The sequence below is a fragment of the Tasmannia lanceolata genome, unplaced genomic scaffold (assembly GCF_043159265.1).
Source record: "Tasmannia lanceolata isolate RefF3 unplaced genomic scaffold, GAP_Taslan_0.1 ptg000006l, whole genome shotgun sequence".
Taxonomy (NCBI): Eukaryota; Viridiplantae; Streptophyta; class Magnoliopsida; order Canellales; family Winteraceae; genus Tasmannia; species Tasmannia lanceolata.
The window spans coordinates 3,394,083-3,535,206 of record NW_027518683.1 but is presented as its reverse complement, the minus strand read 5'-3'; the positions used below and the strand labels follow the sequence as shown (position 1 = coordinate 3,535,206).

Genomic DNA, 141,124 nt, shown 5'->3' with positions numbered 1-141,124 from the left:
CTATTACCCCGTCCTTATTCCAAAAATGCCCTTCCTTTTTCACAAAAAGAAAAAGAAACTATGGGTACCTTTGTATTTGAAGGGACCAACATGGGGGTGCGCCTTTGCGGAGAGCAACTACGACTACGAGTACTCGAGCCAGTGATATGATACCTCTCACTAGCAAGCCTATGATCATGGATCTCATCATCCACTCGATCAAAGCTTGGAAATATCAAAAGTAATAGGAAAAATAAATCCCATGGTGATCAAGGGGCTAGAGTCGTTCTATCTGAAGTCTGGAGAATCAATAGGACAATAGGGTTCGATGGTGTGGCCCACACAATTACATTGTTGCACGTATGAGGCAAAATAAGTTTCATTCTCACAAGTGGGCTTAGCATTCCTAGTATCTTCCTAATCCTACCTAATTTTATTTAAAGAAAGAAGCTATATTGTAAGGGATTTGCTATAGGGACCATCACATAAGGCATTTTTTCGAGTTGCATGTGAGAGCTGCCACCTCAAATGAATTAAATGAATAAGTCAAAATCTGACCCTGTGTGGCTGCTCTCACATGCAACAACCCAACCGCTTAATGGCTCCTGTCATGGTCCCCAGCAAATCCCATATTATAATAATGCAAAAATTTTGGCAGCCGTTGAGGTTATTTAAAATATTGATATTAAATATCATACACATCTAAAGTTCTCTATAACTAAAAATACCTTAAATGTGTAATTTTTTATTGCTTTTAGATAGGGCTGCAACTCGGGTAGGGCGGGTCGGGTCTTGAAGAACCCAACCCTACCCGAGAAATATCTCGGGTCGGGTTTTTTTTACGTTGACGCAATTTTTAAGGAAAACTCTTGTTTGGCAGGCAACTCAACTCATAAAAGTAGAAAAACTCAAACATGGCAAACTCTTACAAAATGAAAATGATTATACTCATATGAGATAAACAACAAACTATTTAGTGCATAAACTATTTAGTTGAAGCTTGAAACCCTAGAGTACGAACAGAAGATGGATAGAGTCCCTGTGATTGCATGCGTGCATGAGTTTTACTTTTAAGTTTTCACTTTTAAAGTAACGAAGTTTTAGAAGAAAAAAACACATACTATAACATAAGTAACTCGGGTCGGGTCGGGCCCCTTCAAACCCGGCTCGACCCGAGATTCATGAGGGCTTTTGGATCGTTGACCTGGATCGACCCGAAACCCGAGAAACATGAACCCAACCCAAGCTATTTTCGGGTCATGTCGATGCAGGTCGGGTAAAACCCGACCCAAGTTGCAGCCCTACTTTAGATACCCTATAGTTCATTGCTCTGGCTCTATTTTTTCCTTGTATATAAATTAAGTCATAAAAGCATGTATTTTTTGAATGATTAGTGACCACGCATAGCACGTGCCATTTTCTTGTTTTATGTAACTAAGGTTATTTTTGGGCGATGATAACCCCCAACCCCAGCATTACGCATGCGCTCCCCTTATAAGGTGATTTGATGTGAACAGTGTGCAACTTTAACTCTTTTTGACCGTCCATCTGATAGGGACCCATGTTAGATCTCCAATAGCCCAAAAATCATGTTAATTGCGCATTCAAATGGCGAACTGTGCACAAATCGCTTTTAGGATTAATGAAGGGCAGGGATAAATTCCCCCCCTAGGAAAAATTCCCTCCCACCCCCGCTTTTCTACCGGTTGGAATTTGATGTAACAAGATGAAATCGATTTAACATGGGGAACCGCTTCGAACAATAGATCATTTAATTTTGTAATCAGTTGTCTAATGGATGAGACATTCACACCCGGAGAAACCATGGCATGCGGCCCCTACTACATCAAGACACGAGGTGTAAAACGGTGGGCCCCACCCTATGATGGGCTTCGATGGAGATTGTGGGACCCACCCTATAACATGGGGAATTGATATATTCCCCCCCCTTTTCTTCACAGGGCCACCCCCTTTAGTGTAAAAAGAGTAGTCATAAACATGGTTTTAAATTTCAGTTTCGGTGCCCATTTCGGTCGCTGCCGAAATCCAAAATCCGAAATTTTGGGTCGAAATCCGGTGAACATGAAAAAATATTATTTAATTACGTACCTAATTTCAGCAGAAATTATCAAGATTTCGGCTGAAATTTTGGTAATTTCGGGAAAATAATATTTAATTCATAAAGGCAAGATTTTTGGGTGAAATTTCCTTCATTTTCTAGCGAAATTTCGGCCTAAAAAATACCATTTCGGGTATATACGATTTCGCGGGGGGTTAGTGAAGAGGCCAAAGATATCACTGACTTGCGCTATCAGAACATGGTGTAAAATGATGTCATTTCTCTTTTCCCAAAGACATTTGGTGGTCATGCACTGTTCTTAAGTTCTTTTGAGATTTTATACGCTGCATGTGAAGAGATTTTAAACGTTTTGTGCGTCTGAAGTCTAGTCTCAACTCAACTCAACTCAACAAAGCCTTTGTCCCAAACTAGCTGGGTCGGCTAAATGAATCCTTTCGAAAAAATTTATGAAGAAGTTGAAAGGAATCTACCCGGTTCCAAAGTCATGTTCTCTATTATGTTCCTAGCTATCAAGCCTTTTCTCATTGTTTCTACCTAAGTTGTTCATCTGAAGTCTAGTATTTTTCAAAAGGTATAGTGGGGCCCACTTTATAGGATGATCCAAGCTGTTCATTTTTTGGGCGCAACATAAATAGGTTGTACGCCATAAATCATCTCTATAGGATGATCCTAATCCTCTGATCTATAGAGCTTTCTAGAGATGATCTACAGGTAAGGTTTTAAATTTCGGTTTCGATACTCATTTCGGACCCCACTAAAATCCGAAATTTGGTATTTCGAATTGAAATTTCGGACCGAAATTCCATCTCAAAATTTTGTAACGATTTTTTGTATTTTCTCGAAAAAGAATACATTTTCTCGAAATTTTGTATTTCGCGAAATCCGAAATTTCAGCAAATTTCGGTTTCGGTCTCCACTGAAATCTGAAACTTCGGATTTCGGTCAAAATTTAAAACCATGTCTACAGGGTATAGCCAATTTATGTTGTGACCCAACAAAATAACGGTTTGGATCATCCTATAAAGTGGGCCTCATTGTACTTTTTAAAAAATATTGGACTTCATGCGGGCACACAACGTATAAAATCTGAAATGAATAGTGCATGACCACCAAATGTCCAGGATACAACAACTCCGCCGTCTCCGCGCTAGGGTTTGTGCACTCACGCTACCCGGATGCCTAGCGAACATGCTTATGTAGCCTTTGATCAGAGATGGAAAAAAAAAACAGATAGAAAACTCTTCAAACAGAAAAAACCAGTAGGTAGAAGAAGATGAAGAAAACCAGAGAGAACTTTTGTTCTTCGTGCTATCCTTCAACCTAAAACGACGTCTTAAATAGACTTCCAAAAGTCGCGTCCATAATCCCCATAATCAAGGGATACAATTATGCAACGTTTAGAACGTTTCCCAACGAGAAGAAAGGAAAAGCCGCACTTATTGGGTGGTTACAGAACCAAACTGTCAAAACATCGCACAGATTACCTTCGAAGTTCTTAGAAACGACGAAGGTAATTACGAGAACGGTGAAGTTATTCGCCAAATACCATCTAAGTTATTGTAAAAAACGGCGAAGGGATTTTCCAAGAACGCCGAGCTGGGTGGCGCACGTGTGTAGTATAGCTAAAAGCCCATCAAGTCCAGTCCACTCATGCGCGTAGGTCTACCTTTTCTTCTTCTCATTCACATACCGAGGGAAATGAAAACCAATATAAACCCATGAGCCTTTTCTCCACTTTTCAATACGGGACTAAAAGAACTCACAAAGGACAAAGGGAAAGAATGGAAACTCAAGTTTGCTTTCAAAAGTCCACAAAAGCTTAAAGTGGAAAAGCTTAAAGACAAAAAACAACTGGGTAAATAATACTTTCTCCTTTCCACACAAAGGAAAAGTCTAACACCTGCCACCTCAAGGTTGAGACTTGAGATAGAAAGGCTCGACCATTGAGTTACAGGCCCAACCCGTATAAGTTTAGTGATGATGTGAGTGTCTCATCCCTTTGCGAATCAGATGATTCTAAAATGGTCTACCTTCGAAGCTTCATGTTTAAATAGATTTCATGTTACGTCAGTTCCAACTAAGAAGACAAATAAGACAAGTTGAGAGAGTGAGGGTAATCACCGATGGATGCCTGGTATTACGTAGTGCGCCCCATTTTAAACTAAATCAACTCCCTCCATTCAATATGCCATACTTGGACTCTATACTTGAAATCTGAGAATCCTAATGAAGTAGTATTGATATTTGGTCCTTGGATGTGGACTATAACCATAGAGGTCGTTTTGGACCGCCCACACTCAATGACTGAAAATATATCTTGTTAGAAGAGAGGGTTGCCCTATTCGCAAGATTATTAGGACATTGCAAATCCAACATCAGATTGATCAGATGGACAGACCTGATCAATCAAAGGCCTCATTGTACAAAAATGAAGTCATACCCCGTTGAAGTGTTCCTCCCTTAGATATCCAGCCAATATGTCACAATATATATAAGGAAAATAATTGTGAGCTTGAAGCTCATATAACTTATATGAGCTTGAGGGCCCAAACACATGGGTCCCACATTTTTTGTGGTGATCCAAACCATTCATTTGCAAGGCCCCATCATAGATATGGTGTGTATAAAAAATCAACTCTATTGGATCATCCTAACCCCTCCAAAAGTGGAGGGCAAAAATGGGCAGATTTGTGGCAAACAGTGTCTGTCCATTTTGCCCTCTACTTTTGGGCATAGGGTTGGTAGTTGAATTACAGTTTCCCTTTTATGTGTAACTATGAGGGAAGTTGACTTGATTAATATTGTTTTAAGGCCTGTTTGTTTTGGGCTATGAGAACTAATTGTGAGTCCATACAAATGACCCCCTTACAAATTGTTCTTCGGCTGGTCCAATAGTAGATTTTGAATGCCTGCCGTTATTAAGAAGCAAATACCTTTGAGTTACCAATCCATGGAGTATTTGTGTTGTGATCGGTTTATGGTTAGATCATGCCTTTGGACGGAGTTCAAAGATCATGATTTGGTCAGCTTGTAGCCTTTATGAAATGGGAAGAATGAGATGAGGGAAGGGTTATAATTAATGCATCAATTCCAATTTGCAGCCTCTGATTTTATAAAATGGTCAGATGAATGAAAATACGAAGGAATGCGTTTAATACGTTTAAAATTTTGTCGTTTACAAAATATGGGAGGGATAAAATTGGGAAGTCGGCCACAAAAATGGATTTAATATGTCTAAAACGTGTTCTAAAAAGTTTTAAACGAAGGCCATGTTAGGCAACCAAGGAAATTTTTTTTCATGACAAATTAGTGTCCCCGAGTGGTGGGGCGTGGTTATGGGGGTGTGAGAAGGGGAGACTTGAGAGGGCACCAATGAGCTAAGGGTGAGAAGTGGCTAAAACAGGAGAAAGTCCCTCGCAACTATCCCTCTTCCACCGTCCCTCACCATTGGGTAAGCTCATATCCCAGGAAAAAAAATCATGGTAGCCATGGCCGAAATATTAAACGATGAACCTACAAAACATGTTTTAAAAACAAAGTTTTGCTAACTATGGTTGGTACTTGGTAGTCGATAGACTCGATACCAGTGCAACAAGTGAAAATTTACGTATTTCTTATAAAATATTAACCTTCCAACTCGTACTAATCCACATAGTGTAAAAGGAATAGCAGCTATTAGGCATGTTCCTATACTACAATCTCTAGGGCCCGCTTGTGCTGATTCAATGTGATCAACTATGTTGGTCCATAGTCCATACCACTAGCCCAGCCAAATGCTGTTAATTAAGAACACCGTGATCAGATCATCCTTAGGTCCTTGATCCATTCCATCAATGAAAACTAAACATTTGATTTATGTAGTTCTTTATCTGATGCACGGGGTGTTCCTTTGGCCTTAGATCAGGACCACGCGAGTGGGTCGCCTACGAGATCGACGGTCTTGATTACACTAAAATGCCCTTGTGTGGGACCCTAGAATTGATATCATCCTTGATACGGACAATTCTGTCTACTTCGATCCTGTTCGTTTGGGATTTTGAGAACCGATTTTACATCATAATAAATTTTGAAGTTTAAATCATGCCAAACCCACCTTAAGTCAACCACAAATATTTTATAGCAAATTTCTTCCTATAGTTGGACAATCTAAGCATAATTTCCTCATCTCTCTCAAAAATCAAGGGGAAATTGTCTTCCTTTTTTTTTTCCTTCTTCTGTGGGGCTCCTTGGCAGCCTCTCATTCTCCTCTCCCTCTATAAATTAGTCAAAAAGGCTCTTCTCCCATGGCTCTCTTTCACACTTTGCTAGAGGAGAGATCTTTTCTCTTCTCTTCCACACTTCATCTCATACAAGGGGGCACATAGACACAACGACCGTTTGCATCCATCTCGATCTTCATATAAGGATTGGGAAGATCTAACTCTATCTTTTATTTTATTGTTTCATAGTTTATTTATTTATTCATTGATCAAGGGATCCACTTGCATGCACTTCTGTTTCCCCATATTTTTTGGGTTTTCCATGAAAAACATGTGCTTACATCATATAACAACTATCATTTAAAAGCCCGCAGCCTTAGATCTTGGATTTCTTCATCTTTAGGTATACATGGCTCTTGACATATTATTAAAGAGGAAGTCTAAACTGAAGGTAGCCCTTCAAAAAAAAGGTGAAAGGGCTGCCCCATTGGCTGTACATCACCATCATGTTCGACTTTTCAGCAGTTATTAATGTGTGAGGGTGATGTGAAGCCAGTAAGAGAGCCCTTTCACCTCTTTTTTGCAAGGGCTCCCTTCAGTCTAAAATTCCAAACAAAAAATTAATCTCTAAACGGTGGTCAGTGTGCTTACATGCTTGACTTTAAGATTGAAGACTTAGATAGCTAAAAATATTATATTATAAGATGTGAACCAAATGTCAACAATGAAATGACCATTTCAGTTGATCAATCATATAACAACTATCTTTTAAAAGCCCCACCCTTACATATCGGATTTCTTCATCTTTACCAATAGCTAGACGACTCTTGACATATTATTAGAATGTTAAAAGCTTACCTGGATGCCCCAAAATCCCTAAATCCTGATTTTTGGTCTCCAAACAGGGCCTAAGGGTAGGGTGCATTTGGATTGCCGTAATCAGGCATTGGAATCGGAATCCTATTCTGATCTCAATTGATTTGGGTGTTGGGTTACAAAAACAAACGGAGTCGAGGGCAAAAATGACAAGCAAAGTTGAAGGACGAAAATGTCAGAATATGTTTCCTGCCCCAAGAGGTGGTAATATGATTATACTGAGCACTCAAAATAAATTTTTAACTAAAATTTTCAATTGAATTGTTTATTTTGATTTTTTTTTTCATTCTGTTTATAAGGGAATTGGAATAAGAATAAAATATTGAGGTTGATTCCAAATTTCCATTTCCCAATTAATGTGATAAAAGTCCTTTTGAATAGAAGTGTAACATCTCTTTCAGTTAAAATGTGACACTCTATCAATGGTTTTGGACGAGGCGTTCTTTTAATAATATATAAAGACCTAGGGGGCCTAGTAAATATTTATAAGATATAATCAAATAAGAATTTATAGAGATTATTAGCTTAGGCTCAAGTCCGGATCAATGATTTTCGTTTATTGTGACATATTGACTGCATGTCTAAGGCCCTGTTCGTTTGAGATTGTAACAACAGATGGTGAGGGCCCGAACCGATTATTGGCCCAAAAGCAAGGGCCAATAATCTATTGGAGCCCTCACCATTGGTTGTCACAACCAAGGTTTTAAATTTCGACCGAAATCCGAAATTTCGGATTTCGGTGGAGACTGACACCGAAGCCACACAAAACCGAAATAGTCATTTATTTCGGCCGAAATTTTGGAATTTCGGTAGAAATTTCGGTTTTTCCGAAATTTGACACAAAATATCAGTTTTTTTAAATATTAATTTAATATTTCACCGAAATTTCGACCGAAATTTAATAATGAATAAAATATTGTTTTTTTTTTTTTGTATCAGATTTTGACCGAAATTTCAAAATTTCAAGGTCCGAAACGGGTACCGAAACCAAAATTTTAAACCTTGGTCACAACCTGAGAGGAAAAGGGCGTAAAAGAGGAACGCTTCAATAAGGTTTGACCTCATTTTTGGACAATAGGGCGTAAAAGAGGAACGCTTCAATAAGGTTTGACCTCATTTTTGGACAATATTTTGGACCTCTGATGACGTAAAAATAAGGTATGACCACATTGGTTCAAACAAGATGTATTTTCGGTCATTAAATGTGGGAGGTCCAAAACTATATCTATCGTCCTATTCCTCATCGACTTATTTGTCGCGTCAAGAGAGTAGTCCTAATCCCCAAATAAATGAGTGGACCGGGGAAGAAAAGGGGGGTTAATATGATTTTTTACTTCTACTTTAGTTTTACTTGAAAAAAAGAGTCATTTTACTTTTCTTTCTTTTTTGAGGAAATCCAATATTCTAAAATATGCGTATCCAAACGGCCTCGTAAAGTTAGGAGATTTGATGGGACCATCACAGAAGGAACAATTAGTGCTCTTTTTTGAGATGAACCAATGTGGGCAACCTTGTAGGATTTTTTTTTTTTGAAGGGCTCCCTTCATTTTATCATTCCTTAGAAAACAATTGCCCACTCTTGGCATGGATCTCACAATTGCCCTTAATTAGAGGGAATGCATTGAAACAGTGATAGGTTTGTCTTCGCAGTGATCATTGAATTGGTTGGAGGGATTTTGACAGAACTTCATGGTTAGAACTGACTGTATCCATAAGACTAAAGAGGAGGAAGAAAAGAAGAAAAAGAACTAGAAGGAAGTGTTACGAGAAGATTGGTGTCTCAACAATGGCTGTGAATTTGCTAGTTGGAAACATGGCAGAGGGCACTGTCTACTTCTTGCTCGGTAAAATGTATACCATCATAGAGCAAGAAGCAACGCTGCTAAGAGGAGTTTGCAAGGAAATAGAAGATATCAAAAGCGAGCTAGAGAGCATGAGATCCTTCTTAAGAGATGTAGACTCCATGAAAGTGATCAATGAAGGAGTAAGAACTTGGACAGTTCAAGTACGCGACGTGGCATACGAAGTAGAAGATATCATCGACGAGTTCTTGTATCGAATGAACATTCAACGCAGAAATGGATTCATGGGCTTTTTCCAAAACACTCTTCGTCTCCCCAAAAGTTTTCTTCTTAGGCATCGAATTGCCACCCAGTTGAAAGAAATCAAAGCTAAGGTTCACACCATTTCGGAGAGAAGAAATCGATATCGTTTTGATAGAGTTGAAGAAGGAACAAGTTCGAATGGTTCTGGTGAGAGATGGAGTCATTTTGTTGGCGAAGATGATATCGTGGGGATTGAAGAGAATAGAGATTTGTTGATTGGATGGCTGACGACTGAGGAACCGCGGCGAATTGTGCTATCAGTGGTGGGAATGGGAGGTTTGGGTAAGACTACTCTTGTTTATAAAGCTTACAATAACCAAATTGTAAAGGGGCATTTTGATTGCTATGCTTGGATTTCTGTTTCACAATCTTACAGGATTGAAGAGCTACTGAGAAACTTGATAAGGGAATTTTTCAAGGGGAAGAATGACTTTGTTCTAATTGATCCAAGCCAAATGAATTATGAAGAACTTGTGGAAACGCTCAGAAATTATTTGCAATCAAAGAAGTATGTTGTTGTCTTAGACGATGTTTGGTGCACAAATGTATGGAGTAGTATAAAAATTGCATTGCCAGATAACCAATGTGGAAGCAGAGTAATTCTCACTGCTCGAAAAGAGGATGTAGCTTCTTCTTTAGGTGATGGAAGCCATGTTTACTACCTTGAACCTCTAGGCCAGATTGATGCTTGGTCTTTGTTCTGTAGGAAGGCATTTTGGATTGACCCGGACAGAAAATGCCCACAAGAATTAGAGCCATTGGCTCGAATCATAGTCGAAAAGTGCGAAGGATTGCCGCTTGCAATTGTAGCGATTGGAGGGCTCATGTCATCAAAAGAACGATCGGCTTTGGAATGGAAGAAAGTTTATGATAGCATAAGTTGGGAATTGAATAACAACCCAATACTTGAAAGGGTGAAGAGCATTTTGTTACTTAGCTTCAATGACTTACCATACTACCTTAAACATTGTTTCTTATACTGTAGTGTCTTCCCAGAGGACTACTTGATTAAGCGAAAGCGGCTAATTAGGCTATGGGTGGCAGAAGGGTTTGTAGAAGAAAGGAGAGGGGTGACAATGGAGGAGGTGGCAGATGTCTACCTTAAGGAACTGATTTGTAGAAGCATGATTCAAGTTGTGAAGGTGAACTATTTTGGAAGGGTAAAAGCGTGTAGGGTGCACGATCTTATCCGCGATTTAGCTCTATCCACATGTGAGATGGAGAATTTCTGCACTGTTTATGATGGGCAAGAAGCAAAGATAGATGGGAAAGCTCGCCGGTATTCAATCTATAAAAGCTTTGCAAATATCCAATTGAACTCCGGTATGTCTCAACTTCGATCTTTCTTAGTGTTTGTGACAGATATGTTCCCACCATCTTCTCTTCGTGCAATGCTGTCTAGCTTTAGATTATTGAGGGTTTTAGATCTAGACGGAGTTCCAATCGAAACTGTACCCGAAGAATTGTTTGATTTATTCAATCTAAGATATCTGAGCTTAAAGGGGACTAAGGTAAGAGAAGTCCCAAATTCATTAGGAAGGCTTCATAACCTTCAAACTTTGGATATCAGAGATACCAATGTGGAGAAGCTACCAATTGGGATTGAAAAGCTACATAAATTGCGCCATTTGTTTATGTTTCGTTACATTCCTGACGAAATTTGTTGGCCATTTAGTTTCAATTATGTTAGTGGTGTGCAGACTCCTAATGGGATATGTAATTTAAGAAGCTTACAGACTCTAAGTTGCATAGAAGCTAATGGGAAGATGATTCGAAAATTCGAGTACTTGACCCAACTCAGAAGGTTTTCGATTATAAAGGTAAGAGCGATCGATGGAGTGGGATTATCCGCCGCGATCGGAAAGATGAAGCACCTTCTCTACTTGTTTGTAATGGCAACTGATGAGGATGAACCATTAAAGTTGGAAGCTCTGTCTCCCCCTCCCTTTCTTCAAAAGCTCATATTGCTTGGGTATATGGAGAAGTCGCCTCGCTGGTTTAGCTCTTTGGGGAATCTCACATTTTTGTACTTGGGTTGGTCTGGATTGAGAGAAGGTCTGCTCTCCTCGGTGGCGGCGTTGCCTAATTTGCTGAGGCTTTTGCTTCACAGGGCGTTTGATGGGGAGAAATTGTGCTTCAATGCAGGGTGGTTTGGGAGGCTTAAAACACTGAGCTTATGGGAAATGAGAGAATTGAATTGGATAGAGATAGAGAAGGGAGCTTTGCCTTGCATCCAACAGTTGTGGATGGGTTATTGTGGGAACTTGAAGAGGGTGCCTCAAGGGATTGAACATTTGAATTCATTGAAACAGCTGTACTTTGAGGAGATGCCAGAGGAACTGGTAGCAAGTCTAAGAGGGCAAGAAAGCAAGGATCGTCACAAGGTTCAACACATTCCAAGCATCAGGTATGGTGAACAGCAATTTGATTAGCCATTTTTTTTTTGGTCGGATCGAACCTGTGACCTCAAGGTTGAGAAACAAAGCCTCAACCATTGAGCTACAGGCCCAACCCCAACTCTGATTTAGCTTTTATTTTTAACAAACACCAATAAAAGCACTGGCTCTTTTTGTATGAAACTTTATTACTTTCTATGTTTTACAACCACCTATAGAAGTCTCTCTCTCTCTCTCTCTCTCTCTCTCTCTCTCTCACACACACACACACACACACACACAAGGGGTGCAAGTTTGGCCCAGTCAGCCCTTACCCGCCCTGAGCCCGAACAGGGTATGGGCTGGATTTTCCAACACTGAGGGTGGGTCAGGGTTCATTTTTTCGGCCCTGACTCAGGGTCGGGTTTAGGGTAAATACCTCGGATCAGCCCGACCCGGCCTGACCCTAAGCTTTCCATTATAGAATTGAACCATCTGTGCATGTTTAATGTTTTCTATTATCTTGGATTGATGTTTCTTTAGATTATTATTATTAATTGTCTTTGCTACCCGTCATGTTGTTGAAATCATATTGTCTTATTTTGTTCCCTTTCTCTGTTTATTGATCATTTTGTTCTATATGATACGTGGTTGCTTTATTTTTTGCACTCTTAACAGGTATTTGCACTAGGGTCAATCAGGGCCAGCCCGGCCCGGCCAAATCAGAGCCAAACAGGATAGGCCAGGGCCGTGCTGAGCCTTGTAGGGCGGGCAATGGGTTGAGGTTTTTCGGCCTTCACTCAAGGTCAGAGCAGGTCAGGGCTGAGATAATGGGATCCAGGGTTGGGTTTTGAAAAACCCGACCCAACCCGAGCCTGTTGCAGCCCTAACACACACTAGGAAACGGAGATCTTTTCACCATTTTTCTTCTCTATCAATCTTTGAGATCTTTTACTTGGGAAATGTGGGTATGGTCGTAGAACTATTAAAACTATGATTAATGAATATATTTGAGTTAAGAAAATGTTACAAAGACAGGTGGATGATAGAAACTTTTGTAAGGGAAGTTATATATTCGCCCCATCTTCTTCCCTAGGCCACCCCCATCTTGTGTACTTAACTATTTATGAGTCACATTAGAAGGGGTGGCATGCGGACGAAAAAGGGTGCAAATGTATAGCGGTTTCCCTTTTCTAATAGTTGTTTCTTGGGCCATACGTGCAGTTCAGACGTGATCGGATCGATTGGTCTGACATGGGGAACAAGTCCGGCTCATTGTTGTTGACCCCACTTGATCGGATGATTCTAGCCTTTTGATCCATCAAGACTCTTTTTGTGTTCCAATAAATGCTAAACCCTTGATTTTTTTTCAAGGTCTTAAAGGTTCCTCCAAGAACTGCTTAACCAATTATTTTGTAGGCATTAATCTCATGGATGGGCAATGGGTCACCCATGATCTACAACATAAGCCGTAACGTTAGGCGGGGAGGAGACATCATTCCCCACCAATAAAATCTTATATGTGGAAGATGGCTAGCGTCACTTGTTTATTTTCAATTTTGTAAGCACGTGTGAAATAATATATCAGAAAAGTGATTGTGGAGGATCGAGCAGTAGGGGTGCAACTCGGGTCGGGTTGAGGCCAACCCAACCCAACCCAACCTGAGGAGCTCAACCTCCAACCCTAACCCAACCCAACCTGACTTTCAACCCGGGATGGCTAATCCAAACCAACCCAAATTGGTTTTTCCCTAACTCAAACCCAACCCGAATTCCTAAGTTGGGTCGGGTTTAGACATTTCAGATGAGATATTTAGTAAGGGAAATGGCACCCAAGTTCAAAACCAAAGGAAAAAAAACAGTAAAACACTACTAGAACACATGCACATATTAAATAACTGCATATGATGCGAGGAAAACATGACAATCACAAGGATGTGCGGGTGTTTAGTCCAGAAAAAAGAAGGTTGAGATCATCCAATCAATCGATTTTTGCATGCTTCAATCTTGCGGTTGAGATCGCTTCTAGGTTAGGGTTTTTACTTTAGTGACTTTAGCCCTTTACTTTTTGTTTTTGATCAGTATCTATTATTATATTTGCAAAGGATAGAAAGAAACAACAAAACGTCAGAAGCTACAAAGTACAAAAAGTAAGAACGTGTATTTCTCTTTGTCGGGTTACGGGTTGGGTCGGGTTGCCCGATACCCAACCCAACCCAACCCAACCCGAATTTTGGTCGGGTTGCCAAATACTAGCCCGAACCCGAACCCAACCCTAATTTGGTCAACCCAACCTGCCCAAAAATCGGGATCAACCCGACCCAAGTTGCACCCCTATCGAGCAGTTAACTTATTTGCTCGGTCAGCCCAAGAACAATGGGGGCCCACATTGTTTGGGTGATGCAAACCATTCATTTGATGGGCCTGGCATAAATAGGGTGTGCCCCAAAAACCAGCTCAATAGGATCATCCGATTCATCCCAGCCCTTTGATTTGGGATGGTTAAAATGGACGGGTATAAACCTCCATGAATCTGTCCATTTTTAACCTCCACAAATAGAAGGATTAGGATGATTCTATGGAGTGTTTTTTGGGCACACCCTCTCTATGTCAAGGCCTATCAAATGAATGCTTTGGATCATCCCAAAATGTGGGTCCACTATGTTTTTGGCCGACTGATAAGGTTATCTGCTCAACCCTCGGCAATCAGTTTTCCGATGATATATTCATCACGTTTTCTTCCCCGGGCCACCCTTGTAGTTAGGGCTGCAACTCGGGTCGGGCGGGTCGGGTTTTGGAGAACCCAACCCTACTCGAGAAATATCTCGGGTCGGGTCGGGTTGGGTTTTTTTTCGGAAAACCCACGATTCCCAAACCCGGCCCTACCCATGATAAATCTCGGGTCGGGTCGGGTTTTTTCACGTTGACGCAATTTTTTAAGGAAAATTCTTGTTTGGCAAGGGAACTCAACTCATAGAAGTAGAAATTACGCTCACATTACACTTGAATCAAACAATGATGTAATTACACTTGAATCAAACAATGTTGTAATTACAATCAAACAATGCTGAATCAAACGCTTGAATCAACTCAACTCATAGAAGCAGAAATTACACTCACATACAATAACAGTTGGTGCGTGGGTTTTCACTTTTAACTTGTAACTAACAATAGAAAAAAATGTACATACTATAACTTATGTAACTCGGGTCGGGTCGGGCCCCTTCAAACCCGGCTCGACCCGAGATTCATGCGGGCTTTTGAATGCTCAACCCGGCTCGACCCAAAACCCATGAAACCTGAACCCGACCCAGGTTATTTTCGGGTCGGGTCGATGCGGGTCGGGTAAAACCCGGCTCGAGTTGCAGCCCTACTTGTAGTGTAAAAAGAGCAGTCATAAATATACAAGAGGGGGTGGCCCTAGGAAGAAAAGGGGGCAAATATATCACTCCCCAATTGCTTTTATTCACTTGCGAGAGTCACGCTTGCATCCATCATATAACAAAAGAAGGCAAGTAAAAGGTTCAAGACAGGGTTGAGCCTCACTGCTTAAGGCTTTGTTCTTCAACTGGTCTGATTGCCTGGTGTCTCATGTAAAGAAAAAGGGACGAATTTATCATTTCCAAAGGGAAACAAGAAAAGAAAATTGCCATATCATTTCCAAAGCGAATTTATCAGATGATCTGAACTTTGATTGGATGATCATAGGCAAAGAAAATCTAAACTGTTGATTCTTGTAGTCCCTTATCTCACGCCTGATACGATTGTTTAGCATCGAACCAAGATCACGTGGGTCCCCTCGTGATTTCTAAAAGATCAACGGTCTCGATTGCACATACATATCCTAGTGTATGGAGACTAAAATTGATGGTTAGCATTAAAGAAGAGACTGAAAGTATTTCTACTAGTTCTGGTGTGAAGATGGCCCCCACAGAGGATGTGGTGGTGGCCCAGGCTTTATGTGAAAGCCCCAAAACGCATTTCTTAATTTTAAGCCGCTGTGGAGCATAATTTCTCAAACATCTTCCCAAGCGAAAGCGAGACCCTAAACCCGTTACTCTCTCTCTCTCTCTCTCTCTCTCACACACACACACACACACACACATTTCAGCCTTTTCCTTACGCTATTATCGTTAGGCTTTCGAGTGTTTTCATTGTATCTTCGTTTTGAGTATTATAGAACAAGAGGTTGGGCTACTGTCATTTTTTAGGGTCTATCATCACTCATATCGGTTGCCTAGATATTTGAAGTTGTAAAGAGAAAGCGAATGAGAAAACTTGTATGTTATTGTTCCATGAGGTAGTTAGATGTTCAGATGATAGGGTTTCTTTGGTGAACTTTTTTCTTCTTCTTACTTCTCTTTTGTCTTTTATTGTTTATGTTGATTTAATGGGAGTTCTTGTGTTTCTTTTTTCTTTTTTCGGCAAACAGATGCACTTGCTTTGTGGTTTTCTTTATCTTATTATATATTTCCCTATTTTCTGTTCATGTTGTAATTAAAGCTATTTTTATTAAATGGCTTAAGTCTCACTGAATGATTCAAGCTTGTACCCCAAGCAGTTATTGCAGACTTGAAAAACTTTGATCCGTTTAAGTTTAAGCCCAAACTGAAGTGACAGTTAATAATGAGTTGGGTTCTGCCCTTTCTTTGTGCAAGTATGACATTAGCAAAAGTTAACACTGCCCAGTAATTCCTGTCTTGAAATATGCTGTAAATTATCAGCAGTTGGGTTTTGGATGTATTATAAATCTGTTGAAACTATTGGTGGCTGAATTTACTATGATGCCCAGTAATTACTATTGGTCTTGGTTTACAAATACTATCATTGATTTGCCATTGTGAGGAAAGCTTATGATGCATTGAGAACAACGGTTGGAACTCATTGCTTTCCAGAATTTTCTTATGTATTGCGTGATAGACACATTTTAATGTCGTAGGTGTAGGACTAGGAAGGGAAATTAAAGAAAGAGGAGAAAAGAGAAGAAGAGAGAAGAGAAGGAGACGAATAGAAGAAGAATAGGGGAATAAGAGAATAGAGATGGAGGAGATTAAGAACCAACAATTTGACACGTGGAGAAATATATTTATTGGTATAAGTCTGACATTGTATTGCATCTAACCTATTACACCGCAAATGTTTCATAATGCAATAACTTGGCAAAAGTAACTGTTCAAGATATGCTTGATTAGACTTGTTACACAAGAACATGCCTTTCTTTGTTTAGTTGGATTCACTTAGCATTCCGTGTTTGTTTGTTGCAACTTTTATCAACTGACTCAATGTGATATGATCCGTCAAAGGCATACATCGTGCATTTATATGTTGTTGTGATACGTGACCACGTATGTATCGAAATCTCATGTATATACGTACTTGGGGGGTACTACTTTCTCTTTTGAAATTCATGATTTCTCTATGATTCTGTTTAAAGAATATTTTATTGTTATACAAACAACTATTATTGTATGCACTTAATTTTGCATGAATTTTCAATGTCTCGATTTATAGTTAGAACTTATGAAATACATAGATGTATTTTCTTGGTATCTATATATGTACATATTTATGCTTATGGCTCCGGTTAGAATTTTTTGTAGGAAGGAAATGCTTAATGACTCTGTTTTTTCCAGGTTTTCGAACCTTTTTTTTTTAATCTCTTGCAGATATGCTGGTTCACCAAACTGCTCTGATGGCCTCTTTCAAGGGAAAGAGGCTGGGCCTCGCGGTCAACAAGCTATTCCGGGGGTTTAATGAGGCCGTCACCAGCGTAAGTCCTAGTTCAACTTGAGACCTTGCTTCCTTTTTTGAAATTCATACTAATACCGAGCCGTTATTGAGCCGTTGTCACCATTGCAAGTACTAGTTCGAGTCGACCTTGCTTGCTTTTTTATGAGTTTCATATTAATACCGAGCCGGGTAGATCCTTTCACCTTCTTCATGAAAATTTTCTAAAGGATTCATTAGCCGACCCCAAGTAGTTTGAGACAAAGGCAGAGTTTCATATTAATACCGAGCCGTTCTCACCTTTCAGGCTTCAAACCGCACCCCGAGCCTAGTACGATGGAGATCTGATCTCGTTCGTCTTCTCGTACATCATGTTGACCAAGCCAAGTTGTTCAGGGACAACATGAGGCGGAGCAGGGAAGCCAAATTGGAGGACTATGAGACTTTGCAAATAGACCTTGACCATGCGAAGGAGGTCGTGCGGGCCCAGGAGGAAAAAATAAAGTGGTTAGAGGCAGCACTGGCAGTTAGGGAGGAGGAGCTGAAGAAGGTACAGGAGGCTGCTACCAAGGCCGTAGAGCAGTATAAACTATAAAGTCTCTGCCTGAGTATAAGGGCCATCGATACATCTTATCTATTCCTATGTTAGTTAGTTATTCTATTTTCTTTCCTAGCTTAGCTTATCATTAACTTATTAGTTGTTTTCTTTTCGTTCTTTGATGGTTGTTATTTAATAATGGACATGGCTGTAAAGAGGGAAATGAGTTGAATGAAAGATTGAAACAAGGAGACCCTAGCTCCTCTATTCGTCTATCTTCTCATCTTTTTCTTTTTTTCAATTTTTTCTTCTTTAGGTCTTTTGGTTGGTTTTGGGTTTTGCTTTCGTTGGCCTTTTTCTTTTTGTAGTCTGGCCTTGAAGCTTTCCAATGTACTCTTTTCCCTCATAAATGAAATGCATCTTTCTCAAGTGGTAGACTGGAGGGCATCCTTGCAAAAACCCACACAGCAAGAGCTCCTCATCGAATCCACATCACCATAGTGCATTAATTACTTCTTTGACTTGGTTTGGTTTAAAAATTCACATTTTGAAGGAAAATGTTGGGGTTTTCTTACAATGGTGTGGTAAATGTTAGGATTTGTCTGTTTTTTTTTTTAATGTTTGTTGACCTGTACCAGCTTTGCTTTGTAGATCTTTCCGTGGTTGGTGTTCATCTCTCTTGCGACCAAAGTGCCTCCCAGCCTTTTCACATTTGAGCAATGATAAATTCACACCCCTGTAGGATAAGTCTCACCTCTTTAACGTGAATTGACGCTAAAAAGTGTTAAAAGTCTGCTACATACCCTCCTTTAAAGGGCTGTGAATTATCCTACAGGGTGTTTGAATTTATCGTTGCCCTTCATATTTATCCTGTAGAGTTGAAATTAATCTCTGTTAGGTTGCCACATGCCTGGCATCCTCAAGGATTTCCTAAGCAAAAAAAAATGTACTTGGGGTAAATTAATAGTCTTTGGTTGCCAATTTAGCATTGAAATCCCTTGAGACTAACTGACAAGTTTAGGAGGTAATAATTGAATGTATGTGACTTCAATGTCTCCTTATACTTCCCAAGCCAAATTTCTCGAAAAATGGAAGAATTTGGCTTGAGAAATTTTACTTCTCTCTCTCTCTTCATTTTCTCTCATCTCTTTCTATATTGGTAGCGACCCTCCTCCCTCCACGAGGTTGGCAACCAAACATTACTATCACTATTCTACAAGGTAAATTTTAGGTAAATCAAATGTTTGTTTCCTCCCTATTGACTACTTATACCACTAATCTACAAGGTAACTGCATGCATCTAAAGATAGCCAATGCACATGGTTTTTAATTGCAACCTTTCACCAAATAATTGTAAGGCTGATTTTTCTGCAATTCACTTAGTGGTAAAAGAGGTGAAGAAATCTCCATGTAACTACTTATTTTGGCACGGATGCAAAACCCTAACACCAGAACTTAGCTTGAATGCAAGAGGAGGGATTGGATTCTATTGTGATTGTTCCCATCCGTTCGAATCAGTTAGATTGGACGATCAGAGGCAAGGAAAATCTAAACCACTGATTCTTGTCGTCCTTTATCTTATGCCTGAAATGTTTTGTTTACAATGGAACCAAAATCTTATGGGTCCCTTTTTTATTCAAAATCGAACCCTTTTTTATTCTCTAGAAATTCAACGGTTCGATTGCACATATACCAAAGTGTGAGATTAAAAATTAATAATTAGCATTAGAGAGGACAGCGAAAGTGTCTCTTAGGGCTGCAACAAGGTCGGGTTTTTCAAAACCCTAGCCCAACCCTGGATCCCATTATCTCGGCCCTGACCCTGAGTCAGGGCCGAAAAACCTCAACCCATGGCCCGCCCTACAGGGCTCAGTCCTGGCCCTGACCCGCCCTGATTGGCCCTGATTGAGCAAAGCCATGCCGGCCCGGCCCTAATTGACCCTAGTGCAAATACCTGTTAAGAGTGTCAAAAATAAAGCAACCACTCATCATATAGAACAAAATGATCAATAAACAGAGAAAGGGAACAAAATAAGACAATATGAATTCAACAACATGAACGGCAACAGAGATAATTATTAATAATAATCTAAAGAAACACCAATCCAAGATAATAGAAAACATTAGCAAAAGAAACATGCATAGATGGTTCAATTCTATAATAGAAAACTTAGGGTCAGGCCGGGTCACGATACCCGGGGCATTAACCCAGAACCCGATCCGACCTGAGTCAGGGTCTAAAAAAATGAACCCTGACCCTGTTCGGGGTCAGGGCGGGTTAGGGTCAGGGCGGGTTAGGGCTGACAGGGCCAAACTTGCACCCTTACTGTCTCTAGTAGTCTAGTTGGTTCTCATAAAAAAATCTATTGGTCTGGAGATGGGGCCACATAAGATGTAGGGGTGGCCCACGGGCTTAGTGTAAAGAATCTGAAAGCCCCAAAATCCACACAAACGCATAGCATTCGTTTATCAATCTTCTTCCCAACCCAAAGCGAGCCCCTAAACCCGTAAGAGTCTCTCTCTCTCTCTCTCTCTCTCTCTCTCTCTCTCTCTTTTCAGCCTTTTCCTTACGCTATTATCACTAGGGTTGCAGGTGTTTTTTATTATATGTCTTGGGTTTATGGTATTTTAGTGAAATCGGATGGGTTACTCTCATTTTCTAGGTTTTTTTTTTGGGTTAGGCTGTTCCTAGGGTTTATGATTACTCATATATTTTGCATAGATATTTGGATGTTCAGATGTTAGGGTTTCTTTGCTGAACTTTGTCTTTTGTTCCTCCATTTTGTTGTTTGCGTACTAGATGTCATTTATTCTTTATTTAGTGTTTGTTTAATGTTAGTTCTTGTGTTTATTTTCTTTTTTTTGGCTAACAGATGCACCCGCTTTGTGGTTTTCTTTATTTTATTATATTCCTCTATTTTTTATTTTTTTTGTGTGTTGTAATTAATGATATCTTTTATTTTATTTTTTTGTTTTTTAATTTGTGGGTTACTTTTAGAATTCATTAACTCTCTGTGAGTTCCCATTTGGATCTAATTAGATTTAAGTTTTGAGGGGAACCTTATCAGCCCCATCTCCTGAAATGATTTATAATTTATCCACCTTCATTGATTGTCAGCTTAATTCCCTTTTGGTTTGGTCATTTGGGTTTTCATTCTCATTATTTCAGCCTTTGTGATCTTGTTTCAATAAAATAAGCTGATTATTGAAAATTTATGAACTACCCTCACAAGTTAAATGGCTTAAAGGCATACTGAATGAGTCGCACTTGTACCCCAAACAAGCAGTTATTGGCAGACCGGAAAAACTTTGACCCGATTAAGTTTAAGCCCCCCCAAACTGAAGTGACTCTTGAACAAGTTAATAATTCCTTGGAGTCGGCTCTCCCTATGGGACCACAAGAAAGCTCACTTTAAAGTTCCCCTTTCATCCTTGATATCTTGAAGGATTGCCCTGAGGTCTATCGACCCCGTTTTAGCAAGCTCAATTTACTATTACTCCTGTCAATATCATTGTTTCGCCATTGTGAGGAAAGCTTATGATGCATTGAGAAGAATGGTTGACACTCATTGCTTTCAAGAATCTTCCTATGTATCGTGTGATAGATACATTATAATGTCTTACAATTTGACACATGGCGAAACATAGTTATTGATATAAGTCTGACATTTTATTGCATCCACCTATTACACCACAAATGTTTGATGAGGCAATTACTTGGCAAAAGTATCTGTTCAAGATATGCTTGATAGACTTGTTACAGAAGAACATGAATTTCTTTATTTAGTTGGATTAACTTAGCATTCAGTGTTTGCTTGTTTCAAGTTTCATCAGCTGACTTTTGTGCAGCTTAAGGTGATATCATCTGTCGAAAGCATACATGATGCATTTCTATGCTATTGTTATGCGTGACCACACAATCTTGCGTATATACACATTCGTGTCAAAATTCTCATGTATATTTACTTTTTTTTTTTTTTTTTTTTGCATGTACTTGGGGGGTACTACTTTCTCTTTGGAAATGCATGATTCCTCGATGATTTTGTTTATAGAATATTTGCTTGTTATACACATACTATTGGATGCATTTACAATATCTTGATTTATGGTTAAGACTTAAGAAATACCTAAATGCATATTCTCTGTATCCATATACATACATATTAACACAAATGAATATGTTTTTATTTAAAATGGACAAATGAATATGTTCCCATATGCTAATTGACACTTGTGGCACCAGTTAGAGCTTTTTATAGGAAGGAAATGCTTAATGAATGGACATCAAATGAATTGTTTGCCCATTGCTTAAATCACTAAAAGAAAGTTGAGTACTCTTTGATTTGAGAGGGAAAGAAATGATTTTTTGTTTTTGAACTTATTCTACTAACTATTTAGTATTTACTATTCGAGTGAAGATCATTACATATTCTGAAAAACCTATCTATTGCGGTTCCAAGAGATGTATTTTGTACAGTTATGAATTTTCTCTGCTTTGTTGAACTTTTCCAAACACACACGCGCTCGCTTACCACACACACACACACACACACACACACAAAAGAGAAGAAAACCACGTATCTGTATTTGCCATGCTATTAGGTGCTTATGTGGAATATTTATATGCTTGCCACTCTACCTTCTTTTTTTTAGCAACGGAAGATTTTGAAATATGTTAGGGAGTTAGTGGGCATTTCTGTTATTAATTGTGCAACGAAAAAAAATGAAATTTTGGTAATCTTTACCCTTCCTGATATTTTGGAGCTATTGGGCATTGGTGTTTGTACATATGCAATGAAAAACTTACAAAATTTTGGATATTTTTCACTCTTCATGAAAACATGGCTTGCATAGTTCAGTTTTCTTTGCTATATGTTGAAATAACCCAAATAAGTTACGCAAAAGAAAGGAGTGGACACCTCATTGCCTATACAATATCAAACATGCATCTCATTGCAAGGCCACTGATGTTATAGAAAAGTAAATAATCATAACCAATATTGACTGTTTTTCTCACCGCTCTTTTACTGTAGGGCTGTACGTCAAGGTGACTGGAATATGGTCTTTGGGGAAATGATTTTTCCCATTGTAGGAAAACTATTTCTTCTCGGCGTTCTTGCTGTTTGATTCAAATCCCAAATTTGATCTCACAGGGCTCTGCTCTTGGTTAACATGTTATGAACTTGAGAGCTCTTACAAGATTGTTAAGGGTATTTTGGAATCTCCAAAAATATTTCAATTTTAAATCAATAGTCAATAGACTGGAGAGCGAAGATGTTTCCTTGCTTTTAGTGTACAACCTTAAAAAATTCCTCCAAAAGAGTATCTACATGCGTACTTGATGTCATTTCTACTAGGCAGTCTATCTTAGTGTTGAGCTGTAGCAATCATTGTTGATCAATTTCTTCTAGTTTGAGGCACTCTTTCAAAACTCCCCACTTCAAACATCAACTCCTTCGAGTCAATTATCTTTTATCTTGACTGAGTTCCTGTCTGAATCTGCATTTTGCCCTACTAAGTCAATCTAAACTCCTTTGACTCGTTAAATTATGAATTTAATGTCAGGCTGGGTTCCATGTATGTCTTGTCTTCCAAAACGTGAAAGCTTTTTTTTTTTTTGGGGGTACGTAAGGTAAAGCTAATGCCCTGATTCTGTTGTTTCCATTTTTTTGGTAGTAGCAGGTTGTAATTTCTCATTTGACATGGGAAGCAAAGGTCGTATGCTGCCTCCCCATCTTAGGCGGCCACTTCCTGGTCCTGGGATGATGCACCCTGATCCATTTGGTCCTGGCATCCGTCCTCCACCAGGTGCCTATCCTTTTGATATGCTGCCCCCTCCTGAACTCATGGAACAGAAACTTGCAGCTCAACATGCGGAAATGCAAAGACTTGCAACAGAGAATCAAAGGCTTGCAGGTACTCATGCCGCTCTGAGGCAAGAGCTAGCTGCAACCCAACAAGAGTTGCAGAGATTGCAAGCCCACATGGGTGCCATGAAAAATGAGAGAGAACAAGTGATGAGAGGTCTCCTGGATAAAATATCAAAGATGGATGCTGATCTACAATCCGCCGAGCCCATTAAAATAGAGTTGCATCAGGCCCGAACTGATGCCCAAAGCTTGATTACAGCAAGGCAGGAACTCATTTCTAAAGTGCAACAACTAACTCAGGACCTTCAGAGGAGTCGTGCTGATTCCCAGCAAATCCCTACATTGATGTCTGAACTTGAGGGTCTCAGACAGGAATATCAACATTGCAGGTCACAGATTTTTCTTCAATTATATGTTTCCACTTACCAGATCTGTTGTGGTGTTAGAGTTGCACATATTTCATGTTGTTTTTTTTTACCTTACAGGGCTACATATGATCATGAAAAGAAACTATACAACGACTACATTGAATCGCTTCAGGTGATGGAGAAGAACTATGTTTCTATGGCGAGGGAGGTTGAAAAGCTTCGGGCAGAGTTGGTTAATACTGAGAGAAATGGTATGCACTTCTAAATGGCGTAACTTTTCTTGTTAAATTTTCTTTATCCTTTTTCATTTTTGGATTGTAAAGATGGTTCATGCATGGCAAATATAATGCAGGTGGGTCTTATGGTGGTGCTACTCCGTACAAGGAGAGTGATACTCCTGGGCATCATTCTGTAGGACAAACTGCTTATGAAGATGGCTACGGAGTTCCCCAGGTATGGGCCGTTACCTAATTCATTTCCTTTGCCCTTCTAATCTGCATCTTAGTTTGCTTCCCATGAATGAGAAATTTTCTCTACTTCAACCTCAGGGGACCAAACTTCTTGTTAGAAATATATGACCAAAGATGCCTTGATAATCTGTAGAACTCCGGGCTGGATCAGTGACTAGAATTTTGGAAAAATAATATGTAATTGTTAACATCGGCTGGACGCTATAATTGTTGATTAGAGTAGGCATTCTGAATGTTACATATCTTCATCCCATTTGGATTGTGGACCTCTGAAACCTAAGCACATATATAGATGACCTGTATATGTGACATTGTTAATATGCACTTGCCGTCAGTGTAAGTATGCAGATCCTAAATTCCTTAGAACTAGCCCTTTGATTATGACACACCTGAAATTCTAGATGAATGTTTAACTCATGATGGCCTACCCAAATCAGTTAAAACCCCAAAAATTGCAATTAGATTCCGGCCAACTTGGGAGTTGGGCCATCCACTTAGTTGACTCGTTGGGTGGGCCAAATCACACTCAACTTGGGGGTTTTGGGGTGGTTTGGTTTTTTCTCTTTTGGTGTGGAGCACCCAAGTAGTTGAGCCCCAGCTTCATCTCTTTAAAAGCTTAGGCCATCTTTTCTGCGTTATTAGGCGCAGACTTAAGGAACTTACCTGATATGTGTTTGTTGGTCTTAACATAGGGTCGTGGGCCCACTCAAGGCAGTGCTGCTTCTTATGGTGGGGTTCCTCCTGGAGCAGCTGCTGCCCGAGCTGGATACAATGCACCTACCAGAGGAGGGGCTGGGTACGAAGCACCGGCCAGAGGAGGAGGGGTTGTGTATGATGCGCAAGCCGCAAGAGGAGGGGTTGGGTATGATGCACAGGGCGCAAGAGGAGGGGCTGGGTATGATGCACAGGCTGCAAGAGGAGGGGCTGGGTATGATGCACAGGCCAGAGGAGGGGCTGGATATGATGCAGTCCCCAGAGGAGGGCCTGGATATGATGCAGCTAGAGGTGCTGGATATGATGCTCCAGTTAGAGGGGCTGGAGGACCTCCTCAAGCCGCGGTAGCACCAGGAAATGCTGGCCCCTATGGATCATCTGTGACGCCGACTCGTGCTGGAGGACAAGGAGGAGGATATGAGGCAAAATCCAGAGGTGGAAACACTGTTCGTAGATGAGCTCGTGCTGCGTGTAAATGATACCCATTTCAACATTTCCACAGGCTCTGGGAGAATGTCTAACTGGTACACCATCGTTTTCTTCTCGGCCAAAATGGGCTTGCACCATCTCTGTTTGGGAAGGTAATTTTTAAAAAATATTCAGCATAATCCGAGGGACTTTGTTAACAGAGTTGGAATCGGGAGTGGAAGCTCTTTGCGGAGACCATACTACACTGCTCTCCACTTTCTTTAAGTATTTGCTTTGTTTTGTTCTATTACCTGCCTTTTGCATTGATTTGGATGTGGGTTTCATTGTTGGGTAAATGCATTAAGAAAGGCTATTTGGTAATCTAGAATTTTCAATTCTGTCAAATCCAGGATTTTACAATCCTCGATTATAAAATCCTTGTAATCAAGCCATTCAATTAACAAAAAAAAATCCCTTGTAAACTGCCAATTTAAATTTAAATCTCTACTATTAAACTCGTAGATCTTTAATACTACCACAAATGTAAATCTCTCTCTATTAAACTCCTTGCTAGGTATTTAAAACAACACATGTAAATATCTCCTGTAGGCTATTTGAAACTCGATAGAAGTAAATCTCGGGCTATTTGAAATCCTATAAGGGCCTGTTTGGATACCTGATATTTTGTATTTGGATTTGGAATTGAGTTTAGAACACAAAATGAATAGATCTGGCAGCTCATGTTGAGGGAGAGAGAGGGGGGGAGGGGTACTTCCTAGTGGTGGGCAGAGGTTGAGGAGCAAAGAGGGTGAAGGAAACTGCCAGATCTGTGGATTTCCAATTTCTTATCTGCACAGCATATTTGAAAATCTGATTTTTTTCACTGTCAGTTGCTGAATTGGAAATCCAAGAAGAAGAATTTGATGTGGATCCAAATAACAGTGCAAAAAGGGCTGCAAATGTGAGAAATCCAGATCAAAATCTTCTCGGCATCCAAACGGGCCCTAAGTGCATAAATATGTATTAGCTATATAAGGAGGTTATTTAAATTTATACATAAAATAACAAAAAAATTATATTAAGGAAATCTATATGCTATTCTAATGAGGAGATTTGCTAGCGACCAGAAGGCATTTCGTGGGTGGCCATTGCATGTGAGAGCAGCTACAGCAGATGAATGAAGACAGAATCTGCTGAAAAATGAGCCTGTGTGGATGCTGTCACATGCAACAGCACATCCGCGAAATGCCTTCTGCGATGGTCGCTAGCATATCCCTCTATAAAGGTGTTATATAAAATGGGACTGATATCTACACGACCATGTTTTGATAATGGGATGTCACCTTGTTTTATATTTCTAAAATTAGTTGCAGAGAGGTTTTGCACAGAGGAGCTTTGTGAAGAGGCTCTCGAAGCCATGGAGTTACCATTAGACAGTTGAATTTTGCACTCCTCAATCCTGCTAGGCCATCGCTTTCCATCCAGTTCGGGCAATTCCACCCTATTTTGTCAAGTCAACTCAACAAAGCCTCTATCCCAAACTAGTTGAGGTCCGCTAAATGAATTCTTTAGGAAAATTTAATGAAAAAGGTGAAAGGAATCTACTCGGCTCAAATTGACTTAAGTCATTCTCATCCTTTTGTTTTTCTTGCAAACAGTCATTTCCATGATAAAAAAACAAACAAACAAAAAGGGGTGGAAATATCATTCTCATCTACAAATAGCAACAAAACCACGTCAATCATCCAACAGTAATATCTCATAGGGAAGTGATATATACACTGCTTTTCCTTCCTTGGGCCATCCCTCTGGGGTATTGTTTGGTTGTTTGCTGGAGTAATTTCCTGGTGCGGAATGCCATTGCCAAAATAAGGGGAAATAAGAGTGTCATTACCAACATAGAGAGAGAGAAGAGTGCTAAATCCCAAAGCTATTAGCAAAAAGCCACCTTTTTTGAAGTAGTTTGGTAGGAGAAAAAAAATCAAAACATACAAACAAACACAACTAGTAAAACACGTCAAAACGCCTAGTAAGCCTACAAAATTGTGCAACCAATGAAACCACTAGTGTATCTATTACTACTCTTTTTACACCGAAAGGGTGTGGGCTGGGGAAGCAAAGGGGGCATAAATATATCATTTCACTATCCAATAATATGTACTTTTTGCGCTGACAAAAAGCATGACTAGGATTAGATGATTGGCATGATTTTTGTGCTATAGGACATCTAAATAAAGGACTATCCCACTATGCTGTAGTGGGGCGCCTGCTGAGGCATTCCTCTAGTGTGATATTATAATGAGTTTAGCTCGCCTTGTTGCCTCCCGGAAAACTGTTGCAGGTTCTCATCTCTGATTTAAGGCCTTTGGGTCTCCATGTAACCAACTATGCCGAAAGGAGATCTGGTACTGGGTTGGAAGAAGGAAATGTACCATATTGGCAAGCTCACATGGGTTCATGATTTACTAATTTAGAAATGAGAGAAAGCTGATGAGCTTGCAGCAGCATCTCTGCATTGCCATGGTGCCTACTTTTAGTGAGATTGTTGGGAGTTGTAGGGTTGCAATCAAAGATGAAGCTCTGGGGAAGAGTTAATTCAAGATGTAGGAGAGTTTGAAGCCAGTCTCTGTATTTTTTAAAGCATCTACTGGCAGTGGCGGAGCCAGGATTTATGCGTTTGAGGGGCAAGCTTATACATGCTTATACATAAGGGGGGCAGGCCTTCAAATTTTAAAGGAGGCTGGACCCACTTGAGTTGGGCTTATTAAGGATTTGGCCCAACTCAACAGGGGCAACTGCCCCCCTTATGCTACATGTAGCTCCGCCCCTGTCTACTGGTGTATTTTTCACCCTGAGGTCGAGTGTTCGATCCCAGCTTACCTATCAAAAAAAATTCTACTGATGCATACTGCCTGGTGAAAATGAGTACTGTTCTAGAAGATTGAACATTCAAATTGCACACTCAGACTAGAAAAAATGCGTAGTTCAATTGAGAACAAAAGTTTTGATGCTACAAATTAGTGCTATTGCGCAGATTGTCCTGACAAACAATATGTCACTAATGACATTATTCTAGCATATTTAAGGCTGACAACCAAAAGCAATTTAACTTAACAAACTACCAAATACTGTGGAAGTGATAACTACTAAAATGACTTTGAATTGCATACCATACAAGCAGATGCCAGCCTCCACTCTATTGCTTTTAGCAGTCTTATTGCAATTCAAATCTCCGTGAGACTTGACTTTAGAATAAAACTTGAGGGATATTAGCCAATGATGCTTGGATCTTCTCATCAGAGTATGACAAATCAACCATATTTCCCTGCAAGTATTTCTCATAAGCGGGCAGGTCAAAATGGCCATGCCCACACATAGCCATGAGAATAACTTTTGGTTCCCCACTTTCTCTACAGTGAAGTGCTTCCCTGATCGTTGCAGCTATGGCATGGGTTGGCTCTGGTGCAGGAATCAGACCCTCAGTTCGGGCAAATTGTATGGCGGCTGCAATAAAATCAAGTAAAAATTACAATGTAACAATGAAACGATTTTTAAATGTACAATTCAAAACCATATGTGAATGCACACTAGTTGAAGCAGTTGTGTCATACCTAGCAATAATAACTGTGCATATTGAATATGGACTACCATTCATGAGTTAATAGCGGCTGTCAAATATAGAACTCAGAGCACTAATTTCGTATTGAGATTTAAGAAAAATGACTGAAATGCCTAGATTTCAAAAAAGCATTTAGCAGTTGCGCATTAATATTTGCGATAATACCAGTGTTTCAGTAATGGTTAAATAAAAACTATAGTTATGAATGCCCTCTCTGATTTCCCTCCTTTTGGTTGATTGATAGTGGCTAAGAATTCTACTTCTTGCACAAGATCATTAGACATGATAATGGTACAGGTCAATTTTTACTCTCCATATTCACATTTTGATGATTATAACATCCAGAACACCCAATAATATAATAATATAAGAATATAATAGGAAAATGTGGGTTAATCTTCGTGGGGCTTGCAGTAAAAGTGTTACACTGTTGGGACGCCTTGTCCCCCTCATTGTAATAAGTATACAGTCATTAGTGAAATTGTTACCTTTCAAAAAATAAAAATAGCACCCAATACGATTCTAGCATAAACATAACTAATTCAGAAAAGTGATTCAGCATCAACTTCAAATCTAGACATGTTTTGTAAATTCCCAAGTATACTCTGTATATTCACTTGAAACATCTAGGTCGTTTTGATGCCACAGAAAGATTGAACCAAGCAGTCATACAAGAGGGTAACAAGATATATCAGTATCAGGAAACAAACACAATTGGTTACCTTGAAAGCATTCTGTCTGAGCTATTGCAACTGCTTCCATGAAACCCAATTCATAGACATGTGAAATCAGTGGTGCCATACCATGATAGCGCAGACCTCCTGCAAAATGAATTGGTCGTTCATTGATTTGAAAACACAAAAACAAAAACAAGCAGAGTAGGAGTAAAATTTATGCTCCAGAAAGGTTACCTGCATGAATGGGGTCTGGAATGAAGTCATGTCCAAGTGTATGCATTTTCATCAATGGTGTCAACCCTGCCGTGTCACCATAGTCATATGCATAGATGCCTTTGGTGAGAGAAGGACATGCTGCGGGCTCCACCGCTCTTATGACTGGGTTGATTTTTCCACGGAGCTTCTCACGAATGAATGGAAATGTAAGCCCCGCAAAATTGGACCCCCCACCGGTACAACCAATGATCACATCAGGGGTCTCACCGACCTCTTCCATCTGTTTTATACACTCCTCACCAATAATCGTCTGGTGCAGCAGTACATGATTCAGAACACTTCCCAGACAGTACTTGGTATCGGCATGTGTAGCCGCAATCTCTACAGCCTCTGAAATTGCTATACCTAAACTACCAGGGGTTGATGGATCCATCTCAAGGATCTTTCGACCAGCCTCGGTTAAGTTAGAGGGGGATGGGTGCACTTTGGCACCCCAAGTTTGCATCATCAATTTCCGATATGGTTTTTGATCATACGAAGCGCGAACTTGCCACACCTACATATAAAATCTAGCTCAGCATTAACCAAGGTTTTAAATGTCGTTTCAAAGGAAATTTCGGCCGAAATCATGTAAATTTTTTACAATTTTTTTGGTTTTTTTTTTAAAAATTTCCACTAAAATGTATTAGTGGAAATCTTTAAAATTTCGGCAGAAATTTTGTAAATAAGGGTGAAAAAAAGGTTTTTTTTTTTAAATGGAAAACAAATACACTACAAACTAAATTTCAGGGAATTTCAGATTTCGGTGAAATTTCGGGGAAATCATGTAACATTTCGATTCAATGTACTTTCGGAGTCGACCCCGTCTGAAAATCCGTCCAAAATTTAAAACCATGGCATTAACTTATCAGTTCCGAAATTTAAAACACGGCATTAACACAACAGGAGAGAGAATGACCTAGCAAAATTTCATAACCACAACTTATCAGTTCTTACTTCGCAATTGAGACCAAATAAGCTGGAAGCAAAGGCTAGTGCACTCCCCCATTGGCCAGCGCCAGTTTCTGTGACTAGATTCCTTATTCCTTGCTGTGCATTATACCAGGCTTGTGGGACTGCAGTGTTGGGTTTGTGTGATCCGGCAGGGCTGTTTCCTTCATATTTGTAGTAGATCCTGGCAGGGGTATCAAGAAGTTTCTCCAGTCTTTTAGCTCTGTTTTCCATTGGCAAATGAGTTCCTTGTTTCCGTGATTATGGATAATTAACTTCCCTGACAGCACACATCATGACAAAAACATGACGATGCCTTGCAAAACAAACCTGATGAGTGGTGTTGGGCGCCAAAGCTTGTAAATGTCAATAACTTCATCTGGGATATCGGTGAATTTATCACCGCTCACCTCTTGCTTGATCAACTCATCAGGAAAAAGGGGAGATAAATCTTCAGGTTTGAGCGGCTTAAGAGACTTTGGATGCAAAGCTGGGGGAGGTTTCACTGGAAGATCCGCGACAATATTATACCATTGTCGAGGAATTTCCTCTGCTTTAAGACCGGGGATGGAACTTGCTCTTGCTCGTATACTACATCCAGAGGAATTCTTCTGATGCATGAGCATCAGCTTCATCTTCGGTGCAAAACTGTAGAACCATTGATCATTGCCTGAAGGAACAAACAGCATACAATATCTAAGGTTGAGTTTTGTTTAATCAAGTGAAGCATGTAGCAGTGGTCTTGCTTGCACACTAGAAAAGTGAACACGAGAAATTGAAAAAGAAAAGATTTCCTGATTTTGGCATTGTATATCGCTCAATTTCGCAAAGGAAAAAATGAAAAACTAGCAAAATCTTGCAAGCATTCAATCCAGCAATGAATTGCAACTCAGCATTAGGCAATGTTTATAAACTTAGGAAACCGATTCATATGAAGAGATTTTTTGAGTTTTGGAATAGTTTTTGGCAAAATTTGCTCACAATTTCATGGTCTTGCTTTTGCACTAGAAAAGTGAACTCAATACATTGGAAAAAAAAGATTTCCTGATTTTGGTACGTGTATCACTCAAATTTGCAATAGAAAAAATAAAAACTAGCAAAATCTTGCAAGCATTCAATCCGCTAATGAATTGCAATCTCAGCATCAGCCAATGCTTAGAAACTTCAGACTCAAATTGGTATTCAACCGATTCATACGACGAACTTTAAAATCCTAAATTAAAAACTCCCAACTTTTAATAAAATACCCTCACTTAAAGCTCCCTACAAAACCTTGTGAATAGTGACGTGAATAGTCTGATGAATAGTGACATGAATAATGTCGTAAATTCTAACATGAATTGTGTTATGGGAGTGCAGTGAGTCATTTTTCATTATAATTCACTTATGTGACTTGAATGAAATATATAAAAAACCTACTATACCCCCATGGCTTAAAAATTATAAATATAGAGGAATGATAGACTGAAGGGTGCCCTTGCAAAAAAACAGTTACAAAAGTGCTCCTATTGGTCCTTGTCCACAAAGTGCATTTATTGCAGCTTTAATTTAACAGATGTCAACGCCATTCCTGTTTTTCCGTGTGCACTTTCTCGAGATGGACCAATGGGGGTGCCCTTTAACTGGTTTTTGTAAGGGCGCCCTTCAATCTATCATTCCTCCATTTAAAATCCTATAACAATAATAAAAAGTTATTTTGCTACTAAAGATGAACCCCATCTGCATCAAAACTTGTCTCACAAACGGCCCCAATTCATCTCTTCTTTCGCTCATGGATTTGATATGGATCATAAACAACAAGCATGTGAGATTCCTTACTCTTTTTTCCAATAAACTTCGTCACTGCTGGTCATTCAGGAACAGCAGGATGTTGCAATGCATCAGATGCCCTCTCTTTCACAGTCTTGGTCTTACCAAATCATAAACCAATTCCTAGTCAAACAAGGAAACTATAAACGAGCTTCCCAGCAGAGTTAGGTAACAACCTATCCCCCAGAAACAAGACATAGGCCAACACTAAAACAATCACCACATCAATCATTGACTCCCTTGAGTTTGCTTGGTTTTTATGTTCGGTGAATTCTTGTTCCTGTACAAGTTTTTGAATATGGTTTGGATGCAGGAAAAAAAATTCTTGGAAAATGAGTTGTGCCACTTGGTGATCACTTTATCCATGGAAATATTTTGTAACTAAGGGTATTTTCGGATGTATGGATTCTATGTTTTCGGAAAAACCTTCCCTCGAAAATGAATTTTTCACTGTTGGGTTTACTCATTACGGAGAATTTTTTTTTCTTGGGTTAAATTTTTTTCCTTTTCTTTGTGTTTTCTTCAATATATTAATATTTCAAAAAAAAAAAAATTATACGAAAAATAGGGAAAACAAAAAACCTTGGAGATTTTTGGCGTTATTTGATGAAATTGAGAATTTTGTTGCAGGTTCGGCTATTGTCTTTAATCACGTTTGGAGGTCGGCAAACGAAAAGGCGGATGGGTTAGCCAAACAGGGAGTTGGGAGGGAGAGTATTCTCTGGTTCGATCATCTTCCCCCGTAATCTTGTTATTTTTATTGTATCTTTTCTTCTTCTTCTCTGTTTCTTCTTTCTTGTTTTTGTTCTCTGGGTTGCCCCTTCTCGGGTGCTCCCTTGTAACTTTTTCTTATTAATGCAAATCGCTATTTCAAAAAAAAAAAAAAAAACCTACTCATACCTGTTATTTTCTTTTCTAAGAAAATGAAATAGCCATATCTCGTAGAACACCCCTATTTGTATATCCCCAGCATGGTCGAGAAAAATAGAAAAAGAGAAAAAATGGAAAATGCTAGAAAAGAGAAAAAAATCCTAGAACGCCCCCATTTCATAATTAAATGACCAAAATACCCCTACCTCATGGAAAATGACCATAACACCCCTATTTCATATAAATTAAAAAAATACCCCTATCCGAAATAACCCTATATCATAGAAAATGACCAAAGAACCCTTATCTAGTAGAAAATTAACCAAATTACCCATACATCATGGAAAATGAGCAAAACACCATTGCACAAAGCTTGAGTATCCTTGGTAAGTTTGTCTATCCACGGTAATTAAAAAAAAGGGGGAATATAGAAAAAATATAAGAAAATTTTAAATGCCATTTTCCACGAGGAGGGCATATTTTGGTTATTTTTATGTGATGAGTTTTTGTAATTTTCTATCTGGTAAGGATATTTGGATCATTTTCGATAAAATATGGGTGTTTTGGTCATTTCCTATGAGATAGTGGTACTTTAGTCATTTTCTATGAGATAGGGGATTTTTGTTATTTTTGATAAGATAGTGGTACACTGCTGGTGGGTGTCCCAAGTAATAAAAGGGGCGGATATATCTCTTCCCAAAAAAGAAAACATAAAAAAAAAAAATTGTAGAAATTAAAAATTCCAGAAAATTGAAGGATATGAACCAAAAAGTAGGAAAAAAATTCAGAGAAAATATATGTTCCAAGAAAAAACTCTCCGCACATCTAACAAACTTGTCCTAAAAAATTATTCCACGTAATATTAATGAAACCCTGGAATAGATATCGAGAATTAGAAAAATCATGAAATCAATACAAGAAATAAAATCAATAATAGGTGCTCTGAAAAGGAAAATTGAATAAATCTCCGCAGATAAAAAAAAAATTGAAGAAGAAGAAGAAGAAGAAAACGTACAGTCTCTTTTGTCCATCCTCTTCCAACAAATTTGAGAAGAAACTGAGGCCATAAGCAATCTCTCCATTGAAATCTCTCTCACTTCGATTTAGGGTTTCTGAGATTTATTTTTGCAGTCAACTTGTGAGATTTGATTTGGATATGTATTGTATTGAGTTGAAAAAGAAACAATAGCCTACAGACAGTTGCGAAGTAGTAAATTCAATGTCCTAACACGCAGACACGTGCCAGTTTCGGGATATGTACTTTTGTGTTTAAACCTTAAGTTCGCATACCTAACCCAAAAAGAGAAAGTATCTTATTTCTCTTGTTTTATTGCTTTTTGGTTGATATGCCAAAATAGTAAGGGTTGCTTTTAGGTTTCTTAGAAAACCTAAGTATAAATGTGAAGACTCTCTTAGGTGGCTAGAGAAAAGATAGTGAAAAAGAGAGGAGAGGGAAAAAGAAAAAGAGAAAGTGGGCTTTTCTTCTTCGGTTTTCTTCTTTGGTTTTTCTCTTGGGCTCTGTTCACTTGCCTTCTTGGGAAAGAAAAGGAGAAGAAAGTAAGCCCAAATTTCTCGTGATTGGATATGATTTGACATTTTCCGCCGTTCACTCGTTTTCTCGGGAAAGCAGAATTACACAGGTGGAAAATATAAATAATGACGTGGAAAACCAACTTTCTTGCACTTTCCCTCTAAATTTTCTCACCAAAAGGATGAGAAAATCACTTTCCTGAGAAAACCACTTTGCCTGCATACTTTCTTTTCCTTTCTCGGCCAAGTGAATAACAGAATTTTCTCACAGTTTCTTTTCCTTTCTTTTCCAGTTTTCCACGTCAGATTCTTTTCCTTTATTTTACTGCAGCTAGAAAACAAGTAAACAGAGCTGGGTTTTCTCCTGTACGGTCATGGTTTGGGAGCAAGAAAAGGGTTGCAGGTTTTGGGTTTTGGATTAAATCTATTGTAATCCTTGTATATCGTTTTCTCATAGTGGAAGATCGTGTTTCTCGCTCGTGGAGTAGGCTTAGCCAACACGTAAAATCTCGGTGTTCACCTTGTGGCTTGCTTGGTTTATTTTACTTTTCCGTCGGTCGGATTGATTTGCCCAGCGGATTTTCTAAATAAAAATAGATATAAAAAAATAAAATTAGTACAACAAATAATATAAAAATGTATCATAATTTATTCTGACTATATGCACAATAATTACACACATTGCGTCATTTTCTATGGCCCCACAAATTAGTCATGTGGTTTACTATCCATTCATCAATCGCCAAATTTTAATCGCTTTTTATAGACTTTGAGTGGTTGGTTTGATTTTGTTAATGTTAACTTCTTAAGGGTAAGGGTATCCAATATCAATTCACTAAATAATATTTACAGGTGGTATAAATAAGCTTTGTCGTTCCTAATTTTTAAAATAGTATCCAACTAGTCATTATGAATCATGCATGTTTTTTAAAAGTTAGGTTTTCAAAAACTAATAATTTTCAAAGCATCACTAATGCTAACTTTATTAATTACCATTTTTAAATTTTATTAAAAGACATGTTTAGTACTAACTTAAAATAAACAAAGTAATAACTCAGACATGTTTTCGCAATATTATTTTGTACACAAGTGAAAAAATGTCATGCTCTAACACTAAGAGAGAGAGGGAGAGATGATTTTATGAGGGCACGGAAGGCCCGTGAAAATTAGGAAAAAATGTACATAATTTGAAGTACCGAATTTTTTTTGCTGCATTTTAGGAAATTTCCCATGCTATTCCAGTTGTGGTCTCTTATGGCCATGTTTGGCCACCATGAAAAAATATATTCCATGGAATATTTGTGGGGCCAGCTGTGAGGACAGGGTGGGAGACCGAGTTTTGAGGGTGGAGTGAGGACTAAGGAGAGCATGAAAAATCCCAAAAATCCCAAAAACCAGGAAAACAAAAAACTAATTTTAGATTGTAAGTTTCTTTCCACTGGTTTAGGGGTTTTTATGCCCTCCTCTGACCCCGCAATGGCGGGAGCCACGTGCACTGGGCCGCCCTAGTTTAGGGATTTTTTATGCCCCACCCACCCATCCACACACACAATTGGGCACACGAATATTCCATGAAATGACTTTCCATAGTTACCAAACATTGGCCTAAGTCGCACCCCCTCCCTCAGCTCCTCTTTTACAATTGGGCACACAAATATTCTATGGAACAGGAGTTTCATGGTTGCCAATCATGCCCTAAACATCAGCTCTTCCGTTTTTTATTTATTTAGGGTCATGAAAACAAGACTTCTCTGCTGAAAAAAGATGGATAGTAGACCTATAAATACAACCTGATCCCTTCGGTCACGAAAACAAGACCTTTGCTTTACAACTCTTAGACTTTAAAACCCATTCGGCAAAAATAAAGGTATACTTTGTAGTATGGCGTTCATCCCAATCAGTACGAAGAACACTTGCCCCCGTCTTACCGCGGCTGCTGGCACGGAGTTAGCCGTAGCTATTAGGCATCCATCAAGGCAACGACAACTGGATCAAAGCGATCATCGGTGCTTCCTGTATCGATTCTTTTGCCCCGCACTTGTCTTCCTTATCATTTGTCTCGGAACTTACCCAATTGAATGGAAGAGATTTCATCTTCTGGAATGACAACTGAATCAAAGCGATCATTGGTGCTCCCTGTATCGATTATTTTGCCCCGCGCCCGGTTGAATAAAAAGGGTTTGGTTCAAGTTCCACTCGTCTTCCTTATCATTTGTCTAGGAATCAATGGAAGAGATTTCATCTTCTGGAAGAGGACTTCCTAGAATTGCGGAGTAAGTATCAGTGTAGTAACAATACAATAAAAATAGGTAACCAGAAGGATAGAATATAGAGTTGTGTTAACTAGTAATGCATACCTAGCGAAGAAGATCAAACTCTGGTCTGTTTCCACTAGAGAAAATTGTCAAGAAATCTGAAACAATCTAACAGAGTCATCAAAGTAGCTAATTTTATTATATAAAGCAAACCTCATTAATGAGATCACTTCATTTTAGTAAGTATCTCCATAATTGTCATCTTTGCTCTCTAAGTTACAATACCACCTGCTAGGTATATTTACACTAATTTTCCAGTTTTCCATATTTCAATTATAAAAATCCATAGCAGGTAGCTATAGGCTTTATGGATCCACTTGCCTTGAACCCTATAGCATAAATTCCTATCTTTCTGTAAATAGTATTCCGTTCCCTATCCTTATCCCACCACTCTCTCTCTGGTCCCCCTTAGACAAAAGAGATAGATGTGATAGATGTGAGAGCATAGTACTCCGACGGTGTTGGACAAACGGAGGAAACTAAAATTATCTTTTTTGTTACAATTATAGTATTGTCCAAATCAAGGCGGTCGCTATAGGATTCGGAAGTAATCCCTTGAGGACTCAAATCATGCAGTAAACACCCATATTTCTGGCAATATTAATAAAATTTTCATTTTATTCTTTTAAATTCAAAATAGGGTTAAGTTTAATTGTAATAAAGGCCAAGAAGTTAAGATTTTGCTAAAGTTTTTTAAAACTGCCAAGTCAAGTCAAGAGACTGGGTTTACTCGGACATGAGGGGTGCTTAACACCTTCCTCGAATGTAACCATATCCCCTACTCAGATCTTTATCAAAGACCATGCTTAAAAAACAGAGTAAATTGCAGGTTCTAGGGCCTAACCTAGATGACAACTCTAAGATTCTCTCTTCAGTGAAATTCAGACCCCGATCTCAAGTTCACAGAAGACGGAGACACACGAACGAACACTCCCCCACAACACCACAGGTGCACGGCAGCCCATGAGACGTGTAGGCCGAGAACGAGCTCCATAGTGTGCCCCTTGCAACCTTTAAAGATACCAGGATAGGGATGGAACCAGAAAAAAGATCGGCGTGCAACCCTGGTCTGGTTGAGTCCAACCCTAGCTAGCATTCCCTCGACCCCAACCGGATCCAGTGGGAACTTCAGGTCGAGGAGGGTCAACTCTAATCCAGCCCCCTTATGAATTGCTAAACCCTAATCCGACCCATCTAACCACTCTTTTTCAAATTAGGTCGGGTTGTATTCGGATTAGTCTAAGGCAAAAATAGAATGAGTTCAGAAAAAGTATAACTATGATTTTGAAAATCACAATTAAATGAGGTTGGTTTTTAGCATCTTTAACCCAGCCCAGCCTGAGCCAAAATCGAGTTCAACCCGTAGGTTCGGGCTGGCTTTTTACATCCTTAACCCAATCCAATGTGCATTTGGTTATCTTTGCGGAGTGATTTTGGAGAAGAGTTCATGGCTTTTGCTCGTCCCTGCTATATGATATCTGACTATAGACGTTTTTCAAATGAACAAGACAGTGTTTGAATCACCATATTGCTCACAATTAACTTTCAATTTAATTCTTTCATATGAGATAAATTGAATTCATAAGAACGTCACGAGATTATGACTCTATCCCTGCAATATGATTGGTACGAAATAGACAGTTTAGACAAGTTATACAGTTACCACCTACGATATGTGATTACTAAAACACTGGAAATCAAACGCTCCTTAAGTTTACCCTACTTCGTAACAACTGAAATTAATTCAGAGGTAAATCAGTACAAAGTAAGTAGATTACTCTGAAATAAGTTACACCAGACCCGAAGGAAAATGATTTTGGGAAGCAAAAGGACCCATGAGGAGCACGTTCTCCGTGGGATGGCCAATTCGCTTAGTTGAGTATATTCTCAGCATAATTTACGAGAAGAATAATGCTTTAGGACGCGACCTCATTTTAACATATATGGTGATGGTGTGCCAGCTATAGTAGAATGGGTCCCATCTTTGACTGATCTAGTCCATTCATCTGAGAAGCCTCACTTCAGATCTTATAGACACAAAAATCAAGCCAATCAAGTAGTCTTGGTATTAACATCAAATAATCTTTATTTTTTTTTGTGAGGAGTGCCGTTATCAAGAAGAGGCATAATCTCCAATAACAAAAACAACTACCACCAACCTGGCCAGCTACAAATAAATAAAGAACAGTGATAAATTCACCCCCTTCTACGATGAATTCACCCTGTATTTTTCAAAATGGACTGTACAGCCCACACCATAACACGATCCAAACCGTCCATTTGTTGGGCCACAACGTAAACAGGCCGTGCCCTAAAAATTATTACCATAGGATGATTCTAACCCTCAGATCTAAAGAGAAATGCACATTATAGAAACTTTATAGATCAGATGGTTGTCTTCACCCTATGGAAATGATTTTTGAGGCACAACCTATTCACGCTGTGGCCCATCAAATGGACAGTTTGGATCATTATGGTGCGGGCTGTACCATCCATTTTGAAAAATAAGGGGTGGATTCATCCTAGAAGGGGGTTAATTTACCACCACCATAAATAAAAAACCCCACGTGCTTCCCTCCTTAACACCTACTCTCTCTCTCTCCGTCTTTATCACACCAACCACCAAAAAAAGAAAGAAAGAAAGCCGTTTGAAGACATCCCTTCCAACCTTTCTCTGCTTTCATCGCCCCTCGGCGGATTTCTCTAAGAAACCCTTCACCTATTTAAAATCCTAGATTTTTTCTCTTCATTCTCCAGAAAAAAACAATGGCTCTAACTCCCATCTCCTCTACCAACCCTAATCTCTTCCAAAAACCCTTCTTTTCTTCCAAAATTCCATCTCTATCCTCTTCCCTTCCATCAAAAAAATCCCGTCCTCTAACCATCCGGAGTTCTATAGCCATCGCACCTTCCACGGAAACAAAATCTGCTAAAGGATTTTCAGTCAAATCGGTGAAGTCGAGACAGATCATCGATAGCAGGGGGAATCCAACGGTCGAGGTTGATCTTGTTACTGATGATCTCTACCGTTCGGCTGTGCCAAGTGGCGCGTCGACTGGGATATATGAAGCTTTGGAGCTTAGAGATGGGGATAAGAGCGTTTATGGCGGGAAAGGAGTTCTTCAGGCTGTTAAGAACATTAATGAGGTTTTGGGTCCTAGGTTGATTGGCCTCGATGTTAGGTAAAATTCCAAGTTTAGTTTTTTTCTTACTCTGAGTTGATGATTTTGTTCATGTAATGTGGTTTTGCGATTTCCATGATTTCGTGTATTCATTTACATTGCTCCTTTTGTTTTAATTTATTGGGTAGGAGATTTGATGACTGAATTGCTAGTTAGTTTTAATCAATTGAAAAACAGAGCTGTATGTGGAATGAAAAATTGTGAATTTGCTCTTCTTCTTTTGGAGTAATGCAAGGGGCAATTAGTGTTTTGGACAATGGATATTGAAGGGCATGGTATAAACTTAGGGTATTATTTAAGCTTTTTGTGCTCTCAAGGATTTGTTTGATTTACATTGTCATTAGCTGATCCAAACTTCAAATACAGTTTATACCCTGAAGCCGGTTATCTAACCACATCCCAAGTTAATTCTTGGGAATAATGTATAGCTCATCTAAACCACATTCCAAGTGTAATTCTAGTGAATAATGTACAGCTCAACTAAACCACATATTAAGTGTAATTCTAGTGAAGAATATCTAGCTTTGTGGACAAGGTTTCAGCCATTGTGTAAAATACTATCGAGCTAAGTCCAACTCCCGAGTTCGAATTAGTATGGTTATGATCCGAGGCTTGAACCAAGCTCAGATAGACCTTAATTTGAGTTTGACTAGATCAAATTGCTTGCTTTTATTACGTTATAGGGTGTTCCACCTACATGGCTTAGTATGATGTGTACTGTTCATCCAGCGGGCATAACCCAACTGTCTGACCGGTAGTCTCCAAATGTAATATGTTTCTGCAATTCTATTAGTATCCAATATTTCAATAGAAATGTTTATCAAATAGATTGCATGACTAAATATTTAGGAGGAAATTTTCTTATGATATGATAGTATGAAAATGTAATTACGAAATAATTTAATTGATGGTCAGTATTGTAAGCCGTTGAATAATTTAATTGATGGTCAGTATTCTCAGTTTATGTTCATCTGAGCTGAGTAATAACCAAGCAACAAGTCAAACTTGATAGGATCCAGCTTCTGAACCATGAAATTCCTATTCATAGGACAAAATTATACAGGAAATACACTTATTTCTGAGTGGAAGAACATTGCTTAAAAAATTAACTAAAAACTAATCAAATTTCAACAGGATCCCCAATTAGGTATTGACGCTTGAGACAGATTCAGGCTCGTAAACCTTACTGTGATATTGCTTCCTCAAATGAACATGGTGCTGCAAGATGGACAAGTGAATCATAAAATTTCTATACTGAATACTGAGGGAAAAAATGAGTTTTAGAACAAGAGCATTATTGGGGCCTGGGAATGCAAGGACATGGTGAATCAACAAAATGAAGCGACATTGTGATTGTGGATATATGGCATGGGATGGTGACGAGGTTGAAAAGTAATTAGTCTACTCAACAAAGAGGATGCGCCGGAACATGCTTAGCCCATGTTGGCATTGCCTAGCCAAGAAGCATCTCCTGCAAGAGCATCTTTAGTAATTCATGTGCTGTATACTCAGTAGCAATTTTGACTAACTGGGTTAACAAAAAAAATCTTTGGTTATTAATGGGGCTAGAAAAGAAAAAAATGGATGTCCCTAAGAACAATGACAAAAGTTTGGGTCATTACATAAACTAATAAAGTCATTGAAGCCTGATCTTTTTAGCTGTCTTTTCCGTGATAGAGTACCACAAGGCATTCTGTTTGTACTATATATACACTGCTGTACCCAAACGGGCAATCCATGCAAACAACAACAGTGGAGGACCCACACCTTAATTTCTTCAACCAACCGCTATTCTCAGCCCTCTAATATTCTGGTTGTCATATTTTTTTTTATAAATTTGATTTATATTCACTGCTTTTGTGCACTAAAACCGAGTTGGTTTTGTGAACAGCTTGAGTTTTGTATCTGTAGAATATAAAGCCCTAACATATACCTTTTTACTTTCCAATCAGGAACCAAGCTGATGTCGATGCCATCATGCTAGAGTTTGATGGAACTCCAAATAAGTCAAAATTTGGGGCTAATGCTATTCTCGGAGTATCATTAAGTGTATGTAGGGCTGGTGCTGGAGCAAAGGGAGTGCCTCTGTACAAGCACATTCAGGAATTGGCTGGGACAAAGGAGCTTGTTATGCCAGTTCCTGCATTCAATGTGATAAATGGAGGCAGCCATGCTGGCAATAATCTAGCAATGCAAGAATTTATGATATTACCAGTAGGTGCTACGTCATTCGCGGAGGCTCTGCGCATGGGTAGTGAAGGTTAGCATGCCTTTCTTGTTTTCATTTTAAATTCTGAAGGCTCAATAACCCATAGTTAGAGAACATCAATTTCTGCAATCCAGAATACAATATTGCTTTCTTTTTTCTAGTGCTGTTTAAAATTATGTATAGCACAAGGAATTTTCGTTGTAGTTTCCACTTTTCTACTCTATATCCTAGCTACTTTAATATGGTGCTCATTTGCTCAGAAGGGCATATATGTTGCCATTATCTACTACATTGGTAGAGCTTTCCATATGATTTGACTGAACAAGCTATTGTTTTTGTAGAGCCGGTGTAATAAATCTGTAGTGTGCCAAGCTTGTGTCCATGCCAATCCATGATCAGTGATGACAAAACTGGAATAACTTGTGTAAGTTTTATATGTGGAACAGTATACCATATCCTAAAGGGCATCATCAAGGCAAAATATGGGCAAGATGCATGCAATGTGGGAGATGAAGGAGGCTTTGCACCTAATGTTCAGGATAACAGGGAAGGACTGGTTTTGCTTATTGATGCTATTGAAAAGGCTGGTTACACCGGCAAGGTAGCAATGGAACAATTTTATTTCTATTTCCATTGCGGTATTACATTTCATTCCGGCATGAATAACCTCAATATGGGTTCTGCAGATTAAGATAGGGATGGATGTTGCAGCTTCAGAGTTCCTCACAAAAGATGGGAGCTATGACCTGGATTTCAAGAAGCAGCCCAATGATGGTGCTCACGTGCACACGGCTCACGGCCTTGGTGAACTGTACAAAGAGTTTGTAAGAGATTTTCCAATTGTGTCAATAGAAGATCCCTTCGACCAAGATGACTGGAGCTCTTGGGCATCATTGCAGTCATCAGTTGATATTCAAATAGTAGGAGATGACTTATTAGTCACAAATCCAATAAGGATAGCTGAGGCTATTCAAAAGAAGGCTTGCAATGGTTTGCTATTAAAGGCAAGTGATCTGGCATCTGTTGTGCTTTGTCCCTAAGAACATTATCTTTATCACTCTGAATGTTAACTATGGTTTATTACCTACTTTATTCTCTTTTTAGCTTGATATTTTGACATACACCGTTTTTCGCTCCTAAATATTTTTCAGCTCGTTGTGTTAGCCTGTATGGTTATCTAGAGAAATTGATCTTTTCATTTTTTACCATTATTCATGCTGAAAACCAGAAAACCTGCACTGGCATGGAAATCTGGGACCATTCTGCAAAGAACTTGGCTGATGTGCATCAGAAACCAATGAGCATTTTATATGCTTCTTGGTTCAATTAAAGTAGTAGAAATTCTCCACCATCACCATCACGCCACCCCCCAACCCAAATGTTTTTATTTTGAACATTGATAATTTACATTCTAGAGGACTATCACACGTAGGACTATGAGTAGGAAATTTCCCTCCATAAATGAGTAGTTAATTGTCATTCTATCACATTGTCAGCTAATAATTATGTGAGTTTGGCTATGCATGTACGGGCGCTAACACATGTATTGTTCAAAGGAAGGCCTTGATTACTCATATCATGGTATTCATGAGACTCGAATTTTTTTTAAATGCATAATGTTATGATCATATTTTTTTTTTTGAAAGATAATGTTATGATCATATAAATGGCCAAAATTACTCCCTTCAATCCAAGGAAATACATGATCCGATTATTCAGCAATAACCATTATATTTTAGCTCTGGGTTATTTGTCCTCTCTCATCATAGAGCAAGACCACTTTGATGGTGAGCCAATCTCACGACATGTGTCCTTTTGCAGGTTAACCAGATCGGCACAGTTACTGAATCCATACAAGCAGCTCTTGACTCAAAAGCTGCAGGATGGGGTGTGATGGTAAGCCATCGTAGTGGTGAGACGGAGGATAATTTTATTGCAGATCTCTCTGTTGGCCTGGCAAGCGGACAGGTATTATCCTTGAGACTTCTTAATTTCTGAAGTTATTTTCTGTCTCTTTGTTGATATTATTGAGTTTTAAACTCTGTTTTTCTTTGGTCCACAGATCAAAACAGGAGCTCCCTGCCGTAGTGAGCGGTTGGCAAAGTATAATCAGGTGCTGAAAGCCTCTACTTTTCTGTTGTAGTTGTTAAGAAAATCTGAAACCATTTTTGGTTGTCTAAAACTTGAAATATTTCTGACAAGTACAAATGGATGCCTATCTCTTTTCTGAAGATGGCCAAAGAATTCAACATTTAAGAAAAAAAAATGAACTGGCAAAATAATAATTAAATAAATGAGCAAATGAGTATTCAATTGAGTAGTCATGGTCTCACTCTTTGATTATAATTGATGCTCCTCTTGTCCACCCTGTTGCTAGTTTTCCCATTGATCGTTAAAGTAAGTATCCCAGCATCTGTTACATTCACTTATGATTTATGAATACGTGGAAACTTTAGGGGGCGTTTGGATAAGCGGATTTTAGAATCTTTGATTTCCTCAAAATTGTAGATGGGAAACGAGAGAAAAAGGAGACAGCCTTCGTTTTCTGATTTCTCGCCCTTCTTTCCGACAGCAAGAGAGCAGGAGATCATCCCACGTTTCTAGGTTTTAGAAATCTCAGGATGGCGGAGAGATTTCTAAAACCTGGATTTCTTACTCAAAATCCAAGAAACGCTGTCAGGACAGCATACAAGAGGGCGAGCCTTGGCGCAACGGTAAGGTTGCTCCATTGTGACCTGGTGGTCACGGGTACGAGTCACGGAAAATGCCTCTCTGCAAAGCAGGGTTAAGGCTGCGTACATTTAGCCCTCCCTGACCCCGCAATGGCGGGAGCCTCATGCACTGGGCTGCCCTTTTTCTTTTTTCTGTCAGGACAGCATACAGCCTGGATTATAAATCCGCGTGTCCAAACGGCCCCTTGGATTCGTTGATTTTAGAATCTTGGATTTCCTCAAAATCCTGTATGGGAGACAAGAGAAGGAGACCGTCTGTCGTTTTCTGATTTCTCGCCCTTCCTTCCTTCGAGCAAGAGAGTATGAGATCTTCCCCTGTTTCCAGGTTTCAGAAATCTCAAGATGGGGAGATCTCTAAAACCTGGTTTTCTTACTTAAACCCCTCATCTGCAACCTACTTCCCCCACATCTGCAACCTACTTCCATTGTAAAATCCAGAATTTTACACAGCTTTCAAACTAAAACCTGGATTCTAAAATCCACTTATCGAAACAGCCCCTTATTATTTTCAAAACCTCTTTGGCTGTTAAAAATCTGGATTGTTTCACTCTGAAGTAGCAGTCAGCAGTTTCACCATCTCTGCAAAAAAAGTTGGTAGTTGGTTATTCGCTGAAATGGTAGTTACATACAAATTGTTACTGTTTGTTTGCACATTGCCATAAGCTTACTGTTTTCATTTTATAATATGCTTCCAGCTTCTGCGTATCGAAGAGGATCTCGGAAATGTACGCTATGCTGGCGAAGCTTTCAGATCACCATAGCAAGAGTAAATTTGGCAATTTTTTCTGGGCATGAGGTACTGTAGCAACACATCTGAGTTATGAGTTATAGTAGGCCTAGCAAATAACAAGAGAGTCTTTTGTAGAACTGATCAGCTTAGATGCATTCAGGAGGGCATCTGTTGATCTGCAGAATGTTAGCAATTATGTTATTTCTTGTGGAAATAATTGCCCATCATTCAATAGGAAATGTGGCATTGTTGTGCACTGCTTTTGTAGTTCCGGATTTTTATGAATTTTCTCTATCAGATCAGAAATGTATTAAAGTGTATTTTGCACTGTTGGATTGGTTTGGCTTTTCCATTCTGGTTGGTCTTATAGTTTTAATATTTTAAGACTGGTCAACTTTGTTTCATGCTACTCACAGCAAGAATATGAAAACTGAAGCATTTGAGTTGGATATTTTTGGGTCTCTTGATGGAATTCCGTATCCACCTTATTATTCTTTATGATGAGTGTCTACTAGGTATGTGAACACTTCAGTAAACTACCTATTCCTGAAGTTCTCATTTGTTAGATTGTGTACTTTTGGTTCCGGACAATACATGGGGTCTTTCCCAGGAGCAATGGATTATCAAATTTCTCCCGAAGAACCTAAAAAAGTCCCACCTTACCTCTTCTTGGATCTCCTTCACTGAAGTCTATGAATCCCAGTAATCCAAAGGTTGATTGGTTCTTTTGAAAAACTTTTCTTGATTGCTCATGGAGTTTAAAATAAAATAAGGGATAAACTTGTCTAATTCTTGAATGACATCACTTGGAGTTCTTGGGCTCTAAATTAATCTACAGATTCTCTCTGTATTGAGATATTTCCAAATCACAATTCTCTGAGCACTGGTTTTGTTATCAATTCTCTGGCCTCTGAATTCATTTCTTGTTGTCATATGTACCCCCATACAAATTTCACAAAACACTAGGCGGAAGATTAAAGAAAAAACCAGTGTGTGTTTTGTTGACACCGAGTCTTGCAAAGCATGCTTGCGTTGTCTTCAATATGATATAGGACTCTGGTATTACCTCTAAACATATTGGAGTTGTACTGCCTTCAAGTTCTTCACAAGCATAACTCTATATGGCATTGATGCAACAGGAAAAAAAATCTCAATCTCATGGCCATTTCTTGCATTGGCAAGAACTTGAGGTTTATAGGATCATCTTTTTCTTCGTAACTTGCTTTATTAGGAAGCCAACCTAGCAATCAATGGAAAAGTCCAGCCGAACCTTGTTTTTCTATTCCATGATATTTGGAGTGAGAAATAGAAGTCTTTGAGGTTAGTGCCCTTTGATTTGATTCAAAATTATGTTGAATTTTGATTCCAATAATAAATTTTGGGCTTACAATCGGTTCTCAAAATCGAAAACCAACATGGCCTTAGAAAATGTTGAGGATGTAAGGGTGTATTTGAAATACGACATAATTATAAGGGATTTGCTAGCCACCTTCGCAGAAGCTACTTCGCGCCCCATTCTCTGCAAGTGATGACAGCCATGCCAGATGAATTAAATGAATAAAGCAAAAGTCAACAGATGCGTCTGTCATCACTTGCAGAGCGCGAAGTAGCTTCTGCGAAGGTGGCTATCAAATCCCTAATTATAATTAACTTTAGTTTTGATGGAACTCAAACTCTCTAATCTCAAACTTTAATTTGACTAAGAAACCGTGATTGTTTAACAACAAAGCCATCTCGAGTTCAGTTATTATATAGATTAGAATTCAAAAACCTTAGAATTCTCTCTCATTTTCTTATTTCCTAGCCCTGAGCTTTGATCTTGTGCCTCCCTCTAAACTCGGGCTCTTGATCTTCATTTGACCTGAGATCTAACAGGGTAGTGCTATAACAACCATAAGGTGCAAGTGCAAAACTCCTTATATGTGCCAATTGCCTTCTACTCTATTTGATCATGACTTGATTGCAACGAGATGCTTCTTTTTCTTTTCTAAAGAATCATTTTATTTATGTTTCACCATATTACTATATTAGCACAATAGTATACATAGAATTGAACATTGTAAAAGAGAAACCTCTCCCATTTCACGCAACATTGATACATACACTACACAATGGGAATGGATGTTTGTAGAAGCCATGGTGCAAGATAAACATCCCACCCGCCAATCACTCCCATTTGCACTGAGCTCGATGGGTGTGCCTAAAATCATATGTTAGCACCACACTCCCATCCATCCTCCTCAAAACAAACCTCTCCACCAACACATAACAAGCAAACTTCTTCCAACCACCACCACCACCTCCAAACTCTTCCACCCTCTCCACCTTCACATCCATTTCTTTCCCTTCAACCCACCCTCCCCTGACTTCTTCCCATCTCATTCTCTCTACAATTGCCAAGCTCAACCCTACACCTAACCCTCCTCCTCCCTCATGCTTAAGAGGCCTAAACCATCTCATCCCATCAACGACATGCGCATCTTCCTGCACGGCTTCTTCGCCATGGAGCCAGGCTAATTCCCTTCGCACGCTCGCATTCACCTCCACAAAATTTCCTTGGCTACCATCATTCTCGCACATGTGAACCTCTTCCCACAATTGCTCCATACTCATCTCATAGAACAAGGATTTTTTCATTTGATCTTTCAAACTACCCTCTTCCCCAAAGAACATGAAAGGACAATACCATTTGCCCACAACCATGCTTGAGGAGCGCTTGTTAGAGATTGGAAAATTGAAATCAGGAAGGCACATCCTTAGAGAAACATTGATGCCATGTGCCTCACCTAATTGGCAATCACGCGGTGTCGAAGTATAAACTCTCCATCCTTTTCTTCTCAAGAATTCTGGAGGAAAACCATCTTGAGCTACGGACTTTGCAGTGAAGTAGCCACTAAGACGACCACGAGGGACGATCTCCACTTGCTGATATATGTTCATGTGAGTTAGTGGCGGTGGTTTCACATCTCTTACATAGTTGCAAAAGCAACATGTCCCAATATCCTCCTCTCTTGAACATGTGCTTGCCTTCCTGCAAAATTAATCCATACATCATTCAGAAAAATTATCTCTCTCTAATATTGAGATCAAAATCGATCCTCGTTTGCCAATATTATTATTTTAATTTAATCTATTTTTAAATGGGTATTTAAAGAGGCTCTTAATTACTCATTGAAACTAGAAAAAAAATAACTTACATTTTAAAATAATGTATACTGCTTATGGAAAATATTTTTTGGGATGAGCATCGCATTTGAAGAATTATTATAGTCTAAAACTAAGATAACTTATAAAAATTGTTAACATCCTGGTCAAACCCACCCCTCCCCACCTTACCTAAAGAGATACACTTTGACCCCTTATATGAGTTATAAAGAAGGTAAAAGAATCAAGATAGGTTGCTTAATGAGATAACAAATATTTCGGAGTCAAAATCCGACTCAATCCTCTAAATTCTTGAAATATGTTAATAAAAAATAATAATTAGAAGATAACTTTTTTTTTTTAACGGTGCATTTGGGGTTCTCTGATTAATGTATTTTTGCAAGATTTCCATCTGCATAAATAAATAAATAATATAATTTAAAAAAGAAAAAGAAAAGAGGATGGGTTTAAATTTTTCTCAGCAAAATTACTCTATATTTTCTCGAAAGAGATACATGTTTCCACACCCTTTTGTTTGTCTTTTGGTTAGAACTATTTTACTTCCCGGACAAGTGGAAATGCTGGGAAAGTGGGTGAAAATATCATTTCTCTTTCAGGAAGTGTAACCATACATTTCTCATTAGAATTTTCTTTCGAGGTTGTATATGTTGGCAGCCAAGATCCCACCGCCAATAACATCCGCCAATCTACAACTGGCGGACACACGGAAATACCCAACAAGAAGGCAAGAATATACGTGGTTCACCACAATGGGCTACTCCACGGGTAAGGCAACACAAAAATTCATTATGTAGAACCAATAGTACAATGTCCCCTCCATCGGTAAAATCTACCAATAAAACCCTTCTCTCCAAGCTTCTATGCAACTTCGAAGCAACCCTCAAATTTCTACACCGAGTATGAGGAAAATCCCTTTGGAGAACTCTCCAATACAATGCTTCTCTCGCAATGAAGAAAACTCTAAGGAGAAGAACAATGGAAGAAGAAGATTACACATTGATAAACAAGAGGAGGAAAACCCCTTTTTGCTCCACCACAAAAAGCTTTCCAAGAGCCTAGAGAAAACTCCTCATTTTGCTTTAAACCATCTCTTCAAGAAGAACCTTGCTTTTGTGGAGCCCCCAACAGAAAAACCCCTCTGGCCTTGCCCTAGCTTTCTCCTCTCTCTACATTTTCCCTTCTTCTTCAAACCCTCTCTTGCATACTCCAAGAATGAAATAGAACCAGTGATTTTGTATCACCAACTCAAGAGTATAGGTCAAATGTTTCATATGGGGAAACTAGAGAAAGAAAAAAACAAAGAGATAGGAAAGAGATTTTAACAAAAAGAGGGTAACTTAGACTCGATATAAAGCAGTAAGAAGCCCTGGATAAGCTTAATAAAGCTAGATATATAAAGCTCAGGAGAAGGAAATTACCCTTGGTGTTTGCCGTCCGCCCTTATAACATAATATCGATTGGAAGACAAAGGCTGGTCCATTACAGGGATGAACAGCACCTTGTCCGAGTGAGTGTGTTGAGTTTTTCCTTGAGACTTGATGTATTTAACAGTCAGGATCTTGTTCTGAGGGAATGGGAGATCTCTAATTCTGTTATCTTTACAAGTTCCCCAACAACTTGTAGCTTCTGCTTCTGATTCTTCATAAAAAAGAACGAGATAACCAGAATTAGGACCTTCTGGAGGAGACATAACTGCAGCTTCAGGAGACTTCCTGTACAGTGAAAGAGGCCTCGTCACATACATTTTTTTCTCTCTCTCCTCTTAACAAACAAAAGTAACTCTAATCTTATATGTTTTTAAAGCTACCAAAATCAACTTATTCTAATCTTATATAGACAAACAAAGAAAATTGGGTCATGGTGTAGAAAACGGCTTTGATAATCTTGTGGATATTATATTTTTATACCTCAAGTCAATGGCATTGAAGTCTCTAATGAAGTTTCCTTTTGGCCAAGGAATGGAGAACGTATGACACGTTTGTTTCCATGATCTTTCATACTGATTTCCCAGAAAAAACCAAAGAAGAGTGATATGTCACATACACTCTCCAAGAAAGAACGCAAAACAAAAGGGCAATGATATTTTCACCCGTGCGCCCCCCTAATAAGGTGATTTCACGTCAAAAAGCGTTAAAATTGCCTGCTGTTCACGTTATCAAGGGGGGCGCATGCGTATTGCCGGGGGTGAAGATATCATCGCCCAAACAAAATTTCTTTGTAAAGGTAAATGCAGCCCAAAAAACATTATATACACAAGCTCTTCATAGCCTACTGGTTTTGTTATCAATTCTTTGGCATCTGGAATCATAGCTTACTTTGGTTGTCAAATTTACCTGTAAACAAATTTCGCCAAACTCTACACGGAAGATTAAAGAAAATATCAGTGTGTTTTTTGTTGCCACCGAGTCTTGCAAACCATGCTTGCCTTAGAAAGTGTTAAGCATTTAAGGGTGTATTTGAAATATGACGCAATTATAATCAAGGGCGATGATATTTTCACTCCCCCTGCATTACGCTACCCTTTCCTTGCTTCTCAAACCCAAGATCGTACACAAGAGAAACCCGAGAAAATCCGAAAGAAAACTCAAGAGGAACCCAAGAAAAAACCCTTTTCTTCCTTCTTCTTTTCTCTCTTTTTCTTTTTCTCCCTAAGGGTGGCCGTCACAGCCCAAGCCTCTCTCGCTCGTCCTCTCTTGCCGTCCTTCCCAAAAGAGAAACCCACTCTCTTTTGGTATTTAGGTTTTCCCCAAAACCTAAATTCAAATACCTTGAGGGCCCGTTTGGATACCTCATATATTTTATTTGGATTTGGAATTGAGTTTTGAATACAAAATGAATAGATCTGGCAGCTCATGTTGAGAGAGAGACACAGAGAGAGAGAGAGAGAGAGAGAGAGAGAGAGAGAGAGAGAGAGAGAGAGAGAGAGAGAGAGAGAGAGAGAGAGAGAGAGAGAGGAAGGGGGTACTTCCTATGGAAGGGAGAGGTTGAGGAGCAAAGAGGGTGAAGGAAACTTTTAGATCTGTGGATTTCCAATTTCTTATTTGCACAGCTTATTTGGAAATCTGGTTTTTTTCACTGTCAGTTGCTGAATTATTGGAAATCCAAGAATTTGATCGGGTCCAAATTACAATGCAAAAAGGGCTGCAGATGTGAGAAATCCAAATCAAAATCTTCTCTGCATCCAAACGGGTCCGTTTGGATACCTCCCATTTTGTATTTGGATTTGGACTTGAGTTTTGAATACAAATTGAATAGATCCGGCAGCTCATGTAGAGGGACAGAGAGGGAAGGGGGTAGTTCCTAGTGGAGGGGAGAAGTTGAGGAGCAAAGAGGGTGAAGGAAACTGCCAGATGTGGATTTCCAATTTCTTATTTCCACAGCAAATTTAGAAATCTGATTTTTTTTCATTGTCAGCTGCTGAATTAGAAATCCAAGAATTTGATCCTATCCAAATTACAATGCAAAAAAGGGCTGCAAATGTAAGAAATCCAATTCAAAATCTTCTCGGGCATCCCAACAGGCCCTAAGAGTTGTCTCTCATTTTCTTCTTTCCTGTCCTTCAACTCGGATCTTATGTCTCCCTTTGAACTCGGATATTGATCTTCATCTGACCTGAGATCTAAGAGGGTAATGCTATGAACAACCATAAGGTACAAGTGCAAGACTCCTTAGGCGTGCTAATCATCTTCTACTCTATTTGATCATGATTTGATTTCAATGGAACACTTCATTTTCTTTTCTGCAGAATCAGAATCATTTTATTTGTGTTTCACCCCACAAGTATATACACGGAATTGAACATTGTAAAAGAGAATTGAAATGATATCAGCACAACCATGTTTTGTTATGTAGGCAAGTCAGTCTTGTATTTTAGTATTTAAAGAGGTGTCAAAAGGTCATTACATTTCCCAGAAAGCTCTACAAGCCATTTAAAATAGAAAAGATACGCTAGGAATTTCCTATCCCTGAGCTTTGATCTTGTGCCTCCCTTTAAACTCAGGCTCTTGATCTTCATTTGACCTGAGATCTAAGAGGGTAGTGCTATGAACAACCATAAGGTGCAAGTGCAAAACTCCTTATATGTGCTAATTGCCTTCCACTCTATTTGATCATGACTTGATTGCAACGAGATGCTTCTTTTTCTTTTCTACAGAATCATTTTATTTATGTTTCACCATATTACTATATTAGCACAATAGAATACATAGAATTGAACATTGTAAAGGAGAAACCTCTCCCATTTCACAAACATTGATACATACACTACACAATGGGAATGGATGTTTGTAGAAGGCATGGCGCAAGATAAACATCCCACCCGCCAATCACTCCCATTTGCACTTAACTCGATGGGTGTGCCTAAAATCATATGTTAGCACCACACTCCCATCCATCCTCCTCAAAACAAACCTCTCCACCAACACATAGCAACCAAACTTCTTCCAACCACCGCCACCACCTCCAAACTCTTCCACCCTCTCCACCTTCACATCCATTTCATTCCCTTCAACCCACCCTCCCCTGACTTCTTCCCATCTCATTCTCTCTACAATTGCCAAGCTCAACCCTACACCTAACCCTCCTCCTCCCTCATGCTTAAGAGTCCTAAACCATCTCATCCCATCAACAACGACATGTGCATCTTCGTGCATGGTTTCTTCACCGTGGAGCCAGGCTACTTCCCTTCGCACGCCTGCATTCACAACCACGACATTTCCTGGGCTACCATCATTCTCGCACGTGTGAATCTCTTCCCACAATTGCTCCATACTCATCTCATAGAACAAGGATTTTTTTCATTTGATCTTTCAAACTACCCTCTTCCCCAATGAACATGAAAGGACAATACCATTTACCCACAAACATGCTTGAGGAGCGTTTGTCAGAGATTGGAAAATTGAAATCAGGAAGGCACATCCTTAGAGAAACATTGATGCCATGTGCCTCACCTAATTGGCAATCACGTGGTGTCGAAGTATAAACTGTCCATCCTTTTCTTCTCAAGAATTCTGGAGGAAAACCATCTTGAGCTACAGACTTTGCAATGAAGTAGCCACGCTGACGACGAGGGACGATCTCCACTTGCTGATATATGTTAATGTGAGTTAGTGGCAATGGTTTTACATCTCTTACATAGGTGGAAAAGCAACATGTCCCCATATCCTCCTCTCTTGAACTTGTGCTTGCCTTCCTGCAAAATCAATCCATACATCATTTAGAAAAATCATCTCTCTCTAATATTGAGATCCAAATTGTTCGTTGTTTGCCAGTCTATTATTTTAACTTAATATACTTTTAAATGGGTATTTAAAGAGGCTCTTAACTATCCATTGAAACTAGAAAGAAAATAACTTACAGTATTATGGAAAATATTTTTTGGGATGGGCATTTGAACAATAAATTATAGCCTAAAACCATGGTTTTAAATTTCGGCTGAAATCCGAGATTTCGGACCTAAATTTCAGATTTCGGTCAATTCCGAAATCAAAACCTACCGAAACCGAAATTTTGAAAACATGCCCTTTTTTATTTCTTTACAGAATTTCAGCTTCTTAAGCAAGCTATCTTGATTCTTTTACCTTCTTTGCAACTCATGTAAGAGGATTCTCAAAAATTAAATAATTAATAATAAAAAATAAAAAAAGTCTATAATGAAATGATGGGTACAAGAAGTGAGAATACTAAAAAAAAAATGGGTTTTTAATTTTTTCTCAGCAAAATTACTTTATATTTTTTTGAAAGAGAAATATGTTTCTACAGAATTTTCTTTCCCGGATATTTTTTGTTTGTCTTTTCTTTAGAACGATTTTATTTCCCGGATAAATGGAAATGCTGGGAAAGTAGGTGAAAATATCATCTCTCTTTCAGGAAGTGTAAACCACACATTTCTCATCAGAATATTCTTTCGAGGTTGTACAGAAAGAAAAAAAACAGAGAGAGAGAGAGAGAGAGGGTAAAGAGATTTTAACGAAAAGAGGGTAATTTAGAGTCAGTATTAAGTAGCAAGCAGCCTAGATATATAAAGCTGAGGAGAAGGAAATTACCCTTGGTGTTTGCCTTCCGCCCTTATAACATAATAGCGATTGGAAGACAAAGGCTGGTCCATTACAGGGATGAACACCACCTTGTCCGAGTAAGTGTGTTGACTCTTTCCTTCCGACGTGGTGTATCTAACGGTCAGGATCTTGTTCTGAGGGAAAGGAAGATCTCTAACTCTGTTATCTTTACAAGTTCCCCAACAACATGTAGCTTCTGCCTCTGATTCTTCATCAAAAAGAACGAGATAACCAGAATTAGGACCTTCGGGAGGAGACCAACCTGTAGCTTCAGGAGACTTCCTGTACAGTGAAAGAGGCCTCGTCACATACATTTTTTTACCAAACAAAAGTTTCTCCACCAAAATCAACTTATTCTAATCTGATATATAGACAAACAAAGAAGTCAATGGTATTGAAGTCTCCAATGAAGTTTTCTTTTGGCCAAGGAATTCACACTGATTTCCTAGAAAAAACCAAAAGAAGAGTGATATGTCACATACGCTCTCCAAGAAAGAACGCAAAACAAAAGGGCAATGATATTTTCACCCGTGCGCCCCCCTGATAAGGTGTTTTGACGTCAAAAAGCGTTAAAATTGCCTGCTGTTCACGTTATCAAGGGGGCGCATGCCTACTGTTGCCTGCTGTTCACGTTATAAAGGGGGCGCATGCCTACTGCGGGGGGTGAAGAGATCATCGCCCAAACAGAATTTCTTTGTAAAGATAATGTGTAGAAAAGGGCTTTGATATTCTTGTGGATATTATAGTTTTATAAGTCAAATCAATGGTATTGAGGTCACTAACGAAGTTTCCTCTTGGCCAATGGTTTGTTTCAATTATACTGATTTCCCAGTAAAAACCAAAAGAAGAGTGATATGTCACATACACTTTCCAGGAAAGAACGCAAAACAAATTTTCTTTGAAAAGGCAAATGCACCTCAAAAAATATAGAGAAAGCTCTACTGTATTTTGATGAGGGCACTCCTCACTTTATTAATAGTACCGTATGACCCGCACTATAGGATGATCCAAACCGTCCATTAGATGGGCCACAGCCTAAATAGGTTGTGCCTCATAAATCATTTCCCTAGCCCTCCGATCTGAATGTTAGAGGGTTGATCCTAACCCTCTATAGATCGGAGGATTAGGATCAACCTATGGAGATAATCTTTGGGGCACAAACTATTTAAGCTGTGGCTATCTAATGGACGGTTTGGATCATCTTATGCGGCGGGCCATACGGTACTATTAATAAAGTGAGGAGTGCCCTCATCAAAATTCAGTAGTGCTGATAACATTTCCCAAAATATAATATCGACGAGCTCTTTATAGCTTACTGGTTTTCTAATCAATTCTTTGGCATCTGAAATCTAGTTTACTTTGGTTGTCATATCTACCACCATATAGCTAGAGAAAAAAGGAATCTGTTTTCTTTTTAAGTGAGATTTACGCATCAGCGTTACTCTTCTACCATTAACCCCTTTGCTGATATCTAATATCTATCTCTATAAGAAATTATTTGAGGGTAAAATCGTAATCTACATATGAAAAGTACCGACCCGGGTTCCTTTCTATGACAATTACGAAAAAAAACTACCAATAAGAGGTAAAGACATATGGCAATGATGAAAGAACTACTTTATATTAGGCATGCAGGACACTTGCAAAATATTGATGGATTCCGGGCACCTGAAGAGGAACAACAATTATGGAAACCTCTATCGATTGGAGGGCTAGAAACAACCTATCAAAATGATTTTACGGGCACGACTGATTGATGTTGTGTTCCATCACATAGACGGTTTGGATAAACCTATAACCCACTATAGATATGAGGGTTCGGATCAACCTATGAAAATTATTTTTGGGGCACAACCTATGTAGGCAGTAGTGGCCCATCTAATGGACGGTTTGGATCATCCTATGGTACGGGCCATACCGTACATTTTAATAAAGTGAGGACTGCGATCAACAAAATATAGTGAGTAGTGCCATTATAAAATATGGTAGTGAGGACATTAGCACTATATGTAATTTGAAACCATAATTGTTACTTGGATGTTCCCACGCGGGACGGGTTCAACACAAATTTAGGTTGGGTTGGTTTAAGCTTTTTCGCAAATCGGGTTGGGTTAGGTTGGGAAAAATCAACCCGAACTGGAAATCGGGTCGGGTCGGGTTGGGCTGTCGGGCAACCTGATCCGACCCGAAACCCAAATTTGGGTTCCATCTGAAGAAGTTCTGTATATGTGTTTTTCTTTTTCAACATTGAAATAGTCTCCACAGTCCACAATGGACGGTTTGGATAATCCTATGGTGCGGGCCATACCGTACTTTAATAAAGTGAGGAGTGTGATCATCAAAAAATAGGGGTGCGGATAACATTTCCTTTTGTTAATTGTTAGTCCCTATTTGGTTTTGATTTTGAGAACCGATTGTGAGTTAAAAACTGATTATTGGTGACTCACTATTGGTTCTCAAAATCCAAAACAACCTGGCTTGAGTTGAGGTGGTCAACAATTGGTACCATATCAAATTGGGTCAACCCGACCCAACCCGACCCAACCCAATCCGAATTGGAAATCAGGTTGGGTCGGGTTGAGGAAATTGCAAATCGGGTTGGGTCGGGTTGGAAATCGGGAACTACTTTCCCTTATTCACTATGTGCAGGTCAAATTACAGAAAGTTTGATATTACAAATGCAGGACACCTATAAAAATATTGACGAATTCTGGGCACCTTAAGAGGAACAACAATTATGGAAACCTCTATAGATTGGAGGGCTACGATCAGCCTATGGAAATTATTTTACGGGCACAACCTATTTATGTTAAGTTCCATCACATGGGCGGTTTAGATCAACGTATGATGTGGTATGTACAATTCTTTGTTGGCCCGTGCATCGTACGGGGTTTTTTTGCTAGTGTACCTGTATACAAATTTCACCAAACTCTACACGGAAGATTAAAGAAAACATCAGTGTGTTTTTGTTGCCACCGAGTCTTGCAAACCATGCTTGCCTTAGAAAGTGTTAAGCATTTAAGAGTGTATTTGAAATATGACGCAATTATAATCAACTATAGTTTTAATGGAGCTCAAGCTCTCTAATCTCAAACTTTGATTTGACTAAAGACCCGGACGGCTTAGCTAAAGAGCCATCTAGAGTTCAGTTGTTATTATATAGATTAGAAGCCAAAAACCTTAAAAGAGTTCTCTCTCATTTTCTTCTTTCCTGTCATTCAACTCAGATCTTATGTCTCCCTTTGAACTCGGATATTGATCTTCTTCTGACCTGACATCTAAGAGGGTAATGCTATGAACAACCATAAGGTACAAGTGCAAGACTCCTTACGCGTGCTAATCTTCTACGCTATTTGATCATGATTTGATTTCAATGAAACACTTCATTTTCTTTTCTGCAGAATCAGAATCATTTTATTTAATTTGTGTTTCACCATATTAGCACACAAGAATAGACACGGAATTGAACATTGTAGAAGAGAAGGGAAATGATATCAGCACAACCATGTTTTGTTATGTACGCAACTCAATCTTGTAGTTTAGTATTTAAAGAGCTGTCAAAAGGTCATTACATTTCCCAAAAAGCTCCTACAAGCCATTTAAAATAGAAAAGATAAGTTAGGACCGTGCAATTATAAAAACATAATGGTGCAGATACCATTTCCCAAAGAGAAATCTCTGCCATTTCACACCACATTGATGCATACACTATACAATGGGAATGAATGTTTGCAGAAGGCATGGCGCAAGATAAACATCCCACCCGCTAATCACTCCCATTTGCACTTAACTCGATGGGTGTGCCTAAAATCATATGTTATCACCACACTCCCATCCATCCTCCTCAAAACAAATCTCTCCACCTACACATAACAGCCAAACTTCTTCCAACCACCACCACCACCACCACCTCCAAACTCTTCCACCCTCTCCACCTTCACATTCATTTATTTCCCTTCAACCCACCCTTCCCTGACCTCCTCCCATCTCATTCTCTCTACAATTGACAAGCTCAACCCTACACCCAACCCTCCTCCTCCCTCATGCTTAAGAGGCCTAAACCATCTCATCTCATCAACGACACATGCATCTTCCTGCACCCTTTCTTTGCCATAGAGCAATGCAACTTCCCTTCGCACGCTTGCATTCACCACCACGACATTTCCTTGGCTACGGTCATTCTCGCACGTGTTAATCTCTTCCCACAATTGCTCCATACTCATCTCACAGTACAAGGATTTTTTTTTCATTTAATCTTTCAAATTATCACCCTCTTCCCCAATGAACATGAAAGGACAATACCATTTACCCAAAACCTTTCTTGATGAGCACTTGTTAGAGATTGGAAAATTGAATTCAGGAAGGCGCATCCGTAGAGAAACATCGATACCATGTGCCTCACCTAATTGCAAATTTGCAAATCATCTGGTGTCGAAGTATAAACTTTCCATCCTTTTGTCCTAAAGAAATCCAGAGGAAACCCATCTTGAGCTATGGACTTTCCAGTGAAGTAGCCACTATCACTACCACGATGAGGGATGATCTCTACTTGCTGATATATGTTAATGTAATTTAGGGGCACTGGTTTTACATCACCTATGTAGTTGCAAAAGCAACATGTATCTAGATCCTCTTCCCTTGAACATGTGCATGCCTTCCAGCAAAATCAATCCATACATCATTTTTTTAAAAATCATCTCTTGCTAATCAGTATTTGCATATAAAATTATTTGCAAACAATTTTACAGGCATTTAAAGAGGTTCTTAATTACTCATGAAACTAGAAACAAAGTAACATATTTTAACTACTAAAAAAAAAGCAGCTTGAATTTAAGTAACTATGGTTAAAAGCTAATTCTATATGTATAGTACTTATGGAAAATATTTTTTGGGATGGGTATATGAATAATAAATTATAGTCTAGAACTAAGATAGCCTACAAAATGGGGGAATGATATCCCCCCACCCCCTTTAACGATTTCCGTGAGAATGGTTCACTACTTGAGGATAAATTCATCCCCTTTAACGTTTTTTCTTACCTTTGAAAGTTAACACATAATGTTAAAGGGGGGAATTTTATCAGTCAAAGTGGGGGAAAAATATCATTCCCCTACAAAAATTGTTAACATCCCAGCTTACCTAAAAAGGAGCATTTTGACTACGTACAAAATTTATAAAAAAGAATCAAGATATCTTACTTAATGAGATGGCTAGTCTTTCCAAGCATTCTTTTGAAGCTGGAATGGAGTGCTTTCATCAAATGATACATGTGGGCTGAGCCATTCCCACCCCAAGTGGTGGCCCAATTCGGCCTGGCCTGGTCGAGTGATGCAAGAGCTTCCCCTGGGAATCTCTACACTGGCGCATTGTTGGCTCATTGGCTTGGGTAGTTTAGTTCCCATTTGCTTTAGTTGTGTTTTACTTGTATTGTAGGGTATCCCAAGTCATTTTCTCATTGTTCTCTGTCCTCTTTTGGTCTTTTTCTTACGCTACTCTAGGGATAGTTTGGTTATTTCTAGCATTTATCTCTGAGTTTTTTGTCATTTTGATAAAATAAGGGTAAATAGATCATTTTACAATTGTAAATAGATTTTGGAATAAAAATTGAGGAGTTGTTCTTTAGTTTGTCTCATTTGAGAGGGAAACCTCTTGCAAATAATTAGGGTTTCATTGTCGATTTTCTTTCAAAGAAGATTTTAAGCTTGATTACAAGCAGATCTTTCTTGTTTCTTTTTCTCCACACCTAAAAGCTTGGTTTGAACTCATTTAGGAAGAACTAAGAAGATTTGAACGGTGTAAAGCTGTCCAGTTCTACACACAAAGCTGGAGATTTTGACGAATCCGTGACTCTTGGTGGCAATTCTCTATTGAAATCTCGTCTCTGTTAGCGATTTTCACAAATTCCCCTAACCGGTGCAAAAACTCCATGAGAAACAATCGGATCTTGTAAATTCCTAGAGTTTACTTGAACTGAGTTATTTGAAAATATCTTTAAAGTTGTAATGGCAAGGATGATTCCTACCTTCAGATCCAAGGTTTTCATTAAAACAAGGAAAGTTAGAGTCTATTCATCTGTTAATAACTTGAGGTATTTTGATTCTCTCTTACGAAATTAATGCCTTAAATTCAAAGGAATTAGATCAGCTCTGTGATGAATCACTTTGGACCTCCTTTATTTTCTCTGCATTGTGCTTTGAATGCCTAAGGTGCTGCATTAAACATACAAGAATTAATCTGGTTTGATAGTTCAGAGCATTGACAATGGGCTTACAGACTCATCACCTTATACTTTAGCCTGCTTGCTGTTTGTATAACAAAGGCATTTTCATAAGTTGCCATATCACATAGTTTTCAATTTTAGGAGAAAATTCTATATTTTTTGGGGATTAGAGTTGGAGTATTGATGATGCCAAAATCCGTATCTGTGCTCGCACAGCTGGTAGAGACTTGCCGCTGTAAAACTAGAGTCACAGAAAATGATGTCAGGGGTTCCGGAGCTTGGCCCCGAGTGACCACTTCAACGCTCAAGTCAGATTCCCGCATCTTCAAATAATAAATCAACAAGATAAAGAGAATGGAGACAGGATCACCGAGGTTTGGGTTTACTTTCCTTTGGGTTGGGAGTGGTTGCTAGCAATGGAGAGTGAAGGAGGGTTTCACGTTGGAGAAGAAGGTGGCTTACTGGTTCCTTATCCAGCAAGTTTGAGAGTGGGATAATTATCGAACCCCTCTTCTGTACGTGAACCTCCTTTTTACACTGAATGTTGGAATCACATTCCCGGGTGAGCTCCACATGGTGTAGCTTGATTCGGAGTAATGTTGGTGTTGAAAAATTGAGGGTACTGTTGTTGATAGAAAACAGAAACTTGTTGCTTCAAGGCGTGATATCACTTTCCTTAAGACAAGATTCGCCTCCACTAGTAGTGTGCAAAGGGGATCCGCGAATTGCCTCCAAGATACAATGAAGCCTAGTAGGGAAGCCCTACTAATGTTTGATGACGCGTAGCACTAGCGGAATCAAACCCGAAATGCCCTTCCGAAATTTCAAGCCTTAGAGAAATTTCTAGATAATATTTCTGCAGAAAAACAGTATCTAGAACAGTAAACAAAAGAAAAATAGTATGTAGAAATACTTGGGGATTTTGTAGGAGTGTACAAGAGAGTGTAAAGTCTGTCAGAATTTCCAATTCGTTTTTTTTATATGAAATGACCGAATTTTGCACATTTTGTAGACCACCTGGTGTCTTTTCAGTGTGAAAAACACCTCTATAGGGCACATTTCCAGAATGTTTGAAATCTGACCGTTAGATCGCACCCATTGATATTGAACGGTCCTGATCGATCCTAGATGTGACTGTTGATTTGAGTAAAACCTCTCTCCAACCCAGTCATCGTTAGATCAACCATCTATGGTGTGGATCGCACCCCCTTGGCACTTGGCCGAAGGGACACAACCCATTTGATCACACCCTTTGACCGTTGGAGTTATGAGCCCGTTGGGCCAACCATTAGGCCCGAACCGAAGCCCAACCCAACCGTTCGGCTTGATGGGCCTATGAACCATTTGACCCACCCATTCAACCGGTCCACCTTCATCTTGATCCAACGGTGCAGATCAAATCTGAAAAAATTAAAGGCTCCAATCGCTCCTCGCGATAGAAATCCTGAAGAACCGAAGAAGACCCCGAACACAGATAATAGCTTCCAATACTACTAGACATAGAACCGGAGGACATGTACATGATGGCAAAAGTTAGCAAATTAGAGTAGGCATGAGAACACACATCCAAAAAGAGACAGGTACATGGTAGTATAGATGATTTTCTCATCTTAACAATTTAAAGACAAAAGTATTATGACTTCAAAGAATAGAGCCTCAAATCACAATCGACACATCTAAGATGGCCCAAGAAAACTCAAATAAATGTTCGACACTTAGAGGCTTTTAATCAAACAGATTATGGACATACATAAAGCACACACCAATCATTTGTTGTTTTCCAAGACCAAAACGGAATCAAGACCATCAGAAATGAAAGAAACAGAAAGAGAAATAGAGAGTACCAAGAATGAAATGAAGGAAGAGATTGGGAGAATTACTAGAAATTGGAGCCTTGTAAGTTCAAGCTTTTGCTCCTCCTTTCTTCTTCTTCTTCTGAATTGGGCAAAGACGGCGGATCGGGGCGAAATTGCCAGAGATGATGACGAATCGAATTTGGGGCGTAGATCAACGGAGAGTGGAATCGTGGCTGCAAATGGAAGAAAACCCAAGTGGGTTTGATGGGTAAAAGAAAATGGTAGTAGGGTCGGTGGCCGGAGCAAATGGCTGGCAAGAACGAGGCCGAAGAAGACAACCCCCAACCTCTCTCTCTCTCTCTCTCTGTTTTCCCCCTTTTTTTTTTTTAGACGAAAAGGAGAAGGGGTTTAAGGGTTATGGACTTGGGTTTTCGAAGTGTGTTTGGGGTGGAAATGGGTTTCAGTTTTGGAGGTGGGGGTTGGAGAAGATGAGGGTGGAAGAGGGTTTTCGAAATGGGTTTGGGGTGGTCGGTGGTGGTGGCTAGTGGTGGTGCGGTGGAGATGGGTTTTGGGTTTCGGGTTTGGGGTGGAGATGGTGGTGGGTATGGGTTTTGGGTTTTGGGTTTTGGGTTTGGGGTTGAGGATGGTGGCTGGTGCGGTGGAGATGGGTTTTGAGGTGTGGTGGTGATTGGGTGGTGCGGTTTTGGAGGTGGCAGCTGGAGATGGTGGCTGGTGCGGTGGAGATGGGTTTTGAGGGGTGGTGGTGATTGGGTGGTGCGGTTTTGGAGGTGGCGGTTGGAGATGGTGGCTGGTGCGGTGGAGATGATGGAGGGGCGAGGTCGGAGCTCCAATGAAGATGAGGGTGGCGATGATCGAATCGGCGGCTCTCTCCCTCTGCTACTCTTCTTCTTCTTTTTTTAAAGAAAAACCCCCTCCTGCCCACAATGAGGCCCTGCCCCTTTTCTTTTCTTCTTTTTTTTAGCCCTAATCGACCTTCTTTTAAGGGGAAATGGCATTTTTGCCCCTACTCCTTTTATCTTTTGAAATGGTATCAGCACTACCATATTTTAAGCCCTCTCGTCTTGCCTAACTAGCACCACTATGTCTCGATATTCGCACAATCTCAGCTTGTCTTTTCTCAACTTCTTTGTCCATTTACTTTGAAAATTTGCAGAGACACACTCAGAAACAACAAGCATTCACAGGGCGCACAATTAAGCCTCGGAACTCGGAAATTTAGGGAAATCATTTGGGCTTGCAAAGGTTTCGACAATAATCTGCAAATGAAGATTTGTCGGGGTCTTTTGCATTTTGGGTTCGGCTCTTCCATTTTTAAAGTTGAAGTGCGGCTTTAGGACATCAGGGAATTGTTTTTGAGATCCAAGGGTTTAGGAACTTTAGTCGATTTCAGGATTTATTCAATTTTTGGGAAATTTGGATCAGGTCAAAATGGGGTGTCTATAATTGGTTTTACATCTTTTATGCAGCTGAAAATCAAGCAACATGTCTCTATATCCTCTTCTGTTGAGCATGTGCTTACCTTCCTGCAAAATCAATCCATACATCATTCAGAAAAATTATCTCTTTATAATATTATGTGCTTCTATGGATGATACCAAATTGGTCCTTGTTTGCCTATATTATTATTTTAATTTAATCTTATTTTTAAAGAGGATATTAAAATGAGATTAAATTATTTTAATAACTATTAATTACATTTAAATTCAAAATTATTTTTATACATATTTTATTTATGTCTCGGTTTATACCTATGCATACTAGAGAATTTATAAGACGGGTGGCCGTGAAAACACGTGAAGTCTAAAAAAGTAGGTACGGCCCACTTTTTTTGATGATCCAAACCGTTCATCTATTTGGGCACAACATAAATAGGTTGTGTCCAAAAAATCATTTCCATAGGACGATCCTAACCCTCCGATCTGAACTAATATGAATATGGAGATTTCCAAAAATCATTTAAGGAATCTTTTACAAATCGGAGGGTTAGGATCGTCCTATGGAAATGAGTTTTTGGGCACAACCTATTTACGTTGTGCCCAAATAGATGAACGGTTTGGATCATAAATAAAAGTGGGCCGTACCTACTTTTTTTAGACTTCACGTGTTTTCACGGCCACCCAATTCTCATGCATACTATATGTATAGTTTGAGCTGTATTATTCCTATGCATACTCATCTGGCCCCTTAAAACTATAATATGGGCCACATTAAAGGCCCACATCAGTGAAGTATGCGAGGTTATAAGGGGCAACGTTTCAAACCATATAAATTTCATGAGTTAATTATCGCATAGTTTTCAATTTTAGGAGAAAACCCTATATTTTTTGGGTATTATAGTTGGGGTATTATATAAGGTATTGGTTGTAGATTGATTATGTAACTTTTTAAAAGTTTTTGCCCATGAATGTAGGCAGTATTGTTGAATCACGTAAATTTATCAACAGTTTTGTCATCTTATAATATATCATATTTTGCACGAGAAAACATTACATATTCTATTATTTATTTATGTTTCCTAACCACCGTATATAGGTTAGGAAACATAAATAAATAATAGAATATGTAATGTTTTCTAGTGCAAAATATGATATATTATAAGATGAGATTTTATATGGTATGTGGCCTTGTATTCCGGTATTTTCAAAAAGTAGTAGTGTACGGCAAACTTCATATCCAAATAGCTTGTGTCCCAAAAGTCATTCCATAGGATGAATCCTAATGCTCCGATCTATAGACGGACTGCACATCATACATCATGGAAACCTTTATAGTTCGGTGGGTTATGATCATCCTCTAGAAATGATTTTCGAGGCACAACCTTTTTACATTGTGGTTCAACAAATGAACAGTTTGATCGCACAATACCTTTTGAAAAATACTGGACTATACGGCCACCCACCATATGAAATCTCTAAAATAGGAATGCACCGCCCAGAAGACTTATTGGATGGATGCCATCCAATCACCTGGCCAAACCCCAAGGTTGCAAAGGTCAAATGATTCACATGAAAAACCAGTGTTTAAAAATGCGGATGCTGCCGAAGAAAATCCTAATGAATTTGGCACTGCGTGGCAGAGCACTCGATTTCCGTGGCTAAGTACTCGGTTGACGCGTTCATAATTTGGGAGAGTCAAAGGAATTTTTATTGACTCTGTGTGGCAAAACGCGAAATGCGGATGAGGTGCAACACGAAATGTGACCAAGGTAAAAGAGAGTCGATTCGGGAGAGTAGACGCGGATGCTGGGGAGTTTTAAAACTATGTGAAAAACTAGTGAAAAAAAACACATAAGAGATGACAAAGAGGTTTTAACAAAAGAGTGTAGGGTAGAATCAACCTAAAGCAGTAAGCAGCCATTGATATTTAAAGCTCGAGAGAAGGAAATTACCCCATGTGTTTGCCTTGTGCCCTTTTAACATAATATCGATTGGAAGACAAGGATTGGTCCATCACAGGGACGAACAGCACCTTGTCCCGGTCAGTGTGTTGATGAGGGCCGTTTCGATTATACGAGGTAGTGGTGTATGTAACGGTTAGGAACTTGTCTTAGGGAAAGGGAGGTCTATAACTCTGCTATCTTTACAAGTTGATCCCCAACAACACGTAGCTTCTGCCTCTGCTTCTTCATCACAAAGAACAAGATAACCAGAATTTGGACCTTCGGGAGGTGACATACCTGCAGCTTCAGGAGACTTCCTGTACAATGAAAGAGGCCTCGTCACATACATTTTTCTCTCCTCTAAGTTTCTCGAGCGAACATCAACTTCTTCTATATTTATGGATCAATGTTACTGAGGTTTCAAATAATGAAATTTCACTTTCTCGTGGATATTATATATTTATGGGTCGATGTTATTGAGGTCCCAAATGAGGTTTCCCCTTGGCCAAGGAATAAGGTGGTATGACACGTAAGGTTCCATTATCTTTCGTACTACTTTCCGAGAAACAACGAAAATAAGGGTAAAATGTCACATAAGCTTTCCCAAAAACAAATGGGAAATGATATCAGCACGACCATGCCTTAATAACTGGACAAATGCATCTTGTCTTTTCCATTTTAATTGGTTTGGATCGAGATGTTTCTTTCTGCTTCGAAGGCGCCGTATGGTTCGGTGGCATATTCTTTGGTTTCAATAAAAACAATTTATCTATTCGACCTTGTTATAAAGGCTTCAAATTTAAAACCCATCCCCATCGGACGGTTCTAACCCTCCAATTTATGACTCTTAAATAAGCAATAAAAAAGAGTAATGATAGTGTTGAGAAAATCCGCCGGGCAATCCCATCCGATCGTGCACAAATATAACGGAAAAGTAAAATAAACAAGCCATAAGATGAACACCAAGATTTTACGTGGTTCGGCAAAGCCTACTCCACGGGCGAGAAACACGATCTTCCACTATGAGAAAACAATATACAATGATTACAATGGATTAATCTCAAACCCACAAACCCGCAACCCTTTCCTTGCTTCTCACACCCAAGACCGTACACAAGATATAACACGAGAGATAAACCCGAAATAGAACCTAAGAGAAAATCCCGAGATGACAATCATCTTCTCCCTTTCTCTCTCCTTTGGCATCCGACACACCAAAGACGTCTTGCTTCGCCGCAACCCAAGAGAACAACATTTCTCTTTTTATAGTTTAGTTTTTTCCCCAAAGGCTATTTTTTCCTTTACCTTCCCACCCAAGCAACCACCGTGGGTGGGAAATAAGGCAACTTTCCCAACAGATAGACTGAAGGGCTCCCATGAAAAAAACCCAGCTACAAGGGCACCCCTATTGGTCCATCTCCACAAAGTGCATTTATTGCTATTTTAATTTAATATTTACCAGAAGCATTTTATAATTTTCTATGCCCACTTTATTGAGATGGACCAAAAGGGGTGCCCTTGTAGTTAGTTTTTGCAAGGGCTCCCTTCAGTCTATCATTCCTTAAAAAAATAAAGAAACAACTATGCATTCACAGCTACAAAATGGTCCAATATGAGTGAATTTTGATAAGTGGTGCACCTTTGGTAAGGTTGGGTAGGCCCTACTTGTACTTCGCCCTTGAAGGTCTCACTTATTATGTCCCACTGTGAAATCCTGTAAGCTGTGGTGGTGCCACGCGGCAGCCCCTCTCCATCCCGTATAATACAGAGGTTTCCAAGAGTTAGAGAATTCAAAACGAAACTCCCTTCCCAATATTAATGTATATCCACTATAACAAGCCCTTATCTTCTATAATTGGAGATTTACTAATACGGATCACTGCTGACGTGGCACCAAAGAAATTCAAAGGGAAAACGATTTGGATCCTATAAATTTATTAATTAATTCTCGCGTAATGGCCTTCTAAAATCGTGTCTTTTCCCCTCCCACTTAACCCATATTCGTTGCCTTTACGATGTTAACGCTAAGAAGAAATGGTGTGTACGATAAATGACATGTGTTTTTTATTAGGGAAATATTATCAGCACTACTGTATTTTGATGAGGGCACTCCTCCCTTTATTAAAAGTACGGTACGGACCGCACCATAGGATGATCCAAACCGTCCATTAGATGGGCCACAGCCTAAATAGGTTGTGGCTCAAAAATCATTTCCAATGGTTGATCCTGACCCTCCGATCTATCGAGGGTTAGGAACAACCCTCTAAGATTCAGATCGGACGGTTAGGATCGATCTCTGGAAATGATTTTTGGGGCACAACCTATTTAGGCTGTGGCCCATCTAATGGACGGTTTGGATCATCCTATGTGCGGTCCGTACCCTACTTTTAATAAAGTGAGGAGTGCCCTAATCAAAATACCGTAGTGCTGATAACATTTCCCTTTTACTATTACGTAGTTTACGGATTTATTACTGTATGTTTGGTATTTTTATTAGAATGGTACGAGTATCTTTATAAAACTGATTACTTTTATAAAACCGAGTTATTGGTTTCATGTTTTATGAGTTGGTTGTTGAAGATAGATAGTGGTTAAACCTTTTGGGTCAACGACTTTCACTCTAATACAAGAAAATATATGATTTTTGATTTATGCAAAGAATCAGAAACCTTATAAATACAAGGGGGAAAAGAAAATAATAGAACTGACCTTTTCTGCTTCTTCTTCTTTTTGCGACGGAGATTGAAGCAACTCAAGCAATTTTTTCGTAGAAACCCTTCTTGAGCACTCAAGGAAAAGAGGAGCAGAAGAGTTCCAAAAAAATATAGAAACCCTAAAAATAGGGATTCAATTAGTAAAAGAAAATAAATTTTTTATTCGTTTAGTTTTAAAAGCAAAGAGAAACGTAAAAGGGGTGAATTTATCTTCGAGCAGTTAACCTTTCTCATAGACTTTAGAAACGTAAAGTGAGCTGAATTTTTAGTTATCCTTTCTCACAAAAACGTTGTGAGTGGAGGATTTTATTCGTCAGATAGGCAAATATCACTGCCCTATAATAAAATCCCTATTTTATAGCGATAGAATTGTGAGTTAACCTTTCTTAAAAACTTTAGAAACGTAAAGGGCGTAAAATCCCTATTTTATAGGGAAACGTTAGGGGGGTTTTATTCATAAGATGGGGAAATATCACTACTCTTTAATAAAATTCCTATTTTATAGAGATATAATTGAGATTTTTAAATTTCTATCCGAAATAATAGGTGTTAAAAGTATCTTTAGGTCGAGTTCTCTGTTTTTTTGTCTATCCCGAGTTTTGGATCTCCCTTTCATGTTTTATGAATTAGGGATGATGTTTTGCACCCATGAATGTATCATCTTTCTCTTTATCTCATAAACCGGAAAGGGTCCCAGTCAAACCCAGCTTACCTACCAAGAAAAGTATTTGGTCAGGATTCGATTACAACGAAATGCCTCAACAATGTTAGCCTAATATGCATGAAATTGAATATTATACAAGAGCAACCACTCCTGCTGGAAATGCCCTTTTCATTTGCACAGTCATTTTATTTATACTTCACCACATTAGCACACGATTATAAGTAGAATTGAACATATAAAAGAGAGAGATCCCGCACTTCACACAACAAATATACACCACTTTGACACATACACCGTACAAATGGATTGAATGTTGTAAGACGCATTATGCAAGATAAAAACACCCAACCCATCAATCACTCCCATTTGCATTGGATTCGATGGGTGTGCCTAAAATCATATGTTAGAACCACGCTCCCATTCATCCTCCTCAAAACAAACCTCTCCACCAGCACATAACAACCAAACTTCTTCCATCCACCATCTCCTCCTCCAAACTTCTCCATTCTCTCCACCTTCACATCCATTTCTTTCCCTTCAACCCACCCTCCTCTAACTTCCTCCCATCTCATTCTCTCTACAATTGCCAAGCTCAACCCTACACCCAAGCCTCCTCCTCCCTCATGCTTAAGAGGCCTAAACCATCTCATCCCGTCAATCACACTTGTTTCTTCCTGCACCATTTCTTTGCCATAGAGTCGTGCTACTTCCTTCTGCACGTTCACACTCACCACCACGAGATTTCCTTGGCTACCATCATTCTCACACGCGTCAATCTTTTCCCACAACTGCTCCATACTCATCTCATAAAACAAGGATTTTTTCATTTGGTCTATCAAACTACACTCTTCTCCAATGAACATGAAAGGACAATACCATTTACCTACAACCGTGCTTGAAGAGCGGTTGTTAGAGATTGGAAAATTGAACTTAGGAAGGCACATCTGCAGAGAAACGTCTACTCCATATGCCTCACCTAATTCACAATCGCGTGGTGTCAAAGTAGAAACGGTCCATCCAAATCTACTCAAGAAATTCGGAGGAAAACCATCTTGAGCTATAGACTTTGCAACGAAGGAGCCCCTAGGATGTTGTGGAATGATCACCACTTGCTGATATATGCTCATGTGATTTAGCGGCAATGGTTGTACTTCCTTTATGTAATTAAGACAAAAGCAACATGTCCCGATGTCCTTTTCTGGTGAACATGTGCATGCCTTCCTGCAGAATCAATTCATACATCATTCAGAAAAATCGTCTCTCTAAAATATTGAGTGCCTCTTTTGATGACACCAAATTAGTCCTTGTTCGCCAATATTATTATTTTAATTATTTTTAAAGAAGATATTAAAATGAGTTCAAATGATTAGTACAAGTGTTATTTGTTAACCATTATTATTATTAGTATTGCTAACCATTATTATTATAAGTATTGCTAACCATTATTATTATTAGTATTATTAAAAGAGTTTCTTCTCTATCGCGTGGATAACATCAGCCCAAAATAAAAGGGGTCCACATTTTTTGGATGATCCAAACCATTCATTTGATAGGCCCTGACATTGATGGTTTGTACCCAAAAAATCAGCTCCATAGGATCATCCTAACCCGCTCATTTTAACCTCCACAAATCGAAGGGTTGGGATGATCCTATGGAGCTGATTTTTTTGTCACACCCTATCTATGTCAGGGCCCAATAGATGAGTGGTCTGCATCACTTTAAAAATGTGGGCCCGCACTGTATTTGGGGCCGGCGGAGTAGATAACGTATCTACTCTATATAGTAGACGCTCTTTTCTCTATTTAGATTTAACTTCAAAATAATATATATATATATATATATATATATATATATATATATATATATATATAGAGGAAAGTGTTTCTAGTCCGGCCGACTAGAGATCATTCTCTAGTCCACCACCAAAAACACATGGGTCCCACATATTTTGTGGTGATCTAAAGCATTCATTTGATAGGCCTCATCATAGATAGGATGTCCACAAAAATTCAGCTTCATAGGATCTTCTTAACCCTTCGATTTGTGGAGTTAAAAAATGGACAGATTTGTGGCGGTTTATAGCCGTCCATTTTAAGCTCCACAAATCATAGGGTTGGGATGATCCTATGAAGCTAATTTCTTGGGGACACCGTCTCTATGTCAGGCCCCATCAAATGAATGCTTTGCATCACCCAAATATGTGGGACCTATGTGTTTTTGGTCGGCGGACTAGAGAATGATCTCTAGTCGGCCGGACTAGAAACACTTTCCTCATATATATATATATATATATATATATATATATATATATATATATATATATATATATATGTGTGTGTGTGTGTGTGTGGGTTTTTTTTTTTGAAAAGCAACATAGAATCCATTAATATAGAAGGTAGACGGGATCAGGAGTCCCATTCTATAATACAAAATATTAAGGAAAATTGGAACGGGCATACCCGAACCCAAAACAGTGGAAACCAACACCGTATAAATACGTTGAAGCAAAGACAATCCTGCTCGGACTAGCTTCATCCTGTTTTCTTTTAGCTATCCCCATACTTTTCGATACTGTAAGTAGGTTGGCTACCTGTCAGGGTAACCTGATGACCCTTCAGCTGGAGTTCGGGTTTATATAATATATATGAGGCAAAAGGCCCAAATCAGTAAAGTTTGCCAGTCGAATTTTTTTTGTGGTGCATCGATTCTTCATCGAAAGTTCAATTACTAAAGGTAGATATATGAAGTTCAAGAGAAGGAACTTACCCAATATGTTTGCCTTCTGCCAATATAACATAATATCGATTGGAAGACAAGGGGTGACCCATCACAGGAATGAACAGCACCTTGTACGACTTAGTGTGTGTTTGAATTTGTCCATCATGATGTGTGGTAGAGGTGTGTGGAACATTTAGGAACTTGTTCTGAGGGAAAGGGAGTTCTCTAATGCTGCTATCTTTATATGTTCCCCAACAACAACTGGTAACTTCTTCCTCTGATTCTTCATCGAAAAGAACCAAATAACCAGAATTTGGACCTTCTGGAGGAGACATACCTAAAGATCCAGGAGACTTTCTGTACATTGAAAGAGGCCTCGTCACGTACATTTTTCTCTCCTATTTTGGTAATAAAAAAACAACCTTAAATGCTGTTACTCTCTTTGAGTTTCTTGATTATCATTCTCTTCTTCTTATCTTATATAGACAAAGAGGGAGAACATGGCGTTAAAAAAAAGGTTTTGAATGAAATAATATTGTGGATTATGTTGATGGGATTGAGGTCCTTAAAGAAACATTCCTCTTAAAAAAATAATTATTGAGAAGGTACGACACGTAAATTCTTCCCATTTGACTCCTGTCCTGATCATGAGTGCATCTCAGGCTCATCCACACTGCCTTATTTTTCCACCACCGAAGCAGTCTCTCCATGTGGGCCTTGTTCGATACTGAACCCAACCTGCTTGCAGCTATTTCTTGCAGGTGTAGCATCTGCTCTCACTATAGCGATTCAATTTCATCTCTTCAACTCCAACATGGGGTGCCTCTCAAAGCTTCCATGCCCATACAAGTCCAAAATAGAGTCATCCCTTAAACAAGTCATGATTGTCAGTTTTTCACTCACCTCACAGCCTACCCAGTAGATCAAATGGAATACAGCAGAATAGGTCATCCCACAGTTACTTTTACAATGCATATCGAGTATGGAAATATGGTTCCGTCCCTTAGATTTCTTATTAATGGTTGATTTTAGATTCTAATGATGGTTTCAGCTCAACATGTTGGTTTTCAAGGGTTTTTTTAATCAGATGTGATTCCTTTTGTAGTTTCATCATCTTGAGGGCGTATCTCTTCTTACAGAAACTACTATAATTAGAATTTCCTCACTACTTAAGCTCTAGTAATTAGTAATCAGTGACTTGATGGGCTAGCATTTCTCTTTGTTTGTATTTTATTTTTATATTTTTAAATATTGTATTTTGTTGAACATCTTCATCTATATATTGATTGCAAGTTGAAATTATAAAACAATGTCGAGAACTTGGTCTTGGTTCCGGGGGATTCTATCAACCGGGCTATAAGAATGGAGCAAAACTGAATCTACAGATGATGTGTCTAGGAAGAAATTGGGATCCAGAAACAAAGCGGTTATGGACATATACGATCAATTGATGATGCTACACCTCCTAGTATCCCAGTTGAATTCAAGCATTTAGTTCAGAAAGCAATTCAAACTTCTCGTGCCTTTATAAAGAGAACCTCCAACTCCATCGAAGATACATTTCCTAAAATGTCACTAATGGAAACCTCCAACCCCAGGAAAGATGAGCTTCCTAAAATGTCACCTGATATCTGCATTGTCAACTTCTATACGACTAGTGGGAAACTGGTTCTCCATCAGGTGCGTGAAGGAATCGTATTTCTTAATTAATATCAATGGATTTTTTTTTTCTTTTTATAATGATCGTTTTGAATATGTTATTCATAATGTGTCATTTTAAGTATGTTATTCACGTTTTGCTTTTAATGCTTTCCATTTTGAAGGGAAAAGTTTCCCTTTAGTTTAGTGCCCCTCAAACTCCCATAAATGTAAATAAATTCAGCCCTATCACTCCCATAAATGATAGTGTTTAAGTTTTGCACTTTTGCTTATCTTGAAAATATTTGCCTCGATACAAAAATTGTGCAAGAGTACAAGGCCATTAGATTATATTTTACTTGATCATATTCTTCTCCGTGTACAAGGCCTAAATAGCTTGTGTCCCAAAAATCATTTCCATAGGATGAATCCTAATGCTCCGATCTATAGATGGACTGCACATCATGGAAACCTTTATAGTTCGGTGGGTTATGATCATCCTCTAGAAATGATTTTCGAGGCACAACCTTTTTACATTGTGGTTCAACAAATGAATAGTTTGGATGGCACAATACCTTTTGAAAAATACTGGACTATACGGCCACCCACCATATGAAATCTCTAAAATAGGAATGCACCGCACAGAAGGCTTATTGGATGGATGCCATCCAATCACCTGGCCAAACCCCAAGGTTGCAAAGGTCAAATGATTCACATGAAAAACCAGTGTTTTAAAAATGCGGATGCGGTGAGGAACGCGGCCGAAGAAAATCCTAGTCGATTTGGCACTGCATGGCAGAGCACTCGGTTTCCGTGGCTAAGTACTCGGTTGACGCGTTCATAATTTGGCAGAGTCAAAGGAATTTTTATTGACTCTGTGTGGCAAAACACGAATTGTGGCTCAGGTAAAAGAGAGTCGACGCGGACGCTGGGGAGTTTTAAAACTATGTGAAAAACTAGTGGAAAAAAACACGTTAGAGATGACAAAGAGGTTTTAACAAAAGAGTGTAGGGTAGAATCAACCTAAAGCAGTAAGCAGCCATGGATATTTAAAGCTCGAGAGAAGGAAATTACCCCATGTGTTTGCCTTGTGCCCTTATAACATAATATCGATTGGAAGACAAGGGTTGGTCCATCACAGGGACGAACAGCACATTGTCCCGGTGAGTCTGTTGATGAGGGCCGTTTCGAGTATACGAGGTAGTGGTGTGTGTAACGGTTAGGAACTTGTCTTGAGGGAAAGGGAGGTCTATAACTCTGCTATCTTTACAAGTTGATCCCCAACAACACGTAGCTTCTGCCTCTGCTTCTTCATCACAAAGAACAAGATAACCAGAATTAGGACCTTCGGGAGTTGACATACCTGCAGCTTCAGGAGACTTCCTGTACAATGAAAGAGGCCTCGTCACATACATTTTTCTCTCCTCTGAGTTTCTCGAGCGAACATCAACTTCTTCTAATCTTACAAAAGGGATTTGGTAATATCGTGGATGCTATATATTTATGGGATCTGCTAGGGACAGCCTGCCCGCGAAATGCTTCCTGGGAAGGTCTCTCTAGCAAATCCCTATATTTATAGGCAGATGTAATTGGGGATTAAATGAATGAAGACAAAATCTGCTGAAAAGTGAGCCTGTGTGGCTACTCTCACATGCAACAGCCCATCTGCGAAATGCCTTCTCCGATGTTGGCTAGCAAATCCCTATATATTTATGGGTCGATGTTACTGAGGTTTCAAATAATGAAATTTCCCTTTCTCGTGGGTATTATATACTTATGGGTCGATGTTATTGAGGTCTGAAGTTTCCCCTTGGCCAAGGAATAAGGTGGGATGACACGTAAGGTTCCATTATCTTTCGTACTACTTTCCGAGAAACAACGAAAATAAGGGTAAAATGTCACATAAGCTTTCCCAAAAACAAATGGGAAATGATATCAGCACGACCATGCCTTAATAACTGGACAAATGCATCTTGTCTTTTCCATTTTAATTGGTTTGGATCGAGATGTTTCTTTCTGCTTCGAAGGCGCCATATGGTTCGGTGGCATATTCTTTGGTTTCAATAAAAACTATTTATCTATTCGACCTTGTTATAAAGGCTACAAATTAAAACCCATCCCCATCGGACGATTCTAACCCTCCAATTTATGACTCTTAAATAAGCAATAAAAAAGAGTAATGATAGTGTTGAGAAAATCCGCCGGGCAATCCCATCCGATCGTGCACAAATATAACGGAAAAGTAAAATAAACAAGCCATAAGATGAACACCAAGATTTTACGTGGTTCGGCAAAGCCTACTCCACGGGCGAGAAACACGATCTTCCACTATGAGAAAACAATATACAATGATTACAATGGATTAATCTCAAACCCACAAACCCGCAACCCTTTCCTTGCTTCTCACACCCAAGACCGTACACAAGATATAACACGAGAGATAAACCCGAAATAGAACCTAAGAGAAAATCCCGAGATGACAATCATCTTCTCCCTTTCTCTCTCCTTTGGCATCCGACACACCAAAGACGTCTTGCTTCGCCGCAACCCAAGAGAACAACATTTCTCTTTTTATAGTTTAGTTTTTTCCCCAAAGGCTATTTTTTCCTTTACCTTCCCACCCAAGCAACCACCGTGGGTGGGAAATAAGGCAACTTTCCCAACAGATAGACTGAAGGGCTCCCATGAAAAAAACCCAGCTACAAGGGCACCCCTATTGGTCCATCTCCACAAAGTGCATTTATTGCTATTTTAATTTAATATTTACCAGAAGCATTTTATAATTTTCTATGCCCACTTTATTGAGATGGACCAAAAGGGGTGCCCTTGTAGTTAGTTTTTGCAAGGGCTCCCTTCAGTCTATCATTCCTTAAAAAAATAAAGAAACAACTATGCATTCACAGCTACAAAATGGTCCAATATGAGTGAATTTTGATAAGTGGTGCACCTTTGGTAAGGTTGGGTAGGCCCTACTTGTACTTCGCCCTTGAAGGTCTCACTTATTATGTCCCACTGTGAAATCCTGTAAGCTGTGGTGGTGCCACGCGGCAGCCCCTCTCCATCCCGTATAATACAGAGGTTTCCAAGAGTTAGAGAATTCAAAACGAAACTCCCTTCCCAATATTAATGTATATCCACTATAACAAGCCCTTATCTTCTATAATTGGAGATTTACTAATACGGATCACTGCTGACGTGGCACCAAAGAAATTCAAAGGGAAAACGATTTGGATCCTATAAATTTATTAATTAATTCTCGCGTAATGGCCTTCTAAAATCGTGTCTTTTCCCCTCCCACTTAACCCATATTCGTTGCCTTTACGATGTTAACGCTAAGAAGAAATGGTGTGTACGATAAATGACATGTGTTTTTTATTAGGGAAATATTATCAGCACTACTGTATTTTGATGAGGGCACTCCTCCCTTTATTAAAAGTACGGTACGGACCGCACCATAGGATGATCCAAACCGTCCATTAGATGGGCCACAGCCTAAATAGGTTGTGGCTCAAAAATCATTTCCAATGGTTGATCCTGACCCTCCGATCTATCGAGGGTTAGGAACAACCCTCTAAGATTCAGATCGGACGGTTAGGATCGATCTCTGGAAATGATTTTTGGGGCACAACCTATTTAGGCTGTGGCCCATCTAATGGACGGTTTGGATCATCCTATGTGCGGTCCGTACCCTACTTTTAATAAAGTGAGGAGTGCCCTAATCAAAATACCGTAGTGCTGATAACATTTCCCTTTTACTATTACGTAGTTTACGGATTTATTACTGTATGTTTGGTATTTTTATTAGAATGGTACGAGTATCTTTATAAAACTGATTACTTTTATAAAACCGAGTTATTGGTTTCATGTTTTATGAGTTGGTTGTTGAAGATAGATAGTGGTTAAACCTTTTGGGTCAACGACTTTCACTCTAATACAAGAAAATATATGATTTTTGATTTATGCAAAGATTCAGAAACCTTATAAATACAAGGGGGAAAAGAAAAGAATAGAACTGGCCTTTTCTGCTTCTTCTTCTTTTTGCGACGGAGATTGAAGCAACTCAAGCAATTTTTTCGTAGAAACCCTTCTTGAGCACTCAAGGAAAAGAGGAGCAGAAGAGTTCCAAAAAAATATAGAAACCCTAAAAATAGGGATTCAATTAGTAAAAGAAAATAAATTTTTTATTCGTTTAGTTTTAAAAGCAAAGAGAAACGTAAAAGGGGTGAATTTATCTTCGAGCAGTTAACCTTTCTCATAGACTTTAGAAACGTAAAGTGAGCTGAATTTTTAGTTATCCTTTCTCACAAAAACGTTGTGGGTGGAGGATTTTATCCGTCAGATAGGCAAATATCACTGCCCCTATAATAAAATCCCTATTTTATAGCGAAAGAATTGTGAGTTAACCTTTCTTAAAAACTTTAGAAACGTAAAGGGCGTAAAATCCCTATTTTATAGGGATACGTTAGGGGGGTTTTATTCATAAGATGGGGAAATATCACTACTCTTTAATAAAATTCCTATTTTATAGAGATATAATTGAGATTTTTAAATTTCTATCCGAAATAATAGGTGTTAAAAGTATCTTTAGGTTGAGTTCTCTGTTTTTTTGTCTGTCCCGAGTTTTGGATCTCCCTTTCATGTTTTATGAATTAGGGATGATGTTTTGCACCCATGAATGTATCTTTCTCATAAACCGGTAAGGGTCCCAGTCAAACCCAGCTTACCTACCAAGAAAAGTATTTGGTCAGGATTCGATTACAACGAAATGCCTCAACAATGTTAGCCTAATATGCATGAAATTGAATATTATACAAGAGGAACCACTCCTGCTGGGAATGCCCTTTTCTTTTGCACAGTCATTTTATTTATACTTCACCACATTAGCACACGATTATAACTAGAATTGAACATATAAAAGAGAGAGATCCCACACTTCACACAACAAATATACACCACATTGACACATACACCATACAAATGGGATTGAATGTTGTAAGACGCATTATACAAGATAAAAACACCCAACCCATCAATCACTCCCATTTGCATTGGATTCGATGGGTGTGCCTAAAATCATATGTTAGCACCACGCTCCCATTCATCCTCCTCAAAACAAACCTTTCCACCAGCACATAACAACCAAACTTCTTCCATCCACCATCTCCTCCTCCAAACTTTTCCATTCTCTCCACCTTCACATCCATTTCTTTCCCTTCAACCCACCCTCCTCTAACTTCCTCCCATCTCATTCTCTCTACAATTGCCAAGCTCAACCCTACACCCAAGCCTCCTCCTCCCTCATGCTTAAGAGGCCTAAACCATCTCATCCCGTCAATCACACGTGTTTCTTCCTGCACCATTTCTTTGCCATAGAGTCGTGCTACTTCCTTCCGCACGTTCACACTCACCACCACGAGATTTCCTTGGCTACCATCATTCTCACACGCGTCAATCTTTTCCCACAACTGCTCCATACTCATCTCATAAAACAAGGATTTTTTCATTTGGTCTATCAAACTACGCTCTTCTCCAATGAACATGAAAGGACAATACCATTTACCTACAACCGTGCTTGAAGAGCGGTTGTTTGAGATTGGAAAATTGAAGTTAGGAAGGCACATCTGCAGAGAAACATCTACGCCATTTGCCTCACCTAATTCACAATCCCGTGGTGACAAAGTAGAAACAGTCCATCCTGTTCTACTCAAGAAATTCGGAGGAAAACCATCGTGAGCTATAGACTTTGCAACGAAGGAACCCCTACGACGTTGTGGAATGATCACCACTTGCTGATATATGCTCATGTGATTTAGCGGCAAAGGTTGTACTTCCTTTATGTAATTAAGACAAAAGCAACATGTCCCGATGTCCTTTTCTGTTGAACATGTGCATGCCTTCCTGCAGAATCAATTCATACATCATTCAGAAAAATCGTCTCTCTAAAATATTGAATGCCTCTTTTGATGACACCAAATTAGTCCTTGTTCGCCAATATTATTATTTTAATTATTTTTAAAGAAGATATTAAAATGAGTTCAAATGATTAGTACAAGTGTTATTTGTTAACCATTATTATGATAAGTATTGCTAACCATTATTATTATAAGTATTATTAAAAGAGTTTCTTCTCTGTCGCGTGGATAACATCAGCCCAAAATTTTTTTGGATGATCCAAACCATTCATTTGATAGGCCCTGACATTGATGGTCTGACCCAAAAAATCAGCTCCATAGGATCATCCTAACCCGCTCATTTTAACCTCCACAAATCGAAGGGTTGGGATGATCCTATGGAGCTGATTTTTTTGTCACACCCTATCTATGTTAGGGCCCAATAGATGAGTGGTTTGCATCACTTAAAAAATGTGGGCCCCCACTGTATTTGGGGCCGGCGGAGTAGATAACGTATCTACTCTATATAGTAGACGCTCTTTTCTCTATTTAGATTTAACTTCAAAATAATATATATATATATATATATATATATATATATATATATATATATATATATATATATATATATATATATATATATACACTAGTAAAAAAACCCGTGCGATGCACGGGCCGTCAAAGAACTGTACGGACCACATCATAGGTTGATCCAAACCGTCCATATGATGGAACACAACATAAATAGGTTGTGCCCCAAAACTCATTTCCATAGGCTGATCCTAGCCCTCCAATCTATAGAGGTTTTCATAATATGTTGTTTCTCTTAAATCGGATGGTTAAGATCACCCTATAAATTTTTTTATTAAAAAAGCATAAAGGAGGGGGGTAGGATTAAAATTATTTGGCTTTAATGGGTGCCTTTGTTAAAAAGCATAAAGGAGGGGGTATGATTGAAAATATGTGTGTTAAATGGGTGCCTTTGTTAAAAAAAGTCAAAAAGAGTGATGTGTAATTCTACAAAAAATTCCCTTATTTTCTCTTCTGCTATATAGATATAGATATATAGGGGAATGTGTGTGTGTGTGTGTTTTTTGAAAAGCAACATAGAATCCATTAATATAGAAGGTAGACGGGACCGGGAGTCCCATTCTACAATACAAAATATTAAGAAAAATTGGAACGGGCATACCCGAACCGAAAACAGTGGAAACCAACACCGTATAAATACGTTGAAGCAAAGACAATCCTGCTCGGACTAGCTTCATCCTGTTTTCTTTTAGCTATCCCCATACTTTTCGATACTGTAAGTAGGTTGGCTACCTGTCAGGGTAACCTGATGACCCTTCAGCGGAGTTCGGGTATATATAATATATATGAGGCAAAAGGCCCAAATCAGTAAAGTTTGCCAGTCGAATTTTTTTTGTGGTGCATTGATTCTTCATCGAAAGTTCAATTACTAAAGGTAGATATATAAAGTTCAAGAGAAGGAACTTACCCAATATGTTTGCCTTCTGCCAATATAACATAATATCGATTGGAAGACAAGGGGTGACCCATCACAGGAATGAACAGCACCTTGTACGACTTAGTGTGTGTTTGAATTTGTCCATCATGATGTGTGGTAGAGGCGTGTGTAACATTTAGGAACTTGTTCTGAGGGAAAGGGAGTTCTCTAATGCTGCTATCTTTATATGTTCCCCAACAACAACTGGTAACTTCTTCCTCTGATTCTTCATCGAAAAGAACCAAATAACCAGAATTTGGACCTTCTGGAGGAGACATACCTAAAGATCCAGGAGACTTTCTGTACATTGAAAGAGGCCTCGTCACGTACATTTTTCTCTCCTATTTTGGTAATCAAAAAACAACCTTAAATGCTGTTACTCTCTTTGAGTTTCTTGATTATCATTCTCTTCTTCTTATCTTATATAGACAAAGAGGGAGAACATGGCGTGAAAAAAAAGGCTTTGAATGAAATAATATTGTGGATTATGTTGATGGGATTGAGGTCCTTAAAGAAACATTCCTCTTCAAAAAATAATTATTGAGAAGGTACGACACGTAAATATTTCCATGGCATGTCATACTTGCGAGAAACAATCAAAAGTTCGATATGTCACATAAAAAATGGGCCCTACAGCATGTTGAAAAGTCATTTGAATGAAATAGGCTACTGATGTTGGCACTACCAAGTTTGATTCTTGCACTAACTCGTCTTGTCTTTTAATATTTAAACTGATTTGAAAAGCCCTGATGTGCCAATTAAAGAATAAAAGACAAAGTTCTGGGGACCCAAGGGATTCACACTACCCTATACTCCGATGTCCTAATTAACGCGTAGTTGATATGAGACTAAGGGGACGTTTTGCACGGATGCATTAGTAGGAGACACGTTCAGTGATCATCTACGCGTGTAGAAGAGTCCTTTGAATGAAATAGGCTACTGATATTTTCTGCTCTTTTTCTGAGATTTCTTTCAAGATTTTTGGGGATTTCTTCATAGGGTTTTTGCGTTTGCAACGATTTCTTCATAGGTTTGCAAGGATCTCTCTCTTCATTTTGTTTTGCATGTTTTGTGAAAAAGGAAACTAAAGCAATATCGAACTAAAAAGTTTGAAGGTTTTTATAGTCCTTTGGTGTATTGTTTGCTGATTTTCTATTGTGGGACTACTTTTCTCCACTGGGCTTCATAAGATTTTGGAAATCCACCAACAATCCCCCACTCTTTTCAAAATCAACTAGAATAACACAAGATGTCCTAAGGTAGCAATGCATGGCCATAGGTGAAGGATCCTTCTATAGTTCAACTGAATTAACTATATATTTCCGCTATTATTAGGATTTGAGCTTGATCTTAACTTCTGAATTTATATGGGAAGATTATAGTCCACAACTCCACATCATACCATGGCCACTGGTTCTTAACAGAGCAGTGCCCTGGTAGTATATAGAACCCTGATATTAGTTGTAAGTTAGTGACTGATGATATTGTTGATCACTGCTACCAATGGAATGGTGATTTTTGTGGTGATGTCATTGGAAATTTGGAAAACGAGCAGCGCCCAGATACTCTTGTAGACTGGGTTAAATCAACCCATATCTGGCACCGATTGGGTTGTAATTTTCAGAGTGGCAAGATTGGAGGTGTTGAAATAAGGCGCTGCCTCTTGAATTTATCCGCTAGTTGGTTCCTTTGGCAGCGAGGTTGGCTCTTCATGAGCATGGTGTTCTTGAGATTAATGTTATTCATCCAAGCAAGTCTTTCTATGATAGATTGCTACATGCAGTCAAAGAGTTTCTCTGAATTGTATGAATTATTTGTAAACAATGGTGAGAATTAAAGTTCCCATTGCGAAGCTCGTTGCCTTTTGAGAGTGGGAATTCTGTTCTGGAGATACTGAAGCACATTGTAGATGGAAGAGACATGGATCGTAAATGAAAGAAAATTGAAGGTGTGATTATTTAGACTAGAGAGTTGAGGCGATCTCCGTGTGCTCAATGGAATTTAGAACTATATATACTAAATCTGATATTACATTCTATATGCTGTATTCCTTACCAAGCTTGGGATGAAGGCTTCTTTGACCCTACCAAGATGGTTGGAGAAGGCAATATGATGGTGGCTTGACGCGATTGTGATTTGACAATAGGACACCCTTGATGCACTCTAAGATAGATGAACAGAGTTACTACATGGTCATTTTTATCAATGTATCCTTTCATGTTCATCATCATAATGGTCATCGTGAACACTTTTGTATTATCGTTCTCCGCGATCATTGATGATTACAGGTGAAGTGCTTTGTTGGCTTATAATTAGTGCGAAGAGACATTCGACTAAGATGTATATACCTGTACATCTTTTTTCTTTTTGTAGGTAAGCTGGGATCGATCCTCCAACCTCTAGGTTGAAGAACAAAAGTTTGACCATTGAGCTAGAGGCTCAATCCATATATCTGTATATCTATAAAGCAAATATTTTGTCTTTGTAGCAAGGTAACATGAATATTTGTACAATTGGGAGTAATCTTATATGAATTGTTGTACAATCAACAGGTTAATTTTAAAAATTGCAGGAGAAAAACAATTGAAATGCAATTGGATGGTAGTTATGAATTATGATGATGTTGATGTGGTATTGTTACCAAGGCCCTGTTCGTTTCAGATTGTGACAACCGATGATGAGGGCCCCAATCTGAAACGAACGGGGCCCAAATATCCAGATGAGGAAGCTTCTTCTGTTGTTTTTTCTTCACAATCTTAGAAGCATATTTATGACAATGGTAGGATTGCCTTTTTTTTAATAATTTTCATGATGCAAAATGTGAGGTTGTACGATGGACGTGCATATTTTTTCAAGTAAAAATTCCATTATCCACGTACAGACCATGAAACTAAGTCTTGAACCTCCACAACTAAGCTTATGCAAGAGAATTTTTACAATTGAAATGAACTCTTTTATTTTCATCTTAAGAAGAATGATTCAGCTTTGAATTATTATTGATTCATAGAAACCCATTCCCTCAACTTCTAGTGCAGATTTCAGAAAGAAAATTTACGAAGAAAACAATAATTCCATTCATCAAAACAGGTATAACATCACCAAGACATGAGATATTTTGCAACATATTGCTTCCTCTAAAGAGATTAAAATGCCATTACATATTCAAATGGTACCAGTAACATCCACCTTGTTAAGAAGGTTGGACATCAGGAAGTAAGATTTACATGGTTGCAACTTCATAAAGCCGAGTAATATCAGACATCCTAAAGGGTGTTCTGTTCTAGTAAAGATTCTATTAGAAAACTCATACGGGTCTTCTTTGAGAGACAAGAGTGCCAATTGAGAACTCTTTCCCGTTAGCACTGTCAGTGATTGGTGAAAGAAGAGGGAGTTTCAGCTATCAAGCCGATGATGGAGATTAGTTCCCCTGATTCTTTGACATGAATGTAATGAACTCCATAGCCTCTGGGCTAAATTGCTTGACACCAAATAGCGTAGCTTGCTCTGTCGTTTGGTGTTCGATCCAAACATCATAAGAAGCACAACTTTGATCATATGAAATTGAGACTAATACCAAATACAACATAATAAAGCTGTTATAGTTAAACCTGAACAGCTGGACCGTTATATTTGCCAGAGCGTATATAGAGGTCATCCGGTTCTTCTATCTCCTCAAGCCATGCATAATCTTCCTTCTTTTCAGATATCTCAGGTCGGTTTCCTGTTGCTGCAATTTTGATAGAAGTCAAGGGTAGGAACTCATATACTTGATTCTTTTTAACGAGATTTTATATGCTGGGTGAGCGTGAAGAGCAGCATTTTTCAAAAGTACAGTGGGGCCCCCTTCACAGGATGATCCAAACCGTTCATTTGTTGGGCCACAATGTAAATACTAAATAGGCTGTACTTTTTGAAAAATACTAGATTTCATGCACACTTACTATATAACATCGCCTTTTTAACATCAATTCTTAAATCTGTGATTTACTTACGGAAAGTGGAGTAAGGGTAATCATGGTAGTAAGTGCAATTCCTTCCAGCAGCTCTGGAATACGGAGGAGCCAGGACATCGAGCACAGCACAAGACGTGATTGCGGTGAAGCAATGCAGATTACCTCCACTGTTAGGGTACAAAACAGATGTCGCACATGGAGGTGTTAGAACGGTGTCGGCCTGCAACTTTGCCAGTCTCGCTGCGATAAAAAGGAGCACTCAAATTAGATTACAATGCCACCTTTGGAATACAGAAAGCAACACCTTTGAGCTACTCAAATTAGCCAACAAACTAACATACCATTTTCCACTAAACGAAAATAATGATTATAACCATTCCATTAAGCAGAAAAATAGTTTAGGACATTTATGGAATAGCATGCATGGCACCCATGAACTTGGATTGCATCTTGAGTTAATGGGTTGCAGATGATGGTTGGAAAATGCAGAGAGGGACCACCCATCAGCTCTTTAGTTCTAACATACTGAAAATCATCCTGATATTTCCAAGGTGAGTTCACCCCATTATCAAAACACAGTAGTGCGAATATCAGTAGCCCTTAATAATAGTAGATATTTTCTGGGTTCAGTGTCATTTACTTACAAATTTTCAAAAAAAAAAGGTGTCATGTACTTCTCATGGAACAGGGTGTTTTACATGATCCCCAAAACAAGGCTATGTGCACTACCTTGAAAATATCAGTAGAATTTTAGCCAGTCACCATGCAGAAGTGAAATTGATTTATCATTTTGAGAAAGTTCAAGGAACTGTCATTTGGTAGCATGGATCATAATTGTTCAGGACTACATATTTTAGAAGCACACCAGGAAACTGCTCTGGTCCCCCACTTCTTTGTATGCCGACAGGTTCGATCCAATCATACGCCTTCACATGCATGGAACCATAAAGGAGTTTGCTCAAGACGGTCATCCCAGGATGGTCATGGAGTGGAATAACTGATGAAGTTGGCAAGCAGAATATACCAATCTGCAAAACAGACAATATTTACTTGACTAAAAGTGCAAAACACTTTTTAAAAAGCTTGGCAGAGTTAGAAAACATTGTACTATACCCATAAAATAGCTACATTTTACTTTTATATCATGGAATGCTAGATCAATACTAATAATACAAGTAATTATACTGACAAACATCTTTCTCAATAATTGCAACAAATAAAACATAATGAAAAACATCGAATGGGAAGACAAAGGAATGGTGCCCAAGAGGTTCCGTTGATAACAGATAAAGTGCAATAAGAAAGTGGATGAAATGGGGAAAAAAGGTTATCTTAAGGGATTCAAATTATTGCTCTTACCAAGATCAGCGATCTCATTTAACGGTTCTCAAAATTTGATCTTTTTTAATTGAGATCTATCAACATGGCTCGCACCTTGCATTCTAGATGCTTAAAAATCTAGTTCCGGAATAGTTTTTGAGAGTTTGCAGACCAAAACTTTTTAATGTCAGTGTCAAGAAACAAACCAGAACTAGATGTTGTTGCAAATTGCACGTAAAAAGACTGATCAATCCAATTTACCAAAAAAAATAAAAAAATGTAAATGTCACAACTCAATAATCTCTAATTGCCAAAAGCACCCAAATCCTCCTACAAATTTCCCATATAAGAATGCTCAAATAGAAACATGAGCATAATTCACATGCAACGAAAAGGGCTCTTGCTAGTGGATACTCAGATATGCACACCAATCCATCCTACCTAATCACGTGGATGATTTTGGCCTAGCTTTCTGACCGATATACATCTATCAAGATTTGACAAGTTCATGCCCACTTGTAACAATTGTTACATGATGCCATAACAATATATTGAAGTTGTATGATAACTGTAGTCCAGTTCAATGGCAACCTGATGAATCTTTTACCAAAAATAAGAAATAGAAGTCATTGGGTAGCTTTTGGTTGCAATTTTTTTTTTTTTTTTGAATGATGTTTTTGCCGTGGTGTATGTTGTTTGCAGATGACATAGTATTAATTGACGAAACCAAAGCAGGAGTAAATGCTAAGTTAGAGTTATGAGAACTACTTTGGAATCCAAAGGTTTTAGACTGAGTAGGACTAAGACAGAATATATGGAATGCAACTTTAGTAATGTAAGACAAAATATATCGAATCCCCCGTTTCTAGGTTTTAGAAATCTCAGGATGGCGGAGAGATTTCTAAAACCTGGATTTCTTACTCAAAATCCAAGAAACGCTGTCAGCATACAAGAGGGCGAGCCTTGGCGCAACGGTAAGGTTGCTCCATTGTGACCTGTGGTCACGGGTACGAGTCACGAAAAATGCCTTTGCAAAGCAGGGTTAAGGCTGCGTACATTTAGCCCTCCCTGGAGCCTCATGCACTGGGCTGCCCTTTTTCTTTTTTCTGTCAGGACAACATACAGCCTGGATTATAAATCCGCGTGTCCAAACGGCCCCTTGGATACGTGGATTTTAGAATCTTGGATTCCCTCAAAATCCTGTATGGGAGACAAGAGAAGGAGACCGTTTGTCGTTTTCTGATTTCTCGCCCTTCCTTCCGTCGAGCAAGAGAGTATGAGATCTTCCCCTGTTTCCAGGTTTTAGAAATATCAAGACGGGGAGATCTCTAAAACCTGGTTTTCTTACTTAAACCCCTCATCTGCAACCTACTTCCCCTACATCTGCAACCTACTTCCATTGTAAAATCCAGAATTTTACACAGCTTTCAAACTAAAACCTGGATTCTAAAATCCACTTATCGAAACAGCCCCTTATAATTTTCAGAACCTCTTTGGCTGTTAAAAATCTGGATTGTTTCACTCTGAAGTAGCAGTCAGCAGCTTCACCATCTCTGCAAAAAAAGTTGGTAGTTGGTTATTCGCTGAAATGGTAGTTACGTACAAATTGTTACTGTTTGTTTGCACATTGCCATAAGCTTACTGTTTTCATTTTATAATATGCTTCCAGCTTCTGCGTATCGAAGAGGATCTCGGAAATGTACGCTATGCTGGCGAAGCTTTCAGATCACCATAGCAAGAGTAAATTTGGCAATTTTTTCTGGGCATGAGGTACTGTAGCAACACATCTGAGTTATGAGTTATAGTAGGCCTAGCAAATAACAAGAGAATCTTTTGTAGAACTGATCAGCTTAGATGCATTCAGGAGGGCATCTGTTGATCTGCAGAATGTTAGCAATTATGTTATTTCTTGTGGAAATAATTGCCCATCATTCAATAGGAAATGTGGCATTGTTGTGCACTGCTTTTGTAGTTCCGGATTTTTATGAATTTTCTCTATCAGATCAGAAATGTATTAAAGTGTATTTTGCACTGTTGGATTGGTTTGGCTTTTCCATTCTGGTTGGTCTTATAGTTTTAATATTTTAAGACTCTGGTCAACTTTGTTTCATGCTACTCACAGCAAGAATATGAAAACTGAAGCACTTGAGTTGGATATTTTTGGGTCTCTTGATGGAATTCCGTATCCACCTTATTATTCTTTATGATGAGTGTCTACTAGGTATGTGAACACTTCAGTAAACTACCTATTCCTGAAGTTCTCATTTGTTAGATTGTGTACTTTTGGTTCCGGACAATACATGGGGTCTTTCCCAGGAGCAATGGATTATCAAATTTCTCCCGAAGAACCTAAAAAAGTCCCACCTTACCTCTTCTTGGATCTCCCACCTTACCTCTTCTTGGATCTCCTTCACTGAAGTCTATGAATCCCAGTAATCCAAAGGTTGATTGGTTCTTTTGAAAAACCTTTCTTGATTGCTCATGGAGTTAAAATAAAATAAGGGATAAACTTGTCTAATTCTTGAATGACATCACTTGGAGTTCTTGGGCTCTAAATTAATCTACAGATTCTCTCTGTATTGAGATATTTCCAAATCACAATTCTCTGAGCACTGGTTTTGTTATCAATTCTCTGGCCTCTGAATTCATTTCTTGTTGTCATATGTACCCCTGTATACAAATTTCACAAAACACTAAACGGAAGATTAAAGAAAAAACCAGTGTGTATTTTGTTGACACAGAGTCTTGCAAAGCATGCTTGCGTTGTCTTCAATATGATATAGGACTCTGATATTACCTCTAAACATATTGGAGTTGTACTGCCTTCAAGTTCTTCTCAAGCATAACTTATGATAACACTCTATATGGCATTGATGCAACAGGAAAAAAAATCTCATGGCCATTTCTTGCATTGGCAAGAACTGGAGGTTTATAGGATCATCTTTTTCTTCGTAACTTGCTTTATTAGGAAGCCAACGTAGCAATCAATGGAAAAGTCCAGCCGTACCTTGTTTTTCTATTCCATGAGAAGTCTTTGAGGTTAGTGCCCTTTGATTTGATTCAAAATTATGTTGAATTTTGATTCCAATAATAAATTTTGGGCTTACAATCGGTTCTCAAAATCGAAAACCAACATGGCCTTAGAAAATGTTGAGGATGTAAGGGTGTATTTGAAATACGACATAATTATAAGGGATTTGCTAGCCACCTTCGCAGAAGCTACTTCCCGCCCCATCCTCTGCAAGTGATGACAGCCATGCCAGATGAATTAAATGAATAAAGCAAAAGTCAACAGATGCGTCTGTCATCACTTGCAGAGCGCGAAGTAGCTTCTGCGAAGGTGGCTAGCAAATCCCTAATTATAATTAACTTTAGTTTTGATGGAACTCAAACTCTCTAATCTCAAACTTTAATTTGACTAAGAAACCGTGATTGTTTAACAACAAAGCCATCTCGAGTTCAGTTATTATATAGATTAGAATTCAAAAACCTTAGAATTCTCTCTCATTTTCTTATTTCTTAGCCCTGAGCTTTGATCTTGTGCCTCCCTTTAAACTCAGGCTCTTGATCTTCATTTGACCTGAGATCTAACAGGGTAGTGCTATAACAACCATAAGGTGCAAGTGCAAAACTCCTTATATGTGCCAATTGCCTTCTACTCTATTTGATCATGACTTGATTGCAACGAGATGCTTCTTTTTCTTTTCTAAAGAATCATTTTATTTATGTTTCACCATATTACTATATTAGCACAATAGTATACATAGAATTGAACATTGTAAAAGAGAAACCTCTCCCATTTCACGCAACATTGATACATACACTACACAATGGGAATGGATGTTTGTAGAAGCCATGGTGCAAGATAAACGATAAACATCCCACCCGCCAATCACTCCCATTTGCACTGAGCTCGATGGGTGTGCCTAAAATCATATGTTAGCACCACACTCCCATCCATCCTCCTCAAAACAAACCTCTCCACCAACACATAACAAGCAAACTTCTTCCAACCACCACCACCACCTCCAAACTCTTCCACCCTCTCCACCTTTACATCCATTTCTTTCCCTTCAACCCACCCTCCCCTGACTTCTTCCCATCTCATTCTCTCTACAATTGCCAAGCTCAACCCTACACCTAACCCTCCTCCTCCCTCATGCTTAAGAGGCCTAAACCATCTCATCCCATCAACGACATGCTAATCTTCCTGCACGGCTTCTTCGCCATGGAGCCAGGCTATTTCCCTTCGCACGCTCGCATTCACCTCCACAAAATTTCCTTGGCTACCATCATTCTCGCACATGTGAACCTCTTCCCACAATTGCTCCATACTCATCTCATAGAACAAGGATTTTTTCATTTGATCTTTCAAACTACCCTCTTCCCCAAAGAACATGAAAGGACAATACCATTTGCCCACAACCATGCTTGAGGAGCGCTTGTTAGAGATTGGAAAATTGAAATCAGGAAGGCAAATCCTTAGAGAAACATTGATGCCATGTGCCTCACCTAATTGGCAATCACGCGGTGTCGAAGTATAAACTCTCCATCCTTTTCTTCTCAAGAATTCTGGAGGAAAACCATCTTGAGCTACAGACTTTGCAGTGAAGTAGCCACTAAGACGACGAGGGACGATCTCCACTTGCTGATATATGTTCATGTGAGTTAGTGGCGGTGGTTTCACATCTCTTACATAGTTGCAAAAGCAACATGTCCCAATATCCTCCTCTCTTGAACATGTGCTTGCCTTCCTGCAAAATTAATCCATACATCATTCAGAAAAATTATCTCTCTCTAATATTGAGATCAAAATCGATCCTCGTTTGCCAATATTATTATTTTAATTTAATCTATTTTTAAATGGGTATTTAAAGAGGCTCTTAATTACTCATTGAAACTAGAAACAAAATAACTTACATTTTAAAATAATGTATACTGCTTATGGAAAATATTTTTTGAGATGAGCATAGCATTTGAAGAATTATTATAGTCTAAAACTAAGATAACTTATAAAAATTGTTAACATCCTGGTCAAACCCACCCCTCCCCACCTTGCCTAAAGAGATACACTTTGACCCCTTATATGAGTTATAAAGAAGGTAAAAGAATCAAGATAGGTTATTTAATGAGATAACAAATATTTCGGAGTCAAAATCGGACTCAATCCTCTAAACTCTTGAAATATGTTAATAAAAAATAATAATTAAGAAGATAATTTATTTTATTTTTTTTTAATGGTCCATTTGGGGTTCTCTGATTAATGTATTTTTGAAAGATTTCCATCTGCATAAATAAATAAATAATATAATTAAAAAAAAAAAAAGGATGGAAATGCTGTGAGGTTGTTTTAACCGTCCTTTTGCAGGCCACCTTTTTTTTAGGTTCGGTTGGTTTTCTCAAAAATTATATACTTAATAATAAAAAAAAAAAATGTCTAATGAAATAATGGGTACACTCAGAAGTGAGAATAACACCCCCCCCCCCCCCCCCCCCCCCCAAAAAAAAAAAAAAAGGGTTTAAATTTTTCTCAGCAATATTACTCTATATTTTCTCGAAAGAGATACATGTTTCCATACCCTTTTGTTTGTCTTTTGGTTAGAACTATTTTACTTCCCGGACAAGTGGAATTGGGGAACATTGTTTCTAGGGAGGAATTGGCGTCTAGAGGGCTTAGACAAGGGGATCCTTTATCCCCTTTCTTGTTTATCATTGTGGCAGAAATCCTTAGTAGGTTACTGGCGAAGGGAAGCAGCCTTGATCTTTTTAGAGGATTCAGGATCGGCTTGGAGGAGGTGGAGATCTCCCACTTGCAGTTTGCTGATGATACATTATTATTTTGTGAGCCGGAGATTGGGCAAGTGAGAATCTTAAAAGCCATTTTGAGATGCTATGAGCTCATTTCAGGCCAAAAATCTAATTTCCACAAGTCTAAAATTTTTGCTTTGAATATTCCTGAGGAGAGGGCTCTGGAAATTGCTGTGATTCTGGGATGTCAGCTGGACGCGTTTCCTTCCTCATATTTGGGCCTTCCGTTAGGGGTTGGTAGACCGAATAAAGATCTGTGGGTTCCTATAGTTGAGAGGATCGAGAGAAGATTAGGTTCATGGAAAAGGAATCTTGTTTCTCGTGGTGGTAGGCTTGTGCTGGTTAAGGCGGTATTGTCCAATATACCTATATACTTCATGTCTTTATTTAAATGCCCTGTTAGTGTCTCCCTTAGGATTGAACAGATCCAGAGGAGATTTTTGTGGGGTGGGAATGAGGATAAGAGAGGAATTGCTTTGGTCAAATGGGAGGAGGTTTGTGTCCACATTAAGTTGGGTGGTTTGGGTATCAGGAGAATTAGAGTTTTTAATCATGCACTCTTGGGTAAATGGTTATGGAGATTTGGGGATGAGCATGATCGTTGGTGGGTCAAGGTCATTAGAAGTAAGTATGGATGTGATATGGGGAGATGGGAATCCTTGGACTTGTTTGAAAAAAAAGGGTTGTCGGTTTGGAGAGACATTCTAAAAATCTCTTCTCTTTTCAAGTCAAAGGTTAGATTTAGAGTGTATAGGGGTGATATAATATCTTTCTGGCAGGATGTGTGGTGTGGGGATGTGTCCTTTAAGTGTCGTTTTCCGAGATTATTCAATATGGCTTCAAATAGGGAGGCTTTTGTTAGCGATTGCTTTGAGTGGAATGATGGTGTTCTTGTGTGGAACCCTGGGTTTAGAAGATCATTTTTTGAGTGGGAGGTGGAATTGATCTCTAGCCTGCGGGCCCTTCTTGAGGGTTGTTACATTAAAAGGAATGGGGAGGATAAAAGGCTTTGGATTGAGGAACCTTCTGGGACTTTCTCGGTTAAATCTTTCTATAAAAGTATTATGCCCATTTCTAACCCTTCATGTTCGGCAAAGGTATGGAAATTTCATTGCCCACCTAGAGTTTGTATCTTTGGTTGGGCGGTTTGTCGTGATAGAATACAAACTATTAATTTTCTGAGAAACCGTGGTATGTGGCTTATTGATCATTGCCCACTATGTCTGCATGATGGGGAATCTGTGGATCACTTGTTTATGCATTGTTCGTTCACTAGGCTCATATGGCAATTCATCTTCATGAGATTTGGGATTTGTTGGGTTTTTCCAAAATCTATTCCGTCACTATTGCACCAATGGGGAGGGGTTCCTTGGAAGGAAAAAGGAAAAACCTTGTGGAATTTTTGTTTACTTGCTACGTGGTGGTCTATATGGAAGGAGAGGAACTCTAGAGTCTTTGAGGGGAAAGCCATGAATCCTCATTGGATTTACTTGAAGATCATCACCTTGGTTATATCTTGGGTGAGATGCCTCCCATCCTTTCGGTTTGTATCGGCTTTTGATCTTTGGGAAGGTTGGCGGGAGGTGTGCTTTAGTGTTGAGCGCAGAGATCTTATTTTGCATAGGTGGAAGCCCCCTGCTCAAAATATGTATAAGGTTAATTTTGATGGTGCGAGTTCCGGCAATCCGGGTCCGGCAGGAGTGGGAGGGGTTTGTCACAATGATAAGGGGGATGTTATGTGGGCATACTACGGCTCTATTGGTGTGTCTGATTCCTCGGATGCGGAAGTAAGGGCGGCACATTTTGGCATTTTGAATATTGATAGAAGGTTGATGGATCAAACCATTGTTGAGGGAGATTCGTTAAATGTGATTCGTTGGTTGAAAGGTGGGGTGGCTCCTCCGTGGAGATTTCTTTCCATTTTTGATGAGATTGAGGACTTAACTGCGGGGTCCGCTATCGGCTTTCAACATGTTAGAAGATCGGCAAATGATAAGGCGGATGCGCTAGCTAAGCGTGGTGTCTCCGGTGGTTCTATTCTGTGGTTCGACCACCTTCCTCCCTGAAAGGGGTTTTCTCTGTATTTTGTTTTTTCTTTGTTCCTGTTTCTTTCTTGCTTCCTATTGTAGATATGGGTGGTCCATCTCGGCCTCCTAAATTTGCTATATATTATTATTGCCATTTCAAAGAAAAGGAAACAGATTTTAACAAAAAGAGGGTAACTTAGACTCGATATAAAGCAGTAAGAAGCCCTGGATAAGCTTAATAAAGCTAGATATATAAAGCTCAGGAGAAGGAAATTACCCTTGGTGTTTGCCGTCCGCCCTTATAACATAATATCGATTGGAAGACAAAGGCTGGTCCATTACAGGGATGAACAGCACCTTGTCCGAGTGAGTGTGTTGAGTTTTTCCTTGAGACTTGGTGTATTTAACAGTCAGGATCTTGTTCTGAGGGAATGGGAGATCTCTAACTCTGTTATCTTTACAAGTTCCTCAACAACTTGTAGCTTCTGCTTCTGATTCTTCATCAAAAAGAACGAGATAACCAGAATTAGGACCTTCTGGAGGAGACATAACTGCAGCTTCAGGAGACTTCCTGTACAGTGAAAGAGGCCTCGTCACATACATTTTTTTCTCTCTCTTCTCTTACCAAACAAAAGTAACTCTAATCTTATATGTTTTTAAATCTACCAAAATCAACTTATTCTAATCTTATATAGACAAACAAAGAAAATTGGGTCATGGTGTAGAAAACGGCTTTGATAATCTTGTGGATATTATATTTTTATACCTCAAGTCAATGGCATTGGAGTCTCTAATGAAGTTTCCTTTTGGCCAAGGAATGGAGAACGTATGACACGTTTGTTTCCATGATCTTTCATACTGATTTCCCAGAAAAAACCAAAAGAAGAGTGATCTGTCACATACACTCTCCAAGAAAGAACGCAAAACAAAAGGGCAATGATATTTTCAGCCGTGCGCCCCCCTAATAAGGTGATTTGACGTCAAAAAGCGTTAAAATTGCCTGCTGTTCACGTTATAAAGGGGGGTGCATGCGTACTGCCGGGGGTGAAGATATCATCGCCCAAACAAAATTTCTTTGTAAAGGTAAATGCAGCCCAAAAAACATAATATACACAAGCTCTTCATAGCCTACTGGTTTTGTTATCAATTCTTTGGCATCTGGAATCATAGCTTACTTTGGTTGTCAAATGTACCTGTAAACAAATTTCGCCAAACTCTACACGGAATATTAAAGAAAATATCAGTGTGTTTTTTGTTGCCACCGAGTCTTGCAAACCATGCTTGCCTTAGAAAGTGTTAAGCATTTAAGGGTGTATTTGAAATATGACGCAATTATAATCAAGGGCGATGATATTTTCACTCCCCCTGCATTACGCGACCCTTTCCTTGCTTCTCAAACCCAAGATCGTATACAAGAGAAACCCGAGAAAACCCAAAAGAAAACTCAAGAGGAACCCAAGAAAAAACCCTTTTCTTCCTTCTTCTTATCTCTCCTTTTCTCTTTCTCCCTAAGGGTGGCCGTCACACCCCAAGCCTCTCTCGCTCGTCCTCTCTTGCCGTCCTTCCCAAAAGAGAAACCCACTCTCTTTTGGTATTTAGGTTTTCCCCAAAACCTAAATTCAAATACCTTAAGGGCCCGTTTGGATACCTCATATATTTTATTTGGATTTGGAATTGAGTTTTGAATACAAAATGAATAGATCTGGCAGCTCATGCTGAGAGAGAGAGAGAGAGAGAGAGAGAGAGAGAGAGAGAGAGAGAGAGAGAGAGAGAGAGAGAGAGAGAGAAGGGGGAAGGGGGTACTTCCTATGGAAGGGAGAGGTTGAGGAGCAAAGAGGGTGAAGGAAACTTTTAGATCTATGGATTTCCAATTTCTTATTTGCACAGCTTATTTGGAAATCTGGTTTTTTTCACTGTCGGTTGCTGAATTATTGGAAATCCAAGAATTTGATCGGATCCAAATTACAATGCAAAAAGGGCTGCAAATGTGAGAAATCCAAATCAAAATCTTCTCTGCATCCAAACGGGTCCGTTTGGATACCTCCCATTTTGTATTTGGATTTGGACTTGAGTTTTGAATACAAAATGAATAAATCCGGCAGCTCATGTAGAGGGACAGAGAGGGAAGCGGGTACTTCCTAGTGGAGGGGAGAAGTTGAGGAGCAAAGAGGGTGAAGGAAACTGCCAGATCTGTGGATTTCCAATTTCTTATTTCCACCGCAAATTTAGAAATCTGATTTTTTTTTCATTGTCAGCTGCTGAATTAGAAATCCAAGAATTTGATCCTATCCAAATTACAAAGCAAAAAAGGGCTGCAAATGTAAGAAATCCAATTCAAAATCTTCTCGGACATCCCAACAGGCCCTAAGAGTTGTCTCTCATTTTCTTCTTTCCTGTCCTTCAACTCGGATCTTATGTCTCCCTTTGAACTCGGATATTGATCTTCATCTGACCTGAGATCTAAGAGGGTAATGCTATGAACAACCATAAGGTACAAGTGCAAGACTCCTTAGGCGTGCTAATCATCTTCTACTCTATTTGATCATGATTTGATTTCAATGGAACACTTCATTTTCTTTTCTGCAGAATCAGAATCATTTTATTTGTGTTTCACCACACAAGTATATACACGGAATTGAACATTGTAAAAGAGAATTGAAATGATATCAGCACAACTAGGGGTGGCAAAATTGGCCGAACCGAACCGGAACCGAGCCGAAACCGAACCGAAAATTCGGTTTCGGTTTGGTTAAACCAAACCGATTCAAATTTCGGTTTGGTTCGGTTTGGGTATCAAACCGAACCGAAACCGAATATTTGCAATTATTATGAGTAAAGGGTGGCAAAATTGGTGGAACCGGACCGAAACCGAACCGAAAATTCAGTTTTGGTTCGGTTTTGGTTTGGTAAAACCAAACCGATTCAAATTTCGGTTTGGGGGTCAAACCGAACCGAAACCGAACCATTGCCACCCCTAAGCACAACCATGTTTTGTTATGTAGGCAAGTCAGTCTTGTATTTTAGTATTTAAAGAGCTGTCAAAAGGTCATTACATTTCCCAAAAAGCTCTTACAAGCCATTTAAAATAGAAAAGATACGCTAGGAATTTCCTATCCCTGAGCTTTGATCTTGTGCCTCCCTTTAAACTCAGGCTCTTGATCTTCATTTGACCTGAGATCTAAGAGGGTAGTGCTATGAACAACCATAAGGTGCAAGTGCAAAACTCCTTATATGTGCTAATTGCCTTCTACTCTATTTGATCATGACTTGATTGCAACGAGATGCTTCTTTTTCTTTTCTACAGAATCATTTTATTTATGTTTCACCATATTACTATATTAGCACAATAGAATACATAGAATTGAACATGGTAAAGGAGAAACCTCTCCCATTTCTCAAACATTGATACATACACTACACAATGGGAATGGATGTTTGTAGAAGGCATGGCGCAAGATAAACATCCCACCCGCCAATCACTCCCATTTGCACTGAACTCGACGGGTGTGCCTAAAATCATGTGTTAGCACCACACTCCCATCCATCCTCCTCAAAATAAACCTCTCCACCAACACATAGCAACCAAACTTCTTCCAACCACCGCCACCACCTGCAAACTCTTCCACCCTCTCCACCTTCACATCCATTTCTTTCCCTTCAACCCACCCTCCCCTGACTTCTTCCCATCTCATTCTCTCTACAATTGCCAAGCTCAACCCTACACCTAACCCTCCTCCTCCCTCATGCTTAAGAGTCCTAAACCATCTCATCCCATCAACAGCGACATGTGCATCTTCGTGCATGGTTTCTTCACCGTGGAGCCAGGCTACTTCCCTTCGCACGCCTGCATTCACAACCACGACATTTCCTGGGCTACCATCATTCTCGCACGTGTGAATCTCTTCCCACAATTTCTCCATACTCATCTCATAGAACAAGGATTTTTTCATTTGATCTTTCAAACTACCCTCTTCCCCAATGAACATGAAAGGACAATACCATTTACCCACAACCATGCTTGAGGAGCGCTTGTTAGAGATTAGAAAATTGAAATCAGGAAGGCACATCCTTAGAGAAACATTGATGCCATGTGCCTCACCTAATTTGCAATCACGTGGTGTCGAAGTATAAACTGTCCATCCTTCTGTTCTCAAGAATTCTGGAGGAAAACCATCTTGAGCTACAGACTTTGCACTGAAGTAGCCACGATCACTATGAGGGACGATCTCCACTTGCTGATATATGTTCATGTGAGTTAGTGGCAATGGTTTTACATCTCTTACATAGGTGCAAAAGCAACATGATGTCCCCATATCCTCCTCTCTTGAACTTGTGCTTGCCTTCCTGCAAAATCAATCCATACATCATTTAGAAAAATCATCTCTCTCTAATATTGAGATCAAAATTGTTCGTTGTTTGCCAGTCTATTATTTTAACTTAATATATTTTTAAATGGGTATTTAAAGAGGCTCTTAACTATCCATTGAAACTAGAAAGGAAATAAGTTACAGTATTATGGAAAATATTTTTTGGGATGGGCATTTGAACAATAAATTATAGCCTAAAACCATGGTTTTAAATTTCGGCTGAAATCCGAGATTTCGGACCTAAATTTCAGATTTCGGTCAATTCCGAAATCAAAACCTACCGAAACCGAAATTTCGGGAATTTCGGCCGAAATTTTGAAAACATGCCCTTTTTTATTTCTTTACAAAATTTCAGCCGAAATTTCAGCTTCTTAAGCATGCTATCTTGATTCTTTTACCTTCTTTGCAACTCATGTAAGAGGATTCTCAAAAATTAAATAATTAATAATAAAAAATAAAAAAAAGTCTATAATGAAATAATGGGTACAAGAAGTGAGAATACCCAAAAAAAAATGGGTTTTTAATTTTTTTCTCAGCAAAATTACTTCATATTTTTTTGAAAGAGAAAATGCTGGGAAATCGTTCTTTTCGTTAGAACGATTTTATTTCCCGGATAAGTGGAAATGCTGGGAAAGTTGGTGAAAATATCATCTCTCTTTCAGGAAGTGTAAACCACACATTTCTCATCAGAATTTTCTTTCGAGGCTGTTTAGGCAAAGTACTGAAAGAAAAAAAAACAGAGAGAGAGAGAGAGAGAGAGAGAGAGAGAGAGAGAGAGAGAGAGAGAGATTTTAACGAAAAGAGGGTAATTTAGAGTCAATATAAAGTAGCAAGCAGCCTAGATATATAAAGCTGAGGAGAAGGAAATTACCCTTGGTGTTTGCCTTCCGCCCATATAACATAATATCGATTGGAAGACAAAGGCTGGTCCATTACAGGGATGAACACCACCTTGTCCGAGATGTCTGCAACGGTCAGGATCTTGTTCTGAGGGAAAGGGAGATCTGTAACTGTGTTATCTTTACAAGTTCCCCAACAACTTGTAGCTTCTGCCTCTGATTCTTCATCAAAAAGAACGAGATAACCAGAATTAGGACCTTCGGGAGGAGACCAACCTGTAGCTTCAGGAGACTTCCTGTACAGTGAAAGAGGCCTCGTCACATACATTTTTTTACCAAACAAAAGTTTCTCCACCAAAATCAAACTTATTCTAATCTGATATATAGACAAACAAAGAAAATGGGGTCATTGAGTGTAGAAAACGGCTTTGATAATCTTGTGGATATTATATTTTTATACGTCAAGTCAATGGTATTGAAGTCTCTAATGAAGTTTTCTTTTTGCCAAGGAATTCACACTGATTTCCCAGAAAAAACCAAAAGAAGAGTGATATGTCACATACGCTCTCCAAGAAAGAACGCAAAACAAAAGGGCAGTGATATTTTCACCCGTGCGCCCCCCTGATAAGGTGTTTTGACGTCAAAAAGCGTTAAAATTGCCTGCTGTTCACGTTATAAAGGGGGCGCATGCCTACTGTTGCCTGCTGTTCACGTTATAAAGGGGGCGCATGCCTACTGCGGGGGGTGAAGATATCATCGCCCAAACAGAATTTCTTTGTAAAGATAAAGTGTAGAAAAAGGGCTTTGATATTCTTGTGGATATTATAGTTTTATAAGTCAAGTCAATGGTATTGAGGTCACTAACGAAGTTTCCTCTTGGCCAATGATTTGTTTCAATTCTCTTTCATATTCTGATTTCCCAGTAAAAACCAAAAGAAGAGTGATATGTCACATACACTTTCCAGGAAAGACCGCAAAACAAATTTTCTTTGAAAAGGCAAATGCACCTAAAAAAATATAGGGAAATGTTATCAGCACTACTGTATTTTGATAAGGGCACTCCTCACTTTATTAATAGTACCGTATGACCTGCACTATAGGATGATCCAAACCATCCATTAAATGGGCCAGAGCCTAAATAGGTTGTGCCTCATAAATCATTTCCGTAGTTTGAACCTAGCCCTCCGATCTGAATGTTAGAGTGTTGATCCTAACCCTCTATAGATCAGAGGATTAGGATCAACCTATGGAAATAATCTTTGGGGCACAAACTATTTAAGCTGTGGCTATCTAATGGACGGTTTGGATCATCTTATGCGGCAGGCCATACGGTACTATTAATAAAGTGAGGAGTGCCCTCATCAAAATACAGTAGTGCTGATAACATTTCCCAAAATATAATATCGACAAGCTCTTTATAGCTTACTGGTTTTCTAATCAATTCTTTGGCATCTGAAATCTAGTTTACTTTGGTTGTCATATCTACCACCATATAGCTAGAGAAAAAAGGAATTTCTTTTCTTTTTTCAGTGAGATTTACACATCAGCATTACTCTTTTACCATTAACCCCTTTGCTGATATCTAATATCTATCTCTATGAGAAATTATTTGAAGGTAAAATCGTAATCTACATATGAAAAGTACCGACCCGGGTTCCTTTCTATGACAAATACGAAAAAAAACTACCAATAAGAGGTAAAGACATATGGCAATGACGAAAGAACTACTTTATATTACGCATGCAGGACACTTGCAAAATATTGACGGATTCCGAGCACCTGAAGAGGAACAACAATTATGAAAACCTCTATTGATTGGAGGGCTAGGAACAACCTATGGAAATGATTTTACGGGCACGACTGATTGATGTTGTGTTCCATCACATAGACGGTTTGGATCAACCTATAACCCACTATAGATCTGAGGGTTCAGATCAACCTATGAAAATTATTTTTGGAGCACAACCTATGTAGGCAGTGGCCCATCTAATGGACGGTTTGGATCATCCTATGGTACGTGCCATACCGTACATTTTAATAAAGTGAGGACTGCGATCAACAAAATATGGTGAGTAGTGCCATTATAAAATATGGTAGTGAGGACATTAGCACTATATGTAATTTGAAACCATAATTGTTACTTAGATGTTCCCACGCGGGACGGGTTCAACCCGAATTTGGGTTGGGTTGGCTTAAGCTTTTTCGCAAATCGGGTTGGGTTGGGCTGTTGGGCAACCTGACCCGACCCGAAACCCGAATTTGGGTTCCATCTGAAGAAGTTCTGTATATGTGTTTTTCTTTTTCAACATTGAAATAGTCTCCACAGTCCACAATGGATGGTTTGGATAATCTTATGGTGCGGGCCATACCGTACTTTAATAAAGTGAGGAGTGTGATTATCAAAATATAGTGGTGCGGATAACATTTCCCTTTGTTAATTGTTAGTCCCTATTTGGTTTGAATTTTGAGAACCGATTGTGAGTTAAAAACTGATTATTGGTGACTCACTATTGGTTCTCAAAATCCAAAACAACCTGGCTTGAGTTGAGGTGGTCAACAATTGGTACCATATCAAATCGGGTCAACCCGACCCAAGCCGACCCAACCCAACCCGAATTGGAAATCAGGTTGGGTCGGGTTGAGGAAATTGCAAATCGGGTTGGGTCGGGTTGGAAATCGGGAACTACTTTTCCTTATTCACTATGTGCAGGTCAAATTACAGAAAGTTTGATATTACAGATGTAGGACACCTATAAAAATATTGACGAATTCTGGGCACCTTAAGAGGAACAACAATTATGGAAACCTCTATAGATTGGAGGGCTACGATCAGCCTATGTAAATTATTTTACGGGCACAACCTATTTATGTTAAGTTCCATCACATGGGCGGCTAAGATCAACGTATGATGTGGTATGTACAATTCTTTGTCGGCCCGTGCATCGCACGGGGTTTTTTGCTAGTGTACCTGTATACAAATTTCACCAAACTCTACACGGAAGATTAAAGAAAACATCAGTGTGTTTTTGTTGCCACCGAGTCTTGCAAACCATGCTTGCCTTAGAAAGTGTTAAGCATTTAAGAGTGTATTTGAAATATGACGCAATTATAATCAACTATAGTTTTAATGGAGCTCAAGCTCTCTAATCTCAAACTTTGATTTGACTAAAGACCCGGACGGCTTAGCTAAAGAGCCATCTAGAGTTCAGTTGTTATTATATAGATTAGAAGTCAAAAACCTTAAAGAGTTCTCTCTCATTTTCTTCTTTCCTGTCATTCAACTCAGATCTTATGTCTCCCTTTGAACTCGGATATTGATCTTCTTCTGACCTGACATCTAAGAGGGTAATTCTATGAACAACCATAAGGTACAAGTGCAAGACTCCTTATGCGTGCTAATCTTCTACTCTATTTGATCATGGTTTGATTTCAATGAAACACTTCATTTTCTTTTCTGCAGAATCAGAATCATTTTATTTAATTTGTGTTTCACCATATTAGCACACAAGAATAGACACGGAATTGAACATTTTAGAAGAGAAGGGAAATGATATCAGCACAACCATGTTTTGTTATGTACGCAACTCAATCTTGTATTTTAGTATTTAAAGAGCTGTCAAAAGGTCATTACATTTCCCAAAAAGCTCCTACAAGCCATTTAAAATAGAAAAGCTAAGCTAGGACCGTGCAATTATAAAAACATAGTGGTGCAGATACCATTTCCCAAAGAGAAATCTCTGCCATTTCACACCACATTGATGCATACACTATACAATGGGAATGAATGTTTGCAGAAGGCATGGCGCAAGATAAACATCCCACCCCCCCAATCACTCCCATTTGCACTTAACTCGATGGGTGTGCCTAAAATCATATGTTATCACCACACTCCCATCCAGGGGCGATGCCACATGAGAGGAAAGGGGGGCAATTGCCCCCCTTATTTTTTTGGAAAAAAAAAAAATGCCTTTATTTTTTAATAATTTTTTAATACTTACCCCCTTTTTAAAAAAATATGCCCCCCTTTCCAATCATCCCTAAGATAGAAAATAAGTTTAAAATTTTAATTTTACCATTTTTATCTCCTTTTTTGTGCAAAATTTACTATAATTTTTGCCCCCCTGTGCAAAATTTCAGATAGAAATTTTTTCTATCTTAATTTCAAGATAGATAAAAAATTACTATAATTTTTGCCCCCCTTGTGCAAAATTTTTGGCATCGCCCCTGCTCCCATCCATCCTCCTCAAAACAAATCTCTCCACCTACACATAACAGCCAAACTTCTTCCAACCACCACCACACCTCCAAACTCCTCCACCCTCTCGACCTTCACATCCATTTATTTCTCTTCAACCCACCCTCCCCTTACTTCCTCCCATCTCATTCTCTCTACAATTGACAAGCTCAACCCTACACCCAACCCTCCTCCTCCCTCATGCTTAAGAGGCCTAAACCATCTCATCTCATCAACGACACATGCATCTTCCTGCACCCTTTCTTTGCCATAGAGCAATGCAACTTCCCTTCGCACGCTTGCATTCACCACCACGACATTTCCTTGGCTACGGTCATTCTCGCACGTGTTAATCTCTTCCCACAATTGCTCCATACTCATCTCACAGTACAAGGATTTTTTTTTCATTTGATCTTTCAAATTATCACCCTCTTCCCCAATGAACATGAAAGGACAATACCATTTACCCAAAACCTTTCTTGATGAGCACTTGTTAGAGATTGGAAAATTGAATTCAGGAAGGCACATTCGTAGAGAAACATCGATACCATGTGCCTCACCTAATTGCAAATTTGCAAATCATCTGGTGTCGAAGTATAAACTTTCCATCCTTTTGTCCTAAAGAAATCCGGAGGAAACCCATCTTGAGCTATGGACTTTCCAGTGAAGTAGCCACTATCACTACCACGAAGAGGGATGATCTCTACTTGCTGATATATGTTCATGTAATTTAGGGGCACTGGTTTTACATCACCTATGTAGTTGCAAAAGCAACATGTATCTAGATCCTCTTCCCTTGAACATGTGCATGCCTTCCAGCAAAATCAATCCATACATCATTTTAAAAAAATTATCTCTTGCTAATCAGTATTTGCATATAAAATTATTTGCAAACAATTTTACAGGCATTTAAAGAGGTTCTTAATTACTCATGAAACTAGAAACAAAGTAACATATTTTAACTACTAAAAAAAAAGCAGCTTGAATTTAAGTAACTATGGAATGCTGAAATGTTTTTTTTTTTTGAAATGGCAATAATTATATATAGCAAATTTAGGAGGCCGAGATGGACCACCCATATCTACAATAGGAAGCAAGAAAGAAACAGGAACGAAGAAAAAACAAAATACAGAGAAAACCCCTTTTCAGGGAGGAAGGTGGTCGAACCACATAATAGAACCACCGGAGACACCGCGCTTAGCTAGCGCATCCGCCTTATCATTTGCGGATCTTCTAACATGTTGAAAGCCGATAGCGGACCCCGCAGTTAAGTCCTCAATCTCATAAAAAATGGAAAGAAATCTCCACAGAGGAGCCACCCCACCTTTCAGCCAACGATTCACATTTAACGAATCTCCCTCAACAATTGTCTGATCCATCAACCTTCTATCAATATTCAAAATGCCAAAATGTGCCGCCCTCACTTCCGCATCTGAGGAATCAGACACACCAATAGAGCCGTGGGATGCTGAACTGTTTAAAAGCTAATTCTATATGTATAGTACTTATGGAAAATATTTTTTGGGATGGGTATATGAATAATAAATTATAGTCTAGAACTAAGATAGCCTACAAAATGGGGGAATGATATCCCCCCACCCCCTTTAACGATTTCCGTGAGAATGGTTCACTACTTGAGGATAAATTCATCCCCTTTAACGTTTTTTCTTACCTTTGAAAGTTAACACATAATGTTAAAGGGGGGGATTTTATCAGTCAAAGTGGGGGAAAAATATCATTCCCCTACAAAAATTGTTAACATCCCAGCTTACCTAAAAAGGAGCATTTTGACTATGTACAAAATTTATAAAAAAGGCAAAAGAATCAAGATATCTTACTTAATGAGATGGCTAGTCTTTCCAGGCATTCTTTTGAAGCTGGAATGGAGTGCTTTCATCAAATGATACATGTGGGCTGAGCCATTCCCATCCCAAGTGGTGGCCCAATTCGGCCTGGCCTGGTCGAGTGATGCAAGAGCTTCCCCTGGGAATCTCTACACTGGCGCATTGTTGGCTCATTGGCTTGGGTAGTTTAATTAGTTCCCATTTGCTTTAGTTGTGTTTTACTTGTATTGTAGGGTATCCTAAGTCATTTTCTCATGGTTCTCTGTCCTCTTTTGGTCTTTTTCTTACGCTACTCTAGGGATAGTTTGGTTATTTCTAGCATTTATCTCTGAGTTTTTTGTCATTTTGATAAAATAAGGGTAAATAGATCATTTTACAATTGTAAATAGATTTTGGAATAAAAATTGAGGAGTTGTTCTTTAGTTTGTCTCATTTGAGAGGGAAACCTCTTGCAAATAATTAGGGTTTCATTGTGGATTTTCTTTCAAATAGGGTTTTAAGCTTGATTACAAGCAGATCTTTCTTGTTTCTTTTTCTCCACACCTAAAAGCTTGGTTTGAACTCATTTAAGAAGAACTAAGAAGATTTGAACGGTGTAAAGCTGTCCAGTTCTACACACAAAGCTGGAGATTTTGACGAATCCGTGAGTCTTGGTGGCAATTTTCTATTGAAATCTCGACTCTGTTAGTGATTTTCACAAATTCCCCTAACCGGTGCAAAAACTCCATGAGAAACAATCGGATCTTGTAAATTCCTAGAGTTACTTGAACCGAGTTATTTGAAAATATCTTTAAAGTTGTAATGGCAAGGACGATTCCTACCTTCAGATCCAAGGTTTTCATTAAAACAAGGAAAGTTAGAGTCTATTCATCTGTTAATAACTTGAGGTATTTTGATTCTCTCTTACGAAATTAATGCCTTAAATTCAAAGGAATTAGATCAGCTCTGTGATGAATCACTTTGGACCTCCTTTATTTTCTCTGCATTGTGCTTTGAATGCCTAAGGTGCTGCATTAAACATACAAGAATTAATCTGGTTTGATAGTTCAGAGCATTGACAATGGGCTTACAGACTCATCATTTAGCCTGCTTGCTGTTTGTATAACAAAGGCATTTTCATAAGTTGCCATATCACATAGCTTTCAATTTTAGGAGAAAATTCTATATTTTTTGGGGATTAGAGTTGGAGTATTGATGATGCCAAAATCCGTATCTGTGATCGCACCGCTGGTAGAGACTTGCCGCTGTAAAACTAGAGTCACAGAAAATGATGTCAGGGTCCCGGAGCTTGGGCCCGAGTGACCACTTCAACGCTCAAGTCAGATTCCCGCATCTTCAAATAATAAATCAACAAGATAAAGCGAATGGAGACAGGATTACCGAGGTTTGGGTTTACTTTCCTTTGGTTTGGGAGTGGTTGCTAGCAATGGAGAGTGAAGGAGGGTTTCACGTTGGAGAAGAAGGTGGCTTACTGGTTCCTTATCGAGCAAGTTTGAGAGTGGGATAATTATCGAACCCCTCTTCTGTACGTGAACCTCCTTTTTATACTGAATGTTGGAATCACATTCCCGGGTGAGCTCCACATGGTGTAGCTTGATTCGGAGTAATGTTGATTCCTTGGCAATCATTTGGAGACTAATTTCCTTGGAAATGGATTGGGTGTTAGCGATTGTAATCTCCGTCTCGATTGTCAGGGAGAAAGAGTAGACGGTATGGTTACCATGCATGGATTGGGTGTTAGCGTGTTACCATGCATGGATTTCTATGCATGATCCATCCATAAGAAAGCATAATAGATAAAGGAAAATAATATCAACATTGCAATGTTTTAATAAAATGTCACTACAAGAAAAGTGACATTCACCGACGGTCATGACCGTCGGTGCATATGGCAATGAACATCGGTGTATCTTACACCGACGCTTTTAGTGATCGTCACTGATGCTACCGTGGCTAAAAGTATTTAGCGACGTTTGTTTGCAAACCGTCGGTGTTGTTATTTATACCGGCGTTTATGAACGTCGTTAAAAATAAGAAACAAACGTCGGTCTTAAGGTTATCACCGACGTTTTAAGTAAACCGTCGGTGTATGTAATATTACACCGACGGTCAAGATATCATTAAAAATCCAAATAGGCCTTTGGATGTGTGTTTACCGACGTTTTGTGACCATCGGTAAATACAGCGACGCTAAAGACCATCGGTGAATATCTCATTCAGCAACATTTTGTTAATGACCATCGGTGAATATAATATTCAGCGACGTTTTATGAACGCCGGTGAAAACATGGGTTTTTTTTTTTTTAAATCAGTTTTGAGTATCGATCAAATACCTGCTAATATTGACATGTTAATATTGAAAAACAAGAGAAGGGTAGTAGTGATCACAAGCTCAAGAAACTACAATCTATGACAAAATTGATCGCAACAAAAAAAGATTCCTTATTTGATAGATTTTTTTAAAAAACAGAGATTTTCAGTAATGGTTTAGATAATTAATTAAAGTACTTGAAAAATGGGAAGGATCAGTCAACTAGATGTTTACAAAAAATTCATTATGCCCATGTTGAGGTCCTACACCATAAAAATGCAATGCACCTGATGAAATCAATGTAGCTAAAGAGGACTTGAATGTATCAACCTCGGTCTTTTCCTCAGGACTTAAGCTCAGTTGACAAAAGGAATGTAACAAAAACAAGAAATAAAAAACCGATATAGTTAAGAAAGCTAGTATAGAGGTACAGGTTAAGGGAGGACCTGATCCTTGAAACCTATTTAAACATTTCATCAGCCTCGCCCACCACAAACATCTTAAAATAGTCAGGACGAAGAGATTGTCTTCGCAGCCTATCAAAAACATGACCAGGAGTGCCAACAACAACATGAACAGCACTTGAAAGAATGCGTTGATCCCTCCCTCACACTAGTACCACTTACACGAGCATGAACCAAGAGCCCGCATAACCTTTTCACCTTCACACCCTTTGTTGGATTGCTGAGGTCTTCTTAAATCCTTCAAAAGATAAAAAAACATCAATTCAATATTTCTCCCTTCAACATTAAAAAAAGAAAAGATCAAAAAGAGAGAAGAGGATAGAAAATATAGGCATTCATTTACCATATGCATATATGCCTCTCAAAAGGTTCTCTTGTAAATTAGGCAAGTGGATTAGGTATGTTTGGTCAATACATGTATGTTTCGTGAATTATATGTTCAAGATCGAATTGATTAAGTATATCAAGCAAGACTTGGAAACTAATTAAAATACAGCAAGTCATTCTTATGATTTATAAATCACAATAAAGGACCATGGGATGTACTTCATTTCACTGCCAGGGACTATTGTTACTTTTTTTTCTTGAATAATTGAGACTGATACTCGTAAAACAGCTTTTTAGGTAATATAAAGAAAATAACATGCAGTAGCTAGCTTTCTAATCAATGTGCAATCAACAAAATTATTAAACACAGAGAACAACCACCAAGGATTTACATGTACCACAAACCAAATCATGATGATACCTCCACTTGGCTATAAGAGCCAACAGTATATAGGTCTAGTTGACACCATCTAGATTTCAGAAATACCCAGAAATCAATTTCTTATGGTTGCCGATGAGACAAACACACCAACGACTTCTAAAATCTTTAAGGTGCAATGGTCCCAAATCACGGCACAGAAAATGCAATCCACTAATGGAGAAAAGCCCAATAACGGACAAACCAAATGTAACCCCCAAATCTGGATGATTGGCCTTTACTATGAGAAGCCTGTTAGACGCCTAGTGGGCCACGTTGTGGGAATGATATGAACTAAGAATTGTACACTATGATGAACCTAATCATTGAAACAGAGGGCTTAAACATGAGAGTTATTATTGGGTGTTAGAAAAAAGACAGATATACAATATTGAAATGGGACTGATCTTTAGCTCTCGAACCATTATTGGTGCAATTCCAAATAAATTTGGTTACTCGATCCAGAATTTGGTATTACTCGAACCCAGCAACTCGATCTTAAATTTGGTTACTAGAATTAGAATTTAGTGTCACTCGAACCCAAATTTTATGTATTGTGCTAAAAGTCAGAGTAAAGATAAAACTGTAAAAATCAGATTGCACTTATCAATTTGATGAAAATCCTTTGTAAAATCAGATTGTTGAAGAAGGTAGAATGACTGATTCGTGCCCCATGGTCAGTCTCCTTAAGAATCGTATCTGCCTCCTACGATACAACCGGGATCTGCGAATCAGTAAGACACAAATAAGCAAACATAACGGCACACAAGATTCATTCCATATAGACATAGAGAACAATGTGATAATGGATTAGTACCACAGAAATATATCCAAACTGAAGAACAAGATTCTACTTCCCACATAGTAGAAAAAAAAAGGTGAATTGGAAGAACAGAAAAAAATACAGGGAAAAAAGGTGCAAACATGAAAATTGTAGTGAGCATGAATACCTTGCCTGCAGTGAGTAGAAAATGCAAGAGCAAATGCATGGCCACTTCTTTTAGCATCATCAGTTCCACCTTCACAAGGCATAAAAAAGTCGCAGACACAATCTTATAGTTTCAAGTAACAACGTTCGAAACAGATGACATTGATTATATAATACGATATCAGAACTTATAGGAAAGAATTCACACAGATCAAATGTCCAAAAGGCCCTTAGGCACAAGCCCAAAGTAAATGACGTAGAGGCCGTAATGCACATAATGCGGTGTCCAAAAGGAACTGCAAATGTGCAAAAGCGCAATAGTCGAATTATTATATGTGATAATAAGCAGGGAGGCAATAGTGGGTAAATAAATTGTATACAAGTACATGCAATTAGTTCAAGTAGAGGTCGATGTATTGACAGGGTTCTGTCCGCGTTTCAGGCAGATTTTTCGGCAGACAAACTGGATTAGCTAGAGACTCTGGATGCATTTGAACCACTCTAATAAAATGGAAAAATAAGCCTTACTGTAATGATGGATTAATTCAGCCAAAACTGAGTTGTTTTTAATTGTTTTGGCCAAAACATTTCAAAAAAATCCTGCTAATCATGAAAGGACTTACTTTTATGTGAAAATATAGAGTATTAGGACTTACTTCTAACATTTCATCCCTATTTTAGCGATTTTTTATGCTTGGTCCTTGGGAATGGGTCCTTAAAGTTTTGCCAAAAAACAAGTCATGTCCCCCAACAGAACAGTTTTGGTAATTGTTCCATTCCCCCCACCCCCAATATCCCATAGCCGAGATTTTCATCTATGGTGCAGTCTTTACATAATTGTTCCAATCTAGACTTGCTATATAGCTTATCCTTTTTCTTTGTTAGTACTTCACCTTCATTATAAGAACAGATACTCATGAAAATTTTCTAAAGGATTCATTTACCGACCCCAAATAGTTTGGGACAAAGGCTTAGTTGAGTTGAGTTGCGTAGATTATAAGAACTGATGGGGTGTGAAAACACCAGCCTTTCACAGGCTGCCACCTGTCCCAGGGTAGGTGAGACCCAGCCTCTCACAGGCTGCCACCTGTCCCAGAGTAGGTGAGACCCAGCCTCTCACAGGCTGCCACCTGTCCCAGAGTAGGTGAGACTCAGCCTCTCACAGGCTGCCACCTGTTCAGAGTAGGTGAGATCCAGCCTCTCACAGGCCGCCACCTGTCCTGGACACCTGTCCATGACACCTCAACAGATTTTCCTTATAAATAGGGGACTAAAGCTCAGACTAATGGGTAATGCGAAAATCCCTTCTCTTCTTAAACTCATAGACATCTCCCCTTCACTCCTGCTCATACTGACTTGAGTGTCGAAGGGCCTGTCCGGAGTAAAACCCGGTCTGGTCTTCTGACCTCGCTTGCCTTGTGCAGGACTAAACACTCACCACAGGACTCATACTCAACCTCCCTCGTCACTCGCTCTCAGTTCTTACGCCACTGCTTACCTGTTACCGATTTTAGGTCTAACAGATTGGCGCCATCCGTGGGACTAAGAACTAAAAGTTGTTCTTACATATCTCACTTACAAAAATGGCAGGGCGCAAGAGTGCGCGGTTAGCTTCTGCGCAGACCGACCAAGCCGCGCTACCTCGCAGGACCCGGAGCGAGCGAATTGCCTCGCTGGTAGTAGCAGCTTCTGCTACCGCCGAGCAGAGCCCTGCTCGCTCAGAACATCTTAACCCTCTGCCCACTCCGGAGCAAGTTCAAGCTCTATTTCAGCAGATGACAGCCCTCGTCGGGCAGTACCAGCAGCTACTGCAGGCGCCTCCCCAACCTCCTCCAGAAGCTCTACGATCTGGCCAGGAAAGGCCAGATGTCCACAGGGGAGAGTCATCACGCCATGGGGAGGGCCGAACTCACCACTCCGCCAGACAAGTTCATCACTCCGCAGCTAGGCACGCACAGACGGAGCCTCATCGCCGCCAAAGGTCGAGGTCCCGCTCTGCACAGAAACCCCGAGCTCACGAAGAGCATGCACCACAAGTAAAGTCCCGGCCTCGTCGTAGGAGTCCGGAGAGTCAGTCCGGCTCCGCGACAAGCCGATCTGTGGGAAGAATCAGGTCCCGGGACCACAGAACGGATCCCCTGCTACAGAGAATGGAGGACATGGACCATAAAATAGAGGAACTGGCGAAGGACCAGAGCCGGCCCGCCTCCAGGGCGTTCTCAAGTAGAACGCCGTTCACTAATGATGTTCTGGGTGCCCCAGCACCCAGAGGGTTTAAAATGCCAGCCGTCCCCCAGTACGACGGCACCACAGACCCCGTGGATCACTTGGAGACATTCAGAACAATGATGCTCCTCCACGGAGCTTCTGATGTCTTCATCTGCAGAGCGTTTCCAACAACGTTAACTGGCGCGGCAAGAGACTGGTACTCCAGGATTAAACCAAACTCCATCAACAATTTTGACGATTTTGGAGAGGACCTCGTCCGCCACTTCATGAGCAGCCGCAGGCCAAAGAAAACAACAGCTTCCCTGATGGCCTTGCGACAGGAAGACAACGAGCCTCTGAAGGTGTTCGTCCGCCGATTCAACAGGGAGGCACTTCAAGTGCCAAATTTAGATCCCTCAGCAGCAATGAATGCGCTCCTCGCAGGCGCCCGGTCCAACGATTTCCGTCGAGCTGTGGCTCGACAAAATCCGCATTCACTGGCGGATCTCATGGCCGGGGCGGAGGAGTACATAACGGTGGAAGAAACACTAGCAGCTCTTAACTCAAATCGGAGGATAACCTCTCAAGAGAAGAATCTGCCTAAATAGCGCAGGGAGGATAAACCTCCCAGAAAAGAGAAGTCTCCACCCCCTCAGAGAAGAGAAGAGAACTTCACGCCTCTCAATACCTCCAGAAAGCTCATACTGGCGGCAATCAGTGAGGAGGAGTTCGTGAAGTGGCCACCTAGAATGATCTCCAAAGGAAACAGGAGAGATCCTTCGAAGTACTGCCGGTTCCACAAAGACCACGGCCACAACACAGATGATTGTTGGCAACTCAAGGAGGAAATTGAGCAGCTCATCAGCCGGGGTTATTTGAAAAAGTATATCCGGACTGACAATCGCAACCAAGAGCGTAGAGGAAAGAGCCCCCAGGGCCGTAGCCCTCCGAAATCACAACAGCCCTTTGCTCGGGACAAAACCCCTCAGCTGCCCAATGCACAACCTGAGGCACCCCGATCTCAGCCAAGGGGGGTCATTAGTACAATTATGGGTGGGCCTGCCGCTGGGGGCACCTCCTCTACCGCTCGCAAAGCATATGCACGGCGAGTTAACGCCGTGCACACTACCAGCAAAAAGTCGAGAACGGAGAATGAGATCTCCTTCTCGGATGCAGATCTGGACAACCTTATCCTCCCCCACGACGATGCACTGGTTCTAACCATGCTCGTTGCCAACTGGGAGGTGAAGAAAATCCTCGTGGACAACGGAAGCTCAGCAGACATTCTATACTACCACGCCTTTGAAAAAATGATGATAGGCGACGACCGTCTAAAGCCGGCGAACTCAGATTTATTTGGCTTCTCCGGAGAGGTCGTGAAAGTGGTGGGGCAGATCGAGCTCCCTGTCCTAGTCGGAGACTCACCTTGTCAAGCATTCGCCATGGTCAACTTTCTGGTAGTAAAGGCCACCTCGGTCTACAACGCTATCTTAGGACGGCCTGGCCAGAACTTGATCCGTGGAGTCGCCTCAGCCTACCACCAAAAAATGAAGTTCATAACCCCCAATGGTGTGGGTGAAGTTCGAGGAGATCAACCTCAGTCCAGGGAGTGCTATGCAATGGCACTCAAAAGCAAAAATGCAGTGGAATCACTGCTAATCGAACTACTCGATGTAAGGGACGAACTGGAAACCTGGTTCTTAAACTTGGGTACGCACTGGAAACCCGGTTCTTAAACTTGGGTACGCACTGGAAACCCAGTTCACAAAACTTGGGTACTCACTGGAAACCCGGTTCTTAAACTTGGGTACGCACTGGAAACCCAGTTCACAAAACTTGGGTACTCACTGGAAACCCGGTTCTTAAACTTGGGTACGCACTGGAAACCCGGTTCTTAAACTTGGGTACGCACTGGAAACCCGGTTCTTAAACTTGGGTACGCACTGGAAACCCAGTTCACAAAACTTGGGTATTTATATCTGGAAACCCAGTTTACAAAACTTGGGTATTTATATCTGGAAACCCAGTTCACAAAACTTGGGTATTTATATCTGGAAACCCAGTTCACAAAACTTGGGTACTTGTTAAAAGACCAGTTCGTCACAATTCGACCATCAACGGCCTCATTCACAGGTTATCAAAATAAAAAGACAAAGTCAAGCAAATCACTCAGTTGAGAAGTATCAGAGACAGACAAATGTGATTTCATTGATCAGAATATGTGGGGCCTCGAGGGCCATTACAAAATTCACTTTAAACATGCTGGTAAAAGCTGTAGGGTCTCAAGGACCATTACAAAAAGAGGTCAAAACAAAAACAAAAAAAAAAATCTAAGCATCTGGAAGAGAGGTGATGTCAGCAGGAGTATCTGGCTCCTCATCAGTAATCTTCGGCCTGGCAGGGAGAGTCATGTTCTGCATCAATAGATTTGGGTTGCAGGCCTGGAGCTCCTGGAGGCAGTCGTAGTATCCAAGACTGTAAGCCTCGCTCGACAGGCTGAAAAGTTCAGCCTCCTTTGCCTCTGTGGCCTCTTTCACTGCCTTCTCCTGCCTGTCAGTAGCTCTTCCTCTTTGAGCCTCCATGGCTTCAGCAGCCTTGGCCAGTTTCCTCTTCTCTGCGGCCAGATCTTCTTTTAACAACCTCCTCTCCTCCTCTATTCGCCCGATGCTCGTTTGAAGCTCCTGCACCTCAGCGGCCAACTTTCCGTTCACCTCTTCAGATGCAGTAATGGCTTGGGAGAAGCTCTTACTCTTCTCCTTGAGGTCATTATAGTATAGCAAGATCTGAAGAAAGAACAGAAAGAAACAGGCATCAGTATGGTGAAAGGAAGAAATGGGCAGAAAGTTAGCAAATCGAAGCACTACTTCCTTACCTGGTAAGCGGAGGACAACACAGCCTCCTCTCCTGTAGCTGGCGGCTCGTAAAGGACCTGTTGCTTGTCCTTCTGCAGCAAACACTTGCTCATAAGCTCTGCTGCTACCCGGCTCTCGCCTAAGGCAGTGTCATCCTTCAGAACGGCCCAATTGGGTCGAAAGACGTGCTCACTAATCCCCATAGGAGGGCGAGCCCCAGAACCGGCTCCGGTAGAAGCACCACCGGACTTAGAAGAGCCACCGCCCTGAGCAAAGGGGCCTATTAGCTTCACCTTAGTCTTGGGCCTCTGGGATGGGGGAGGAGTGCCCTGTGACGGGGCCGGACTCCCCAGCACAGTCGCCTTTCTCTTCTGGCGCTCCTGCTGCGTCTGTTGAGCACCTTCTTGTGCCCGCGGTTGAGCTCCCTGCCTGATTTTCTCGACGGTTGATTGTTTCTTCATCTCTGCAAGACAAATGAGCAGCCAACGGTCAGAAGCAAGTATATAAAAAATAAACAGATTGCATAGACAAGTCTAGCTACATACGTTCTGGAGTCGCGGCACTCACGCCCAGCCCGACCAGAATCGCCTCTTTAGAAAACTCCTTACAACGGATGAGGCCCGATTGCTCGATCTCCTTCCGCATCAAGGCGAATGTTATCCTGTCCTCACCTTCGAGGAGCGGCTTTCGACTCAGTTTTGAGGTATCTGGAGTGTCCCACACTAGAGGGACGGACCAGGGCTCACTGGCCTCCTGATCCACAACATAGAAGAATCTATTCTTCCACGAGTGAATCGACGAAGGAATGCCAGTGATTATCTTCCGTTCAGGGCGCTGGCTAATGTAGATCCAGCCCCCTTCTTTATGCTTCTTCAGGTGTGCACAAGCACGGAACAGTGACAAAGTCACACTCCTCTCTAACCGACCGTGGACGAGGTATAAAAACCCAACTAATAATCTCCATGAGTTCGGAGCTACCTGGGCCGGGGCTAGTCCGTAGTATCGTAGCACCGCTGAGAAAAAGGGGTGCAACGGAAATCGGAGTCCTGCCCTCAGTGACTCCTCATAAATACAGAGATCCTGGCTCTCGTTGCAGGCTCTGTCTCCCTCTATAGCTGCCCTCAGTTCAAATCTCGGGGGCACACAGTATTTATCCCTGATATCTCCCAGCATAGACCTGGTGAGGTAGTTCTCCTCGACTAGAGCTCGCAAGTTGTATTTTGGATCGGCATCCATCCGCGCTCTAGCGATCACCTCCACCGCCCGGCCAGGAAGGAATGTTGTGGACGCTTCATTAACGTCGCTCTCAACACTCCCTCCTGCTTGCGGGAGACTGCCAGTCAAGGGTGGAGTGGCATTCAGATCTAAGAACACTTCATCCCTATCCCCTCCGTCGTCACTATCTACAAGGTCTATCCTATCAGACGGACTAGCCACTACAGGCTCCTGAGGCATCCTAAACTCCGAAATACTGCTAGTGGAGGACCCCGTACCGGACTCGGAATTGGAAGTACTACCAGACATAGTAAAAGGAAGGGCTGAGAGGAATACCGGTGAGTGGAGCTCTAAAAGATCTTGGAACGCGACTGCGAGCTACGAGCTGCGAACTGCGATCTGCAATCTGTGGACTGCGAGCTGCGAACTGAGAAGTGGAAACTCCCAGAGCAAGAAGAGAAAAAAAGATGAAAAGTAAAAAGTAAAAAGTGAAGGGGGTAAACCTCCTTATATAGTTTTTCAGAGGCGGTGGGGCAATAAATGCGATGCACGCATCTCGAGGCCATCCGGATTGCGCCACGTGTCCCCTATTTATGACGGACACATTCTCCCACCATCAATACGATCAAGCACGCGCGTAAACATTCACGTCCCAAGGATGGATCTCCGCACTCCGCACTCCGCACTCCGCACTCCGCACTCCGCATTCAGTCCGGAAAAAACCGTACTGGATATAACGCGTTCTCATAAGACGACAAAAATCAGTCCGGTCCGCACCGAACTGGCCGCTAGAAGACAAAACTCAGTCCGGAAAAAACCGTACTGGATATAACGCGTTCTCACAAGACGACAAAAATCAGTCCGGTCCGCACCGAACTGGCCGCTAGAAGACAAAACTCAGTCCGGAAAAAACCGTACTGGATATAACGCGTTCTCACAAGACGACAAAAATCAGTCCGGTCCGCACCGAACTGGCCGCTAGAAGACAAAATTCAGTCCGGAAAAAACCGTACTGGATATAACGCGTTCTCACAAGACGACAAAAATCAGTCCGGTCCGCGCCGAACTGGCCGCTAGAAGACAAAACTCAGTCCGGAAAAAACCGTACTGGATATAACGCGTTCTCACAAGACGACAAAAATCAGTCCGGTCCGCACCGAACTGGCCGCTAGAAGACAAAACTCAGTCCGGAAAAAACCGTACTGGATATAACGCGTTCTCACAAGACGACAAAAATCAGTCCGGTCCGCACCGAACTGGCCGCTAGAAGACAAAATTCAGTCCGGAAAAAACCGTACTGGATATAACGCGTTCTCACAAGACGACAAAAATCAGTCCGGTCCGCACCGAACTGGCCGCTAGAAGACAAAATTCAGTCCGGAAAAAACCGTACTGGATATAACGCGTTCTATGAAGCATCAGAACCCAGTCCGGTTGAAGCCGTACTCCGGACTGCGAACTCCCAACTCCGGACGCCGGACTGCGAACTCCGGACTGGATATAATGACTCTGTAATGCGCCAGGAGCCAGTCCGGTTGAAGCGTATTCCGGACTGCGAACTCCCCACTCCGGACGCCGGACTGCGAACTCCGGACTGGATATAATGACTCTGTAATGCGCCAGGAGCCAGTCCGGTTGAAGCCGTACTCCGGACTACGAACTCCCCACTCCGGACGCCGGACTGCGAACTCCGGACTGGATATAATGACTCTGTAATGCGCCAGGAGCCAGTCCGGTTGAAGCGTACTCCGGACTGCGAACTCCCCACTCCGGACGCCGGACTGCGAACTCCGGACTGGATATAATGACTCTGTAATGCGCCAGGAGCCAGTCCGGTTGAAGCCGTACTCCGGACTACGAACTCCCCACTCCGGACGCCGGACTGCGAACTCCGGACTGGATATAATGACTGTCCGGTTGAAGCGTACTCCGGACTGCGAACTCCCCACTCCGGACGCCGGACTGCGAACTCCGGACTGGATATAATGACTCTGTAATGCGCCAGGAGCCAGTCCGGTTGAAGCCGTACGCCGGACTGCGAACTCCGAACTCCGTACTCCGGACTGCGAACTCCGGACTCCGTGCTAAATTCTCCGATTCGCCCCCGAACAACGTCTCCCCATCCAGAAAAACGAGTGATCACACTTTCCCAAGTCCTTCAATGACTTGGAAAACTGGGGGGCAACTGATGGGGTGTGAAAACACCAGCCTTTCACAGGCTGCCACCTGTCCCAGGGTAGGTGAGACCCAGCCTCTCACAGGCTGCCACCTGTCCCAGAGTAGGTGAGACCCAGCCTCTCACAGGCTGCCACCTGTCCCAGAGTAGGTGAGACTCAGCCTCTCACAGGCTGCCACCTGTTCAGAGTAGGTGAGATCCAGCCTCTCACAGGCCGCCACCTGTCCTGGACACTTGTCCAGGACACCTCAACAGATTTTTCTTATAAATAGGGGACTAAAGCTCAGACTAATGGGTAATGCGAAAATCCCTTCTCTTCTTAAACTCTTAGACATCTCCCCTTCACTCCTGCTCATACTGACTTGAGTGTCGAAGGGCCTGTCCGGAGTAAAACCCGGTCTGGTCTTCTGACCTCGCTTGCCTTGTGCAGGACTAAACACTCACCACAGGACTCATACTCAACCTCCCTCGTCACTCGCTCTCAGTTCTTACGCCACTGCTGTACCTGTTACCGATTTTAGGTCTAACAAGAACAAATACTATTGTAAAATTGAATATCAAGAGCCAATGGAGGAATTCAAATGAAAACCACCATCCCTGTTCTTCTGATTTTGCTTGTTGTGAGGAAATGAGAAAAGATCAGATGCATAGGAAATGTATTCATTGAATGAATTTTTTCATGTGACCTACGTTCTAAATACTAATGATAGAAGTCATGTAACAAAGAAATTAAAGGTTTCGTTAAATTGGAATCAAAGGCATCAATTTATACATGGCTACCTCAAATACAAAGAGTTGGGCCACATTATCACGGAGACCAAACCCCTTAAACTCAATGCTCTCTCCCTCCAGCAAGCAAAACCTAAGACAATGAAGTCACGAGTCAGAAATCTAACTGAACCAGAATAGCACATTACTATTTAATGTGAAAGAAGATGAAGCACGAGCAAAAATAATTACAAATTCTCTTTCCAAAATATGGCACAACCATCCATTGCCTCCCCAGTACGTCTCTGCAAGATCGAATAAAACATCTAATGTTAGCTCGAATCATTTTACTCATCAAAGTAACAGATCAAGATTCATAAGAAACATAACAAGTATAAAAATCAAACCCACACCCATGTTGAATTTTGCAGAATATTCACCTTAAAGCTACCAATATAGCCTTTGTTCCTCATACTGCTCAAAAGATCATCATATCTATCCACCTCCTGAGGGGTTCACAAATAATAAGGCTCATATTTGCAACATAATGCATATATAGAGATCCAAATAATTTAAAAAAAAAAAAAAACGGCATAGAGATCCAAATAAATAACACCATGTTGTTGCAAGGATTTAAATCAGGTTGGCTTTTCCCAGCCCAACCCAAGGAAATACCAATCAAACCTGACCCGAAAACAGGTTGAGCCCAACCCAAGTTGCACCCTGATTGTATATATGGGAGCCACTGAATCCCCAATACTCCTAAAAGGGTTTAGATGTGATATTTGTTAGGATAAATTTGGTATGGTGAATGCTCAAACAGATGGATACGCAAATAATCAAAAAGGAAGAACACAAAGGGAAATTAGAAACAGTCAGAATAATGAGAAGTAGGCAAGGCAAGGCAAACCGAAGCTTTCTCTTATAGACTTCATTTCCTCACATATGCAGGTGGCTACTATGGAAATAAGTCCCGAGGATACACTGCCTACGCCAAGATGGCACGAACAAGGAGTGCACCACCCCGAGTTCAAGAAACCCAGCATGCCCATACTTAGAGAAAAAAATGAGAAAACTAAAAGAGGAGAAAGAGACATTTAAAATGAGACCTTAACCCTTATTTTATAGATGATAAAAAGAGAATTTTCCGATGTTGTGAAATCCGTCTTTCTCTATACGGTATCAGAGCAGTCGTTCACCAAATAAAATTCTCTCTTATAATTGGCTTTGTCAGAATCTCCGCTACATTGTTCTTGATGTTAATCTTCTGCAATGTGATATACTCGTCAACAGGGTCATGAACAATTGTAGTTGATAAATTAGATTTGTAGCATAATTCAATGGACTTTGATTTTCACAACGATCTATTACCTTCTTTCTCTCAAGGCCCAAATTCTAAGTAACCTCGCCATCTAATTGCCTTCTTTAGAGTCATGTATAACTAACATGTACTCTGCTTCTATAGGGGGGCAAAGCCATAACAGACTGCAACTTTGATAGTTAACTCACTATGCCATGGAGCAAAGACAAAACACAACTTGTGGTTGATCTCCAACCACCAGATCCTTGATATCAAATTTCCTAGCCAACTAAGCATTCAACTTTACTATCATCTTGGTAAGTACCTGCAACTAGCATTTCATCGGCATACAATAGTACGATCATAAAGCCACCATTACCGCAAAACAAAAATAGGTACAATGATCGGATTCACATCTTCTAAATCCTAAGATGAAGGAATCAAACTTCTTATACCAATACCTTGGCTTCTTTTTTAAACCATGAAAGCCATGTTTGAATAACGCAAGTTTAACTAGGACTGGTGGGCATGTGGGTAACACATGTTCAGTAGTTTTAGTTTGTTATTAAGAACTTATTAAATATTTTTAATTTTTCAATTTTAACATAAGTTAATTTATACGTAAATGGCATAACTTAATAATATCATGTACCTAAAGAACATCTATAACCAAACCTAATCTACTACTCATTCATCAGAAAGGATGAAAACAAGGAACAAAGAGACAATTAAAAACAAGAGAAGAAAATAAATTAGAGAAATTGCTCACGGACTATGGAAAATAAGAACAAATCAATTAATGCAGGCATCAATATGATAAACAAATTCAAAACATGTTGAAAATTAACACACAAAAAATCCAGAAATTAAGTATAAAGCCAATGGATAAACCCCTTCATCAAGAAGCAGAAACCCTAAACAAAAAAGTTTAAACCATACATTACAGGTAAGAAATGAGAGAGATTAGGGAAGAGAGATTACCCTAAAGCAAAATAACCACAAACCTCTCGAAAGAAAAGCTTCTTCAACAGCTATACCGCAACCTTTAACGTTTTAAAGCCTCTTTAACAGCAGATTTAGGGTTTTTGATGGACACGTACGAAGAAAAATAAATATAAATAGATTTAAGATAAATATATATATGAGAAGAGGAGATTCAAAAGCCTAATTTTAAAAGAGAAAAAAAAACCCTAGAAAACCACACCCTTTCTTCTTGCCTTCTTTGTCACGAAATAGGTAGGGAAACCCTCCAAATCTGCATCACTTCCTTTTTTGGGTTTCAAAACCCTAGAAAAAATAAATTGAAAATATTTATCAAAACCCTAGAGGGAATAAATTAGACAAAATCTATAAAAGAATTCACTACCTTATGAAGAAGACGCAGAAGAGATTCTCGCCGGAAAGAGATTAGTGCCGGAGATTTACTTGGCGCGAGGTGGAAAACAGAGGTGGAGGGAGAAACACTCGCGCTGGAGGAGAAAAGGGAAAGAATACACTCGCACGGGAGGAGAAAAGGGAAAGAATGTATTTTCGTGCTTGGGTTATGATAGTTGTCTTTTTCCGGATTTTTATTAACCATTAGCAACAATCAATTAACGTAGCTAAAAATTCGCTTCAGTATTTGCGACGTTTTGTGCGAAAACGTAGCTGCTTTCAGACATTTCCAACGTTTTGAAAACGACGTTAATTGATAATTACAGAAGCCAATTACGGGAAGGACTTGGAAATTAGATGCACCGACGTTTATTATATAAACGTGGCTAATTAGTCAATACAGCGATGTTATTAATAAACGTGGGTAGATGAACGTCGTTGAAGGCTAAGTTTCTTGTAGTGTGTGCGAAAGCATCTTGTTGTTTAACATTTAAAGGGCTGTCAAAAGGATATTATGGTTTTCAAAAAGCTCTTAGCCTCTTACAGTGCCTTTAAATACTAAACGACAAGATGCTTCCCGCATCTTATTAAAACATTGGAGTGTTGCTATATTTTACCTAGATAAAATGCCAAATAATTTAAAAAGGATTTATAGGGCATTCGTTAAGGTGCATTGGGAATGTGTTTTTGCATACGTCTTGAGAATGTTTTGGGATTTTTATCAACCATTTAAAACTTTTTCGTTGGAAATGAGTGTGAAAACACATTCCAGTGCACCTTAAGGCCCTCGTTAGCAAAACCCAAAAAAAAGTAGGCCCTACTTGTACTTTGATATTGATGTCTGAATTTTAGGTCCTGCTATGAGAAATCAAAGTTAGATACCTTATTTAGGAACGTGATTCAAAGTGAGCTTGATATCATTTGGTTAGCTAATGAGAGGAAATATAACTATATCTCCCCCTTTGAACTTGGCTATTCATTTTCATCTAACATGAGGTCTAAGAAGGTAATTCTATGAACAACTATATTTGATCAGGATTTGATTAAGACGAAATTCTATGAGCAAGAGAGAAAGAGAGAAAGAATCATTTTCTTATTGTTCCACAATATTAGCAGACTGGTATGCATGAAATTGTATACTATATAAGATAATCCATTCCTGCACGAAATGCCACTTTACTTTTGTACAGTCATCTTATTTATGTTTCACTATATTAGAGCACTTTTATTTTTGAATGGCAATGAATTAATAAATAAAGTTAGGACGGAAAGGCCCTGACAATCGAGATGATTTAGGCAATACAAACAAGAAGAAGAAGAAAGCAACATAAAACAACAACACTCCACATTTATACACATACAATGGGATTGAATGTTGCAAACGCATTGTGCAAGAGAAATACCAACCCATCAATCACTCCCATTTGCATTGAATTCGATGGGTGTGCCTAAAATCAAATGTTAGCACCACGCTCCCATCCATCCTCCTCAAAACAAACCTCTCCACCAGCACATAACAACCAAACTTCTTCCATCCACCATCTCCTCCTCCAAACTCTTCCATTCTCTCCACCTTCACATCCATTTCTTTCCCTTCAACCCACCCTCCTCTAACTTCCTCCCATCTCATTCTCTCTACAATTGCCAAGCTCAACCCTACACCCAAGCCTCCTCCTCCCTCATGCTTAAGAGGCCTAAACCATCTCATCCCGTCAATCACACTTGTTTCTTCCTGCACCATTTCTTTGCCATAGAGTCGTGCTACTTCCTTCCGCACGTTCACACTCACCACCACGAGATTTCCTTGACTACCATCATTCTCACACGCGTCAATCTTTTCCCACAACTGCTCCATACTCATCTCATAGAACAAGGATTTTTTCATTTGATCTTTCAAACTACCCTCTTCTCCGATGAACATGAAAGGACAATACCATTTACCTACAACCGTGCTTGAAGAGCGCTTGTTAGAGATTGGAAAATTGAAGTTAGGAAGGCACATCTGCAGAGAAACATCTACGCCATATGCCTCACCTAATTCACAATCGCGTGGTGTCGAAGTAGAAACAGTCCATCCTGTTCTACTCAAGAAATTCGGAGGAAAACCATCTTGAGCTACAGACTTTGCAACGAAGGAGCCCCTACGACTTTGAGGGAAGATCTCCACTTGTTGATATATGTTCATGTGATTTAGGGGCAATGGTTGTACTTCATTTACGTAGTTATAATTAAGGCAAAAGCAACATGTCCCGATCTCCACTTCTGCTGAACATGTGCACGCCTTCCTGAAAAATCAATCCACACGTCATTCACAAAATCATATCGCTACAATATTGTGTGCTTCTTTGGATGACACCAAATTCGTCCTTTTTGCCAATATAATTATTATAATTTAATCTTATTTTAAAATAATATATTGAATGAGATTAAATTGTTATTATAGCTATTATATTTGCAAATTATTATATTTAACTTCAAAATCATTTGTGTATAGTAATGATCACCTCCTGACCAGTCTCAAGGAGACACGTAGAACATACGCCGGCCAAGGAGTATGTCTCCCTAGAAAATGAACACTCCCCGCTCAAGTAAGACATGAAAAAAATCTCCTACTTCTTCTCCAAGAGAGATCACCACTCCCCCCTTCTCCTCAACCAGTCGCCACCACAAATAACCACCTCACCGTCGTCTGGTGAAACCTTCTAAGTCATAGTTATAAGTTAGCTCTGACCATTTTATTCTTGCTGGTTTTATCCTGTGGTGCATATATTTCTGACTTGAGCGTCGGAGTAGCCTCCTGGAGCCATAACTTCAGGACCCCAAATGCTTTCTCTGTGAGCGTAGGTTTGCCAGTCAAGGGGTCGCATGGTTTTCAATTTTAGTTGGAATTTCTATATATTTTGGAATTAGAATGTAGGCGTTATTGTTGAACCACGTAAATTTATTGTTCTCTCTCGTGTATTTTTATGAATATAGGCACTATTGTTGAACCACATAAATCTATAGATGATTCTGTAATGTGCAGTACCTCTATAGATCGGAGGGTTAGGATCATCCTATGGAAATGATTTTTGGGCACAACCTATTTACATTGTGGCCCAACAAATGGACAGTTTGGATCATCGTATGGAGTCGGCCGTACCATACTTTCTAAAAATCACGGGTTTTCACGGCCACCCATCATATAGTATCTCATAAGGGGTTTTTGCAAATGAAGTCTTCTACTTTGCTTTATTTGCAAAAAGAGTCTTCTAGTTCCACAATTTGCAAGTAGAAGCATCACTTTTTCCTCAATTTTGCAAATCAGGTCATGCCATCAATTTATGACCAAAATACCCTTCGTAGATTTTTTACAGTCAAGAAGACCAAAGTGTCCCTACATTTGAAAAGATGAAATCGATCTTTTAAAAAGACCAAAATACCCATAATGCTCATGGATATGTTTTGATAGGGCAGGTCACACCAAGTGAACTCAACCCATACGGCCATGCATCAGGTCGGGCCTACCAATTTGCCTTACGTTTTTTTATGGGTTCACAGTTTTGCAGCTTATGTTGTGACGGGGTGGGCTCATTTTTTCACACCTATGCATTGCATAGGCCAAGATTGCTATGATTGGGTAGGTCCCACGATCTCCAGCACCCGAGCCCATGTATACAGTAGCGCCCTTAATTTTTGTCTTTTCATGTATAAGAATGTTAGCATATACAGAAGGAATTTTGGTCTTTTTATAAGGTAGTTTATCTTTTTAAATACAATGACATTTTGGTCTTTTTGTGAGTAAAAAAATCTACCATGGGCATTTTGGTCACAAACCAATGACATGTCCTGATTTGCAAAATTCACTCAAAAGTTACAACTCTATTTGCAAATTGTTGAACAAGAAGACTCTTTTTGCGAATAAAACAAAGTAGAAGACTTCTTTTGCAAAAACCCCATCTCATAAAAACATAGGGATGAAAAAGAGATTTTATCAAAGTGCAAGGTAGAGTCAACAAAACTTAATAAACATAGATATATAGAGTTGAAGAAAAGGAAATTACCCAATGTCTTTGCCTTCTGCCCATATAACATAATATCGATTGGAAGATAAGGGCTGGTCCAACACAGGGACGAACAGCACCTTGTCCCAGTGAGTGTGAGATTCTTGATTTGTAGTGGTGGAGTATGTAACGGTTAGGAACTTGTTCTGAGGGAAAGGGAGTTCACTAATTCTGCTGAGAGTTTTACATGTTCCCCAACAACAGCTGGTAACTTCTTCCTCTGATTCTTCATCGAAAAGAACGAGATAACCAGAATTTGGACCTTCTGGAGGAGACATACCTGCAGATCCAGGAGACTTCCTGTACGTTGAAAGAGGCCTCGTTACATACATTTTTCTCTCTTCTTTTGCTAAACAAAAACAACTTTAATGCTCTAACTCTGAGTTTCTTGTTTATCGTCCTCTTCTTCTTATCTTATATAGACAAACACAGAGAACATGGCGTGTAAAAAAAAAAAAGGCTTTGAATGAAACATTCCTCTTAAAAAAGTAAAGAGGAGGTACGACCAATGAAAGTTTCCATAGTATGTCAGAGTCGCCCTTCGAGAATCGAGAAACAATCAAAAGTCTGATATATCAGCGCGTAGAAAAATCATTTGAATGAAATAGGCTTTTGATATTGGCACTACTAGGTTTGATACTTGCACTATCTCATCTTGTCTTTTACTCTTTAAAAAGATGTGAAAAGCTCTAAGAAGCCAATTAAAGAAGAAAAGACAAACTTGCATTTGTTTACGCTACTGTTTAAATAATTAAAGACAAGATGAGTTAGGTGCAATTATCAAAACATGGTAGTGCGAATATCAGTGGCCTTGTTTAATTATTAAAACGCAGTGGTGCAATGAAGTCCACTTTGCCCGGCGTACTTTCACCGTCGTTCAACTAAATTCTCCGGTAGAAAAAATTTATGATACGTTCCTATTTTTCCGCATCCCTCACTCCACACCGCTCTATCCTAATTAGTTGTTTTGTTAGCTTATTTCATAGTTATCTCTACCCATATCTTTAATTTATTTATTTTTCTTTCCTTTTCCAATCCATTTCATTTTTTTCGTTGTTGATGATTTCTGATATTCATTAACTTATATAATCTCCTTGGGTTATTGAGAAATTCAAAAAATAAGTAAACGCATAGAGTTTTCTGTTTCTCCTTTTTTTTAGTGTTTTATTTTGATTTTGATTTTGATTTTAGGTATTCACTCAGGGTTTTTGACAAAGTTCGTTTCTGTTTCTCCACCTATTTCTGGTTGTTTATGATTGGTATTGATGATCATGGATTACAGAAGATTAAAAGAGAAATTTCTGCAGGAAAATTGTGTGATTTTCAAGGGGGGATTGGGATTTAGGGTTTCTTGAATTCTAGTATTCTAAGGTTTGAAGGTTTTGGATCATAGGGTTCAGTGACTGCAGCATTCATTTAATTGAGAGCTACCCAAGAGTGTTTTAATGTTTAGCATTTAACATTGTAGGTTGGGTTAATGATGTAGTTTATGTAGATTTGTGAATCTTGTTTTTTGTTTAAGAATCCTTACAGGAGTATGGGTTATGGTTTCTTGTGAAATATCCTAAAACTTTAGCAATTTTTTTTGTTCACAATGGTTCTACCCAAATACGATGGTTGGTATTAGATGTTGTGTAATGACTAGTTTTTTCAGCTAATCAGGTTGATTGGTCTATGTTTGGATAGATAAAAATAAACGTAAAATTTGTTTTATGTTGTAAAAATTAACATAAAACAAATTTTACGTCCATTTTTCCGTCGAAAGAAACAGAGCATTATTAATTGCTAAACATATAGTTTCATAGTAAACCCTTATAAAGGAGAGTCTGGAGAGTATTATATGAGAATATCTAATCATCCTTAATGGGATGTTCCTCGTCCTTGTTTACACTGTAGCTTTCTATATATTATGCTTATCTGAACTTTCATAAGAGAACTTTGGATGATCCGGACTGTGGAATTGTTTGAGAAGGAACTCTTTTTGTGTCTATAATATTTTTTCTGAGGAACTCTTTTTGTCTATGTATTCTCTATTATTTTTTCCAGTATTCTCTGGACAATCTTGACTAGGAGTAATAACATCTTATTTCAATTCGAGGCTTATAAATGCAACAAATTAGTCTTTCAAGTGTTGAATGATGTGACTGTAGTATAAACATTCTTTTCCATTTTACTAGTTTTCTTTGTCTACATCTTTGCTCGGATGAAGGCTTGTTAGGAATTTGAAGAAACCAATGTAGTCTCTGATGTTATCTGTGCTCTCCAAGGTGCTTTAAAAATGTCATTCCATACTTCGTCGATCCCCTTGTTATCTTTGGAACTGCTTTTGTAAAAGAAAAATCTCAGGCTAGAGTTCAAATGGCATCGTCCAAGTAACCAGAATTTATTTATTTTTTTGAATGGCAAGTACGTACCCAGATTTCACATGATCGTCATTGCTAGAGTCCCCAAAAAGAACTACATAACGGACATAAGAGCATCCAAAGCTTCACTCAATGGCTTCTACACCCAACAACCTAACCATGCACTAGGAGGCCAGTTTCTTTTTAACTATCATGGGATCTCTTATCAGTGCATGTCAATGAGTAATCCAGTTTATGTTGTTGATGATCCAAAGCTTTCACCGTATTAGCACACTATTATACATAGAACTGAACATACAAAAGAAAGATCTCCCACTTCAGACTCATGTACACCACATTAATGCATACACTATGCAATGTGATGGAATGTTGTCGAAGGCATTGTGCAAGAGAAACACCTAACCAATCAATCACTCCCATTTGCTCCCATCAATCACTCCCATTTGGATTGAATTCGATGGGTGTAACTAAAATCATATGTTAGCACCACACTCCCATCCATCCTCCTCAAAACAAACCTCTCCACCAACACATAACAACCAAACTTGTTCCATCCACCACCACCTCCTCCAAACTCCTCCACCCTCTCCACCTTCACATCCATTTCTTTCCCCTCAACCCACCCTCCTCTAACTTCCTCCCATCTCATTCTCTCTAAAATTGCCAAGCTCAACCCTACACCCAACCCTCCTCCCTCATGCTTAAGAGGCCTAAACCATCTCACCCCATCAACTACACGTGCATCTTCCTGCACCCTTTCTTTGCCATAGAGCAATGCAACTTCCCTTTGCACGCTCGCATTTACCACCACGACATTTCGTTGGCTACGGTCATTCTCGCATGTGTGAATCTCTTCCCACAATTGCTCCATACTCATCTCATAGAACGAGGATTTGTTCATTTGATCTTTCAAACTACCCTCTCCCCCAATGAACATGAAAGGACAATACCATTTACCCACAACCATGTTTGATGAGCGCTTGTTAGAGATTGGAAAATTGAATTTTGGAAGGTGCATCCGTAGAGAAACATCGATGCCATGTGCCTTGCCTAATTGGCAATCACGTGGTGTTGAAGTATAAACTCTCCATCCGTTTTTCCTCAAGAATTCTGGAGGAAAACCACCTTGAGTTGTAGACATTGCAATGAAGTGGTCGCTACGATGGTGATCAGGGATGATCTCAACTTGCTGGTATATGTTCATGTGATTTAGGGGCATTGGTGTGGACCCCGATCCCGAGGACGGTGGGCGAGGGACACGAGATCCCGCGCCGATCCTCTAAGATCTCCACAATATGAAGGAGAGCTCTACCAAGGAACTCTCGAAATGGTGCCACTCACAGCATGGGTGGTGATATAAATGAGATACCTCTCGATTCAAGGACTAGCCTGGAACCAAGATGTACCTATAACAAAGAAGAGTCGTCATTCAAGGAAGTAAGCCCTGGATCACATAAAATACTCTGTTGCAACGGATATCCAGAGATACAAAAGTCCGTACCTGATGACGAATGGAGAAGGTGTTAAGCGCCCCCAATTCGCCCAAGTGCAAGCACCTGGTCTCCTATGCCATTTTTAATTAATTTTGAAGAGTTTTGGGCTGAGTATCCCCGAGAAAACGCCTATCTAAGCATGCATGACCCGGGGATGGGCGAAAGAAAATAAACATCCAAATCCTAACTCACCGCATCTAATCCTAACCCATCACATCTAGGAAAGCAATAACATCCGCATACACAGCTACAGCTAAGCAAGTAATAACAGATATGATAAGCAGAAAAGCAGTAAATATCTACAGGTAAGCATGTGAAACTAAACACACAAGGAATAAGCAAGCTGAAAGTAAACACACAAGGAACCAAAGACAAACACACGATAAGCTAAAAGATGTGAGGAAAGAAATGAATCAGAAAATAGACGGTATGTGCAACCCAAAATGCCAAGGAAAAGCAAATGGGACATACGATAGATTCAGGGAGCGATTCTAAAGGAATCGAGCTCAGTGATCCTGATCCGCTAAAGATCGGACAAGTCTCATGATCGTCATAGCCTCTAGTTGGGCTCAGCGAGGACAATCCCTGTGAAGGGGCCACGCTACATCGTCGCCCGTCCCAAAACCCGATAAAACGTCTGAAAACCGATAAAACCGAAAAACTACGATCGAAATCGGTAATGAAATGAAATGAAGGCTCCGAGTGACCTGGCAATCACCATCCTTGCCCATTTTGATTTTTTGTTTTGAAAGGTTTGAAAGAGTTTTTAGAAAATATTTGAATAATTTTTTTGGAGGGTTTAAATGATTTTATTGAAAAGTTTGACTGAACTTGGGATGACGATCCCAAGCTGCCTACGTACCCTGTGAAGAGGGATCAAGCCAACGTAGTTCGAACCAGCATTTCGAAATACGCTTTCAGTGTTTTTTGATGTTTTTTGGATTTTTGTTATTTGATTTTTATGTATTTTTGTCCCTTTTGATTGAAAGGGGGTTTTGGCTCAAGAGGTTGCCATCCGTCATCGCCTAAACCCGACGAGTGTTCCTAAAATTGATGGGGATCCCGAAATGCAAGGAGAATCCCAAGGAACGTGTGAAAAGATGAACCCGAAGAAGGAAAGAAATTAATCCCTAACCCTGTAGAAAATGATCATCTCGGAGAGGAAGGAATCCTTAAGCGCTGTAAGAAATGATGGCCTCCAAGAAGGGAAAATCCCTAAGCCCATGAGAAATGAAGAGATAAGCAAAGAGACATGAAGGGCAACGGGGTGGCTCAAGAAACATTCCGTCATCGCCCTATCCCGAGAAGGAGTTTCCGAAGAGGCGATAGAAATCCTGAAGAACCGAAGAAGACCCTGAATACAGATAATAGCTTCCAATACTACTAGACATAGAACCGGAGGACATGTACATGATGGCAAAAGTTAGCAAATTAGAGTAGGCATGAGAACACACATCCAAAAAGAGACAGGTACATGGTAGTATAGATGGTTTTCTCATCTTAACAATTTAAAGACAAAAGTATTATGACTTCAAAGAATATAGCCTCAAATCACAATCGACACATCTAAGATGGCCCAAGAAAACTCAAATAAATGTTCGACACTTAGAGGCTTTTAATCAAACAGATTATGGACATACATAAAGCACACACCAATCATTTGTTGTTTCCCAAGACCAAAACAAAATAACGTGGAAACCATCAGAAATGAAAGAAACAGAAAGAGAAATAGAGAGTACCAAGAATGAAATGAAGGAAGAGATTGGGAGAATTACTAGAAATTGGAGCCTTGTAAGTTCAAGCTTTTGCTCCTCCTTTCTTCTTCTTCTTCTGAATTGGGCAAAGACGGCGGATCGGGGCGAAATTGCCAGAGATGATGACGAATCGAATTTGGGGCGTAGATCAACGGAGAGTGGGATCGTGGCTGCAAATGGAAGAAAACCCAAGTGGGTTTGATGGGTAAAAGAAAATGGTAATAGGGTCGGTGGCCGGAGCAAATGGCTGGCAAGAACGAGGCCGAAGAAGACAACCCCCAACCTCTCTCTCTCTCTCTCTCTCTCTCTCTCTCTCTCTCTCTCTCTCTCTCTATATATATATATATATATATATATATATATATATATATATATATATCTCTGTTTTCCCCTTTTTTTTTTTAGACGAAAAGGAGAAGGGGTTTAAGGGTTATGGACTTGGGTTTTCGAAGTGTGTTTGGGGTGGAAATGGGTTTCGGTTTTGGAGGTGGGGGTTGGAGAAGATGAGGGTGGAAGAGGGTTTTCGAAATGGGTTTGGGGTGGTCGGTGGTGGTGGCTAGTGGTGGTGCGGTGGAGATGGGTTTCGGTTTTTGGAGGTGCAGACAATGGGGTTTCGGTTTTGGGGGTTGAGGAAGGTGAAGGTGGAGGATGGAAGAGGGTTTTCGAAAGGCTTGTGGTAGTCGGTGGTGGTGGCTAGTGGTGATGCGGTGGAGATGGGTTTTGGGTTTCGGGTTTGGGGTGGAGATGGTGGTGGGTATGGGTTTTGGGTTTTGGGTTTCGGGTTTGGGGTTGAGGATGGTGGCTGGTGCGGTGGAGATGGGTTTTGAGGGGTGGTGATGATTGGGTGGTGCGGTTTTAGAGGTGGCGGCTGGAGATGGTGGCTGGTGCGGTGGAGATGGGTTTTGAGGGGTGGTGGTGATTGGGTGGTGCGGTTTTGGAGGTGGCGGTTGGAGATGGTGGCTGGTGCGGTGGAGATGATGGAGGGGCGAGGTCTGAGCTCTGGTGAAGATGAGGGTGGCGATGATTGAATCGGCGGCTCTCTCCCTCTACTACTCTTCTTCTTCTTTTTTTTAAGAAAAACCTCCTCCTGCCCGCAATGAGGCCCTGCCCCTTTTCTTTTCTTCTTTTCCTAATCGACCTTCTTTTAAGGGGAAATGGCATTTTTGCCCCTACTCCTTTTATCTTTTGAAATGGTATCAGCACTACCATATTTTAAGCCCTCTCGTCTTGCCTAACTAGCACCACTATGTCTCGATATTCGCACAATCTCAGCTTGTCTTTTCTCAACTTCTTTGTCCATTTACTTTGAAAATTTGCAGAGACACACTCAGAAACAACAAGCATTCACAGGGCGCACAAGTAAACCTCGGAACTCGGAAATTTAGGGGAATCATTTGGGCTTGCAAAGGTTTCGACAATAAACTGCAAATGAAGATTTGTCGGGGTCTTTTGCATTTTGGGTTCGGCTCTTCCATTTTTAAAGTTGAAGTGCGGCTTTAGGACATCAGGGAATTGTTTTTGAGATCCAAGGGTTTAGGAACTTTAGTCGATTTCAGGATTTATTCAATTTTTAGGAAATTTGGGTCAGGTCAAAATGGGGTGTCTATAATTAGTTTTACATCTTTTATGCAGCTGAAAATCAAGCAACATGTCTCTATATCCTCTTCTGTTGAGCATGTGCTTACCTTCCTGCAAAATCAATCCATACATCATTCAGAAAAATTATCTCTTTATAATATTATGTGCTTCTATGGATGATACCAAATTGGTCCTTGTTTGCCTATATTATTATTTTAATTTAATCTTATTTTTAAAGAGGATATTAAAATGAGATTAAATTATTTTAATAACTATTAATTACATTTAAATTCAAAATTATTTTTATACATATTTTATTTATGTCTCGGTTTATACCTATGCATACTAGAGAATTTATAAGACGGGTGGCCGTGAAGACACGTGAAGTCTAAAAAAGTAGGTACGGCCCACTTTTTTTTTATGATCCAAACCGTTCATCTATTTGGGCACAACGTAAATAGGTTGTGTCCAAAAAATCATTTCCATAGGATGATCCTAACCCTCCGATCTGAACTAATCTGAATATGGAGATTTCCAAAAATCATTTAAGGAATCTTTTACAGATCGGAGGGTTAGGATCGTCCTATGGAAATGAGTTTTTGGGCACAACCTATTTACGTTGTGCCCAAATAGATGAACGGTTTGGATCATCAAAAAAAGTGGGCCGTACCTACTTTTTTTAGACTTCACGTGTTTTCACGGCCACCCAATTCTCATGCATACTATATGTATAGTTTGAGTTGTATTATTCCTATGCATACTCATCTGGCCCCTTAAAACTATAATATGGGCCACATTAAAGGCCCACATCAGTGAAGTATGCGAGGTTATAAGGGGGCAACGTTTCAAACCATATAAATTTCATGAGTTAATTATCGCATAGTTTTCAATTTTAGGAGAAAACCCTATATTTTTTGGGTATTATAGTTGGGGTATTATATAAGGCATTGGTTGTAGATTGATTATCTAACTTTTTTAAAGTTTTGGCCCATGAATGTAGGCAGTATTGTTGAATCACGTAAATTTATCAACAGTTTTGTCGTCTTATAATATATCATATTTTGCACGAGAAAACATTACATATTCTATTATTTATTTATGTTTCCTAACCACCGTATATAGGTTAGGAAACATAAATAAATAATAGAGTATGTAATGTTTTCTCGTGCAAAATATGATATATTATAAGACGAAATTTTATATGGTGTGTGGCCTTGTATTCCGGTATTTTCAAAAAGTAGAAGTGTACGCCAAACTTCATATCCAAACAGTTCATTTGTTGGGACACAACCTAAATAGCTTGTGTCCCAAAAATCATTTCCATAGGATGAATCCTAATGCTCCGATCTATAGACGGACTGCACATCATGGAAACCTTTATAGTTCGGTGGGTTATGATCATCCTCTAGAAATGATTTTCGAGGCACAACTTTTTTACATTGTGGTTCAACAAATGAACAGTTTGGATCGTACAATACCTTTTGAAAAATACTGGACTATACGGCCACCCACCATATGAAATCTCTAAAATAGGAATGCACCGCACAGAAGGCTTATTGGATGGATGTCATCCAATCACCTGGCCAAACCCCAAGGTTGCAAAGGTCAAATTAATGATTCACATGAAAAACCAGTGTTTAAAAATGCAGATGCGGCCGAAGAAAATCCAAGTGAATTTGGCACTGCGTGGCAAAGCACTCGGTTTCCGTGGCTAAGTACTCGGTTGACGCGTTCATAATTTGGGAGAGTCAAAGGAATTTTTATTGACTCTGTGGCAAAACGCGAAATGCGGATGAGGTGCAACACGAAATGTGGTGGCCAAGGTAAAAGAGAGTCGATTCGGGGGAGTAGACGCGGACGCTGGAGAGTTTTAAAACTATGTGAAAAACTAGTGAAAAAAAACACATAAGAGATGACAAAGAGGTTTTAACAAAAGAGTGTAGGGTAGAATCAACCTAAAGCAGTAAACAGCCATGGATATTTAAAGCTCGAGAGAAGGAAATTACCCCATGTGTTTGCCTTGTGCCCTTATAACATAATATCGATTGGAAGACAAGGATTGGTCCATCACAGGGACGAACAGCACCTTGTCCCGGTCAGTGTGTTGATGAGGGCTGTTTCGATTATACGAGGTAGTGGTGTATGTAACGGTTAGGAACTTGTCTTGAGGGAAAGGGAGGTCTATAACTCTGCTATCTTTACAAGTTGATCCCCAACAACACGTAGCTTCTGCCTCTGCTTCTTCATCACAAAGAACAAGATAACCAGAATTTGGACCTTCGGGAGGTGACATACCTGCAGCTTCAGGAGACTTCCTGTACAATGAAAGAGGCCTCGTCACATACATTTTTCTCTCCTCTAAGTTTCTCGAGCGAACATCAACTTCTTCTAATCTTACAAAAGGGCTTTGGTAATCTCGTGGATGCTATATATTTATGGGATTTGCTAGGGACAGCCTGCCTGCAAAATGCCTCTGGGAAGGTCTCTCTAGCAAATCCCTATATTTATAGGTAGATGTAATTGGGGATTAAATGAATGAAGACAAAATCTGCTGAAAAGTGAGCCTGTGTGGCTACTCTCACATGCAACAGCCCATCTGCGAAATGCCTTCTGCGATGTTGGCTAGCAAATCCCTATATATTTATGGGTCGATGTTACTGAGGTTTCAAATAATGAAATTTCCCTTTCTCGTGGATATTATATATTTATGGGTCGATGTTATTGAGGTCCCAAATGAAGTTTCCCCTTGGCCAAGGAATAAGGTGGTATGACACGTAAGGTTCCATTATCTTTCGTACTGCTTTCCGAGAAACAACGAAAATAAGGGTAAAATGTCACATAAGCTTTAAAGGCAAAGAGAAACGTAAAGGGGGTGAATTTACCCTAGTGCAAATGCTTGTTAAGAGTGCCAAAAATAAAGCAACCTCTCATCATATAGAACAAAATGATCAATAAACAGAGAAAGGGAACAAAATAAGACAATATGACGGGCAACAGAGACAATTAATAATAATAATCTAAAGAAACACCAATCCAAGATTAAAAAAAAACATTAGCAAAAGAAACATGCATAGATGGTTCAATTCTATAATAGAAAACTTAGGGTCGGGCCGGGTCAGGGTACCCGAGACATTAACCCAGAACCCGACCCGACCTGAGTCAATGTCTAAAAAATTGAACTCTAACCCACCCTCAGGGGTGGAAAATTCAGCCCTGGCCCATCAATCACTCCCATTTGCATTGGATTTGATGGGTGTGCCTAAAATCATATGTTAGCACCACGCTCCCATTCATCCTCCTCAAAACAAACCTCTCCACCAGCACATAACAACCAAACTTCTTCCATCCACCATTTCCTCCTCCAAACTTCTCCATTCTCTCCACCTTCACATTCATTTCTTTCCCTTCAACCCACCCTCCTCTAACTTCCTCCCATCTCATTCTCTCTACAATTGCCAAGCTCAACCCTACACCCAAGCCTCCTCCCTCATGCTTAAGAGGCCTAAACCATCTCATCCCGTCAATCACACGTGTTTCTTCCTGCACCATTTCTTTACCATAGAGTCGTGCTACTTCCTTCTGCACGTTCACACTCACCACCACGAGATTTCCTTGGCTACTACCATCATTCTCACACGCGTCAATCTTTTCCCACAACTGCTCCATACTCATCTCATAAAACAAGGATTTTTTCATTTGGTCTATCAAACTACGCTCTTCTCCAATGAACATGAAAGGACAATACCATTTACCTAAAACCGTGCTTGAAGAGCGGTTGTTAGAGATTGGAAAATTGAAGTTAGGAAGGCACATCTGCAGAGAAACATCTACGCCATATGCCTCACCTAATTCACAATCGCGTGGTGTCAAAGTAGAAACAGTCCATCCTGTTCCACTCAAGAAATTCGGAGGAAAACCATCGTGAGCTATAGACTTTGCAACGAAGGAACCCCTACGACGTTGTGGAATGATCACCACTTGCTGATATATGCTCATGTGATTTAGCGGCAAAGGTTGTACTTCCTTTATGTAATTAAGACAAAAGCAACATGTCCCGATGTCCTTTTCTGTTGAACATGTGCATGCCTTCCTGCAGAATCAATTCATACATCATTCAGAAAAATCGTCTCTCTAAAATATTGAATGCCTCTTTTGATGACACCAAATTAGTCCTTGTTCGCCAATATTATTATTTTAATTATTTTTAAAGAAGATATTAAAATGAGTTCAAATGATTAGTACAAGTGTTATTTGTTAACCATTATTATGATAAGTATTGCTAACCATTATTATTATAAGTATTATTAAAAGAGTTTCTTCTCTGTCGCGTGGATAACATCAGCCCAAAATACAAGGGGTCCACATTTTTTGGATGATCCAAACCATTCATTTGATAGGCCCTGACATTGATAGTTTGTACCCAAAAAATCAGCTACATAGGATCATCATAACCCGTTCATTTTAACCTCCACAAATCGAAGGGTTGGGATGATCCTATGGAGCTGATTTTTTGGTCACACCCTATCTATGTCAGGGCCCAACAGATGAATGGTTTGCATCACCTAAAAAATGTGGGCCCCCACTGTATTTGGGGCCAGCGGAGTAGATAACGTATCTACTCTATATAGTAGACGCTCTTTTCTCTATTTAGATTTAACTTCAAAATTTTATATATATATATATATATATATATATATATATATAGATATATATATAGAGAGAGAGAGAGAGAGAGAGAGAGAGAGAGAGAAATGATTGTGCGGTCGAGGGGGCCCCAAACTCATGTGGGCCCACTTTGTTAGGATGATCCAAAGCATTTATTTGAAAGGCCCTTACATAGATGGGGTATGTACAAAAAATCAGCTCCATAGGATCATCCTAATCCATCCACTTGTGGAGGTAAAAAAGGACAGACACTGTTTGCCACAAATCTGTCCATTTTTAGGATAATCCAATGGACCTGATTTTTTGTACACACCCTATCTATGATGGGGCCTTGCAAATGAATGGTTTTGATCAGCATAAAAAATGTGGGACCCATGTGTTTGAGCCCTCGACCGCACCTAAGACTTCACAATCTTATTCCTCATATATATATATATATATATATGGGAAAGGTGTGCGTACTCGGTCGAGTAGATAAGCTTATCTACTCGGTCGGGTTAAAAACAGTGGAGGCCCACATTTTTGGGGTGATCCAAACCATTCATTTTAAAGGCCCTTACCTAGATAGGGTGTCCACAAAAAATCAGCCCCATAGGATCATCCTAACCCATGCAACAGTGGAGGGAAAAATGGACAAACACAGCTTGTCCACAAATCTGCCCATTTTTCCCTCCACTGTTGGATGGGTTAGGATGATCCTATGCGGCTGATTTTTTGTGGACACCCTATCTAGGTAAGGGCCTTTAAAATGAATGGTTTGGATCACCCCAAAAATGTGGGCCCCCACTGTTTTTAACCCGACCGAGTAGATAAGCTTATCTACTCGACCGAGTACGCACACCTTTCCCTATATATATATATATGAGAAAACGGTTCCTACACACATGTGTAGATAAATTATCTACACACTAGCTTCATCCTGTTTTCTTTTAGCTATCCCCATACTTTTCGATACTGTAAGTAGGTTGGCTACCTCTCAGGCTAACCTGATGACCCTTCAGCGGAGTTCGGGTATATATAATATATATGAGGCAAAAGGCCCAAATCAGTAAAGTTTCCCAGTCGAATTTTTTTTGTGGTGCATTGATTCTTCATCGAAAGTTCAATTACTAAAGGTAGATATATGAAGTTCAAGAGAAGGAACTTACCCAATATGTTTGCCTTCTGCCAATATAACATAATATCGATTGGAAGACAAGGGTTGACCCATCACAGGAATGAACAGCACCTTGTACGACGTAGTGTGTGTTTGAATTTGTCCATCATGAGGTGTGGTAGAGGTGTGTGTAACATTTAGGAACTTGTTCTGAGGGAAAGGGAGTTCTCTAATGCTGCTATCTTTATATGTTCCCCAACAACAACTGGTAACTTCTTCCTCTGATTCTTCATCGAAAAGAACCAAATAACCAGAATTTGGACCTTCTGGAGGAGACATACCTAAAGATCCAGGAGACTTTCTGTACATTGAAAGAGGCCTCGTCACGTACATTTTTCTCTCCTATTTTGGTAATCAAAAACAACTTTAATGCTATTACTCTCTTTGAGTTTCTTGATTACCATTCTCTTCTTCTTATCTTATATAGACAAAGAGGGAGAAGATGGCGTGAAAAAAAAGGCTTTGAATGAAATAATATTGTGGATTATGTCGATGGGATTGAGGTCCTTAAAGGAACATTCCTCTTCAAAAAATAATTATTGAGAAGGTACGACAAGTAAATATTTCCATGGCATGTCATACTTGCGAGAAACAATCAAAAATTCGATATGTCACATAAAAAATGGGCCCTACAGCTTGTTGAAAAGTCATTTGAATGAAATAGGCTACTGATATTGGCACTACCAAGTTTGACACTTGCACTAACTCGTCTTGTCTTTTAATATTTAAACAGATTTGAAAAGCCCTGATGTGCCAATTAAAGAATAAAAGACAAAGTTCTGGGGACCCAAGGGATTCACACTACCCTATACTCCGATGTCCTAATTAAAGCGTAGTTGATATGAGACTAAGGGGACGTTTTGCACAGATGCATTAGTCGGGGACTGGAGACACGTTCAGTGATCATCTACGCGTGTAGAAGAGTTTTTTGAATGAAATAGGCTACTGATATTTTCTGCTCTTTTTCTGAGATTTCTTTCAAGATTTTTGGGGATTTCTTCATAGGGTTTTTGGGTTTGCAAGGATTTCTTCATAGGTTTC

At 39.6% G+C, this 141,124-nt stretch overlaps 14 protein-coding genes and 3 pseudogenes across 19 annotated transcripts; 3 read left to right on the top strand and 14 right to left on the bottom strand.

Annotated features, from left to right (window-relative positions):
* The first annotated feature begins 8,878 nt into the window (after window positions 1-8,878).
* Window positions 8,879-11,849, top strand: LOC143878239 (disease resistance protein RPM1 pseudogene; annotated as a pseudogene).
* Window positions 11,850-20,255: 8,406 nt separating this feature from the next.
* LOC143879294 (protein FLX-like 2) lies at window positions 20,256-26,090 on the top strand. 3 transcript variants are annotated; one of them, XM_077381610.1, is made up of 5 exons: window positions 20,256-20,386; window positions 23,559-24,138; window positions 24,235-24,368; window positions 24,470-24,570; window positions 25,280-26,090. In XM_077381610.1, the coding sequence occupies exons 2-5, from the start codon at window positions 23,582-23,584 to the stop codon at window positions 25,757-25,759; spliced, it is 1,272 nt and encodes a 423-aa protein (XP_077237725.1). In that variant the 5' UTR covers window positions 20,256-20,386; window positions 23,559-23,581; the 3' UTR covers window positions 25,760-26,090. The 3 variants fall into 3 exon arrangements, with proteins under 3 accessions (XP_077237725.1, XP_077237724.1, XP_077237726.1); XM_077381609.1 differs by having other exon boundaries at window positions 20,260-20,386; window positions 23,562-24,138; XM_077381611.1 differs by having other exon boundaries at window positions 20,278-20,386; window positions 23,556-24,138.
* A 2,587-nt stretch (window positions 26,091-28,677) lies between these two features.
* TSBTYPE2 (tryptophan synthase beta type 2) lies at window positions 28,678-35,106 on the bottom strand. Its single transcript, XM_077380541.1, has 6 exons — window positions 34,906-35,106; window positions 31,542-31,881; window positions 31,218-31,434; window positions 30,240-30,777; window positions 30,051-30,149; window positions 28,678-29,213 (listed from the first exon to the last, which is right to left on the bottom strand). Exons 1-6 carry the CDS (start codon window positions 34,970-34,972, stop codon window positions 28,957-28,959), a joined length of 1,518 nt encoding a protein of 505 aa, XP_077236656.1. The 5' UTR covers window positions 34,973-35,106; the 3' UTR covers window positions 28,678-28,956.
* A 5,229-nt stretch (window positions 35,107-40,335) lies between these two features.
* Window positions 40,336-46,925, top strand: ENO1 (enolase 1). The gene is made up of 7 exons (XM_077381608.1): window positions 40,336-40,917; window positions 42,870-43,177; window positions 43,573-43,727; window positions 43,813-44,130; window positions 44,948-45,094; window positions 45,189-45,239; window positions 46,554-46,925. The coding sequence occupies exons 1-7, from the start codon at window positions 40,502-40,504 to the stop codon at window positions 46,617-46,619; spliced, it is 1,461 nt and encodes a 486-aa protein (XP_077237723.1). The 5' UTR covers window positions 40,336-40,501; the 3' UTR covers window positions 46,620-46,925.
* Window positions 46,926-48,562: 1,637 nt separating this feature from the next.
* Window positions 48,563-51,608, bottom strand: LOC143878236 (uncharacterized). The gene is made up of 2 exons (XM_077380540.1): window positions 51,172-51,608; window positions 48,563-49,619 (listed from the first exon to the last, which is right to left on the bottom strand). Exons 1-2 carry the CDS (start codon window positions 51,495-51,497, stop codon window positions 48,755-48,757), a joined length of 1,191 nt encoding a protein of 396 aa, XP_077236655.1. The 5' UTR covers window positions 51,498-51,608; the 3' UTR covers window positions 48,563-48,754.
* Window positions 51,609-53,829: 2,221 nt separating this feature from the next.
* LOC143879292 (uncharacterized) lies at window positions 53,830-56,492 on the bottom strand (annotated as a pseudogene). Its single transcript, XR_013251187.1, has 2 exons — window positions 55,798-56,492; window positions 53,830-54,944 (listed from the first exon to the last, which is right to left on the bottom strand). The product of XR_013251187.1 is annotated as an uncharacterized LOC143879292 (transcript).
* Window positions 56,493-59,540: 3,048 nt separating this feature from the next.
* On the bottom strand, window positions 59,541-67,574 carry LOC143878133 (uncharacterized; annotated as a pseudogene).
* A 3,244-nt stretch (window positions 67,575-70,818) lies between these two features.
* On the bottom strand, window positions 70,819-76,650 carry LOC143878235 (uncharacterized). Its single transcript, XM_077380539.1, has 3 exons — window positions 76,035-76,650; window positions 73,371-73,679; window positions 70,819-71,824 (listed from the first exon to the last, which is right to left on the bottom strand). The coding sequence occupies exons 1-3, from the start codon at window positions 76,373-76,375 to the stop codon at window positions 70,960-70,962; spliced, it is 1,515 nt and encodes a 504-aa protein (XP_077236654.1). The 5' UTR covers window positions 76,376-76,650; the 3' UTR covers window positions 70,819-70,959.
* A 3,343-nt stretch (window positions 76,651-79,993) lies between these two features.
* Window positions 79,994-82,690, bottom strand: LOC143878132 (uncharacterized). The gene is made up of 2 exons (XM_077380446.1): window positions 82,350-82,690; window positions 79,994-80,858 (listed from the first exon to the last, which is right to left on the bottom strand). The coding sequence occupies exons 1-2, from the start codon at window positions 82,688-82,690 to the stop codon at window positions 79,994-79,996; spliced, it is 1,206 nt and encodes a 401-aa protein (XP_077236561.1).
* Window positions 82,691-85,706: 3,016 nt separating this feature from the next.
* On the bottom strand, window positions 85,707-87,357 carry LOC143878234 (plant cysteine oxidase 3-like). Its single transcript, XM_077380538.1, has 4 exons — window positions 87,177-87,357; window positions 86,351-86,551; window positions 85,967-86,085; window positions 85,707-85,862 (listed from the first exon to the last, which is right to left on the bottom strand). Exons 1-4 carry the CDS (start codon window positions 87,280-87,282, stop codon window positions 85,752-85,754), a joined length of 537 nt encoding a protein of 178 aa, XP_077236653.1. The 5' UTR covers window positions 87,283-87,357; the 3' UTR covers window positions 85,707-85,751.
* Window positions 87,358-91,432: 4,075 nt separating this feature from the next.
* LOC143878130 (uncharacterized) lies at window positions 91,433-96,127 on the bottom strand. Its single transcript, XM_077380445.1, has 4 exons — window positions 95,943-96,127; window positions 95,744-95,912; window positions 91,834-92,385; window positions 91,433-91,758 (listed from the first exon to the last, which is right to left on the bottom strand). Exons 1-4 carry the CDS (start codon window positions 96,067-96,069, stop codon window positions 91,524-91,526), a joined length of 1,083 nt encoding a protein of 360 aa, XP_077236560.1. The 5' UTR covers window positions 96,070-96,127; the 3' UTR covers window positions 91,433-91,523.
* Window positions 96,128-98,751: 2,624 nt separating this feature from the next.
* Window positions 98,752-101,049, bottom strand: LOC143878233 (uncharacterized). Its single transcript, XM_077380537.1, has 2 exons — window positions 100,705-101,049; window positions 98,752-99,810 (listed from the first exon to the last, which is right to left on the bottom strand). Exons 1-2 carry the CDS (start codon window positions 100,998-101,000, stop codon window positions 98,943-98,945), a joined length of 1,164 nt encoding a protein of 387 aa, XP_077236652.1. The 5' UTR covers window positions 101,001-101,049; the 3' UTR covers window positions 98,752-98,942.
* A 9,799-nt stretch (window positions 101,050-110,848) lies between these two features.
* Window positions 110,849-123,204, bottom strand: LOC143878232 (carbon catabolite repressor protein 4 homolog 5-like). 3 transcript variants are annotated; one of them, XR_013250899.1, is made up of 6 exons: window positions 123,024-123,204; window positions 122,639-122,944; window positions 120,610-120,662; window positions 120,430-120,511; window positions 111,221-111,289; window positions 110,849-110,994 (listed from the first exon to the last, which is right to left on the bottom strand). XR_013250899.1 is itself a non-coding variant. In XM_077380536.1 (6 exons), the coding sequence occupies exons 2-6, from the start codon at window positions 120,828-120,830 to the stop codon at window positions 110,977-110,979; spliced, it is 255 nt and encodes an 84-aa protein (XP_077236651.1). In that variant the 5' UTR covers window positions 120,831-120,863; window positions 122,639-122,745; the 3' UTR covers window positions 110,849-110,976. The 3 variants fall into 3 exon arrangements, 1 of the variants encoding a protein (XP_077236651.1); XM_077380536.1 differs by lacking the exon at window positions 123,024-123,204 and adding an exon at window positions 120,798-120,863 and having other exon boundaries at window positions 122,639-122,745; XR_013250900.1 differs by lacking the exon at window positions 123,024-123,204 and having other exon boundaries at window positions 122,662-122,694.
* On the bottom strand, window positions 113,522-116,827 carry LOC143878080 (uncharacterized). Its single transcript, XM_077380414.1, has 3 exons — window positions 116,279-116,827; window positions 115,848-116,189; window positions 113,522-113,620 (listed from the first exon to the last, which is right to left on the bottom strand). Exons 1-3 carry the CDS (start codon window positions 116,717-116,719, stop codon window positions 113,522-113,524), a joined length of 882 nt encoding a protein of 293 aa, XP_077236529.1. The 5' UTR covers window positions 116,720-116,827.
* A 1,241-nt stretch (window positions 123,205-124,445) lies between the features above and the next one.
* On the bottom strand, window positions 124,446-127,406 carry LOC143878129 (uncharacterized). Its single transcript, XM_077380444.1, has 2 exons — window positions 127,075-127,406; window positions 124,446-125,316 (listed from the first exon to the last, which is right to left on the bottom strand). The coding sequence occupies exons 1-2, from the start codon at window positions 127,404-127,406 to the stop codon at window positions 124,446-124,448; spliced, it is 1,203 nt and encodes a 400-aa protein (XP_077236559.1).
* A 2,464-nt stretch (window positions 127,407-129,870) lies between these two features.
* LOC143878128 (uncharacterized) lies at window positions 129,871-130,656 on the bottom strand. Its single transcript, XM_077380443.1, has one exon. The coding sequence runs from the start codon at window positions 130,654-130,656 to the stop codon at window positions 129,871-129,873; it is 786 nt and encodes a 261-aa protein (XP_077236558.1).
* Window positions 130,657-137,487: 6,831 nt separating this feature from the next.
* LOC143878127 (uncharacterized) lies at window positions 137,488-140,416 on the bottom strand. The gene is made up of 2 exons (XM_077380442.1): window positions 140,076-140,416; window positions 137,488-138,352 (listed from the first exon to the last, which is right to left on the bottom strand). Exons 1-2 carry the CDS (start codon window positions 140,414-140,416, stop codon window positions 137,488-137,490), a joined length of 1,206 nt encoding a protein of 401 aa, XP_077236557.1.
* Window positions 140,417-141,124: the final 708 nt, after the last annotated feature.

Excerpts from the sequence above, each read along its gene's own strand:
- LOC143878132 (XM_077380446.1), bottom strand. The coding sequence starts at position 82,690 with ATGTACGTGACGAGGCCTCTTTCAATGTACAGAAAGTCTCCTGGATCT. Across the intron at positions 80,859-82,349 it reads GCAGAAGGCAAACATATTGG|GAAGGCATGCACATGTTCAA; the intron begins GTAAGTTCCTTC and ends TTGATTCTGCAG.
- LOC143878235 (XM_077380539.1), bottom strand. The coding sequence starts at position 76,375 with ATGTATGTGACGAGGCCTCTTTCATTGTACAGGAAGTCTCCTGAAGCT. Across the intron at positions 73,680-76,034 it reads GCACAAGGCAAACACATGGG|AAAGTCTCCTGGATCTTTAG; the intron begins GTAATTTCCTTC and ends TTCAATGTACAG. Across the intron at positions 71,825-73,370 it reads GCAGAAGGCAAACATATTGG|GAAGGCATGCACATGTTCAC; the intron begins GTAAGTTCCTTC and ends TTGATTCTGCAG.
- LOC143878127 (XM_077380442.1), bottom strand. The coding sequence starts at position 140,416 with ATGTACGTGACGAGGCCTCTTTCAATGTACAGAAAGTCTCCTGGATCT. Across the intron at positions 138,353-140,075 it reads GCAGAAGGCAAACATATTGG|GAAGGCATGCACATGTTCAA; the intron begins GTAAGTTCCTTC and ends TTGATTCTGCAG.
- LOC143878129 (XM_077380444.1), bottom strand. The coding sequence starts at position 127,406 with ATGTATGTAACGAGGCCTCTTTCAACGTACAGGAAGTCTCCTGGATCT. Across the intron at positions 125,317-127,074 it reads GCAGAAGGCAAAGACATTGG|GAAGGCGTGCACATGTTCAG; the intron begins GTAATTTCCTTT and ends TTGATTTTTCAG.
- LOC143878236 (XM_077380540.1), bottom strand. The coding sequence starts at position 51,497 with ATGTATGTGACGAGGCCTCTTTCACTGTACAGGAAGTCTCCTGAAGCT. Across the intron at positions 49,620-51,171 it reads GCGGACGGCAAACACCAAGG|GAAGGCAAGCACATGTTCAA; the intron begins GTAATTTCCTTC and ends TTAATTTTGCAG.
- LOC143878233 (XM_077380537.1), bottom strand. The coding sequence starts at position 101,000 with ATGTATGTGACGAGGCCTCTTTCACTGTACAGGAAGTCTCCTGAAGCT. Across the intron at positions 99,811-100,704 it reads GCGGAAGGCAAACACCAAGG|GAAGGCAAGCACAAGTTCAA; the intron begins GTAATTTCCTTC and ends TTGATTTTGCAG.
- LOC143878128 (XM_077380443.1), bottom strand. The coding sequence starts at position 130,656 with ATGCCCCTAAATCACATGAACATATACCAGCAAGTTGAGATCATCCCT.
- LOC143878080 (XM_077380414.1), bottom strand. The coding sequence starts at position 116,719 with ATGAAGAAACAATCAACCGTCGAGAAAATCAGGCAGGGAGCTCAACCG. Across the intron at positions 116,190-116,278 it reads TGTTGTCCTCCGCTTACCAG|ATCTTGCTATACTATAATGA; the intron begins GTAAGGAAGTAG and ends TTCTTTCTTCAG. Across the intron at positions 113,621-115,847 it reads ACTGCCTCCAGGAGCTCCAG|TCTCTTGCCGCGCCAGTTAA; the intron begins GCCTGCAACCCA and ends CTGGAGTACCAG.
- TSBTYPE2 (XM_077380541.1), bottom strand. The coding sequence starts at position 34,972 with ATGGAGAGATTGCTTATGGCCTCAGTTTCTTCTCAAATTTGTTGGAAG. Across the intron at positions 30,778-31,217 it reads TATTTGGTCTCAATTGCGAA|GTGTGGCAAGTTCGCGCTTC; the intron begins GTAAGAACTGAT and ends TTTTATATGTAG. Across the intron at positions 30,150-30,239 it reads TCCAGACCCCATTCATGCAG|GAGGTCTGCGCTATCATGGT; the intron begins GTAACCTTTCTG and ends TTCATTTTGCAG.
- LOC143878232 (XM_077380536.1), bottom strand. The coding sequence starts at position 120,830 with ATGAGGAACAAAGGCTATATTGGTAGCTTTAAG. Across the intron at positions 120,663-120,797 it reads GCTATATTGGTAGCTTTAAG|AGACGTACTGGGGAGGCAAT; the intron begins GTGAATATTCTG and ends TCGATCTTGCAG. Across the intron at positions 120,512-120,609 it reads ATATTTTGGAAAGAGAATTT|GTTTTGCTTGCTGGAGGGAG; the intron begins GTAATTATTTTT and ends TCATTGTCTTAG.
- ENO1 (XM_077381608.1), top strand. The coding sequence starts at position 40,502 with ATGGCTCTAACTCCCATCTCCTCTACCAACCCTAATCTCTTCCAAAAA. Across the intron at positions 43,728-43,812 it reads AGGCTGGTTACACCGGCAAG|ATTAAGATAGGGATGGATGT; the intron begins GTAGCAATGGAA and ends TGGGTTCTGCAG. Across the intron at positions 45,095-45,188 it reads TTGGCCTGGCAAGCGGACAG|ATCAAAACAGGAGCTCCCTG; the intron begins GTATTATCCTTG and ends TTTGGTCCACAG.
- LOC143879294 (XM_077381610.1), top strand. The coding sequence starts at position 23,582 with ATGGGAAGCAAAGGTCGTATGCTGCCTCCCCATCTTAGGCGGCCACTT. Across the intron at positions 24,139-24,234 it reads CAGGAATATCAACATTGCAG|GGCTACATATGATCATGAAA; the intron begins GTCACAGATTTT and ends TTTACCTTACAG. Across the intron at positions 24,571-25,279 it reads ATGGCTACGGAGTTCCCCAG|GGTCGTGGGCCCACTCAAGG; the intron begins GTATGGGCCGTT and ends GTCTTAACATAG.
- LOC143878130 (XM_077380445.1), bottom strand. The coding sequence starts at position 96,069 with ATGTATGTGACGAGGCCTCTTTCACTGTACAGGAAGTCTCCTGAAGCT. Across the intron at positions 95,913-95,942 it reads ATCAGAAGCAGAAGCTACAA|TTAGAGATCTCCCATTCCCT; the intron begins GTTGTTGAGGAA and ends AAGATAACAGAG. Across the intron at positions 91,759-91,833 it reads GAAGCCGTGCAGGAAGATTA|CTTGGCAATTGTAGAGAGAA; the intron begins GCATGTCGTTGA and ends TGTAGGGTTGAG.
- LOC143878234 (XM_077380538.1), bottom strand. The coding sequence starts at position 87,282 with ATGACCGTCTTGAGCAAACTCCTTTATGGTTCCATGCATGTGAAGGCG. Across the intron at positions 86,086-86,350 it reads TTACCCTTACTCCACTTTCC|CAACAGGAAACCGACCTGAG; the intron begins GTAAGTAAATCA and ends TCAAAATTGCAG. Across the intron at positions 85,863-85,966 it reads ATAACGGTCCAGCTGTTCAG|AGCAAGCTACGCTATTTGGT; the intron begins GTTTAACTATAA and ends ACCAAACGACAG.